Below are 142,869 nucleotides of genomic sequence, written 5' to 3'. Positions count from 1 at the left end.
GTGGAATGCTTTAAGCACCACTTAATGGGCCATACTGGTAGGATAATGTGCTGATAATGATTTGAAATGTCCGGAGCTGGCTCAAGAGGTCTCAGAGAAGAATTTTAGTATGTTGTCTACAAATCATTCTTGTGATATTTTGGTGAAGGAAGTAGCTGCCTTCTGCCCTTGTCTAAAAGTCTGCCTGAGGCTAAAGTGAAGAGTTTCAGATTAATTCCATTGGCAGAAGAAATCTCTAAACAGCCTGGTATGTTGGGTGAATATTAGTGGTAACTCTAATGAAGATATAAAATGAAAAGGAGCAAGCTGAACAAGGAAAAATATTTGAGGAGAAAAGGGCACCAGAAAGTGGAATGGAGCTAAATCCTTTGTTTGAGGAGAATAGCTGGGTTAAGAGATGGAATAAAGGAGTGGTGACCTCAGGGCGGGATCCCACCTGGCTAAGTTCCAACTGGTGAAAAAGAACTGAAGAAAATCTTAGAAGCCTGGCGTTGGTGGCGCATGCCTTTAATCCCAGCACTTGGAAGGCAGAGGCAAGCGGATCTCTGTGAGTTTAAGACCAGCCTGGTCTACAGAGTGAGTGCCAGGACAGGCTCCAAAGCTACACAGAGAAACCCTGTCTTGAAAAAACAAAAAAAAAGGAAAAAGAAAAAAACTTAAAGCTGAGTATGGTGGGACACGTTGACACACCTTTACTCCCAGCCCTGGGAAGGCAGAGGCTACCGGTCTTGAGTTTGAGGCCAGTCTGGTCTACAGAGCAACTTTTAAGACAGCCAAGCTAAGGCAGTGAAAGACAGGAAGCTGGTAAAGACACAGTTGGAAAAGGGTGCCATGTTCCAGTTCCAACAAGCAGCAGAACTTGGCAGCTGTGGCCACATGACTCTGGGTTTAGAGTTAAGGATAGAAGAAAGAAGTTATAGAATAAAGTCATTGAGGCCAGGCATGTGTCAGGGGTGTTCCTGAATTGAGGCCCAGTAGAGAGGTCATTTTGTGAAGCTGAGAAGTTGAAGCCTGGATTGCCTTGGAGAACCCAAGATGTCAGAGATGCCAGAGCTGTGGGATACCTGCTAACAGAGAAGAGAACCAGCCCAAGAGAAAGAAGTGTGTTGTAATCAACAAACCTGAACAGAGTTGGAGATCTGAAGAGTATTTTAGCATCAGACATGGAGCTGCAGAGTTTGGAGTTTGCTCAGCTGGTTTTCAGTCTTGCTTTTGTCCAGTATTTTCTTGCTACGCTCCCTTCCCTGAATTTTGAAATGGTAATGTGTATCCTGTGCCTTTATATGGTGGAAGTTTGTGATCTACTTTTTGATTTTGATTTTTACAGGGGGATTACAATTAGGAGATTGCCATATATCTCAGAAGAGACTTTGGACACTGAAACAAGTTTGAGACTATTATAGACTATGGGGACTCTGGAAGTTGGACTGAATGCATTTTTTTTGCATTATGATATGCCTATAAGCCTTTGGGGGGCAGGGATAGGAATATGGTGATTTGAAAGAAAATGGCCCCCAAGGGGAGTGGCGCTATTTGGAGGTGTGACCTTGTTGGAGGAAGAGTATCACTGTGGGGGCAGGCTTGTGGTCTTTTTTGCTCAAGCTTCCTTCAGTCAGTTGACTTCCTGTTGCTTCTGAGTCAAGATGTAGCACTCTCAGCTACCCTGTCTGCCTGCAAGCCACCATGCTCTCCATCACGATGATAATGGACTGAACCTCTGAACTGTGAGCCACCCCAATTAAATGTTTTCTTTAAAAGAGTTACTGTGGTTGGGCCGGAGAGATGGCTCAGCGGTTAAGAGCACTGACTGTTCTTCCAGAGGTCCTGAGTTCAATTCCCGGCAACAACATAGTGGCTCACAACCACCTTGAATGAGATCTGATGCCCTCTGCTGGTGTGCAGGCAGAAGACTGTATACATAATAAATAAAGTCTTTAAAAAAAAAAAAAGTTGCTGTGGTCATGGTGTCTTTTCACAGCAATACAAACCCAAAGTAAGACACTCTCTATACACAATGTCTAGAACAGGCAAATCTATAGAGACAGGAAGTCAATCCGTGGTTGCCTAAGACCAGGAGTAATGGGTGAATTGGGAAGTGACAGCTAATGGATGTGCGGGTCATTTTTTAGAGTGTATTAAAAATGTTCTAAAATTGAAGACACTGAAGAGTACAGGACTATGGGTATACTAAAAGCCACTGAATTGCACACTTTTAAATGGTGAGCTATTTGGCATGAAGCTATAGAAACCATTTTTTTCTTAAATGTACAAAGGCAAACCACACAGAAGAAGATATTTATGACACCTATAATCAAAATAGAACTCATACTCAGAGAATACAAAGAACTTTAAAAGTCAATAAGAAATAAAACAACACAATAGGAGACAAACAACAAAGAACTTGAAAATAGAAAAACACCTAAATGGTCCATAACATATGAAAAATACTGAACATCTGTAGACATGGAGGACAGGTGTCCCAAAACCACACTTAGATGACTCTACTATCTTAGGCTGTTTCTCTAACTGAACACTACTGACTAGAAATCTGTAAAATGAGGGCATGTGCCTTTCATCCTAGCAGTTGAGAGGCAGAAACAGGAAGATTACTACAAGTTTAAGGCCAGCCTGGTCTACCTAATGAGTTCCAGAGGCTCCAATATCTTATTCTGGCCTCCAAAGGCACCAGGCAAGCAAGTGTTGGACGGATATACATACAGGTGAGAGATCCACACACAAACAAAAATAGTGAAAAAGTCCTTGTGTGTCTATGTGCCACCTGTATGCCTGGTGTCCAAAGAAGCCAGAAGAACCGGAGTTATAGACTGTTGGGAGCCACTATCTAGATGCTCTGTAGGAGCAGTCAGTGTTCTTGACCGCTGAGGCATCTCTCCAGCCCCCATATCCAGAATTTATATAAAGTTTTGACACACCTAGAATTCATACACTACTGGTGGGACATAACAACCATTTGGGGAAACTATTTTGGTATCTATGATAGCTGAACACATGGAAAACCTATGTGTCTCTTCCTCTCCTGGACACAAGAGCCACAGAAATATGCACCAGTATACACTATTATGGTTTCAATCTAGGTTGTTACTGTTTGAGTTTTAGTTTTTGCCTTTTGGGTGACATGTAGCCCCGGGCTGGCATCAGACTTCCCATGTAGCTGAAAATGGTCTTGAACTCTGATGCTCCTGCCTCCGCCTCCTTTTGTGGGCTTGGGCCATTACACTGAACTGTGCAAATTGCCCTTTGTAATAATTTGAGACAGAGTCTCATGTATCCTCCTGCCTGGTTTTATGAGGTGCTTGGAAGTGAACCCAGGGTTTCATGTACTATAAGCAGTCTACCATCTTGGCTCCACCTCAGCCCTAACAGGTTCTTTCTGTTGACATGTGGATTGTGTTCAGCTCGGAGCTGTCATGGGTAATGTCGCTTGGCCTCTTCTATAAGTGTGTGTGTTTGTTGCTTTGCTTCATTCTAAAAGCAGCACCTTCAGAAGCAGCTTAAGGGAGAATGTTTTGTTTTTTAATTCTATCTCATTTTACATTCTTTTTAAAAATTATTTTTATTTCCTGTGCATTGATGTTTTGCCTGCATGTGTGTCTGTGTGAAGGTATCAGATCCCCTGGAACTGGAGTTACAGACAGTTATGAGCTGCCATGTGGATGCTGGGAATTGAACCCTGGTCCTCTGAAAGTGGACCTTAAAGTGCTCTTAACCACTAGGCCATCTCTCCAGCCCTAGTTTTATCTTGACTCAGAGATTCAGAGAGATTTCTTTCCATCATAGTAGGACACACAAAGTTGTTCAAACAGCTCCTTCTCCGTCTCCATGGAAGAGTTCACATCATGCAGCTTGAGAGCTAGACTGCAGCCTAGGTTGTCCTATAACTATAACCTTCAAGGGCCCACCCCTGATGACCCACTTCCATCAACCAGGCCCCACCACTTAGAGGCTCTCCTGCCCAACAAAACAGCACACCAGGAGGAACACGTCCTTCATACATGAACCTGTGGGAGATGTCCAAGCTGAAATCCACTTGGAGGGTGGGGAGGTGAGGACAGGACTTCATAGGCATCCCCGACGTCATAGTGAATTTTGATGCCAGCTTAGGCTGCATGAGACACTGTCTCAAAAGAGCCAAAAATAAAAACACAATAAAAACACCAGTTGTGGTGTAGTCCTTGATATAGCCCCTGCTACTCAGCAAGGAGGACTCTCATAAATAAAAGTCTGAGAGAAGGAAGTCTGCCACAAAAGAATTCATAGATCAAATACTCCACCTGTACAGTATTAAAAAGTTAGGCAATATTAGTGTAGTGACACAAGCTTGTAATCTTAGCACTCAGAAAGGCTGAGGCAAAGGGCCAGAGAGATGGCTCAGCGTTTAAGAGCACTGGCTGCTCTTCCAGAGGATCCAGGGTTTGATTCCCAGCACCCACATGGCAACTCACAACTGTCTGTAAATCCAGTTCCTGGGGATCTGACACCTTCACACCAATGCACATAAAATAACAATAAAATAAAATTATTTTTTCAAAAAGGGTGAGGCAAGAGGAGGACTGAGAGAGAGTTTGAGGCCAGCCTGGGTTACTGGCAACAATGGTTTTTATTTTGCTTGGTTGTACAGATTTAGTTTTGTTTGAGACAGGGTTTCTCTGTGTAGTCCTGGCTGTCCTGCCACTTACTCTGTAGATCAGGATGGCCTAGAACTCAGATTTTCCTGCCTCTGCCTCCCCCAGTGCAGGAATCAAAGGTGTGCACCACCACCTCTGGAGTCTGGCAACAATGTTTTAAAAGACTAACTTAAAAGAAAGAAAGGGGGCCAGTGGTGACACAGGCCTTTAATCCCAGCACTCGGGAGGCAGAGGCAGGCATAGATCTCTGTGAGTTAGAGACCAGCCTGGTCTACAAGAGCTAGTTCCAGGACAGCCTCCAAACGTACAGAGAAACCCTGTCTCAGAAACCACCCCCACCCAAAAAAAAGAAAGAAAGAAAGAAAGAAAGAAAGAAAGAAAGAAAGAAAGAAAGAAAGAAAGAAAGGAAAGGAGGAAAAGAGAGGGGAAAAAAGGAAATGGAGAGAAAATACTGTGCCTACAATCACAGCACTTGCAAGGTATTGGAATCCCCTTCTTAGCTTTATGAAACTGTCTGGAACAAACCAGACCTGGAGGGATGGCTCAGCAGTTAAGCGCACCTGCTCTTATCACCAGCATCAAATGGCTGCCCACAACCATGTATACCTCCAGTTCCAGGCATCCGATTGTTGACTGAGTTTCTGTTCCATCTGGTCCCACAGCTGCTTTGCCCCAAGTAAACACACAGAGACTTATTTGTAAACTGTTTGGTCGATGGTTAGCCTTCTTACTGGCTAGCTCTCTCTTTATCATTAACCCATAACTATTAAACTAAGTGTTTCTATGTGGTCTTATCTTACTGGAGAGTGCTCCAGCATGTTATTCCTTAAGCTACTAAATGGCATCTCCTGTGTGACCTCTCTCTGTGTCGTCTCCCTAGAATTCTCCTCATCTCATAGCCCTGCCTATACTTTCTGCCTCACTACTGACCAATCAGTGTTTTATTCATCAACCAATAAGAGAAACATATGTACAGAAGGACTTCCCCCATCATCTGACACCTTCTCTGGCCTCCATGGGCACCGAGTATGTAAGTGGTACAAAGGGGTATATACAGAAAAAACACCCATATCCCTAAAAATGTTTTAAAAGAATGAAAAGCAAACTAATGAACACAAAGAAACAATACCAAACTATTGTTTAAAAAATAAATGCTTGGCCAGGTGGTGGTGGCACATGCCTTTGATCCCAGTTCTGTGAGTTCAAGGCCAGCCTGGTCTACAGAGTTAGTTCCAGGACAATCAGGGCTGTTACACAGAGAAACACTGTCTCGAAAAAACAAATAAACAAATAAATAAAAGCTGAGGGATAGGGGAATGGGAGGAGAGGAGGGTGAGGAAACTGCAGTAAGGATGTAAAATACATAAATTAGTTCAATTTAAAAATAAATAAAAGCTTAGCCAGGAGTTGGTGGTGCACACCTTTAATTCTAGCACTTATGAGGCAGAGGCAGGCCAATCTCTGAGTTCCAGTCCAGCCTATTCTGTAGAGCAAGTTCTGGGACACCCAGGCCTACACAGACAAACTCTGACTTGAAAAACCAAAATATTAAAATAAAAATAAAAGCTTAGATAGTAAAACTCCAAAAGACAAACAAATTTATCTCTGTGGTGGGAGAGGTAGCAGTGAGCACCTACCTATGACAGCATAGGGGTCAAAAGCGAATTATCCGTATCACTTTTTAATAAATCGTGGAGGCAAACATGCTGCTTTGCATCTTTCTCTATATAGATAAATATAGCTATAAGAATACATCTTGTATTTTATCACTTAAAAGCCTCAAGAAGGACCTACAGCTCAGTGGAAGAGCACTCGCCTAGCATACATAATGCCCCAGCTCCACTTCCAGCCCTGCAAAAATAATAGTAACAATAAAGATAATATAAAAAAAAGAAAACTATTGATTAACAAGAAGTGCACTTAAAGCATCATGAAATGAAAAAAGTTTTCCAAAGTACACAGGTGGTGTGGTTTTGATTTTGCTGTATGAATACATATTTATCTATGCACCTTTATATAAAGTAGAGAGTCTGGAGTGATGTATACCATAGTGAAATGATAGTTATCTCTGGGATGCAATCACAAACGGTTTGTGCTTGGTTTTGTGTGTGTCTGTGTGTTTTCTGATCTTTCTGTAATAAGTCTTTATTGCTTTTCTAATAAGAAATAAAGTCATTTTGTGGTATTGACCGGGGAATAAACCAACAGATCGATAAAACAGAATAGAAAAACTGAGAAAGAGATTCAATAGGTATAAGAATTTGATGTGTGATAAAGGTGGGATTTTTGAATCAATGGGGAAAAGATGGGCAGTTCAATGCATTTCGTTGGCTCTGCCACCTAACAAACTAGAAGATGGAGTTGAGCCCTACCTCATAATAGATGCTAAATAAACACAAACAAAAATTTACAGCTTACTTTCTAAAGTACAAACGTGAGTGTTTGAGGGGGGCGGGAATAGTTCCATAATCTTGGCGCAGAGTCCTTGCTAAGCATATTCCAAAGTGACAAGGACAAAGGGAAAGGTTGGCATTCTTGAGGATAGGACAGTGTAAACCTGCTGTGTACCTGAACATCGGTCATGTGTAAACAGTAAGGTTCACAATACTGTGTAGGGGCAAGTTAAATAGGAACTGCAGAATGCCTAAGTGCTAGAGAAAAGCCTAAACTTTCACTAGAGAATAGGAAGGAGGTGTGAGACGATGAGTTAGGTAGGGGCAATGGGACATGCTCACTGCAGCTTTGTTTAGTTTTAAAACACAGAGCAACCGGGCATGGTGGTGCAAGTCTGTAATCTCAGAAAGAGGGCTGGGGCAAATTCCAGCCCAGCCTGATGTAATAGTCTTAGGCAAGGCAAGGTCCCATCCTGTCAAAAAAAAAGAAAAAGAAAAAGAAAAAGAAAAAAGGAACACGGGCCAGTGTCGTGGCACGCCTCTGTAATTTCAGCTTGTGGGAGGTGGAGATAGGAGAATCAGGAGTTCATCAAGGCATGCCTTGGCTACTCCGAAAATTCAAGGCTAGCCTGGGATATAGAGCGAGACCCTGCTTCCACAAATAAAACAAAAGCCAGCCCTTGTAATTTCAACACCCAGGAGGCTAGGAAAGGAGAATCAAGGACTGCCTAGGTAACTTATTGAGACCCTCCTCAAAATAAAAAGAGCTAAGTGGTAGAGCCCTTGTCTACCATATCTACACCCCTGAGTCCCGTCCCTAAATCTTTGGACTTTTTTTTTGGGGGGGGGGGTTGAGACAGGGTTTCTCTTTGGAGCTTTGGAGCCTATCCTGGCACTTGCTCTGGAGACCAGGCTGGCCTCGAACTCACAGAGATCCGCCTGCCTCTGCCTCCCAAGTGCTGGGATTAAAGGCGTGCACCACCAATGCCTGGCTTGGACTTTTTGTTTTAAAGATTTTATTTATTATGTATACAACATTCTGCTTCCAGATCTTATAATAGATGATTGTGAGCCACAATGTGGTTGCTGGGAATTGAACTCAGGACCTCTGGAAGAGCAGTCAGTGCTCTTAACCACTGAGCCATCTCTCCAGCCCCTGGACTTCTTATTAAATAATAAACACAGAAGCAGGGCGTTGGTGGTGCATGCCTTTAATCCCAGCAGTAGGGAGGCAGAGACAGGTGGATCTCTGTAAGTTCGAGGCCAGCCTGGTCTACAGAACGAGTTCCAGGACAGCCAGAGCTGTTACACAGAGAAACCCTGTTTTGAAAAACCAAAATAAAATAAAACAAGCACAGACAGAAGAGTGCTTTTTTAAGACTTACTTTGATTTATATATGTATGTGTGTGTGGTGTGTGCCTGCACGGGTCTATGTATGCTACATGTTTGCAGGTGCCAATGGAGGCCAGAAGAAAGCATTGGATCCTTTGGAGCTGGAGTTACAGTTTTTGTGAGCTGCCTGATATGGGTTCTGGGAATTGAACTCAGGTTCCCAGAACAAGCAGTAAGAATTCTTAATTGCTGAACTATCTTCCTAGACCCCAAAGCCCTAAATGTTAATGAGTAGATCAGTGGTTCTCACCTTCCTAATGCTGCCATCCCTTAATATATATAGTTTCTCATGCTGTGGTGACCCCCAACCTTAAAATTATTTTCATTGCTACTTCATAACTGTAATTTTGCTACTATTATCCATACAAATGTAAATATCTGATATGCAACCCCTATGAAAGGGTCATTTGACAAACCTACTACCACAAGGGGTTGCAATACATAGGTTGAGAACCACTGGAGTAGATTCCTCTTCCTGGTTCAGGACAGTCTGTAGCAAAATCCACATTCCTAGCTTCGGGTTGAGTCTAAGCTCCTCCTCTCCCAGACCCACTCCCAAAGGGAAAAGCAGGAGGAAGTTTGTGCTCTGTTTAGTTGATCTCCCTGCCTCTTCCCTCCCTGGAGGTCCCGGTTCTAGAAGCTCCCAGACTGCTTTCTGGCAAATGAGACTATCACTTATCCCACCTGGATCTGCTGATCATCTGCCAGGTCCCTTCCCGTAGGGCTGGCCAAACTCCTGGCACAGCCACTGTCTGGGCTCCAACCCAGTCTCCCGATTCAGACAGTGGCAGGCTGACTGAGCCACACCATCTTTGGCCTCCTACCCCAGCCATGCAGCAAGCTGCGGCTCACATGGCTGCAGTGTCACTGCCACAGGGAATGTCATCATTTAACCCCAGAAGACATGCCAGCAACATGGAGAAATTAATGGCCTTGTGACTGTGGGTGCTCAGTTGTGATGATGTGGACATTGAAACAAGGACCCCTAGGACCTACATGGTGAAAAGAGAGAACAATCTCCAGAAAGCTGATCTCTGACCTTCACACGCACACCATGGTAGATCCCTGCCCCAGCCCCATGCCTAAATACGTAAATGTAAAAATAAAATGAAACTAAAAGCTAGGCCTGGTGGGTCATGATTGTAATACCAGCTCTTGGGGCCATGGGGGCTGAGACAAAAGGGTTGCTGCAAGTTTCAGTCAACCTGGGCTATACCATCTGTAATAGACTAGTCAGGGCTATATAGAAAGACCTCATCTCTAAATAAATACATTAAATAAAACTGATAAGAAATTAGGACAGTATAGCAGTCAAAAGAGGATTTCATTTTATTTTTACATTTATGTATACCATGGCATGTGTGTGGAGACCAGAGATCAGATTTTTGGAGATGGTTCTCTCTTTTGACCATGTAGGCCCTAGGGGTCCATTTCAGGTAGCCGGGCTTGGAGGGGAACATCACCTGGGCCAGGTGCTGAAAGATGCTCACTGTGTCGTGTAAGACACAGAAGTGGGTGTGATCTAATTATCACCTAAGACCTGAGTGAAGCTAGGCTTGGTGATATATTCCTATGATTCCAGCACCAGGAGGCTGACTCAGGAGGACCACAAGTATGAAGCTCGTCTGGGGTGAGGTCTTTTTGATGGGTAACATTGACTGTCAACTTGACAGGATCAAAAATCACCATGGAAACAAAGCCCTGGACATGTCAATGAGGGAGTTTTCTAGATTGGGTTAACTGAGTTGAGAATCCCCACCCTAAATGTGGATGGCACTACACCCCAGCTTAGGGTCCTCAAAATAGAAAAAAAAAAATGAATGAAAATCAGAAGACTTAGAAGGTTTGAAAGGGCCGGGCGGTGGTGGTGCACACATTTAAAACTTAAAGAGATACCTTTAATCCCAGCACTCAGGAGACAGAGGCAGGCAAAACTCTTTGAGTTCCAGGCCAGCCTGGTCTACAGAGCCAGTTCCAGGACAACCTCCAAAGCAATACAGAGAAACCCTGTCTCAACCCTCCCCACACCCAAAAAAAGAAAGAGTATAGCCTGGTCTACACCGCTACACAGAGAAACCTTGTCTAGAAAAAAAAAAAAAAAAAAAAGAGTATGGCTGCTTTTAGCCCAGGTCTAGCTGTACCACTTATATCATCCTGGTATTTGGGGACGAGGGTTGTGTTTCTCAAATAGTCAGTCACATGCACATAACTCTTGACAATCTTATGAAATGCAGATTCCAATCCAGTATCTCTAGTGAGACCCAAGACTGGACTTTCTAACTAGCATCCCCTCCCAGCTGCTGCTGGTCCAGGAATCACACTTTGAGTGGCAGCTGCTAGACAATGCTAGACAATTTCACTGTCAGTAAAATCATCAAATTGCATGGATGTGCACATGTCCTCCTAGTTTCCATTAAGGATACTACATCCTCTCACAGCACCTTTTTAAAAATTTACTTTTATCTCTCTCTCTCTCTCTCTCTCTCTCTCTCTGTGTGTGTGGTGTGTGTGTGTGTGTGTGTGTGTGTGTGTGTGTGTGTGAGAGAGAGAGAGAGAGAGAGAGAGAGAGAGAGAGTATAGTGTCCAAACTTGTGATCCTCCTGCCTCCTCCACCACCCAAGTACTGGGACTAGAGGAGTAGAGGCCATACACCACTGTGCCCATCAGTTGTCTGTGAGTCACCTGGTATGGGCAGGCGCTGGAAATCGAACTTGATCATTTGGAAGGACAGCAGTACTCTGAAGCACTGAGCCATCCTTCCAGCTGCTCTTGCAGAGTTTCTGATGATGAACAACGCCTGGCAGGGATGAGGTGCTCGGCAAATGGTAGCTGGCCTGAAATATAATGCCCCCAGATCAGGAAGCTCTTAGGTGGAGACAATGATGACCTCAGAAAACTGCCTGCTGAGTCAGACTCCCTAGAACTGTCACCCAATGCTCCTGGCATGCCTCAAGCTGCATCACCCACCAGGCACTGTGCCATAGTGCCAAGCCGAGCAAAATAATGGCAATCTTAGAAATAGACAACAGGAACAGAAATAGATTAACTCCATAGGAAGTGGATGCAGGAGGATTGCAAGCTCAAGGTCTGGCTGGACTACTGGGTGAGTTCAAGTCTAGCCTGGGCAACTTAGTGAGATCCTGTCTCAAAGTAACTATCGAAAACAGGGCTGAGAGCCCGGCAGTGGAGACTCCCAGTGCTCAGAAGGCAGATCTCTGTGAGTTCAAGGTCAACGTGGACTACAAAGCTACACAGGGAACCCTGTCTCGAAAAGATAAATAAATAAAAATAAAAAGAGGGCTGAGCATGTAGTTTAGCAGTAGGTCATTCACCTAGCACACACAGGCCCTGAGTTCAAGCCCCAACAACAAAAAGATTGACTCCAAGAAGGGCACAGTAATACATAATCTGTTTTCCTCTAGACCCAGAATTTGGGAGGTAGAGGAAGAAGGTCACAAGTCTGAGGCCAATCTGGGCTACAGGTCGAAACCATCTCTCAAAAAAAAAAAAAAAATCTCCAAAATTTTTTTTTCTTTTTTTGGTTTTTCGAGACAGGGTTTCTCTGTGGCTTTGGAGGCTGTCCTGGAACTAGCTCTTGTAGACCAGGTTAGTCTCAATCTCAGAGAGATATATGCCTGCCTCTGCCTCCAGAGTGCTAGGATTAAAGGCGTGTGGCACCACCGCCTGGCCAGGACTCCAAAAAATATTTTTTTTGTTGTTTTTTTATAAAGATTTTTTTTATTTATTATGATACAGCATTCTGCTTCCATGTATGTCTGGACACCAGCAGAGGGCAACAGACCTCATAATGGATGGTTGTGAGCCACCATGTGGTTGCTGGGAATTGAACTCAGGACCTCTAGAAGAGCAGTCAGTGCTCTTAACCTCTAAGCCATCTCTCCAGATGTGCTGGGGCATACTTGAATCCCAACCACTCAGGAGGAGGCTCAGGTAGAAATATCTCAAATTCAAGTCAGGCTGGGCTAAACTAGAAAAGACTACTACACACACACACACACACACACACACACACACACACACACACACACTTTTTTTAAAAAAAAATAAATGAAGGACTGGAGAGATGGCTCAGCTGTTAAGAGCACTGGCTGTTTTTTCAGAGGATCCAGGTTAATTCCCAGCACCCACATGGCAGTTCACAACCATCTCTAACTCCAGTCCCAGGGGATCTAGCACCCTATTCTGGCCTCCATGGTCATTGCATGAATGTAGTGCACAGACAGATGCAGACAAAACACCTATACACATAAAACTAAATACAGGAAATTTTTAAAGTACAAGAAAAACTTAAGTTTATATTTTGTTTAAAGCACTTCAAGAATGCCCATGAAACTATTAACACTAGGTGCCTTTACAGAAGAAAAATGGGGGCTGGGAGTCAGAAATGGACTTTTAAAATTCTGAACCATGTGAATGTATTACCTTTTAATACACAGTATAAATTTTTTAGAGGAAAGAAATAGAACAACCAGACAGAAGATCAATGAGGAAATATGGGATTTTATCAGCACTGTGGACCAACTGGAGATTATATATATCCCAGGACAGTAGAATATGCATTCTTCCCAAGGGCATCTAGAACATTCTCCAGAATAGACCCCCACATTGAAACCATAGAAAATGTCTGTTTCAGTAACTGTGGAAACTCAGAGACCAACATCAGAAGGGAAACAAAAACCCACCAACTGGAGGAAGTAAACAACAGAATTTTAAAGAACAATGTTAAAGGCTTATGGGCATGTGCACACAGACACTCTTCCCCTGGCTCTGAAACCCATCCAGTGCAGGTGCCAGGAACTGAACTCCAGTCCTGTGCAAGAGCAGTACATGCAATTACCCACTGAGCCATCTCTCCAGCCCCTAGCCAACAGACTCTTAACCGAGGGACAAAAGGAGAAAACACAAGGGGAATTTAAAATTATTTTTGTGACAAATAGAAACAAAATACAGCAAAACTTACAAATGTAAAGAAGTGGGTAGCTGTAAATGCCTACATTATTAAAGAAGCTGACTGCAAAGTGGACTCAGCGGTCAAGAGAACTGCTCTTACCCTGATTCAATTCCCAGCACCCACAGGGCTGCTCACAACCTTCTGTAACTACAGCTCCAGGGACTCTGATGCCCTCTTCTGGCCTCCACAAATTGTGAAGGATTCACGTGGTACACATACAAACATGCAGGCAAAACATCCATAAGAGTAAATTTTAGGGGGCTGGAGAGATGGCTCAGAGGTTAAGAGCACGGACTGCTCTTCGAGCCTGAGTTCAATTCCCAGCAACCACATGGTGGCTCACAACCATCCCTTATGAGATCTGGTGCCCTCTTCTGGTGTGCAGATATACATGGAAGCAGAATGTTGTATACACAATAAATAAATAAAATCTTTAAAAAAAGAGAGAGAGTAAATTTTAATGTAATTTAACTTTATAAAACAAACAAGAAACGACTATGGTGACCCACCAGTACTTGGGACTTGAAGGTGGAGATAGAAGGATCAGGAGTTCCAGATTATCCTCTGCTAAATAATCAAATTCAAGGCCAGCAGAAAGAAAAGCCATGTGCGTACTCAGCGTGTGATCACCTGCATTCTCCACTGCAGCCCTTGGAGCAGCAGCCCTCTACGTTTTGCTTTCTGGGGAAGAGGACATGGAAGGTTATTTGCAGCAGCCAGAATGGAGACACTCAGCGCAGCTTTGTAGCAAGCACGGCACACAGAGTGCAGGCCTTGACATCAGGCAAAGACGGCCATGTGAGGTCCACAGGACGCCATGGCAGTTCCAGTGAGCAGAATCAGTGTTTCCCTCAGTATGTGAGAAAGGACTGGCTGGACCCATGCCCTCAGCCCAGTCAGCAAGATGGGTAACAAAATACAAGAACCGGTCAGTGGTCAAAAGAAATTAGCTCCCAAAGTCCATGCCCCATCTCCTCCCGGCATCCCCACAGCTCCAGGCCTCTCTTCTGAATGACTCACACCCTGAGGCAGCAGGTCTCTGCCATCTGCGCTGCTCTGCTCTGCTCTGGCTGAGTGAGACCAGCTGGATAGGGCTGCGGTCTCCCGATGGGTGATTGGCATGCCGGCCTTGCCTGGCGACGGGGCAGCAGGACCTCCGGGCCCTGTGAGCACCCTCTGCTGGAGACTTCTGGCCTGGCTGAGTCCACAGGCTCTGGGCACTGGGCCCAGTGGGTTTTCATTTTTTATTAGAGCAGTGGGATGTCTTTCAAGAGTCTCCATGATATTAATTACAGCCTGTTGTGTATCAGTCTATGGCTTCACAAAGGACAGGGCTCGTGTTCCTAAAGGCCTCTGAGACCTGAGACACTCCTCACCCCCAAGGATTGATTTCTCAAGGATTCTGAGCTCCTCCACTTTCTGATGTTCGAGAGAGCCTGGCACATCAGCAAGGCCCTAGAGCTGCGGAAGCTCCATGCTGGGAGCCTTCTGCAGAAGAGAGAATTCTAGAAATCGGATCTAGAAGTTGAACACCGATGGTCAGGACAGAGCACTATATTCCAATTCCAGAAAAGGGAGACTGTTAATCTCCCATTGCTGGTCATTCACAGGAGAGCCTCCACCACCCACGGAAACATCTGGAGATGGGGGCAGTTTTTCAAACTCTTTTTTAACAGCAAATCCCTAGAACTTTAGTATTGACACGGAGCTGCTGGATGGGGTTTGGGGTGGGGTCCTGGGGTTCCAGCTGCAAACCTGACTATCTCCCTTCCAACTACCCATGAAAGTCCATGCATTGCTATCCTAAGCCAGAAATACTAAGGCTGGGGACATACCTCAGTGGTAGAGGAAAGGAGAGAGGAAAAGAGTTTGGAGGAGGGAGAGAGCTAAGTAAAGAAATAATTAGTTCAAAAGAAAGAAAGAAAGAAAGAGTTAGTTCTTTTAGTTTTACTGTTATTATTAATTAGTGTGTGTGGGTGTGTTTGCACGACAGGCTGAGAAAGCAGAGACAGGACATCTCTGGCCAGCTAGTCTATCTACATAGAGAGCTACAAGTTCAGTAAGAGATACTGTCACAAAAAAACAAGATGGTGGGGCAGTGGTGGCACACGTTTAATCCCAGCACTTGGGAGGCAAAAACAGCTGGATCTCTGTGAGTTCAAGACTAGCCTAGTCTACAAGAGCAAATTCTAAGACAGGCTTCAGTGCTACACAGAGAAACACTGTCTCAGGGACACACACACACACACACACATACACACACACACACACACACACACAAAGAAAAAAAAAACAAGGTGGATGAATTGATGAGGCATGGGTAGTTTAGGCCTTTAATTTCATCACTCAAAAGCAGACTCTGTGAGTTCAAAGCCATCCTGGTCTGCATATTGAGTTCCAGACCAGATAAGAATTCATAGCAAGACCCCTGTCAATAATAATGGTGATGATGATGATAATGGACGAATGATTCAGGAAGACACCCAAGTAGACCTCTGGCCTACACACACAGATACACACACATACTCAATGTATTTAATATGTCCTATGAAATGACAGCACCCAAAAGTTTGAATATGAAGGCTCTACAGGCTCATAAGAAGATCTAGGCAGCATTTAAAGTGTTTCCACAGTGCACATTTCATTTAGTCCCCAAGTCCAGTTCATAAAAGAGATGGGTGTTTGGGAGGGGTATATGGGAGAGTTTGGACAGAGGAAAGGAAAGAAAAAATAATTTAATTATATTATAATCTCAAAAAGTTAAAGAAATAATTTTTCAAAAGAGATATGTTAACATGGCTGCATTTTACAAAATTACATGGAACTCAGAGGAGCTAGGACTTGTCCCAGTTCACACAAGTAAGAAGACATCTGCCATACTTTCGTGGGCTTCTCCTCCAGAGGTTTATGTGCTGGAAGCTTGGTCTCAGTGTAAAGAGATTTCAGGTGGGATGGGGCCTGATAGATGCTAACAGGGGCTCCACCCACATGGATTGATGAATGTTGGGCTCCAGGATAGGGCTGGTTCTCTTGGGAGTGAATTAGCTCCTTCAAGATTGGAATTTTGCGGGGTGGTGGTGGTGCTCACCTTTAATCCCAGCACTCAGAAAGCAGAGGCAGGTGAATCTCTCTGAGTTCAGGATCAGACTGGTCTAAAGAGTGAGTTCCAGGAGAGCCTCCAAAGCCACAGAGAAACCCTGTCTTGGGGGGAAAAAAAGATTGGAATTTTGGGGGCCAAAGAGATGACTCAATGGGTAAAACACAAGCCTGACAACTTGAGTTCAGTCCCTGGAACCTAAAGGTTTTTTTCATTTTGTTTTTTATTTTTGTTTTTAAGCTGGATGTGTGGGCATGCATCTGTAACCACAACACTCCTAAGGTGAAATGGGGAGTCATGGATACAAAAAGAGGGACTGTGCCTCAGAAACAAGATGGCAGAACCAACTGAGTGCATGCATGCCGGAGTGCACACACACACACACAGATTAATTCATTAGTTAATTAAGAATAAAACAGGCCAGGAGGTGGTGACACACACCTTTGATCCCAGCACTCGGGAGGCAGAGCCAGATGGATTTCTATGAATCTGAGGCTAGCCTGGGTTACAGAGCAAGTTCCAGGACAGCCAAGGCTACACAGAGAAACCGGTCTTGAATTGCCACCCAAAAAAAACAGAAGAAAGAATAAAATAAAGGATTTTGGTTTGGTTTTGTTTATAAAGAGCTAGCCAAGCATGGTGACTCACATCTTTAATCCCAGCACTCAAGTGGCAGAGGAGGCACGTCTCTGTGAGTTCAAGGCCAGCTTGGGCTACATAGCAAGTTATAGGCCAGCTAGGGATACACGGTGAGACCCTGTGAAGAAGAGGAAGAGGAGAGAGCTAGTCCTCACTGTGCTCTAGCTTCTCGTTATGCCATGCAATCTCTCCCTCCCATTAGTGCTTCTGTCATGATGCTGTTTACCTATGGTGCCATCCATCATGTCATGACAGTCTTGCTACATGCCTGGAACTCTCTTTATAACCCAGACTAGGCTGAAACCCAGAGCAACCCTCCACTCTGTCCCTCTGAGTTGCTGGGATTACAGAGATGCACCACCACCACATATGGCAAGCCTCTTTTCTTTATAAGGTACCCAGCCTTCAGTATTTTGTTGTGGTAATACAAAATAATTAGGAATATGTCTTGGCTAAAACTAAAGGGAGTTTGTGGAACCCTAAGAGGTGCTGGCTGGAGCCCAGTTCATTTCAAGCCAGTGCCAGAGATTTTTTGATTGGATCCCACAGCTCCCAGAGAGCAGCAGTCTGTGCTTGCAGACCTCAAGGCAAGGTCACACTGTGTTGTTCTTCCTCCACAGCACTGCACTTTCCCAGGATCTTTTCTTCCTCTTCTCTGTTTCCTCTTCCTCTTCTCCCACCATAAGTAAAATCCCCATCTAAGTAACACACTGACTTTGTGCACATACAGGTTAGCAGCTTCCCTCCTGCTAACCTAACCGTGGACTGTTCCTTGCATAGTCAGCCCAGGGTCATATGTGAGGTGTACTCAGTACTTAATGCACTTCCAGCAACGTGGCAGGCAGCTGCCCCTGTGAGTCCCTTGCACCACACACAAGTCTCAGAGGTGGGTTTCCACCTGCCCATTTGACAGGTAGCTTAGCAAAGGTTCCCACGGCTACTCATGGCTTCCTACACAGAATGATTGCTTTCTGGCTAACTTTTCCAAACAATTCCACTGAAAGAGAAGGCTGTTCATTTTTTTTTAATACATGAATGTTTGTTTCTTTGTGTGTATTAGCTAATTTTGGGGGGTTTTCTGTTTGTTTGTTTTGTTTTGTTTTCAGACAGGGTTTCTCTGTGTAGCCCTTGCTGTCCTGGGACTTTGTAGTCCAGGCTGACCTTGAACTCACAGAGATCTGCCTGCCTGTACCTTCCTAATGTTGGGATTAAAGGCGAGTGCCACCACACCCATCATATTAGTTAATTTTCTATAGCTTTAATACAGAACCTTGATCAAGGCAATGTACAAATGACGGTGTTTACTTGGCCTTAGAGTTCCAAAGGGCAAAGGCATGCAGCAGGAACAGCTGCGAGCTCACATCTTAAGCTATGAGCAGTAGGTAGAGAGCACTAGCTCCAAATGGCATGAGTCTTTTGAACATCAAAGCCCACTCCCAGTAACATACCTCTTCCACCTAATCCTTCCCAAACAGTCCACCAACTAGGGATCAAGTCATCAAACATAGAAGCCTCTGGGAGCCATTCTCCCTCAAACCATCACCACAGTGAGTGTATGTGTGTGTGTGTGTGTGTGTGTGTGTGTGTGTGTGTGTGTTTTTGTGTCTGTGTGTGGTGTTTGTATACATGTAAAATAGCTTGCTTTCACCTGTGAATATGTACAGAAACCAGAAGAGGACATCAGATGTCTCCCTTATGGCAAAGTCTGTCAATGAACCTGGAGCAAGTCTGGCAGGAAGCAAGCCCAGAATGCCCCCAATAACCCTTCCCCACTCACCCAACAGCTCTGATGTAGCCACACACAGCTTTTTGAAAATGTGTATGTATTTTGCCTTTATGTATGTAAGTGTACCACAAGTGTACAGTGCCCAAAGACACCAGAAGAGGGTGTCAGAAACTGGAGTTACAGGTGGTTGGCAGCCACCATGTGAGTGCTGGGAACCAAACTTGGACTGGTGGCCCTGGTTGCTGTAAGAAAGCAGTCTGGGGCTGGAGGGATGGCACAGAGGTTAAGAGGTCCTGAGTTCAATTCCCAGCAACCACATGGTGGCTCACAACCATCTGTTATGAGATCTGGTGCCCTCTTCTGGTGTGCAGATATACATGGAAGCAGAATGTTGTATACATAATAAATAAATAAAATCTTTTTAAAAAAAGAAAGAAAGAAAGAAGTTCTGGCCAGGCGTTGGTGGCACACGCCTTTAATTCCAGCACTCGGGAGGCAGAGGCAGGTGGATCTCTGTGAGTTCGAGGCCAGCCTGGTCTCCAGAGCGAGTGCCAGGATAGGCTCCAAAGCTATACAGAGAAACCCTGTCTCGAAAAACCAAAAAAAAAAAAAAGAAAGAAAGAAAGAAAGAAAGCAGTCTGAAGCCAGGCAGTGGTGGTGCATGCCTTTAATCTCAGCATTCAGGAGGCAGAGGCAGGAGGATCTCTGTGAATTCAAGTCCAGCCTGGTCTTCAAAAGAGAGTTCCAGGACAGTCTCCAAACCTACCGAGAAACCCTGTCTCCAAAAGCAAAAACAAAAAAATAATCTCAGCACTTGGGAGGCAGAGACAGATGGATCTCTATGAGTTCAAGGACAACCTGGTCTACAGAGTGAGCTCCAGGACAAGCTCCAAAGCTATAGAGAAACTCTATCTTGAAAAAAATGAAACAACAACAAGAAAGAAAGAAAAAAAGAAAGAAAGAAAGAAGGAAGGAAAGAAAGAAAGCAGACTGAGCAAGTCACAAAGAGCAAGCAATCTTCCATGGCCTCTTTCCATTCCTACCTCCAGATTCCTGCCCTGACTTCCTTAGATAATGGACTATAAGCTGTAAGCTGAAATAAACCCTTTCCTCCCCACCTTGCTTTTGGTCATGGTGTTTTATCACAGCAATGGGAACCTTAAAACTGTCATTCAGTCCCCACGAAGTGCTTTATGAGGTGGGTCCTGCTCCCCATCCCCATTTGACAGAGGAGAAAACTGAGGCTCAGGAAACCTAGGAGCTTGCCACCAGCAAGTGAAGATGGGACCCAGATCTGACTGATCCCTAAGTCCAGCCCCCACCTTGCCAGCCAGGCTCACTGTTCCTCCATTTCTCTGCTTTTGGAGGCAGGGTGGAGTCCACAGACCTGATGTTCTTGGCCTGACTTTTCCCAGACTCCATGGTTCAGCCTGAGGCTGGCTTTGCTTCCCTGCAGAAGAGCTGTCTGGGTTTCAGGATGAAAGCCAGTTGACAGCCAGAGTGTCTGCTAGAACCCTAGGAACATATGTGACACGTCTATTTGGAGGCACAGAGGAGGCTAGAGCTCAGACTATTTCAAAACAGTTCCTTTCTCTTCGGCGAGATGTGTGTGCAGCACTCATCTTCTGAAGGAGGAAACAGCATAAAATCAATATTGGGGGTCCATATTGAGTTGGCTGGGGGACTCCCTCGTGTAGGAGTATGTGGATGTTAGAGACAGAAAATTCTGGAGGAATCTTTAGATTGCAAGCAACAGGAAACCCAACCCAAATTAGCTAAAGCAAAAAATTGATTGATTGACAGAGTAGAAAACCTAGGGGCCGGCGCATCTTCAGGTACAGCTTGATCAAGAGATCAAGAAAGCTTCAGGTCCCATCTTCCCAGTTCTGCTGTCTTGATCCTGGGCTTCACCTTCTCTCTCAAAGCAAGATGGCTGCTGTGTTAGATACTATTTCATCACGGGGACCAAAGCACCTGAGACAGTGACTCCAAGAAGGAGTGACTTATTGGGGCTCACTGGTTCAAAGGGCTCCATCCATGAATGCTTGGGCACAGCACTGTTATGGCGTGAGCCTGTGGTAGGAGAGCTGCTCACCTCATGATAGACAGGAAGCAGAGACAGTGTTGGAAAGGGGCCAAGACATGCTCCCCACCCCAAAGGAATGACCCACTTCCTCCAGGTAGAGTTTTCTGGCACCTCCTAAAACAGTGCCACAGGCTAGGGACCAAGTAGTCAACATGCAAACCCAAAGGGGTATTTCATATTCAAGTCTTATCTCCTCTAAGGAAAGGGGAACTAAAAGGAAAGTTGGCCCAGGACACACCAAGATCAAATCCTCAGCACAAGGGAGATTTATTTGCACCAGAGGGAAAAAGGGCAGGGATAAGAGACAGACAGAGGTAGAAAAGGAGGAAGAAGGGAAAAGGAACAAGGGAGGGGGAGGGCTATTTGTCCCTGGGGGACAAAGGACTGGCTGACTCTGGATTTAGAGGAGACAGACTTTGCTCATAGGCAAATGGCAGTTTACAAAGGGAAAAAGGAAACCCTGTATTAGGAGTTGTTCAGTTTGATTGGGCATGTTAATTAGGGTAGTCAAAAGGGGGCTTTTGATTGCTGGACTTCAATACTTTGGTAGCTAGACCTTAGTAGTCAGCCTCCGGAGGAGGAAGAGGCCAAAGAAGGGACTAGACCTTGGTGGCTAGCTTTAGCAAGGCAGAGTGAATGGGGAAGAAGGGCAGAAGGCGACATGTTTGTTTGCCATGCTCAGGCCTGTTAGAGTCCTTCAGGAACATGTGTTCCCAATAAGTTAACTGAGTTTCACTGGCACTAGGTGGCTCAATAAGGACCAGGAAATGTGATATCAGACAGATGTGTTAGCAGGTGCATGTGATCCCAGCACTTGGGGAGTGGATGATGCCTGGGCTACGTGAGATCATGCCTCAAAAACAGAAAGAAGAGGTGGGGGAGGAAGAAAGAAAAGGCAAATGAGCTCCTTTGACCTGCTGGCTCTGGGTACTGTAAGACCCCGGAAGCTCAGGCCTCCAGGATCTCAGCCCAGGACCACCACCACCCCAATCACCATGCCAAGGCAGAAACTTGATGCAAACTGCATGAGGCTTTATTGTTGTTTAACGAACTAACCCCATGTTAGCTCGGGTCTTTCATCCATCCACCATGGCAGATGGCTAGGAAAGACAGCTCGAAGAGTCTGCATAGAGATCTTATAGGGCAGCATAAGGGGAGTGTCTAGGTGTACACACAGGCTCAGGATTGGTGTGCCTCCAGGCTTGGAGGGCTTGCCCTGTGTTGATTGGTCAACTGGTTGTTATGGCCCATAGGCCCTCCCAGGGTGGTTGCTATGCTCTGCCAGTCATTGCTGTGCACTTGTCTGTAAAGCACACCCAGAGCCGTAAAGCATAGCACCACCAACTAACTTCTGATTGGTTCCTTGCCATGAGGCAGGCATCTGACCTCTTAGTGACTAAGACAAGGTCAGATAAGCATGTGTTCGGCTGTGATGGCTGCCGAAATGGGGAGCTGGTCCCATCAGTACCTGTGGGTGGGCCAACAGCACCAACCTCACAGACTTGGGGGGATGAAGGGGAATGTTCTCAGACAGTACTAGGATACATTACAAGAAACAGGATCAACCAGGCTTGGAGATGCAGGCCTATAACTCATGCTATCTGAGAGCCCCAGGCAGGAGAATCACAAGTTAAAGGCCTGCCTGCACAGAGGGAGTTCAAGTCTTGTCTGGTCAATTTATCAAGTTGCCTCACATACGTGGGGGGAGGGGTTCTGGATTCCATCCTCCCTCATACTCCTCCCTGTAACACATATATGCCCAAAACAGCAGGACGGATGGGACATGGGGTGTAAGAATGAAGGCAAGAATCAGAGGAATAAGGAAGGGAGGAAAACACAAAGAAAGGGTAGAGGAAGGCAGATAAGCAGGCAAGTGGGTTAAAAGCAAAGTGACAAATAGTTTCCAGGAAGGGTATGCTCAAAAGTTCATTTATTATCTGTTTGTAAGTCAGTAAGTCATTTTTACCTGTGTGTGTGTGTGTGTGTGTGTGTGTGTGTGTGTGTGTGTGTGTGAGAGAGAGAGAGAGAGAGAGAGAGAGAGAGATTGATTTGTGGGGGGAGGGGGTCTTGTTGTAAATATCCCAGGCTAGCTTAAAGAAATACTTATTATTTCATCTGTAATGTAATGAAGATACTAGATATTTGCAATGAAAAATAGAAATCAAAACGTATAAGACCAGATGACACGCCAGAAAGCTACTGGTGAGAAAGCCTGTGTTTGTTTGGAGTGCTGGGGCTTGAGAGAAAGAAAGCTTAATTAATGAGCATGGGTTGGCAGATGGAGGCTCTGGCAGAGACCGGAGGGGGCTTCGGAGCATCTCCAAGGTCTCTGAGTTTGACAACAGGGCTCTCTGTTATGCAGGATTTCCCTTCCTATGTTGTGGTTTTGCTTTCCCTAGACAGAGATGAATCCAGAACATCCCTCATATCTCCTTACAGGTGTAAAAGGAAGATGTGACTCTTTTCAACCTTACCATGACTCCTGTCATTGTGCCTCACAAAAGGGGTCCATCTAAGGGCAGGAGAGCAGGAGGCTGTCCCTCCTGAGCCAAGAGTGGCTTAAGAGGCCACGGGGGAGGAGCAGAGGTCAAGGAGAGCTTCATAAATCATAAATTGGGAGGATGTGTAGGACTTGTTCTTCCAGGAAATGGCCTGTGTCTGCCTGAGGAAATAGAGCTGTGATGCTCTCCTGCTGTAAAAGACACCCAAACTCAGCTCGGCATTGGTGGCGCACGCCTTTAATCCCAGCACTCGGGAGGCAGAGGCGGGCGAATCTCCATAAGTTCGAGGCCAGCCTGGTCTCCAGAATGAGTGCCAGGATAGGCTCCAAAGCTACACAGAGAAACCCTGTCTCAAAAAACCAAAAAAAAAAAAAAAAAGACACCCAAACTCACCCACCTACTTGTCAGCTCCTCCTCCCACAGCTCCTTTACAAAGATGGGACTGCTGCAATTTGGAATTGTGTGTTTATGGCCGCTCAGCCTGGCCCTGAACTCTTGATCCTTGTGCTTCAGCCTCCCAAGTACACATTCAGTACCGAATGTCTCCCCAAGGCTCACATGTTAAGAGGGTTGATCACACTAGGCACAGTACCACATTACCGTAATACCAGCACCTGGGAATTGTAGACAGGAAGATCAGGAGTTCCAGGCTATCTTGAACTATGTGGTAAGTCTGTAGCTACAGAATGAGTTCCAGGCTAACCTGGACTGCACACTAAGTTCATTAAAAAGGGAGCGGGAGAGATATCTCAGAAGATAATTTTTTAAATATTTATTTATTTATTTATTTATTATGTAAACAGCCTTTTGCCTACATGTATTCCTGCACACCAGAAGAGGGTACCAGATCTCATGACAGTGAGCCACCATGTGGGTGCTGAGACTTGAACTCAGGACCTCTGGAAGAACAGCCAGTGCTCTTAACCTCTGAACCATCTCTCCAGCCCCAACAAATTATTTTTTAAAAAGAAAAAAGACCATTTAAAAAAAAGAGCGCCAGGCGTTGGTGGCGCATGCCTTTAATCCCAGTATTCGGGAGGCAGAGGTAGGTGGATCTCTGTGAGTTCGAGACCAGCCTGGTCTACAAGAGCTAGTTCCAGGACAGCCTCCAAAGCCACCGAGAAACCCTGTCTTGAAAAATAAAAGGGGTGGGGAGTGAAGGGCATGGTGCACTTGGGAGGCCGAGGAGTTTGAGGTCAGGTGGGTCTGCATCTCCAGTACCAGGTGTGCCCTGTGCCAGGGCTACTAGTGAGACCCTGTTTCAATGGGTCAAGCATGATAGTACACAGCTTTAAACCGGTTCAGCACTTGCAAGACAAATGAAAGTGGATTTCTATGAGTTCAAGGCCAGTCTGGAACGTTCCAGGCCAACAAAGGGAGACCCTGTCACAAAACAAAACAAAGAAACAGGAAACCCAAGAAACAAACAAAGGCTAGCAGGTCTTGGCAACACACACCTGTACTTCCCATACTCCAGAGACAGAGAACAATGGACTGACAAAAAGTTTGAGGCCAGCCTGATCTACATGGCCGGTTCAGGTCAGTTTGAGCTACAGAGTAAGAAGACCCTGTCTCAAAAACAAAAAAATCAAATCCAAAAAACAGGGGGTGCGTGGCTGAGGGTATTAATTCAACAGTAGAGCACTTGCCTACCATGTACAAGGCCCTGGATGGCTGTCCAGAACTTTAAAAGAGAAAAAGGGTGGGGGAGGGCAGCTTTAATCTAGAAAGAGGTTGTTTTACACTTGCTCTTAGCCAAAAGACCAAGCAATGATGTGAGTGTGTGTGGGGTGGGGATGGGGTGTGTGGGGGGGGTGTCCTCATCTGCGTGTGCACCTGTGGACTCCATAGGTTGACTTTGGGTATTTTTTTTTTTTTTTTGGTTTTTTGAGACAGCGTTTCTCTGTGTAGCTTTGGAGCCTATCCTGGTACTCGCTTTGGAGACCAGGCTGGCCTCAAACTCACAGAGATCCGCCTGCCTCTGCATCCCGAGTGCTGGGATTAAAGGCGTGCACCACCAACTCGGGTCGACTTTGGGTATCTTATCTTCCTCTATCATTCTCCACCTTTTTTTTTTTCTGGGTTTTGTTTTGTTTTGTTTTTGGTCCTTTTGTTTTGGTTTGGTTTGGCTTAGTTTTGTTTTTTCCAGACAGGGTTTCACTGTGTAGTACTAGCTGTCCTGGAACTAGCTCTAGTAGACCAGGCTGGCCTCCATCTCACAGAGATCCCTGCCTCTGCAGTGATTAAAGGTGTGGGCCACCACCACCCGGCTTTTGTTTTGTTTTTAAACAGAATCTCTTACTGAAGCTGGAGCTGGAAGTTTTTGGTAGCCCCGGGAACCTATCCTTACCCCAATCCCCAGTCCTGGAGTTATGGGCCAGCACCACCTTGCCCAGCATTTACATAGGCACTGAGGATCTGAAGCAGAGCCTTATGCTTGGACAGCAGGCACTGTACTCACTGAGCCCGGAGAGAAGGTTTCAGGCTCAGATGGTAAGTCAGTCAGTAATAGGATGTTTGCACAGTCCCCAGCACCATGTAAATGGGTCATGGTGGCCCACACTTGTAATCCCAACACTTGGGTGATGGAGTCAGAAGGATCAGAAGTTCAAGACCAGCCTGAACTACTTGAAATTATGAAAAATAAAGAAAGATGGTGGTCTGAGGAGTTCAGAACACACAGCTAAAATCCTTCCAGTCTGTTAGAGGGGAGAGAGATGACGCAGACATGGCTGAAAGCAGAGCGAGCACTACTTGGGCTATAGATTTATGGGGGAAACACTAGTCAGTCCTGGAAGCTTAAGAGCATGGAGGTGGAGGACAGGGAGTGTCAGGTTTTCAGTTGGTTCCTGATGGACATTGGTACTATTGGATGAAGCCCAATGTGAGGCAGGCTTGGTGTAGAAGCTGGCAGGGTGTGGGGAGCTATTTTATACAACTGACTCATCAGGAGAGCGTACCCGTGGAGTGGGCCAGCAGCCATGAGCCACACAATTCAAATCCCATGAGCACTTAGCCACTGCTGAGGGGAGCCACTGGAGAACGCCAGCTCCCATCCCATAGCAAGCCCTGTGTGGTGCCTACGCCCTAAAAGCAGCAGTGCTTGAGGGACCTGTTCCTTTTTGTTTGTTTTACAAGACAAGACAAGGCTTCCCTGTGTAGCTTTGGAGCCTATCCTGGAACTCACTCTCTAGACCACACTGATCTCGAACTCACAGAGATCTGCCTGCCTCTGTCTCCCAAGTGCTGGGATTAAAGGCGAGCGCCACTACTGCCTGGCCCTATGTTTCCTTTTAAAAGGTGGGTCTTGTCCCCTCCTGTCTCTTTCTCCCTCTCTCCCTCTCTCTCTTCCACCAATCTTGTCACCAGGGACCAGTCTCTGCCCCTCTCTCTCTTCCAATAAGCCTCCTATGCAAGTCCTGTTGTACAGCACGACTTCTTTTCACGGTATTTTTAAAATTACAACAGGGAGACTAATTGGACTGCACTCTAGGCTTCTCTACTTAGAAGGATTTGGTCTGAAGACTCCCTCTGCTACTGTCCCCTTGCCCCTCCCCTCTGTTGTGGGTCCAGGAGGGAGTGGGAAGGAGAGAAGAAGCTACTCTTGCCCTTGTGTCCACTCACACTTTCGAATTGACTTAAATGACCCAGAGTGAGAGCAGACATTTTCTGAATTTTTGTTTTGTGGAATTTTCTCTTGAGTAACCTGTCCTGTGGTATCTTTTGAGTATTTGTTGAGATTTTACAGCAAAAAGTATATATCTATATATAATGTGTAGCCTGCTTCTAATCATCTAATTAAAAAATAGCTGTGGAAAACCTGGCGTTGGTGGCTCACGCCTTTAATCCCAGCACTCGGGAGGCAGAGGCAGGCAGATCTCTGTGAGTTGGAGACCAGCCTGGTCTACAAGAGCTAGTTCAGCCTCCAAAGCCACAGAGAAACCCTGTCTCGAAAACAAACAAACAAACAAACAAAACAAACAAAAAAATCAAAAACAAAAAAATAGCTGTAGAAATATTTAAAGTAGCTGGGCGTTGGTGGCACAGCCAGATGACCTCCCCCACCTCCTTCTCTTACTCCTGTACTTCCTGCTCTTTCTTCCTTTTCCTCCTCCCTCTTTTCAGACTTTTGAAATAGAGTATCTTGTAGCCAAGGCTGGTCTTAAACTCTTAACCCTTCTGTCTCCATTTTCCTAGTGCTAGGATTCTAGGTATATGCCATTATGCCTAACACCATATTTTTAAGTTTTATGAGAATACTATCTTTCTTTCTGTTTCCCTTTCCTTTCTTTTTAGACGGGCCTCAATACAAGCCCCAACTTGAAGTCTCCTGCCATAGCCCCAGAGTGCTGCACCATCACACCTGGCTCATGCTTTCTTGGTTTAATAATATATGTTGGATGGGGCCAGAGAGATGACTCAGCAGTTAAGAGTGCTTGCTACTCTTAACTGACCCAATTTTGGTGCCTAGCACCCACATAAAGTGGCTCATAATCATAACTCCAGTTCCAGAGGCCCCAATACCCTCTTCTGGCATCTTTGAGCACCTAACACATGCACGCACGAGCACGCACGAACACACAAGCATGACTGCAACACACACAAAAATATGTATTAAAGACAATTTATCTTTGTAACATTTTTAGCTTTACTGATTTACCAGTAATATCTTCTTTCCCTTTGATTTCCACAAGTTCTAAGCTCAGAGGCTATTGTTTCACCTGGTGCCTGAAAGTGCCCATTTTCTTTGACTTACAGCATTGTCCATAGTCTGATCTTTCTTCTGAATTTACTTGTTGTATTATAGGAGACACTAAATTTTTCTAAAACTTAACAGCCAGTTAGCTCAAAGTTTTGCTGTTGTTCTTTGCCCATGTTTTATTTGGCTTTGTTTTAGTTGGTATGGTGATGGAAGCCAGGTGTAGCAGCATGCCCTCGTAACCCCAGCACTTAGGAGCTTGAGGCTCCTGTGAGGAGCCAGGACCACATGAGAGACCCTGTCTGAAAGGGGAAGGGTGCTGTTTATGTAGTTCATTCAGGTGATGAAATGCTTGCCTACCATGAATGAAGCCTCAGTGTGATTCCCCAGAGCTGAATAAATCAGATGTGGTGGAACAAGCTGTTATCTCAGTACTGGTAAGTAGAGGCAGGAGGATCAGAAGTTCAAAGTCATTCCAAACTACATAGCATCTTCAAGGCCAGGCTGGAAAAAAAAGGGGGGGAGTCTTCATTTCATTTGGAAATGGGTTTCTCTAGTACCCAGGCTGGCATGGGTATGTGAACTTTAAGGCCCTGCTTCTCTCAGCCTCCTGATGGTACACAGGTGTGTGACACTCTTCCCTCAGCCTCCTGATGGTACACAGGTGTGTGACACTCTTCCCTCAGCCTCCTGATAGCACACAGGTGTGTGACCTGCTTCCCTCAACCTCCTGATGAAGGGACCAGCTCCCCATTTCGGCAGCCATAACAGCCGAACACATGCTTGTCTGACCTTGTCTTAGTCACTAAGAGGTCAGACGCCTGCCTCGTGGCAAGGAACCAATCAGAAATTAGCTGGTGGTGCTATGCTTTATGGCTCTGGGTGTGCTTTACAGACTAGTGCACAGCAATGACTGGCAGAGCATAGCAACCACCCTGGGAGGGCCTATGCGCCATAACAACCACTTGACCAATCAACACAGGGCAAGCCCTCCAAGCCTGGAGGCACACCAATCCTGAGCCTGTGTGTACACCTAGACACTCCCCTTATGCTGCCCTATAAGATCTCTATGCAGACACTTCGATCTGTCTTTTCTAGCCATCCACCATGGTGGATGGATGAAAGATCCGAGCTAACATGGGGTTAGCTCGTTAAACAACTATAATAAAGCCTCATGCAGTTTGCATCAAGCTTTTGACTCCGCTTGGTGATTGGGGTGACCGAGGTCCTGGGCTGAGATCCTGGAGGCCTGAGCTTCCGGGGGTCCTACACTGATAGTATGCAAGTGTGTGTCAGCATGCCTGGCAGGCCCAAATAATTCAAATATAACACTTCTGTCCTCTGTCCTGGTACCTCTATTACATATTAAGTTAAGATTCATGGGGCTGGAGAGATGGCTCAGCGGTTAAGAGCACTGGCTGTTTTGCCAGAGGACCCAGGTTCAATTCCCAGCACTCACATGGAAGCTAGCAGCTGTCTGTAACTCCAGTTCCAGGGGAATCTGACACCCTCACAAAGACCTACACACAGGCAAAAAATCAATGTGTATAAAAATAAATAAATCTTGAAAAAAAAGATTCATGTCATTGTCAAGTCTGGAGCTACCTTTTGTGGGTAGTGGATTCTGGAGACCAAACCTGGGGCTTCTCACATGCTAAATGTATACCTGCTCCTCTACTACCATTCATTAATCCATTTAATTTTTAGTAGGCTCTCAGGTAGCCCAGGTTGGCCTTGAACTCTCTATGTATCCTAAAATGACCTTAAACTTCTGATCTGATGCCTTAATCTCTCCAGTGCTGGACTTGCAGGTGTGTGCCACCATGCCCAGCTTTGTGTGTGTTTATGTATGTATACATGGTATATGTACCTTTCCTGTGGGTGTGTGCATAGGTGCATACAGGTACATTTGCATGTGTGTTTATTTGTATGTGGAAGCCAGATACCCGTGTCTGGGGTTTTCCTTCAGCATGCCTCAGTGTTCCTAACACCTTTGTTAATTAAGTTCTTCCTGGATTCATTCATCAAAGCAGTGTTGGTTTGCAGAACTGAGGGTGCAACCCTTGGACCCTGCATGTGCTAGGCAAGAGCTCTGCCACCAAGCCCCCTCAGCCTCTTGCTTACATTTCAATGCCTCCCATGCCAGAGCCCCAGGGCTCTGTATAGTAAGGAAACACAGCAGCCAACAAATGACTTGCTTACAATTGCATAATAAGACCATTTTTAAAAGAGAATACTCTCATAATTCTAAAAAGTGTTTAAACTTTAAGAAGAAAACCAGTTCTCAGAAGTTCATAATCTCACGGTAAGAGAAGGAAATAAAGAAGCGGGTGCTGGGAGAAATCCAGACAGAAGCTGGTGGGGAGGCACCTTGCTCTGGGAGCACAATGGCAGCCTCTGAGGGAGGTGATTTTAATCTCCTATTTTGGGCTCTCTGCAATGTAAAAAATGTCTGTATTACAGTGTCTACAAAATTACTTCATAGAAGTTTTAAAATTTGTCAGCAATTTTATCCGATAGTGTTTGTGTTGGTTCCTGGGGTAACTACACACCCAGCAGAAGCACCTGGAGGAAGGAGGGGTTTGTTTGGGTTTCTGGTTCCCAGTGTTTAGCCCACCATGTCTAGGCAGGGGAGACAGGTCTGCTGAGGTGGAAGTGTATAGGGACAGCAGTAGCGTGTCACATCTTGGCAGCTCAGGAAGCAGAGAGAATGGAGTCTGAAGCAAGGCCTGGCTACAACTCAGAGGACTGCTCCCATGACCCACTTCTGCCAGCAGGCTCCAGTCTCCCAGAGCGCACTGCTAGCTGGTCATCAAGGATCCTAACACGAGCCTACAGGGGACATTTCTGACTCAAAGCACAATACCTCTTATTTTTATTCTATTTCAAAACAGGCTCTTCTTGTGTAGTCCAAGGTGGCCTTGAATGTGAAATTCTCCTGCCTCGCCCTTCTGAGTTGTGGGATTACAGATGTGTGACATCAAGGCTAGGCTCCTTTTAAATCTCTAATCTCTCTCTGTGTGTTAGTCTATCTCCCCCTTTCTCTAAATCCTGTATTCATTAGACTTTGTCTTTTACAAAAATAAACAGCCCAAGAACAAATATATTAATTCTACTCTCCCCTTCCCCCATCCTCCTCCTCCTATTCTTCTTGCTTGTTTTGAAACAGGATCTGAAGTTGACCAAGCTGGCCTTGAACTTGTGATTCTCCTGCCTCTACCTCTCAAGGGCTGGGATCACTGCATGGACCATCACTCTCAGCTTGCTTATTTACTTTTTTGTTTTGTTTTGTTTTTCAAGACAGGATTTCTCTCTGTGTAGCCCTGGCTGTCTTGGAACTCACTCTGTAGACCAGACTGGCCTCGAACTCACAGAGATCCTCCGGCCTCTGCCTCCCTGCTGGGATTAAAGGCGTGCGCCACCAACTCCCAGCCGGGTTTTTTGTTTTTTGAGACAAGATCTCACATGACCCAGGTTGGTCTCAAACTCTGTAATCAAGGTTAGCCTTGACTCTTTAAATTTTTTGTTTTATGTATGTATGGGTGGTTTGCATACATGTCCATGAGCCACATGCATGCAGTTCCCATGAAGGCCAGAAGAGGGCGTTGGATCCTCTAGAAATGTAGTTAAAGATGGTTGCTAGTCATCTAGTCACTGTGTGGGGCCTCTGTAAGAGCAACAGGTGCTCTTTATTGCTGAGTCATTTTATTTTTATTTTTCAAGACAGTGTTTCTCTGTGTAGCCTTGGTTATACTGGGACTCACTCTGTAGATCAAGTTGTCCTCGAACTCACAGAGATCCATCTTCCTCTGCCCCCGTCCCTAGTGCTGGGAGGTAGAGGCATGACCACCACCAAGTAAGTCATTTCTATGATAGATAGATAGATAGATAGATAGATAGATAGATAGATAGATAGATAGATAGATAGATAGATAGATAGATAGAGTGTGTGGCACCAGGGTAGAAGTCAAAGGACGACTTTGTGGAACTTTTTCTCCTTCTACCTTTACATGGGTTCTAAGGATCAAATTCAGGTCCTAGCTTTTCTTGGCAAGAACCTTTACCCACTGAGTCATCTCTCTGGCCCACAAAAAATAGTTTTTTAAATACGTGCTTATTTTTATGTATATTATGGATGCTGTGCCTGAGTGTGTCTACGCACTGCATGCATGTAGTTCCCCAGGGAAGCCAGTAGAGGGCGTTGGATTCCCGAGAACTGAAGTCATAGGTTCTTAGCTATGTCTTACTGAGTAGTGAACCCAGGGCCCCTGCAAGAGGCCCTGTTATTAACTGTTAAAAAATTGAGCTGGTCTGTGGTGGTGCACGCCTTTTATGTTTGTCTGGCTGACTGATTTTATTGTTTTGGTTTGGTTTTTTTCGATGCAGGGTTCCTCTGTGTAGCGTTAAAAATCTATCCTGGAACTCACTCTGTATACCAAGCTGGCCTCAAACTCACAAAGATTCTCCTGCCTTTGCCTCTCTAGTGCTGGGATTAAGGATGTGGGCCACCGGCAGAGGCAGGTGGATCTCAGCCTGGTCTAGTTCCAGAATATCTGGGGCTGTTACACAGAGAAACCAAAAAAAAAAAAAAACTTATTAACTATTAACTGCTGAGTGCTGAGTCATCTCTACACACACACACACACACACACACACACACACTGGATTTGGCCTGCATGTGTTTGTGTGCTACATCTATTCCTGAATGCATGAATACATGGATAGATATTTTGTCTGTGTGTGTGTGTGTGTGTGTGTTGTGCATTATATGTATGCCTAGTGCCCAAACAGATAAGAAGGGGTGTCAGATGCCCTGGACTGGAGATACAGATGGTTGTGAACAGATGTAATCGAACCTAGGACTTTGCGCATGCTAGGCAAGAACCCTACCACTGGGTTAGATCCTCAGCCTCTTTTTGCTTTATAAAATATATTTGTTTTATGTGTATGTATGTATGAGTGCCTGTATGTCTGTGAACCATGTGTGTACAGTGCCCAAGAGGGCCAGAAGAAGACACCAGATCCCCTGGAGTTACAGTTAGAAGTAGCTGTGAACGGCCCTGTGGGTGCTGGGAAGTGAACCTGGGTCCTCTGACCTCCACATGCAAGCTTCGGCATGTGTGTCTTCCCTCAAGAAAAACAAAATGTAATTCAAATTGATTTTATTTATTTTTATTTATTTATTTTTGGTTTTTCGAGACAGGGTTTCTCTGTGTAGCTTTGGAGCCTATCCTGGCACTCGCTCTGGAGACCAGTCTGGCCTCAAACTCACAGAGATCCGCCTGCCTGCAAATTTATGTTTAAAACTAAATGTTGTTGTGGAATATTTATTTATACTGTGTGAAGATGTGTCACTATGATTGTTTTTTTTTAAAGATTTATTTATTTATTATGTTTACAACATTCTGCTTCCATGTATATCTGCACACCAGAAGAGGGCACCAGATTTCATAAGGGATGGTTGTGAGCCACCATGTGGTTGCTGGGAATTGAACTCAGGACCTCTGGAAGAACAGTCGGTGCTCTTAACCTCTCTGAGCCATCTCTCCAGCCCTGATTGGTTTAATAAAGAGCTGAATGCAGAGGACAAGTGAAGAGCGAAGGGGTCCAGACCAGCCTGATGAAACCCACAGAAACAGCTGACCTGAACATCCAGGAACTCTTGCTCCCCAGACTGATAGCTGGGATACCAGCATGGGACTGATCCAGACCCCAGGAACAAAGGTTTCAGTGAGGAAACCTCAGAAATCTATGGGACCTCCTGTAGAAGTTCAGTACTTATCCCTAGCATAGGTGTGGACTGTGGGAGCCCATTCCATATAGAGGAATACTCCCTGAGCCAAGACACACAGGGGGTGGCCAAGTGTTGGTGGCACACGCCTTTAATCCCAGCACGCAGGAGGCAGAGGCAGGCAGATCTCTGTGAGTTTGAGGCCAGCCTGGTCTCCAGAGTGAGTGCCAGGATAGGCTCCAAAGCTACACAGAGAAACCCTGTCTCAAAAAACCAAAAATAAAATAAAATATAAAAATAAAGAGCTGAATGATCAATAGCCAGGTGGAAGAGAACAGGTAGGACTTGCAGGCAGAGAGAGGAACTCAGGATGAATCTAGGCCCATGAGAGATGGCAACAAGACACTGAAGAAGTCGGACATACGTTACAGAAGAGAGATAACAGAGACAAGTGGCAGAACTTAGATTAATAGAAATTGTTCATTTAAGTTTTAAGACCTAGTTAGGGAAAAGCCTAAGCTAATTGAACTAATGGCCAAGCTTTCATAATTAATAGGTCTCCATGTCATTATTTGTGAGTTGGCGGTCCAAAGGAATTCCAACTGCAAAATGTATTTTCTTTAGGGACCTGATTCCCAAAAGTATATTATATAAAATAAAAACAAATAAATTATAACAAAAGAAATATAATTTGGTTTTTCGAGACAGGGTTTCTCTGTGGCTTTGGAGGCTGTCCTGGAACTAGCTCTTGTAGACCAGGCTGGCCTCGAACTCACAGAGATCCGCCTGCCTCTGCCTCCCGAGTGCTGGGATTAAAGGCGTGTGCCACCAAAGCCCGGCTAAGTCAGTTATTTCTATTTGTTGGGATTATAGGTATATTTGGTTTTTACACTTTTTTCTTTTTCTTTTTTTTTTTTTTTTTAATGGTTTTTCAAGGCAGGGTTTCTCTGTGTAACAGTCCTGGCTGTCCTGGCTGTCACTTTGTAGACCAGGCTGTCAAGTGTACATTTTTTCCCCTCTTCCTTGAACAAGCCATATTTCTCGCCTCCCACATCTAGCTTTGCTAAAACATATCTAACTGGTATGTAAAGGCCGCATACAATCCACATGTAAAGCTTAGTAAATTTCCACATGTGTGTGCTGCGTGTTACATCACAACAGTCAAGGTGACTCAGAAACACATCTGTCCCTCCAGAACTTTCCTGGTTATCCTGGTTTCGTTTTTGTGGCCACAGTAATTACATTATTCTGAAACAATTGCTTGGACATTTAAAAGCCAAGACTTAAGTTTCTTTGGCAAAGGCCCCACACACAGCATTCAGGGAGCTTCCAGTTTGCAGGGGGAACAGCCAGGCAAATAGAGGTTATGTTGCCCAATGCAATGACTTCTCTTCCTTTAGAAATGTTTGGAGAACTGGGTGGGAAGAGGAACCAGCCTTTCGGTTGCTGATTTAAGCTCTGGGTGGAATAGAGTATCTATTGTGGAAGTGTATTGTGCAAAAAGAGAATGGAGCTTTTTGTGAAGTGAGATAAAGAGGTTGCAGGGTGGGAAAGGGGAGGATGGGGGAGGAGAAGACAGGCTGGCAGAGAGTTCCTGGAGAGGGGCCTGAGAAGTAACCATCCCATGGGCAGACCTCAAGCAGGGCCGCCCGAAGGTCCCAGCAAGTCATCCTCCTCATCCTGCTGTCCAGGCTGTCCCTGGATCTGTGAGTCCACCCCACGACCAGCCCTGTTCCCAATGCCACTTTCATACAGGCTCAGTAAACAGTCATTGTCCTTGAGAATCACAGTAAGCCTGAGTAAGCTGTGTGTTTAGGATTATTCTTCTGAATTTCCTGTAAGCCATTCAGTAAGCAGTCTGAAGACACAGGTATGGTAGCTCACAAGTATAATCCTAGCAGTTAGAAAGCCGAGGCAGGAATAAAGCTCTGAGTTCTGGGTTACCTTGGGCCAGTGGGTGAAATTCTACCAGAGAGAGAGAGAGAGAGAGAGAGAGAGACAGAGAGACAGAGAGAGATAGAGAGAGACAGAGAGAGAGAGAGAGAGAACACTAAGAACCTGATTTACCTGATTTCAGATCTCTGGAATGTATTTACAAAGACAAGGACTTATCGGTGTGAATCTTCAGTGTTTTGTTTGCAGTTTTTAATTTGTTTGTTTTTCAGACAGTTTTATGTTTTTTTTGTTTTATGCAGTCCTGGCTGCTCTTGAACTTGCCGAGATTCTCCTGCCTCTGCCTCAGCTCCTAGGAATTGTTCTGCCTATGCTGTATTGATTCTGTTTTGAGACAAGGCCTTACTATGTAGTCCTCACTGGCTTCACTGGAACTTCCTATATAGATCCAGATAACCTCAAACCCACAGAAATTCACATGCCTCTCCCTCCAGAGTGTGCTGGACCATACCTGACCTGTGGATTTTTTAGATGTTAATTCTTTTTTGTAATAACACTTTCTGCTACTAAGCTATTAGTTTTTTGTTTGTTTGTTTTGGCTGCTTCCTTTGTCTTAAATATTTTGAGTTTTCTTCATTTGTTTGTTTTTGGTTTTTCCAGACAGGGTTTCTCTATTTAGGTCTGGCTGTCCTGGATCTTGCTCTATAGACCAGGCTGGTCTTGAACTCACAGAGATCTGCCTGTCTCTGCCTCTACCTCCCAAGTGCTGGAATCAAAGGCGTGAGCCACCACCGCCCAGCTTTATTTTGTCTTTGTTTGAGATAGGGTCTCTTCTAGCCTAGGCTTGCCTCAAATATGGAACACCATGTCCCTGGCCTTATAATTTATTTATTATTTTACTTATTTATGGCAGAGGCGATTGAATCTTATACCACCAGTATTGGATCACTCCACCAGTCCTTGAGAAGCAAGGTTTCACCTGCTCTCTCAAATGAAAACAAGCTAGGTGTGGTAGGCAGGAGGATTGCTTTGAGTTTAAGTCCAGGCCTGGGCACACTGAAGCTGAAAAGAACTGGCATCTGTGTTTGTTGTTTTGTTTGTTCCTTTGCTTTGACACAGGAACTCCTTAGACTATCCAACACAAAATAACCAACCAAACAAACAAACAAAGCTTGCTTTACTTAGGAAGACGAAGAGCTGGATAGTGAGAAAGACTTGGGAAGCTGCAAACTTGACCTCCCCAGGTTAGAACCCTACCTCCCAGCATGCATCAGGTGTAGAGCAGTGGTTTCTGTGCCTAGGCTAGCTATCAAGACCAGTTCCTCTCGGAAAGCTACTTCCCATTCCCATTTCGCTCTTCTTTCCACTTCCTCTAGATAGCTCGGCTGTTGGCTCCCACCCATAAGTTACCCAGACTACTTTCCCAGCCCTGAAAAATGGTTTTAAACAAGGATCTTAAAAAAAAAAAAAAAAAAGGATCTTATTTGGAAAATGCAGATGTCAAAAACCACATTCTTGGTTCCCAAAATGCTACAACTAGAAATGAATGTTATGAATCAGTTATTGAGGATTCTCCAAGCTAGCTCTGGGATAAAAAAAAGATAAATAAAAAACAAAGTATCAGTTTAGAGGATAGCACAATGTCTCTGGATATATCTCCCTGAATGTATCCTATTTCCTCTATTTCAAAGCTGAGCAGGGCCAGGTCTGGTTGGTATATGGATGGGAATAAACAGGGAAAAAAAAAATTTAACAGTGAAAAGCAACAGCTGAGATGGTTGGTTCAGAGGGCTCATAGCTCTTGCAGAGGACCTGGGTTCCATTCACAGCTACTTCTAACTCTAAACTCCAGGGGATCTGGTGTCTTCTTCGGGCCTTATTGGGCACTGCACACTCATGGGTCACAGACATACAGGCACTCACACATACATACACATAAAACATATATATATATATTTGTATATATATATACAAATATATATATACACATATAACAAATATTATACAACAACAAAAAGAGTATATATTTTTCTGTTTTCAATTTTGTTTTTTCAAGATAGGGTTTCTCTGTGGCTTTGGAGGCTGTCCTGGCACTTGCTCTGTAGACCAGCCTGGCCTTGAACTCACAGAGATCCTCTGGTCTCTGTCTCCCCAGTGCTGGGATTAAAGGTGTGTGCCACCACGGCCCAACAAAAAAATAAGACTACTTTTATTATTTTATGTGCACAGTGTTTTGCTGCATAAATGTCTATGTACTATATGCTTGCAGTGGATCCCCTGTGGCTGCTGTTGCAGACCGATGTGTGGGTGCAGGGAATTGAACACAGGTCCTCTGGAAGATCTGCAAGAGTCTGAACCACTGAACCATTTGTCTAACCCAAAGTTGCCTTATTTTGTAGTAGCAAATTATTATCCAGATTTTGCATCAACTTGCCCCCCATAATAATTTGTATGATCATGGTCCTATTTATTTGCTATTCATTTGTTTAAGGAAGCTGACTGTTGCCTGTTTATAGCCATTATGAAACTTTTCTGTGGCAAACTTTTCTTCCTCTTTTTTCTGGGGGTGGGGGTGTGACATTAGCTCAGGTTAGCTAGCTTTAAACATAACTGAAAATCTGCATACATCCACTGCCCAACAATTTGTATACATACTATGGAACAGTGTAATTTGTTATAGTCCATAATGACAGGAAAAGATGTTTGTGACATATTACTTGATCAAACTAATTGCAACTCAGTTATGTGATACAATTTTGTTAAATTTATTTTTTAAATGCCATTTATTGTATTGTAATTTTATTTGTTTATATGTGTATATGGTCTATGTGTGTGAGCTCTTTGTGTGTGTGTGTGTGTGTGTATGTGTGTATGTGCATGCACGCACATGCACGTGCACAGCACTGTGTGACCCCTGGGGTTTTCTTCCTTTCCTTGACTGAATGCTAGTTGAGAGGTCTGATACTAAAAATTAAATATCAAGCCATGAGAGGTGGTTAATCCCAGCACTAGGGAGGCAGAGGCAGATGGATTGCTCTGATTTTGAGACCAACCTAGTCTATAGAGTAAGGTCTAGGACAGCCAGCCAGCGCTACACAGAGAAACCCTGTCTCAAAAAAACATAATTATAATAGAATATGAGGAATATTAGATATTATAAACCTGCTGATATCCTCTAAAAGTTTCAATTGGCTCATCTGACAAAAAACACTAGTCTTTGTGTAGCTCTGGCTGTTATGGCACTTGCTCTATACACCTGGAACTCAGATAGTCTCCTGTCTCTGCCTCCCCAGTGCTGGGATTAAAGGTGTGGGCCACCATCACCTTAAAACACACCTACCTTCAAATTTTAGCTCAGGGAGACCACTCTGGGGCTTCTGAATTGCTGGGAAGAGGTCGGCTGCATATGTCACTTGGAATGGACACAGCTGATTGCTCCCTAGTGTCAATGTGGAAGTCTCTTCTGCTTGGAGTAAATCAGGGTATTTGACTAAATAAATGGTAATGTTTTGAGCTTGAGCTCTCACTGGATCCACTGACATTCAAAGAGCCTTTACAGTTTACAAGATACAGTATCCTGTGTTTTCTGTTGCTAGTTACCTGATTTCATTCTTTCCAGCAACTCCAGGAAATGGCATTAATTACCTTAGTTAATAAGATGTTAGAGTAAAAGGCGGGGCATCTGCCCAGACAGGTTCTTTCAGGGAGGCAATATGTAAGAATGAAAGTGGGAAGCTGCTTGCCATGGGGTAGTAGCTGGGTGGTAGCTGGTGGATTCAGATTTCAAGGTTATCTTTAGCTTTACAGCAAGTGTGAGACTAGCCTGGGTTACATGAGACCTTCTCTGAGAGAAAGAGAGACAGAGACAGGGACGATCCTGAGGGATACTGGCTCCTATGAAAGATAAACCAGGCCAGGCACAGAAATTCCAGCCTTAGCTGTAAATTCTGCCTTAGTTTTGATAAAGTGCTTTGGAAGCCTGCCACAAAGAAAGCTGTACAATAATGTGCATCTGGCTAGGTGTGGTAGCTAATGCCTATCATTCCAGCAGAGGCAGGAGGATCTTGGGAGTTCCAGGCTAGCCTGGGTCACAAGTGAGTTCAAGGCCAGCCGGAGACACGAGGGCTGGTGAGGAGGCTCAGCAGCTAAAGGTGACTGAAGCCATGCCTGATGACCATCCCTGGGACCTGTATGGTACAAGACCATGGCATGCACACACTCCAACTAAATAAATAAATTAATGCTAAAATGAAATAAAGGGTATTTGTAGCCTTTTAAAACAGAAGCAAGCCAGGCATTGGTGGCACATGCCTTTAATCCCAAGACTCGGGAGGCAGAGGCAGGCAGATCTCTGTGAGTTTGAGGCCAGCCTGGTCTCCAGAGTGAGTACCAGGATAGGCTCCAAAGCTCACAGAGAAACCCTGTCTTGAAAAACCAAAAACAAAACAAAAAACAAAAAACAAAAAAGCCAGAAGCAACAGCAACAAGAGGAATATTTATCATAGCACTTTCACAACATTGAACATCTGCATATACCCCACCCCCAACAATTTGTATACATACATATTATGGAATAGTGTAATTTGTTATGAATGATACTATAGATGTGAACAGACAGGAAAAGATATTTGTAAATATTACTTGATCAAACTAATTGCAACTCAGCTATATGATACAATTTTGTTAGCTTTATTTTATTTTATTTGGTTTTTCTTTTTCCTTTTTCTTTTTGTTTTTTTGAGACAGGGTTTCTCTGTGTAGCTTTGGAGCCTATCCTGGCACTCCCTCTGGAGACCAGGTTGGCCTCGAACTCCCAGAGATCCGTCTGCCTCTGCCTCCCGAGTGCTGGGATTAAAGGCGTGCGCCACTAACACCCGGCTGTTAGCTTTATTTTTAAAATCCCATTTATTGTATTGTAATTTTATTTATGTATGTGGTCTATGCATGTGTGCTCGTTGTACATGTGTTTTGATGTCAATTGTCTTCCTCTATAGTTCTCAGCTTTTTTTTTTTCCCCTAGACTGAGTTTCTCTGTCTAGTGCTGGCCATCCTGGAACTCCTAGCTCTGTGTCCTGTGGACCAGAGAGCTGGCCTTGAAGTCAGAAGGATTAAAGGAATGTGCTACTACTCCCAGAACTTTCCTTTTTTTAATGTTCATGTGTATGCCACCTGCGTGTAAGTGTTCTCAGAAGCCAGAAGAGGACATTGGATTTCCTGGAGCTGGAGTTGCAGATGACTGTGAGCTGCCACATGTGAGTCCTGAGAATCAAACTTGGGTCCTCTACAAAAACAGAAAGCCTTCTTAACGGCTTAGCCGCCATTCCAGGTTAGCATTTATATCTACTGCCAGTTACTTAACAATATTTATTTTGTCTAGTTTTATTATATGCATTTACATGTAACCATGGGGAGATGGAATGCCCATAGCTATACATTAAAACACAATGTCTTTCTACAGGGTTTTCAGCTGTTCCTAGTTGATTTCCAGTTTTTGTCACAATGTATTTGTGCTATGACTAAAAAGTCAGGTGTGGGGTTGTGCACACCTGTAACCCCAGCAATTGGGATATAAGGTCAGGTCAGCCTTGGCTACGTAGCAAGTTTGAAACCAGCCTGGGATCCATGAGACTCTGGAGATGGGGGAGAGAGGGGCATGTAGGCAAAAAGGAAGAAGCAGTCTGGAGATGTTTCCTTAGGATATAGGAGGCCCTGGGTTTCATTCCCAGTACTGCAAAAAATATAAAGTGCACAGTATCCACAGTGGAGTGAGTGGGGCACCGGTGTCTGCCTGGATCCTTGGATGTACAGGACATATTGCTGCTAAGATGTTCATTTTCATGTGTCTGGAGAATCAAGACCCTTGTAAAAGGTTAGGAGTCTTACAGAGATTTAACTGGATCGGGGAGAACCCAAAAATCCCTTCCCACTCTATGTGAATTGGAGCCTGATTTTCCCCCCCTGCTCCTGGGTGGGAGCCTTTGCTGATTTCACAGGCCCCTTTCCTCTGGTTCCTATTGGTTTCTCAGGCAGGCTAGAACTCCAGTGATCAGGCTGGGCCTGTGTACCCACTTAGTTCCGGTCATGCTCCTGAGATGACATCCTTACCATCTTGATCAAATGTGGGTGTTCCCCATTCCAGCCACCCACGGGGGACAAGGCATCTTTGAAGGAATGTTTCTGCCACAGCTGGCTCTTTGCCTTTGTAGCCTGTGAGTCACTCTGGTTTCAACCCATCTTCTCATCTCTAGGTTGTAAGGACACCTCCCTGACACTCCTTCATTTTATAGTAACAGTGAATAAAAGCTACTATGTATTGCTGGTGCTTATGCACCAAATAGCACAAAAGGCGTGGGCTCTTTTAATCCCCACTGCACACTGGGAAGCAGGTATTTGCATCCCTGTCTTATAGATGAGAAGATCAGTAGTGGATTCAACCACAGATATGTCACCTAGGTCTGTTGGGCACTTGAACACAAGACACTGGACAACCTATAGGTCTAGCCCCCTTCTCCCACTTTTATATCTTCTCTTCGAACAGGGTCTTACTATGTAGCACAAGCTGGCCTTGAAGTTAGATTTTTATGTTGGTAGCTCTGAGAATTCATTTAACATGGCCTCACACATGCTAGATTAGGGTCTCCACCACTGAACTTTTTTTTTTTTTTTTTTTTTTTTTTTTGTTTTTTGAGACAGGGTTTCTCTGTGGCTTTGGAGGCTGTCCTGGAACTAGCTCTTGTAGACCAGGCTGGTCTCGAACTCACAGAGATCCTCCTGCCTCTGCCTCCCGCGTACTGGGATTAAAGGCATGTGCCACCACTGCCCGGACCCTGCCCTCTTTCTTATATTTTGTTGTTGTCTTGTTTTTTGTTTTTTCCAGACTGTGTTTCTCTGTGTAGCCCTAGCTGTCCTGGAACTCTTGTACTTAGCTCTTGTAGACCAGGCTGATCTTGAACTCACAGAGATCCACCTGCCTCTGCCTCCCGAGTACTGGGATTAAAGGCATGGGCCACCAGCTCCTGGCTTCTCTTTGGTTTTTTTGAGACAGGATTTTTCTCTGTAGCTTTTGGAGCCTGTCCTGGAACTGGCTCTGTAGACCAGGCTGCCCTCAAACGCAAAGAGATCTGCCTGCCTCAGCCTGTTTCCCCAGTGCTGGGATTAAAGGTATGCACCATCATTGCTAGGACTCTCTTTAAACAGGAACTTTCTATGCAGACCAGGCTGGCCTCAAACTCACAAGATCCACATTCTGCCACAGTGTTGGGGTTAAAGGTGTGTACAATCATCGTGCCTGACTTCAGTTACCTCCATTTTTATAAGGCAGGAAACTGAGCTACATTATTTACTGAGCATATTAGTCACTTAAGTTGAGGAAGCTGGCAAGTGAAATAGGATAAACTTTGAACATGTCCCTGCTCTGTCCTCTGCTCGTGGCAACAACCATCCTCATTCCCCAGCATGTACTCTATATTGCTGCAAATACTTTAATTATTTATTTATTTACTTATTTTGTGGACAGGATTTCTCTATATAATCCTGGCTGGTTTGTAACTCCTTTTGTAGACCAGGATACCTCAAAGTCACAGAGACCCACCTGCCTCTGCTTCTGATTCCAAGTGCTGGAATTAAAGTCATGTATCACCAGGCCTGGCTGCTAGAGCTCAACAGTTCTGAGAATTTAGAATGTCCCTTTTTTTGCCCTGCAGACAAACTGTTCCCTCCCACGCTTTTTTGTTGTGGCTTTGAGATAGGGTCTCTCTGTATAGTCCTGGCTGTCCAGGAACCATGTATACCACCAGGCTGCCTTGAACTCACGAAGATCTGCCTGCTTCTGCCAGCCAAGTGCTTGCTGGAACTAAAGGCCTGTACCACCACACCTGCCTCCCTCCCATGTTTTTTTTTTTGTTTTGTTTTGTTTTGTTTTTTCGAGACAGGGTTTCCCTGTGGCTTTGGAGGCTGTCCTGGAACTAGCTCTTGTGGACCAGATTGGTCTCCAACTCACAGAGATCTGCCAGCCTCCAGAGTGCTGGGATTAATGGCGCCGGCCACCACCGTCCTCCTCCTCCCATGCTTTTGACTGGCATAACCCTACTTATCTAGATGTGACCTTCAGGAAGCCTTCACTGTCCACCCTTGTCCTCTGAGGTGCTGCTCCTTCACACTGTACTCTCATTGTTGGTTGTCTCCACCCCCACTCTTTTTTTTTTTTATTTTTTTAAGGAGTCTTATATAGCCCAGTCTGGAACTAGCTATGTAGCTTGGGCTGGCCTTGAACTTCTGATCTTCCTGTCTCTACCTTCCAGACTCTGAAATTATAATCACACACAACTGTGTCTCTTTCTTTTTAGTTTTGTTGAGATAAGGTCTTGCTATAATGGTCCTGGTTATTCTGATATTTAATATGTAGCCTATGCTGGCCTTAAAGTCCTGACTGTCCTCATGCCTCAGCCTCCCAAGTGCTGGGACTACAAGTATCCACCATGATACCTGGTTCTGAGGCCCCATCTCTTCTGCTCCTTTATCAGTTTGCAAAGCCAGAGATCAAGGAGCAGGACTGGCTGGTGGTTAAGTCCTTAGCACCACACGGAGGGACTGGCACAGAGCAGGTACATGGCAAACATAGTTGAATGAATATTCGACTCTTAGAGATCACTTTGTCTCTTTTTTTTGAGAACATAGCTTGGGTGTTCTGAAGAGGGGCAGGTAATGACAGAAGTGTGGCTTCCTGCATTCCCAACTAAAAGGATGTAGTGGGAAGCTGCTGGGGGTCACTAGAAGGCCCAATGTGCTGAGCCTGAAATCATGGGGTCGTTCTTGCTGAACCAAACTCTCTCTGGCTTCTGTTTTCTCACTCCTTGCCAGAAATAAATCATGTTCTGAGTGACTGGAGTCATTGCTCACAGCTCTGTGAGCTGGTGTAGGGTGGGGCGAGGGGCAGTGGCCTTGGGGCTCCTGTCAGTAAAGGCCCAGGCCTTTGGGCTGGGGGGAGGGGAAGGAGTGGCTGGTCCTATCCCTGGGAGGCTGCAGTCATTGGGGGAGAGACAATGGGGCTCAGCGTCTGCTCCTAGCTGGGAGAAGGGACCCTCCAGTGAAAAGCCAGGGAGAGCAGGGAAGTGTGGGAGGAATTGATGAGAAGGGGTGGAGCCAAGGAGATGCAGCCGGGAGGAAGGAGGGAAGGGGAAGGAAGAGCGCAGGGAGGGGAGAGGATCCAGGCTTCTCTTCTGCTCGGTGACCTGGTCCGGAGCCGCAGCTTCCCTCGCTTTGTCTGGGCCCGCCGAGACCTCACGTTTCTCGCCCAGCTGCAGCCCCAGTCCAAGGGCCAGGCATCCAGCAGGTGCTCAATACTTACTTGGGAAAATAAGAAATGTGGCCAACTTTGCTCTGGGAACTTTTCCCCCGTGTTGTCTCCACTCCTCCGGAGGAGCCGAGGACAGAGCTGGTCTTGGGAGCACGCCCAGGCGCCCCATGAATAATTGACCCTTGGTGGCGACACTACCCGGCTCTGTCCGCGGGCTCGGTACCCGCCCTGCGTCGGAGTCGAGCGGCGCAGCTGAGTGGCGGGTGTCCGGGAGGTTGGAGGCGGGGTGTCCGGCCTGTCCCAGAGCTGGGAGGAGGCCAGGCTATGCTGAACCCCGGGCCCCGCAGGGAGCCACAAGGGCCCAGACCAAAGCTAAAGACCACGCCTCGGCGCCCCCAAGCCGTGCACCCCGGGGCCGAACCCAGACCCTGGGCTTGGGGAGGCCGTGAGGGGCTGAACTCCTCTGGACCCCTTGGCACCCGGGTCCCGGCGATCGCAGCCGGAGCTGTTCCCTCGAGTCTGACCGTCCAGGGCTCTAAACAGCTGTTTAAAGGCGCTTTACTGTTAAGGGCTCTGCGGAGACGTTTGCTCCAAGCCCATCTGCCCACTTAAAAAATATATTAAGTGAAGAGCACCCCCCTTAGCTTCCACCCCTGGCTGGGGAGGGGGCGAACTCAGAAGGACTGGGCACCCAGGGGCTCCCTCGGACGCCCATCCCAGTGGCTCTTCTCTGGGATAGGACACCCCAGGCTTCCTGGGGGGGAGGTTGTTCTCTCGGGCCCCCTTTGTGCCTGACAGGGACAGCCCCCCATTTCCATTCGAGGTTCTGACGCTCCCTTCTCCCCCGCTTGTTAATCTTTGTTCCCCTTTTCTGCTGAGAGGAGGGGAAAAAAAGAGGGAGAAAGAAAAGAAGGAAAAAGGCGTGACTCGATTTTCAAACGAAACTCCCACAGCAAACAAAACCCTTTTAGAGAAATAAGAAAGGAGGAAGGAGGAAGAAAAGAGGAAAGGGGAAGAAAAAAAAAGAGAGAAGCCTTCAGGCTTGCAATTCGAGTAGGAGAGTTGAAGCGAAAGAAAGAGAAAGAAAAAAAAGAAAAATCCTCTCTGCGGTAGAAAGAGAAAAAGAAAACTTGGGCCGACTAGAGGGGGGTGCTGGGGGGGTGGAAGGAAGTGAGAAAACAAAAGAGAGATAAAAGGGCTGCTTTTCTCTCTTCCTCTGCGAGCTGGCTTAGGAGGAGCTGTTTAGCATCCCTTCACGTCAGCCCTGCCTCATTCCCTTCTTCCAGGGAGGGAGAGAGCGCGAGCGAGAGAGCGAGCGAGCGAGCGCGAGAGAGAGCAGGAGGGAGAGAGAGAGGGGGAGAGAGAAAGAGAGGAGCCGGAGGGAGGGTGGCAGAGCAGGGCGGGCGCGCGTGGAGGCGGCGCGCAGCAGCAACCCGGGCGGTGGGCAGCAGGAGCCCCCGGCCCGGCCAGCCGAGAGCCCCCAGCGCCAGGAGCCGCGCCCGGACCCAGGGTGAGTGTCCCGCGCGGCCCACGGCCCCGCCAGCCCCCGGCGGCCCGCGGCGGGGTGGCTGGGGGCGCGGGGGTGGGTCGCTGCGGCCGCGGTCGACCCGCCCCCCCGCCTCTCCCCGGGGACGGCGGCGCGCAGGCCCGCAGCCGCGCTGCAAACATGTCGTCTTTTCCTTTCACTTCCACATTCCCTCATGCCGGAGAGCTGGAGCGAGAGAGGGAGAGCTGGGGAAAGAGGGAGAGATGGCGTCTGGAGGGGGGGAGGGAGAGGGGGAAGGGAAGAAGAGAGGGAGAGAGAGGGAGGAGAGCGCGCGCGAAGAGGGAGAGAGAGAGAGAGAGAGAGAGAGAGAGAGAGAGAGAGAGAGAGAGAGAGAGAGAGAGAGAGAGAGAGAGAGAGAGAGAGAGAGGCAGAGACAGAGAGAGGCAAAATGAAAGGGAAGCGCGGCGGCGGCGCGGGAGGCCGGGGAGGCGGCGGCGGTCTCCGGCCCGCACGTGGGTGTCGCGGCGCTCGGGGACGCTCCCCCCGCACCCGGCCCGGGACTCAAAGTTTCACCCCTCGCCGCCCCGCCCCTGCGGCTGCCCACAAACTTTTTACTCCGGGAGCGGGTGGGGTGGCCGCGCGGCCGGGCCAGCGGGGTGGCGAGGGCGCAGCGCGCTGCTGGGGTGCTGGGCGCCCCTCGAGGTCAGCGGAGGTCCCCAGCCGGGTGCCGCGGGCCCTGGGCCCCCTCGGTGGCCCCGGCTCCGACCTGTTGAAGGCGCTCGCCGGGTGCAGGGAAAGGGTGGGCAGATCCCCATTGCTGTTCTAGAGCCTCCCGTGGCTGGTCCTCCCTTCCCCGCCGCCCCCTCTCCCTCTCCTCGCGGTCATTTTCCTAATTGGATGGAGCTGTGGGGCGTGATCGTCGGCGTCAGATCGAGGAGCCCCCTGAATCCGGTGGTCTTCCTTCCCAGACTCTCAGACCCCGCTGAACCGGCCTCGGTGTTACCCCCACCCCGAGCTGCGGACTTGCTAACTCGTGCGTAGCGGGTTGCCGGTTTTTGTTGTTGTTGTTGTTGTTTCTTCTTTTTTTCAACTTGGCTTTTAAGATGACTTTTATGGTCCCTGCAACTGCTTCCCTCCAGTCTAAACTGTAGTTTGGGAAGATTTAAGGGGACAGGGAGGTGCTTGTATGGCCTTTAACTAATCCAAAACGGTCATTAATGTATCTCTACGCCCTGCGAGATGGTTCCGGCCAGGCCAAGCAGTAGCCTGGGTGTGTTTTCACCCGGACACTGCGGAGTTCCTTCACGGTCTTGGCCGGCATGCCAGTGAGGGGACACTTGACCCGCGAGCCCAGTGCCCTATCTTCGAAGGGCACCCTGGGCGTCTTTCTTTCCTTTCACAATGGAAACTGTCCGCCACTGTCCACCTGAAGACGTAGCTAGTCCCTGCGTGTACCTCGGAAGCTCACAAAACTCCCCCACAGGTGTGCGGAGGACTTTGTGCTGTTGGGGGTCATCCAGCCAGCTTTGACGCTGCCCTCACAGCTTTGCCTTTGTACATGTGTAAGTAAAAGCAGTCAAAGTTCATTTCTGCCAAAGAGAAGAGCTGCTGTGTGGGAACAGGGGACGGGGGAGGGTTTGTGTCACCTTACTAGGGCCCTTCAAAGATTCAGCCAGCTGGTGTGGGAAGGGGAGAATGGTCCTTCAACGTCTTTAGGTTTGAGAAAGTGTATTGTTATCAAAGCTGATGGGCCTGTCTGGTTTTTATTTTGAGAGGTAGTATGACCACCACTTTTTCACTTGTTTCAAAGCAAATTTACCTTTGGGAGTTTTGCTTAGTGGTTCTGTCTGCTCCCCTCTCATCCCACACATAACCCTGAGCCAAACCCTGAGCCAGGCACCTGCTGTTCTTGGAGCACAACCTTGAAATGATCACTTACCTTGCAGAGCTGGCTTTGCTGCCTGAGGGCACTGAGTAGAGCTTGGAGTAGGGGGAATGGACAGTTGGATCCTATTTTCTTCCTCTAGTCTGGTCTGGTTTCCTGCATGACCATGCGCCAAGAGTTTCAGAGAATTGACACGGAGACGACTGACTTGTAGAGTATCTTAGTTGTCTTCTTCAAGCTGTTCTGAGCTGACCCTTGGTCCCACAGTGTATGAGGCATTTGTTTTGTGCTCAGGTCCCTGCTATCACAGCCAGGCATTTTATTTTATGCTCTTTATCTAGAGACAAGGAGACAGACAAGGTCTATAATATCTTTTGGGTCACGAGAGTTTGTATAGCTTCTTGTTTAGGTTTGCCTTGTGGACTAGAGATGTTTCTAGCAAGCCTGCTCTTGGGAAGTAGCTAACAACTATTCCCTTCTCTTTTGAGACCATGCCTCAGGCCTTGAACTGGTGACCCTCTGGTCTCAAAGTGCTGAAACTATAGGCATGTGCCATCCTGCCTGGCTCTGACATAGCTTCTTTCCAGAAGGGAATAGTTACTTGTAGGTAACCCCCTGTGGGGTTTGCATATCAGATATTTACATTGCCACAAGGTTTCTCTGTGTAACAGTCCTGTATGTCCCCAAACTCCTCTGTGAACTCGCTCTGTAGACCAGGCTGGCCTTGAACTCACTGAGACCTGCCTGCCTTTGCCTCCCAGGTGCTGGGATTAAAGACATGCACCACCACTGCCCAAGGTACATTCTTAACATTAGCAAAATGACAGTTATGAAGTAGCAACAAAATAATCTTATGTCTGGGGGTCACCACAACCGGAGGGACTGTGTTAAAGGGCTGCAGTATTGGGGAGGTTGAGAACCACTGGAATAGTGGAAAACTAAAAGGAAGAGTCCGTTGTCTCTCAGAGGAAAAGGTGAAACCGTGCACTCCTCCCCCATACCGGTGGTGATGCTTGGTGCAGTTTCCTCCTTTGGCTTGATTACACACAGGTCCCTCATGCCTTTGCAGGGCTTGGCCCCAAGCAGGTTACTTAGTTTGCAATAGGAAGGATTCTGCATCTGCATGGTCTCTGTAAAGGACAGTTGAGCCATTCCTTGACTCCAAAACTAGGAGACCTTAGATACTGTTTAAGAACAGGCATTCAGGAAGAGCACCCCATTGACCTAACAGTCAACAGTAGTCATTCAAATCTGAGGCCTTGGGAACTGTTTCCAGCACTTTCCACAAGACCCCTCCTCCTTTACTGCTGCTACGACTTCCTGGCCACACATAATTCAAAGAACATGGATGTGAAGACCTGAAACCATGGGCTTTTGTAGTACATGTACAGGCTGAGGGAACATCATCTTATTTTCTAAGTTTGCCATACATGCTGCTCTGGCGGACTGGGCAGGCCAGGGCAATTATCAGGAGAGCTTGCTATTTTAACACCAATCTCTTTAAAGCCTAGCAGTTCAGCAGGGTAGAAGTTTAGTCATCAGGATGTTCCTAAATTACCAGGTTTTGATCTGGAATACTTTCTTCATACTTTGTACTCGTGTGTGGTTTATTTAGGGTTGACTAGAGAAGAAGAATGGGGACAGAAGGAAGGGCCTCAGCTAGCTCAGCTCCATTCAGGGTTTAGATCTGCTAGAATGTCTATTTAGTGGGGCAGAGAGCTTGGCTATATATGGATTTTCCCCTACCAACCTATTCATTATTTATTTATTTATTTAATTTCTTATTTGCTTTGTCCACCGCTAAACCCCTTTAAGACTAATATATAGTTGGCCTTTTCGTAAATACTTGTTGAATGATGTACTGGATATTAGGAAAAGCATTTCCCTCCCAGGAGGAGTCCAGAAATGACACACAGAGGCAGGGACAGGGAGGTGATTGATGGGAGCTGCAGAGTTGTGCTGTGATTCATTGTTTCAAACAGGCTCCAGACAGGTAAGGCAGGAGGGGGTTGGGAAGAGTGAATCCTGAATGGGTGGAGCCACAGGGTGGAGACTTCTGCAAAACAATAGAGAGATTTTGAATTGGACTCAGACACTGGGAGAATAATATAATCAGGTGTTCCAGGCCAGGATTATGCTAAAGTATATATATCATCTCCCACAGTCCTTGCAGGTGCTGGCAGACACATTGCTATTCTCATTTGGTAGCCTGGGAAACAGGACAGAGGAGTCAAGTCACTTGTCCAGGGCCACAGAGATGGTTCTGAGCCCAGGCAGACCGACTTCTGACTTTGCTTCCCTATGGTAATGATATGGTCAGGCCTCTGTACTCATGCAAAGGAGCTGGGTCTTCAGCTTTTGGGTTCTTCTGGAAAGATAGTGGAAGAGAAGCTAAAGAAGAACATTGTCGGTCTGCAGCAGTGTGGGAGTCCTTATACTGCCTCATGATGGTTCAGCCAGTCAGGACTGAAAGGGTATGCTTAATTTCCAGTGTCTAGTTGTTCCCCAGTAGCAGTACCAGATCGGGACTACTTTTGTACTTGACAAGAATTTAGGATGCATGCACACACATGAACACAGGTGATGCCTGAATTGAATCCAGAGTTTTGCACATGTTCTGTACTACTGAGCTACATCCCTACTGGAATATATTTACACTGGTGAGAATTTCAAAGCTAAGGAACGTACTGTTGAGTGTTGAGGGCAGGGTAAGTGGCTCAGGCAGTAAAGTGCTTGCCATGCAAGCGCCAGGATCAGGGTTAGATGATCAGCACCCGCATGAAATCCATAGTACACACTTGTAACTGTAGAGTTGGAGCGACGGGGACAGGGGAATTTCTGGGGCTCACTGGCTAGCCAGCCTAACTAATCCAGGCAGCCTTATCTCAAACACAACGTGGATGACTCCTGAAGAATGACACTCTGGCCACCACCTGTATGCAAACATGTATATGTGCACCTACACACACAAATGCACCCATATATAGGAACACAGACTCACCTGCTCACCCCGTCTCCCCCCCCAACACACACAAAAGAAGGCCACTGTTGGCCTGGGGTCTCCAGCAGATATCCCACACATGTACAGTCCAATGCTAGCCCAGTGAAGCACAGACCACAGCAGCTGCTTGTTTTGTGGGCAATCTGTGGTGTTCTAGGCACTATGCTGTCCCATTCTCCTGGAGCTTGCAGTCTGTCTGGGAGACAGACATTAAACGAATAATTACACAAATACTCTTTAATTACAGTTGTTATAAATGCTTCAAAGGAAAAAGTTCAGAGGCATAGGAGCCAATAATTAGGGAGGGAGGAGTGAAGGGACAGTTCCTGAAGAAAGGGCATTTGAAACAGCCTCCTGACTTGGAAGGAGGGCTTTAACCAGGGAGGTATGCGTTGTTTTTTTCTTTCTTTGGAAATAGAGACAGTAAAGAAGAGAAAGGCGCTCTGGATAATAATCGACAGGGTTAGACAGCTGGTACAGGTCTAACTCAAACATTTTGTTTATTTATTATGTATGTGTTTGGGCACAAGGATGCCATGGTGCCTTGTGTGGAGTCAGGACAACTTGTGAAAGTCAATTTTGTCTTTCCATCATGTGGATGCTGGGGATTGAACTCAGGTCACTGGGCTTGACAGCAGGTGTCTTAACCTAAAAAGCTTCCTGCTGACAGTTCCTCTCCCCTCCTGATGTGCTTTTGTTTGTTTGCTTATTTGTTTTTAGTAACTAAGGCTGGCCTCAACTTGCTGTATAGCAAGACTGGCCTTGAACACCCATTCCCCTTTAGCGGCTCCCAAGTGCTGGGATTACAGGCATGTGCCACCATACCAGGCTTGCCTTAAGTTCACAGTGGTCACCCTCCTGCCTCCGCCTCACCAGTGCTAGGATTACAGACACACACAACCCACCAGGCCTGGCTTGGTCTGTTTATTTTGCTATGAATCTTGCTTTTCTCTATGTGGTTGGTTGTACCAGCACCATCAACACTACCTGGGACCCTGGTAGAAATGCAGACTCCTGGGCCCCTCAGCAGATTTGCAGAACCTGCATTTTAACAAGAGAGCTCTGGAGGTGGCACAGGTGAACACAAGTCCTGAGCTGGGAGGTTGGTGTGACCTGGAACAACTTCTCTGGCAAGTAGCAGGGAATTGTCAATTTCATAGGTCCCTTCTGGTGTCTCTGACCTTTAGCTTTTGGAGCTTTGTGCTATTTCCAAGCTTGTTGAGGGCCAGGACCTGCGCCTCTGCAGCCTCCACCCCTTCATTGCCTTCGAGGGGACTCTTCTTTCACTTTAGTAAGCACTCAGGCACTATTAGAGCTTTTGAGAAGTATCAGGAAGTTGTAAGAAGTACTAGAGTTTTGTGGCACAGACTGGTACCCAGAGAGATTTAGCCTAAGTGAGAAAAAGTGACAAGGTCAAAGGACTTTAGGGAAGAGAGATGTAAGGTTTCTGCTCGAAGTGGAAGTTAGGGGGGGGGGAAGGGCAGAGAACCTGCTCAGTAGTTCTGTGCGTGGGAACTTTGTCCCTGGCCTCCTGAAGTCACAGCAGGGAGGACTAGGCAGGGTCCTTACCTATTGCAGTTGGGGTGGAGTTTTTACCTGAAGCCATGCAGGTTATGTATGTGGCATTCTGGAAGAAGACTGTATCCCTCCTTAGCTTCAGAGGAGCCCTTGGCTCTAGCATAGTGGTTCTCAGCCTGTGGGTCACATCCCTTTGGGGGTGTCGAATGACCCCTTCACACGGGTCACATCAGATATCCTGCTTATCAGATGTTTACTTTACGACTTCTAACAGTAGCAAAGTTACAGTTATGAAGTAGCAATGTAATAATTTTATGGCTAGGGGTCCCCACAACATGAGGAATTGTATTAAAAGGTCACAGCATTAGCCATGTTGAGACCCACTGGTCTAGGCTAAGCTCAGTACTGGTGATAGAACCCAGTGTCTCTTGTGTACAAGGCGAGAGCATTGTCACTGGCTACATCTTCAGCCCCTTTCTGTTTCTTTCACTTTCATTTTTATGTGGGTCGGGGGTGTATGTGCATGTGGCGTCAGTCGACAGTTTGTGGGCGTCTGTTTTTCCCTACCACCATGTGGGTCCTGGGGATTGAACTTGGGTTGCTAGATTTGAGTTGCCATCTTTTTTTTTTTTTTTTTTGGTTTTTTGAGACAGGGTTTCCCTGTGACTTTGGAGACTGCCCTAGAACTAGCTCTTGTAGACCAGGCTGGTCTCGAACTCATAGAGATCCTCCTGCCTCTGCCTCCCAAGTGCTGGAATTAAAGGTGTGCGCCACCAACGCCCGGCTTAGATTTGAGCCATCTTGCTGGCCCTCTTGTTTTATTTTGAGACCAGGTCTTACCAAATTGCTGGCTTGAACTTGCCTTGCTGCATAGTCTGGGCAGACTTTGAGTAGTATCACCCAGCTCTTTGATTCAGCAGTACTTAGCTACGTCCAGGGCACAGTTCTAAGTAGTTTACATAATGTCTATTAGCCTATTTATTTATTCATTCATTCTTTTGTGTGTGGTGGAGATTGAGACAGTCTCCTGTGGTCCAGACTGCCCTCTAGCTTGCTATGTAGCTGAAGCTGGCCTCGAACTCTAAATCCCCCTTCCTATCCTTCCCGAGTGCTGGGATTGCAGGCATGCCCTACTGTAGGAAGATCTGTTTAAATATTTAAATTAGCTCCTTTAAATAGAATAGCTTTCCTGAAGTCACATGTAGCAAGCATCAGACACAGCAAGACACATGTATCCAGCGTCATTGGATACAGGTGGGATGGGGTGAGATCTTTTTAGTAGTAGAGATGGAGGTTAGAGAGATGTGTGGCCCCCCACCCCCCCTTAGTAAGTGTCTCCTGATTGTTCCTGTATGTGACAGGAAGAATTTTCCTAAGGAAACAGTGGGATGGGGCCAGGTTCCCATACTGCCTCTGAAAAGCCGAATCACCACCGGGTCCAACTTCCTCTGATTTGCAAAGCAAAGAATTAGCAAACAAGAAGACTGAAGCCTTGAAGACTAAACATTCGGGAAGGAGAGCCTTTGAAGAGTTGCACCCTTGAATGAGGGGAGGGGGTTGTAAGAGGAAATTTGGGTAGATCCCCAAACGGAACAGATTAAAGGGTGTTAGAACCAAAGCCGGGCCAGATGCAAGTCAACAGCATCATAAGGTGAAATAACTGCTTTTATTACCTCCTAATTAATGTGCGGTGCTCCCAGACCCTCCCCTCCCCCATGCCAGGTCTGCACCTTGTCCCAGCACAGAGGCTTTCTGCCTTCTCTTTCCTAAGCTATTTGAATTTTCATTGGTATGATTTTTTCCTTTATGACATGTATGTGTGTGTTTGCAAATGAGGTCAAATCACTATCAGAAGTAGGCTGGCCTCTAAGAGAGTTTTTGGTTCTGTCTTTCACACCCGACATCGTACGAGCTTCTGGTATTAAATATATAATGCTCCATTGTGTGTTTATTTCTGGGAGTGCGCAGAGAGGTGTGGGAAATGTGAGGTTTTTTTGAGCAGTCAGAACTAAGCATAAGACATCACTATGGCCCAAACTGTCTTACCTCCATACCCCTGGTTAGGAACTACAGAGTCAAAATGAGGTTGGTATGATGGCTACAGAAGGCAAGAATGCCCAGATTTAAATGAGAAGCTAAATCTTGCTTGTGTGTAGATGGTCTGGGGGTGGGGGAGGTTGTGTGGCTGGGTGCCACCCTGGATACCCTCCCAATACCAGTAGGACAGTGATGGCACAGCTTCCTGGTTGTGTAGGCAGTTCTGCATGCCTGGTAAAATACAACAGGCAAACTTGACTGCTGGCATTATGTGTCACACCAGCATGTCTTTCTAGGGACCACGTCCAAGCTGTCCTCTTGAGAACTGTCAGGTGTCCTTTGGAAGCCAGCGAGGTGGTTGGTTAGTCTCACTTTGATTCTGGTAGTGGACCCTGAGCTTCCAAACTGTCTTGTTGACAAATGCTTTGTTCCATCGTTGTGACTTTATTAGCTTTAGACCTCAAAACCCCTTGAAGAGATGCCTTTCCTTGTCTCCCTCTACTCAGCCCTTCTCCAAGTGAGTCTATTCATCCATGCCCAAGCTGGAAACCTGTGCCTGTCTCCCTCGGTTTTCATTCCTCTGCCCTTCCATCACGTCCTGCCCCTCTGTTGCCTCTGTAGGTGTGCAGTTTCCTCACTCTGGGCGCCAGGTCTCTTTCTACACTTGTGGACAGGCTGGCCGGTCTTCTGGGTATCACTTCCTTCGCATTAGAATCCACTTCTCTCTCCATTTGACTTCTTTGCATGGTTACTATCAGGTGCAGCCGAGCCTACGTGCGTCTGGTTTCTCACTGGTCCTTCTCCTCTCTGATCCTGCTATCTCTGCCATTCATTTCTCCTGTCCTCACTGCACTTTGGTGCCTATGGCCACAGTCCTCTACTTTCTGTTTTCTTACATTTCCAGTTCAGCCTGAGCGGTGAGGGCTCCACCTTGGCCACATGCCCCCATTCACAGTCCCCAGCTGGTCTGCCTTTGGTTTGTGACCCATTTTGACATCTATGCTGTTTGAACAAGTGATTTCAGGCCTTTACATTTGGTATGGTTTTGTATAGCTAGCTGGGATTATAGATGTGCCCCTACATCCAGATGTGGTGGTGTAGCTTAGCTCAGTTAGCAGAATGCACACTAGCCCCACAGCCCCTTGTTTTGTTTTGAGACAGGGCCTCATTGTTTAATCCTGGCTGGTCTAGATCAAGCCATCCTCAGACTTGTAGAGGTCTTCTTGTCTGCGCCCCCCAAAAAACATGGCTACCTGTTTCCTTTTTATGTACACAGACTGTAGAAGACTTAAAGATACTTGGTATCTTTCTTTAGTTTGCTTGTTTTTTGAGACATGGTCTCTATACAGCCTTAGCAGTCCTGAAACTATGTAAACCAAGCTAGTCTCAAACTCACAGTGCTGGGATTAAAGGTATGCACCACCACGCCCTGCCTTCCCCGCCCCACCCCCCCCAACAATACAGTCAGCACTGTCTCTGTTTACATTCATTTGTCACAGTACTTTAGCTGTCCTGCCTCTCCCCCCCCTTGGTTTTTCGAAACAGGGTTTCTCTGTGTAGCTTTGGAGGCTGTCCTGGCACTAACTCTGTAAACCAGGCTGGCCTTGAACTCACAGAGATCTGCCCGCCTCTGCCTCCCAAGTGTTGGGATTAAAGGTATGTGCCACTAATGCCTGACTAGCTTGCTCTTTTCTTTTCTTTTCTTTTCTTTTCTTTTCTTTCCTTCCTTCCTTCCTTTCCCTTTTTTTGTTTTTGTTTTTGTTTTTGTTTTTGTTTTTCGAGACAGGGTTTCTCTGTGGCTTTGGAGACTGTCCTGGAACTAGCTCTTGTAGACCAGGCTGGTCTCAAACTCACAGAGATCTGCCTGCCTCTGCCTCCCGAGTGCTGGAATTAAAGGAATGCGCCACCACTGCCCGGCTTGCTGTGGTATTTTCAATGTAATTGTCCCCCATAAACTCAAGGCTTGATACCATTAGGAGGTGTGGCTTTGTTGGAGGAAGTGTGTCACTGTGGGGGCGGGTTTTGAGATTTCCTATGCTCAAGATACCTCCCACTGTCACAGACCATTTCCTGTTGCCTTCTGATCAAGATACAGCCAGCACCATGACTGCCTGCATGCTGCCATGCTCCACACTGTGATGATAATGAATTGAACTTTGAACTGTAAGCCACCGTCTCAAATGTTTTCCTTTATAAGAGTTGCTGTGGTCATAGGAACCCTAACTAAGACAGGTGCATTTAAAACAAATTTTTTTATGAGTACGTGTGTATGTATATGTGTGTGAACACCAGCATTCACACACTCATATTAGAGCTTCAAGGACTTAATGAAACTTGGTTCTGTTCAACGCTATGAGATGTGATGATTAAACCCTGGTTCAGGTTGTGAGGCACAGAGCAAGCATCGTATAGAGGCTGAACCATCTCATCAGCCGGGTGCTGTTTTAAATGTGTATGTAATTATCACTGCCTTGGCTTTCTTTCTCATCTTCAGCATTTGGTTTATTCAGGTTTCTCCTTTCATCTCAGCTCTTTCTAGGATCGTAACATGGTTTTTCAGAGAGTTTAGTTTGTAATTTGACTAAAATTTTATTTTATTCTTATATTCAAGAATAGTTTTACTAGCTGGGGGGTGGTGGTGCACGCCTTTAATCCTAGCACTAGGAAGGCAGAGGTAGGCAGATCTCTGAGTTCAAGGCCAGCCTGGTCTACAAAGCAAGTGCCAGGATAGGCTCCAAAGCTACACAGAGAAACCCTGTATTGAAAACAACAACAACAACAACAAAAATAAAATAAAATGAAAAACAAACAAAAAGAATAGTTTTACTGGGTATAAAATATTAGCTTGACAGTTATTATTTCATTCTTATATTTAAGAATAGTTTAGGCCGGATGTTGGTGGTGCACACCTTTAATCTCAGCACTCGGGAGAAAGAGGCAGGCGGATCTCTGTGAGTTCGAGGCCAGCCTGGTCTCCAGAGTGAGTGCCAGGATAGGCTCCAAAGCTACACAGAGAAACCCTGTCTTGAAAAACAAAAAACAAGAAAAAAAAAAAAAAAGAAAGAAAAGAAAAAGAATAGTTTTACTAGCTGGGTGGTGGTGGTGCTCTTGAGACTTATAGATAACATTCCATATTTGTTTGTTTTTTAGACAGGGTCTGTTTATGTAACTTTTAGGCTGTCCTGCAGCTCACTTTGGAGACCAGGCTGGCCACACACTCAGAAGTCCTCCTGCCTCTGCCTGGAAGCAAAGGCATGTGCCACCACACCTGGACCTTTCTTTCATTGTTGATATAGGAGTTGCTGGCCCAATTGCTGTCCTCCCTAATTGCTCTAGGGGTGGGGAGAGCAGAGTACTCGGCACTTTTGCAGTTCATTGTAAAAGTATGAAGGAGTGGATTTCTTTCTGTTATACAAGGATTTGTTAGGACCTTAAAACATGAGTGAATGAACGACCTGCTCACAATCCCACATTTGGAGCTGTGTTCCTTATTTCTGGAGCCCCAGTGCCTGGCTCACTGGGGAAGAGTCATTGCTTTAATAGATATCTATTGATTGAACAGAATTTATGGTCAAATCAATATTACTCCTCTTGAATAATAATAAGAATGTTATAAGGCCACCTGTCCTGTGATTGTGGACGAGTCCAGCTCAGTTTTTGGCCATTCGCTGTTTAAGGTCTCCCTCCCGCTGAGGTATTGACATTCAGTGTAGTTTATGAATGTCCCACAGTGTCACGTGTCAACTCTTGGCTCACAAATGGTATGAAGAGATGGGAGGAATGTGGCAAGAGTATGACCTAGAGGTAACATGCAATGGAAGAGAGGAAAAAGGGCCTTGAGAATGAGCTATCACTCTGGGCGGTGGTGGCACACTCCTTTACTCCCAGCATTCAGGAGGCAGAGGTAGGCAGAACTCTGAGTTCCAAGACAGCCAGGATACACAATGAAATTCTATCTCGAAAGAAAGAAAGAATAAGGAAAAACAGAGTGAACTTCCAGAGCATAAGGGCTGAGGAAGTTTGCTGGCCTGGCAAGCATGAGCCCTCAGCAAAGGCTAGGAAGGGACAAGAAACACATTATATGTGAAATCAGGACAGCTGATGGTGGTGGCACATACCCTTGATCCCAACACTCTGGGATGCAGAGGAAGGTGGATCCCTATGGTTTGAGGCCAGCCTAGGAGGGAAGGTGGGAGAGAAGAAAAGGCAGAAACACCAAACCTCCATTGGTGGGGAGCTGGTAAACACACCCAACCACCATGCAGTTCCAGGCCGTTGTAGTTACAGGAAGAGTGAAATCCCATCATGTGCCAGTGTAGACATGGGGTGATCTGAGGTATTCTCTAAGTGAGGAAACGAGAGACAGAAGAATGGTTGGCTGAGCAAGGCCTCTGCACTTAGTAGACATAGAACTACTTTTTCCTAGGGAGAGGAGCTGGCTTCTACAGTTTGAATTCTGTGCCTTGAGCATAATACTACCTGGTAACAAATATTGGTAAATAAGAAGTTTGGTGTGGAAAGATAGGAAAATGGGATGGGGAGGGAAGACTGCCAGGTGTCCTCAGCATTTTCAAGCACTCCTTCCTACAACTGTGCAAGCTTGTCATTTTGTTTTTAAAGATTTACTTACTTATTTTTATGGATGTGAGTGCTCTATTTGCATGTACAACTTAATGCCAGAAGAGGGCATCAGATCCCACTATAAGATGGTTATAAGCCACCATGTAGGTGCTGGGAATTGAACTCAGGACCTCTGGAAGAGCAAGCAGTGCTCTTAACCACTGAGCCATCTCTCCAGTCCTATTTATCATTTTTTTTTTTAACAAGGATTTTTATTTTTGTTTATTTGTGTGTGTGTGTGTGTTTGTGTGCATGCACACAAGCATGCATGATGTGTTGGGAAGGCATGTATGCCAGGCACATGTGTACATCAGAAGACAACTTTGTGTTGATTCTCTACCTTTGTGTGGGTTCCAGGGATCCAGCTCAGGTCACCAGAGAGTAAGGACCTTTATCCTCTGAGGCAACTGGCGGCCCAAGCTTACTCTTTTATAAACCCAGGAGTTGAAGCTCAGGAGTTGAAATGACTCATCCAAGTTCGTGGAGAGAGATTTGGAAACTAGCATTAAACCTAGAATTATGGGGCTCTTCTTTCTAGACCCCGCCCCCACACCCCAGTGCACCTGCTGGTCGCCCTGTTGCCCAGGCTGGTATGGAATTGATTATGTAGTGTAGGCTGGTCTCAAACTCAGGAATTCTTCTTCCTTGAATTCCCGGAGTTTTAGGGCTACGGGAATAAATCCCCTCACCCAGATCTCTTCTTTTAAGAGATTTTATTCATTTTATTTTATGTATAAATGTTTTTGTCTGCATGTATGCATGTGTACAACATATGTGATTGGTGCCCAGGGTGGTCAGAAACTGGAATTACAGATGGTTATGAACCACCATGTGGGCCCTAGGAATTGAATCCAGGTCCTGGCTAGCCCAAGAACTCTTCCTTCCTTCCCTGCTCCCTCCCCCCTTATTTGTTTGCTTGGGGTTTTGTTGTTGTTGTTGTTGTTGTTTGGTTTTTGGCAGGGTTTCTCTGTGTAGCACTGGCTGTCCTGGAACTCACTCTGTAGACCAGGCTGGCCTCGAACTCAGATCCGCCTTCCTCTACCTCCTGAGTGCTGGGATTCAAGGTGTGCACCACCATGCCTAGCTCCGAGCTCTTCTTTTTGACACTTCATTGGTCAAGAGTCTGTCTTCATCCATCTTTCTTGGTTTAGACCCAGTTGAATGTATGTAAATTTCTGCTCCTACCTCTCTATCTGACTTGTGTCTCTAGGGCAAAGCCCAGGCAATAGGTGGTGAAGGCAAGCCCCGTATCCTGCCAGATGCATCAGACACAATGAGAAAGATTAGAGATGGGCTCTGCAGTCCTATCTTTGAAGTGGCCAGCTTTCATCAGAATGTCTGAACTTCAGCATTATTTCAAGGGAGCTTTTATTACTGTCAGTGAACTGGCCTCAGGTAGGTGCCCGCCACTGCCAGATGCCCGGAGATAACATTTCCTGCTCTCTGAAGCTGAGGCCTTGACTTTGTTTTATGGTCAAGAAGTTTTCAGAGCTGAAAGCACTTAGTCCTTGGAAGATTGCGGCAGAATAATTTTAAAATTTTTTTCTATGAAGAGTTGTAAATTGGATGGTATGCTTTTAATTAAAGGTGGGGGGGAAATATATATATATATTGTCTCATATTTGCATTGTTTCCCAAAGATGTGGTATTGACTGCTTTCCCTAAGCTGAAGAGAAATGCTGTTTAAACAAAGCTAGAGGTGTTGGCCATACATAAGACTGTAATTTATAGGCTACGACTTCACCCAGGGGAAGACATTGATGTCTTTAAGAGATACAAACCATCCTGGACCAGCTGTCCTGGTATTCGGTGTCATAGTCATTTTCTAAGTTAAGAGTTGTTTCTTCGGAAAGGTAGGGTTCCTTCAAGTGTTGGTCTCAGGGACAGAAAGTTCTTGGGATCTGTGTGTCTGAGCTGATGTCACTTGACAATTTCACCAGGGATGCATCCCAACCACCGGCTTTGTTTTCATTTGTCTGACTATCTCAGGGCCATCACCATGTGAATTTCCTACCCAGTGATGGGGTTGAATGTGTGAATGAAGAGGAGGTGCCCAATAAATGTTCCCCAAATAGATACGTTCTGATATTTGAGATAGACTTTAATACTTTTAGCCTTTGATCATAACAAGGGCTGGAGACATCCAGCTGCCTCCCTTGCTCCTGGGGTTTTCCTGGTACTTGAATAATTAAGTCTGTGCCAGTGGAGTTATGCCCCCTCAGGCTCCAGGAGACCAGTTTGAATGAGCCTCACTTCTAAGATGGTGCTCTAAAGACTCCATGGCTATCTTCTGCTTCATCCTCATCTGGGGAAACCTTTCTCTAGTGTGGCAGTGTTCTGCTTCTCTTACAGAGCTTATGGGGAATTTTGCTCCCAACCCCTACTTTGGAGGCTTCATAAAAAAAAAAAAAAAACAACAACAACAACCTGGATTGTAAAAATTCTTTGCTCCCAAATCTCAGCACAGAAACTGCACTATGACATGGTCTTAAACTGGTTGTGTAACCCAGGCTGGGAATAAGCTCCCCTCTTACGTCGCCTCCCAAGTGCCAGAATTATGGGTATGAGCACCACTTCTAGAACATACACACACAAACGCACATCTCCCTATGCAAGATAGACTATTGCTGTTGCCCAGGCTGGCCTCTAATACTGATTCGATCTTCCTGCTTCTGTTTCCTGAGACGCTGAATTACAGGTAAACCTAGCTAGAAACTGGTTGTTACCCCTTCCTTTTGAATTTACTGTTCACTGGGGTTGCCACTGTTCTTTCTTCAAACAAGGGCCAAGATAAAGGGGCTTTGCTTTGTCCCCCTCAGTTCCTCTTCCTGTGCTCTCATAGAAGGCCTGCACAGAGAGGCTATGTCCTCAGAATTTAGAGACTTCATTTGGATTGTGTGGCTCTGTATTGGGGGTTCACCCTGTCTGCACTGACTGGAACCTTCTAGAGGATTCTAATTCCATTTGTCTGGATCTCACTTCTTAGTCCTTGAAAAGACTCACTATAAGATGTTTCTATCCAATTTTTTTATTTTTGTTTTTTTGAGACAGGGTCTCTCAGTAACTGTGGAGCCTGTCCTGCAACTCAATCTGTAGACCAGTCTGGTCTTGAACTCTCAACGAACCTCCTGCCTCTGCCTCCTGAGTGCTGGGATTAAAGGCGAGCGCCACCACTGCCCAGACAGTATTTATTTATTTTTAAGCAAACTGCTTCGTGTGTTTGAGGAATGAAAAGTTTGGACCTTGGAGCCGGCTTCAGTTTGGGAAAGTGCTTGCTTGCCTCACAAACATGAAGACAACTCAAGTTTAGATCCCCAGCACCCATGTGAAAGGCCAGTCAGTCACAGTGGCACACATCTGATGAGCGGCAGACTCAGTCAGAGATCCTGTCTTAAATAAGGTAGGGAGTGACAGAGGAAGGCAGCCAGCATTGCTATCTCCGGTCTCTACGTGCAGGTGTGTTCATGTGCACATCACAATTGAACCCCCCCCCCCAGAACACGTGTGTACACTACACACATAGAATAACACACAGACATAATAACAAAATTATCTCTGACTTCTTTCTTTTTTTTTTTTTTTGAGGCAGGATTTCTCCATAGCCTTGGCTGTCCTGGAACTCACCCTGTAGACTAGGCTGGCCTCAAAGTCAGAGATCCACCTGGCCTTGCCTCCTGAGTGCCGGGATTAAAGGCATGGGCCGCCACCACCCAGCATGACCTTTTCTTACTACAAAGAGGTTTATTGCAGAAAAATTAGGATTATAAATAGGCAAAAAACTATAATTATTAATATTTTAAAAGGAGAATATATACATCCCTTTAGCATGTTTTTTTTTTTAATTCAGACTATGAGGTTTGTACTGTTTGTACCATCTTGTTAACTTAAATGTTAAATTAAGTTTTTTAATTAAAATCTCTTTGGGTTAAACATTCTTCTTCGAATCGCTGTAAAGGATATACATAATTCTTTTGAGCCAATGAATGGGCGTTTTTGTCAGAGGTTGGCATTGGATGTCTTCCTCAGCTGCTTTCTGCCTTATTTTTTTGAGACAGGGTCTCTTATTCAGTCTGGAGTTTACCAATTGACTTTGCTTGGCCAAGCCCTGGGGATCCCAGTGTCTCCAACTGCCCAGTGCTGGGGTAACTGCAGCTCACTTCCAGGCATGGCTTTTTACTTGAGTTCTGGGAATCAAACTCAAGTCTTCAATATCTGCACAGCAACCAGTTTACCAAGTAAAGGCATACCCCAACCCCAGGAGTGGGATTTATTTGATGCAGTCTGCTGCAGTTAGGTTATGTTCTGTTTTTTGTGACATGGTTTTGGTTTTTAGAGACAGGGTCTCACCCTGTAGCCCAGGCTGGCTTCAGACTCTTAGCAGTCCTCCTGCCTCAGCTTCCCAAGTACAGGAATTGTAAGTGTTAGCCTCTGTGGTGGCTTATGAGAAAATGGCCGCCAAAGGGAGTGGTACTATTAGGAGGTGTGGTTTTGTTGGAGTGGATGTGGCCTTGTTGGAGGTGTCACTGTGGGGGCAGGCTTTGAGGTCTCCTATGCCCATGACGCTGCTCAGTGAACCACCAAGTGTGTCAGTTCACTTCTTGTTACTTTTTGATCAAGATGTAGCCAGCACCTTGTTTGCCTGTATGCCGCCATGCTTCCTGCCATGATAATGGACTGAACATCTGAAACTGTAAGCTGCTACCTCAATTAAATGTTTTCCTTTATAAGGAAAGGTGGTTATGGCGTCTCTTCACAACAATAAAAACCCTAACTAAAGCCATTAATCCCAGCACTCAGGAGGCATAGGTAGGCGGATCTCTGTGAGTTCAAGGCCAGTTTGGTCTACAGAGCAAGTTCCAGGACAGCAGAAGCTACACAGAGAGAGACACCATATCTAGAAAAACAAAAAAACAACCAAAAAGAAACCCTAACTAGGACAGCCTGTATTCTTCTCTCCTCAAGGACAGAGTTAGGTGGTTTAATGGCCTTGCAGAAATGCCCATAGTGTTTTGGTTTATTTTCATTGAACCCCAACTTTTGTTCTAGCACTGTTTGTTGGTTTTGGTGGGCTTATAAGTTTTAAGACGTCTCTTTCCAAGTCTTTCCCACATACATAACTAGCAAGAAGCCTTGGAGATGCTAGCCTTGTTAGCCTGGGAAAGAAAATTCTATCTTGGTGCCTCTATTTTGCTCCATGAGCTCCAGGTCTGGGTTCAGAGGCCCTGCCTTGCCCTTTCTAACCTCAAGCTATAGTCAGTCTGTGGTTCCCTGGGAACCACAGGGCTTAGGGCAGAAAGGAGACTGTCAGGGAACTGAGGCCTGTCTCTTTGGTAGGAAGATAGCCCTAAAACAAACATCCTGTCCAAAATCTAGAGACCACTGTGGGAAAATGCTGAGGCTGGCCCTGCTGGGCCTGGGGTGGAGGGAGCTCATGATATCCTGTGTCTGCTTCTGTCCAGACTTGGGCCTCCCACACCCTAATCCTTCCACCATCATCTGTTAAGGGAACAGAGAGAAGTTGGACTTTCTTGAGGAAGTAGCTTTTGTGTGGGCTAAATTGGGACTTCCTGTTCCTTGTCCTGCCTGGCTCTTCCTCCTTCTCCTCCACATGGTACGTTTGTTGTGGTAGTTGATATATGTGGGGGGGGGGGAGGGATCCCCTCTTGGGTCCTTCTCTCCTTAGCTCCTTTCTTACCCTTTCACTCTTGCTGATATTGAGGCCTCTGTTTGGCCATGTCCACACATCACAATACTCCCCCACCCCCAGGACCCTTTTGTCCTGACAGGACTGGTCCAGCTGAGGCCTAGCCCAGCCTGCTGTCTTCTCTCAAGCCTCCCTGGAAAGACCATAGGCTTGGGGAGGCCCAAACTGCCTTGCCCCAAGAGACCCAATATGCCAGCTGCCACTGCCCGAATGGGTAACAAAAACAGAAGCACACAGCCCCAGCCCGTGTTTCAGTTTATATGAACCTGACGACTGGAGCTAGAAATGAGAGGCGCAGGTTGGGAGAGGGAGCCTGGATGCTTCCCCTGGGGTGGGCTTTGTTTAAATTTTAATATGTTCTTCCTTTCTCTGCAAGCACCAGCCAGGCTCCCAGCTCCTTTGTCACTCCATCCCTGTTATCTTGCTCGTGGATGAGATCCCTTATCTACCCTGTCCTCCCTTTTTTCCTAGTGGTGCATCCCCATCCCACACGCTGCCCCTCCCCCAATAGTGGCAGAACGTGATAGATTCCCTTCTGCAACCTTAGGTTCAGATGGAACAGATGGAACTTCTTGTCACTTTTTTCTTTAGCTTGCTAAGATTTGGGGGAAATGGACTACTTTCGATGGTGTTGGACCCACCAAAGGTACAAGCTTTAGGCCACTTGGGTGTCCTATGAGAGGTGTTCTGGCCCACTCTTAGGACTGTGGGGAGCCATGGGTCTGAGATTGAGGGTCTCTGCTGTGGGTAGCTTGAGATTGGGTCAGTGTGATCTAACTTATAACTTGGCACCATCTCATCTTTGGGCATTTGTCACTTACTGTGTCTTTTGTAGACTGAAAAACTATTAAATAGAAATATAGGCTGCTTTTACCCAGGTAGGCCCTGATCCAAAAGACCCTGCAGACCTGAACTCAGAGGGAAAGAGAGGACCCACAGATGAGTCACAGGGCTCAGGATCTGTACAGGTGTGTCTTTCAGTCTTGGCTCACCATCCCCCAGCCTCCCAAGCCTTAGTTTCACAGTCTGTGGACTGGGCACATGTGCAACTGCTGGGTGCTGTCATTGTCTCCTGTAGATCTCAGGGCTGTGAAGTCAGGGGTCTGTGTGCTACCCTGAATCTTCTGGCCTCTTAAAAATTTCCCTTTTCATCTCCCATTTCTTCATTCAATCAGCAATTTTTACCATGTACCTTCCATTAGCCCAAACTCTGTGCTACACAGGCAAATGTCATTGTCTTTGTTCCTCATCTGCAAGTGATACTGGATATTGGATTTTCACACAAGAGTTTGTGAAACCACTTGCAATTTTTTTGTTGTTGTTTGTTTTGTTTTCTGGTGTGGCTTTTTGTTGTTGTTTTGTATTTGGTTTTTGTTGGGGCAGGTGTTGCAGTGTAGCCCAGGCTGGTTTTGGGCTTTGGGAACCATCCTGCCCGAGCCTCTCAAACACTGGGAGTACAGCTGGTTGTTTTTGTGGTGCTAGAGGCAGAGCCTGGGGCTGCTCATGTACTAGAAGTTTTCACTTTGAGCTTCTTCCCCAGTGGGAAACTGGCTCTTTGAATGGCCTAGGGGTGGGGTCATGGGTTGAGGGGATGGTGTCTCACAGGCAAAGGGAGACCTGCAAAGCACAACCCCGGGACATATGAGGCAATGGTTGGTTGGTTGGCTCCTTGTGAATGGGAGATAGAGTATGGGGGTAGATAGTATAGGGGTGCAAACTGAGAATGTTTCAAAAGCGCAGATGTCTTCCAGGGTCTTGTCATTGCCAACAGTGGGTTTTGAGCAGAGAACCAGTGTGGGAGATCACTCTGGCCTGACCATGACCAAGCACTTGGCCATATCTGTGTATGTGTAGGAATCCCCTTGAGAATGTTGGCCTCAGAGTTGAGGACCCCTCATGGGAATACATATGGTTCTTTTACTTGAATTCTTTATTGTTATCTCCTAGAATTCCCTCCTGATGTTAACAGATAATTCACAAAAGTATGTTCTCTGTACTTGGCTGCGTTTCTTAAAGCTCGTTGAGAAATTACCCAAACTAAAATTTTTCCACTGGGGCGTGTTCTGCATACCTGATTCTGCATTTGAGAATGTAGCAAGATCTTTTGAAATGTGGCATAAGCTTGAGCTGGGCTTACCCAGCAAGGGGAGGAGCAGAGACAGTTTGAGCACTCACTGTATGCTAGATACAGGGTAAACTTTTTGTTTTTATTTATTTATTTATTTATTTATTTACTCTGTGTGTGTGTGTGTGTGTGTGTGTGTGTGTGTGTGTGTGTGTGTATGAGAGGGGGGGGCACCTGCTGGAGGTCAAAGGACAGCTTGCAGGAGCCTACCTGTCCTCCACTTCTAGCCTTGCTGTATGTCATTGACCCTCCTAATCTTAATCCATTTCCTACAGAAAAGGTCAGGAGTCCATTTCCCTGACGATTCTTCTGACTCCACTGGCCTAAACTGTCCACCATATTGTATAGGGTCTGACCACCACACTGGGGGCAGGGCTTAGTCAACACTGATTAAAACAACTGGTTAGTTACCCTGCCCCCATCCTCTAAGTTACACCTCTTGGCCTCAGCACAGGACTCAGGGCAGAGAGAATGCAGGGTAGGGCAGGAGGTAGATCTCAGTGAAGGAAGTGAGGTGATGAGGGAGCCCAGGTGTCTGGCAGGACTGTGGAACCGGGCAGTTCATTCACTGGACACCTAGTGTAAGTGATGGGTCATCCAGGAACAGCCAGGGACCACCTTTCTCCCCTACTGCACCTTCCACTTATTCTCCCCCTCTTTCTGGGTGCAGTGATAGAGCTAGTTCTAGACTACCTAGGGTTTTTGGCCATTCTCTCCAGAACTGCTGTCTTTACAAAGAGCAGTAGAAACTGATGGACTTTCCAACATGAGTATCCATTCCCTTTTCCAGAACCAGGGTGATGGTAGGTCCCTCACAGGCCACTATCCTCAGGTGTGTCCAAATCCAGTTATTTTTGGTGGCTTCCTTAAGTCTGATTTCGGGGAGGAGGGTTGCTGAAACCCTGTTTTATCAGCAGTGTTGTGTCTGTCACCAAACCTTGGGAGAAAAGAAAGAACACCATGTTAGTCAGCTGTATGGCTCTGAAAGGAATTTGATAAACATGAAAATGTTAACGTTAAAATTTTCTCATAATCTCCTAAACTAGAAATTATGAGCACCATGTAGTCTCGAAGCCCTCCTGTGTTTTCAGCACACACACTGCACTTGAACATGGTCATAGGCACATCGGACTTTGCCTCCTTCTCATTACTTTTAACATAGCATTATGGCAAGCTAAAAGTTTCCAAGAACTTGAGCTTTGCGAGTGAGCATATGCTCGGAAGACAGGCTGTCAGCTCCCTTACCCAACTGCAAGAACTCTCTTTCTACCCAAAACAGAAACAGTGCCAGTCCAGGGGGTCTTTGATCACCATGCAGTAAACCCAGCCAAAACACTGCAAATTCAAACAGGCTACAGCCCAAACCCAGCCACTTAACAAGATTGTAAAGCATGCCTCTGAGGTGTCACTGGGTCCAGGAAGAAATAAAGAATACAGTGACTAATATTTAGAAAAATTAAAACCGGAGTACTACATAACCAAACCTATGGGAGACAGTTCTAGTCTCATAGCATGGATGCCTTTATTATGAAAAGGACAAAGAGAGAAAAAGGAAAGTAAACCAAGCATTCCATTTGAGATCTTGGAGGGGTGGGTGTATTCAAACAGCCCCCAAGGAAAGTGAGAGGAAAAAAAACAGCAAAAGACAAAGGCAGAAATAAATGAGTTACAAAACCGAAACACTGAAATTAACATACATGTCTAAGAGCCTTTCTGAGTTTAAACAAAGTAGACTACCTGGCAGGTTTACTGAGAATGAAAGGGAAAAAGAAAACAATAATAGGACCAGGAAAGGGGGAACATTTCAATGGATCTAGAGATTTTTAAGTGGAAAACTTATGCACAGCAATGGGTTTATGTTTGAAAACCTCAATTAAATGCTCACTCCTCTGAAAATGTATATGTTGCTAATGGAGGAAAAATCTCGATTCTTATCAGGCTGCCTCCCCCACCCGAAGACACCAGTCCCCCGTGCTTTTGCTGGTTAATTTCAAATTTGATGGTGCTGATAGAGTCACGATCGCTATTCTGTGGCTTTAGCAAAAGATAAGAGTCTCTAGTTCATTCTACAGAGCAAAATAAGACTGATATTAAACGTGGCAAAGACCAAATTGAAGAATGAGAATGCTAGGTAGGAAATAGAATTCAATAACATATTAAGCAAGTCATCCTCCACAACCCAGTGGGGCAAGAAGGAAGGAGTCAGTATTAGGAAAGCTTAATATAGTAACTATGGTATGCTAATGATTTAAAGCCGCAAGACCATATTAACTCCAATATATGGGGGAGGGGGGATTGATTACATTTCTACCTAATCAGTACGCCAAAAGAGGAACAGAAGTGTGGGTGCCTTCTTAGCATGATTCAGAAGTACTTGTCAAGCTACTAGCCCGTGTTACAAGTGACCAGTAACAGTCAATCAGTGTTGAAATCAGTCAATGGCAGGCCAGACGGCCTTCGACACCATCACTGTTTAACATCCGCACTTGAATTCAAATCAACCCAGTAATCCTGAAGCAAATAACATAAAGAAGGAGTGAAAGTAACAGTAAACCCAGTTTAAGCGACATCACAGCTCAGGATGGGGGGTTGATTTATAAAGTTCAGAACTAGTTTTTTTTTTTTAAAAAAAAAAAAAAAAAAACTCATCAGAGAAGTCAAGTGCCTGGGGGTGTTGCTCACTGGGAGAGCTCCTGCCTAGCTGCTTGAGGCCCTAGGTTCCATCCCCAAGGCCACAAGACCAAAAACAGATTTGGCTCTAAATTTTTTTTTTTTCCAGACAGGGTTTCTCTGTGTAGCTTTTGAGCCTACCCTGGCACTCGCTCTGGAGACCAGGCTGGCCTCGAACTCACAGAGATCCTCCTGTCTCTGCCTCCCGAGTGCTGGGATTAAAGGCATGTGCCACCAACGCCCCGCTGGCTCTGAAATTTTTGCAACATTTATATGCAGTAACAACAATGGAGAAAAGATTTTATCCTAAATACATATCATAAATAGGTTAATATTTTACCAAAGAGCCTATGTAGATTTGGTGTTTTTGTTGTTGGTGATATGATTTTTTTTTCTTTTTGTTGTGATTGGTTTTTGTTTTGTTTTGTGACAGGAAACCAGGCTAGTTTGAGATCCTTCTGTCTACATTGTTGCCATTACAGAGTATGCCTCCACTCACAGTTTAGAATTGTTTTGTATTATAAATTAAGGTTAGTCAGACTTGTTGGCCAAAGCCTAGCATCTCAGGAAGTTGAAGCAGGATGATAGCCACAAATCTGAGGCTATCTTTGGCTACAGAGTAAAACCTTAACTGAATAAATAAATAAATAAATAAATAAATAAATAAATAGAAGTTTTTGGTTTTTTGAAACAGAGTTTCTTTATATTGCCCTGGCTGTCCTGGAACTCGCTTTGTAGATCAGACTGGTCTGGAACTCACAGGGACCCACTTGCCTCTGCCTCCCAAGTGCTGTGATTAAAGGCAGTGCTGGGATTAAAGGCTTGTGCCACCACCACCCAGCTAAACTGTTATATAAAGAAATCTTGTCCTGGAAAACTCACAAAGTGAAGACAAACTTGAAAACAATATGAATAGACCCCATGATTAGCATGTAAGTACCTGGCACAAAGAAATTGCTAAGTGGCAATCTTGATGAGCACAGGGACCAAGTCAGTTCAGTATGTGACAGAAACTACACTGAGTTAATAATTTGGGGTAAGTTAACGAATACAGTGAACTTGTTTTGTTTATCTGGTGTGGGTGTGACTGCGTTTGCATATGTGTGCTCAAGCGTGTGAGAGTGTATAATGCACATTTGCCATGTGTGTGTCTGCACCGTGGAGTCAGGGGACAACCTTCAGTATTGGTCTGTGCCTCCCATCCAGGCAGCTTCCAGGCACTCTCTCCTTCCCACTCACATAAGGATGCTGGTGTTACAGATATATGCTGCCACACCTGGCTTTATTATGGCTTCTAGGGATCTGAACTCAGGTCCTCATGTTTTCTTGGCAACCACTTCTTGGCCATCTCCCTAGCCCTACAATGCATGCTTTTAATTAAAGTAACATGCTATTTTTATTTCAAGTTAGAAAGGGTACTCAGGGATTTGTTTTGTTTTTGGAGAGAAGGGCTTGTTTACTTGTTTTGTAGAACTAGGGATCAAACCTTCCTGCATGCCAGGCAAGCAGTATCCGCTATACCGCTAAGCTGTATCCTCAGCCCGATGAAGGCTCCCTCCCATCAAGGTTTTATTATGAAATTTTTTTTACTGTTAACATCCACACACGATGGTCTCCATAGGGCAGATGCTAGTATTTGTTGGCTCCATCTGCCCATTTAGAGGCTGGTTTGGAACTCGCTACTTGGACCATGTTGGCCTCCAATTCCCAGAGATCTGCCTGCTCTGCCTCTGGAGTACTGGGAGATTAATGGCATGTGCCACCATGTTGGGCTTGTGACAGGGACTGGAAGCAGCTGGTCATTGCATCCACAGTACAGAGCAGTGAGTTGATACATACATGTGTTGCATGTTCAGCTTTCTGTCTCCTTCCCAGGCAGTTCAGGGCCAGCCTATGCAGTGGTGTTGTCCATTCAGGCCAACCTAGTCTAGACAGCCCCTCATTGAGACTCCCTTCCTGGTGGTATTCCATTGTGTTAAGTTGACAATTAAAACCAACATCAGCTGGACATTCTGCGTGCTTGACCAGATTCAGAGAGGTTAAGTAACTTTCTTAAATTCACACAGTGTGGTTTTTCAACCTGGGCCCAGCTGACTCCATAAAATTCTATATAGCATATCCCTTTTTCTCTTCATCTTTCCTTTCCCAAGTGCAAGAAAGTGGTCACTTGGGCGGCTGGACAAGTTGGAAGTGGTCTGAATGAGGTGGGCAGGCATGTGGTGAACAGTCCTTAGCTATAACTGTGAATGACTATAAGCATGTAATCGGGCTTCCACTGATGGAAAAATAATCAGGGCAATGGATTGTACAAACCTCGATCAGAGTCTTGAAAAACACATTCAGGAAGAAACAACATGAGTGGCAGGTTAGGGTGAGAAGGAATATTGATTGGGTTTCTTTCCAAACTCTTTGTAATGGGTACTTTCGTCAGATCCTATAGAAAAAGCCACTCATGCCCACTTTACAGTTCTGTGAGGTCATGGTGGGGAGGCTCTGCTCTGTTCCTTGCTGTTGTTTTATCTTCCAGTGTCCAGCCGCATGCGCCTGGCATATTGTGGATGTAATTAATGTGAGTGTTGGATGGACGCCCACTAGGAAACTTCTCAAGAAGGGTTTGGCCCAGGAACATGTTTGCAGAGAGCTTTCTCAGCTGGCTCTCAGGGAGCAAGCACATCCCTGGGGTATATTATAGGGTCAGCTCTCCTGGCCCAACTGAAAGATCTATGGAGGTGTGGGCACCATTCTGGGTTATTCAGTGTGAAGCTGGGGTGTGGCTTCAGGGTGGTAGCATTCAGGAGAGCCTGGGATTGATCCTCAGTGCTGGAAGGTGGGAGGGTGGAGTGGAGTATGAAGGAAGGCTGGCCTGGCATCACTGTGCTAGTACCACAGGAGCTCAAACCCCAACTCAAATGGGACTAGATTCTACATCCTTCTTGGAGGTTTTTTTTTTGGGGGGGTGTTTTTTCTGCACTTGGCCCAGTAGAATAAACCCATTTGGTTTCTTTGAGTTTCTTTTGCTTTGCATTTGCAAAGCTACTAGTTGTCCCATCACTCTTTAGGGACAACTAGTTTTTTAGGCCACAGTACTTATCATTCCTATTAAGGTGAGAGGGCTATAAAAATACCATTGCCTGTGCCTAGTCCCAGAGCCACTGAAACACACCAGTGAGTTCTCAGTGCCACAGTTGCTATGGCCACCCATGAGCTGTTAAGGCAGCTTTTTCTGCCTAAGTGGGACCTGCAGTTGCCTAGTTATCATCTGGAGAAGCCCACGGAACTATGGACCTGGTTAGCTACTATACATGGAGCCCAGATGATCTTCTCAGCAAGCCACATATAGTTAGATAAAAATTCCAAGAATATTTAAGAAAATTAAATATATTTTTTTTCTTTTGATGTCTTGAAACAGTGTCTTGACTATTGCCTTGGCTAACCAAGAATTTGATATGTAGACCAGGCTAGCCTTGAATTCAGAGATTTGCCTGCTTGCCTCCTGAGTTGGTATTGGTATTAAAGGCATGTGCCACCTGGCTATTATTTTCTGTTTTTAAGAGCAAGAAGATGGCTTTGGAAAATTAAACACCTCCCATCCAAGACTGATAAAAAGAAATGTGTTTGAAATATTAAGAAATGGAGCTGGAGAGATGGCTCAGTAGTTAAGAACACTTCCTGCTCTTCCAGACGATCTAGAAGATTCCTAGCACCCATAGGCAGCTTACAACTGTAATTCCAGTTCCGGAGGATCTGACACCCTCTTCTGGCCTCTGCAGGCATTAGGCACATATGCAGGGCGCAGTCCTAAATTCAGGCCAAACACTCATACACATAAAGTAAAAATTAAAAAAAAATATATCAAGAAAAGGAAAATGTCAGATCTCAGTTGGTAGATTGTTTGCCTAACATGCAGGAAGCCTGGGGTTCCATCCTTAGCACTGTTTAAACTGGGTATGGACACCACTGACTTTGTGTGACAATCCTCAGGACCAAGGACTGGGCATCAGTGCCAGGTCTACAAAGATAAACAAAACTAACCCTTTACTGCAGAGAGCCTGAGAGACAGTGGTAGCTTGTTCGGTTAGGCAGAAGTGGAGAGTGTCAGAAGCAGCAGCCACCTGTGCCCTGACTCCCAGCAGCCCCCTCACAGGTCAGGGACTGGCTTCCAGGCCACTCCCTTGAGCTCCTCTGCCTTGTCCCATTGAGACTGGCTTTGAACTCTTTGAAAGAAAGTCTGAGGTGGCCTTTAGAGCCCTGCTGTATGACCTTGGGTCCTTCCCTGTGCCTGTGAGTTTAGGATGAGAATGACTGCCACTCACGGAGGGGTTTTTGTGTGAAATATTTATGAAGTAGTACATGAACTAGGTTTGGGGTTCAGCAGAGGGGGAGAATTCCTTGTGTTTATAAGTTATCTGAAAACTGTGGATTGCTGGAAGTTGCCAGCACCGTTCTGCTTCCAATGTGTTCCTGTGGTTGTGGTGTTGGTGGCAGCCCGGAATTGTCAGGAAGAAGCAAGCAGTTTCCGGATGATTAACTCAGTTCCTGGAGGGCCCTCCCTAGCAGCCCGGGGAAGCCTGGGCACCAGGCCCCTCTAAGCTGGGCTTCCTCTCCAGCCTCTGCCTCATCAGATTTAGAATTTACTCTCCTCACTTCTTCTTGGGGGTCCTACCTAGGCCCCTTCCACCTTGGGCCAGTGATACCCTGGTAGGCCTCCTGAGCCTGCTTTTGTTCTGTTCACCTGGGCTCCAGCTGCTCCAGGTTTTGCTTGCAGGTGTTTCCTTCACACTCCTGTGGTCTCTGCCAAATCATCCCCTGATCAACCTAAGAGATTTGGGTCATTTGAGTATCGGCAAACCTTCAGAAACAGATGCTGTCAGTATGCTTCCTTGTGTGCAGGGACTGGTCAGGCTTAGAGCTGAACCAGGCCCAGATCCTCAGCTGGGGGCTGAAGGCCTGTGTTTCTTAATACCTGGTGGCTGAGTCAACAGCACAGGGACCAGTGTTTGGATAGCAAACATCTAGCAGCAGTCCAGCCCCGCCCACAGCCACCCTCTTCCTGCCCAGCTTGCAGAAATGTCCTCTGGAAAGGTCAACCAGGAATGGCTACATAATTTTCAGGGCCAGGTGACAAATAAAAACACATGGACGCTATGTTTGAAAATGAGTAAGAATTTCAGGACAGCCTTTCAGAACATGAGACCAAAAGCAGGCCCCAAATGGTGGCACGGACAGCCCAAAGGCACAGCCACTCAGTTGTGCCCATGGACGGCTTTGTTCAAGATCCTTCCTTCCCTCCTTCCCTCCTTCCCTCCTTCCCTCCTTCCCTCCCTCCCTCCTTCCCTCCTTCCCTCCCTCCCTCCCTCCCTCTCTCTCTGTCTGTCTCTGTCTCTGTCTCTGTCTCTCCCCCACCCCCATTGGTGTTTTGCCATGAGTGTCAGGTCCCTGACACTGGAATTATAGACATGTGAGCAGCCATGTGGGTGCTGGGAATTGAACCCTGGTACTTTGGAAAAGCAGTCAGTGCTCTTAAATGCTGAGCCATCTCCCTGGCCCTGATACTTCCATTTCTAAAGGGAAAGAACTCCAACTTCTCCTTCCTCTTTTCGTTTCTTCCCCCCTTTCTCTGTAAACTTAGTTTGAGGCTCCTTTCCTCCCTCCTGGCAGCTTCCTCTCCTGGCCTCTGCTTCTTCTCCTCTCTTCCCCTCCCCCCACTCCCCCTCGCCTGCCACCCTCCTCCTCCATTTCATTCTTCCTCTTTCCATTACTTTATCTAGGGGAAAACCCTTGACCGGATTGATGTGTAACATTTCCCAGCCATTCATCTAGTACCATTCGATTTTCATGTTCTTTTCAGTGACACCAGGCTCCTTGGGTTTCCAGAGCCTCTCTGAAGTGGCTGGAGTGAATGTCTTCCTCACCGAGGGGCGTCCCCTCAGTGGCCTCTGGCTCAGTCCAGATGGTCTCTGCCTGTTGGGAGCCTGGGATGAATCCTCATTGTTAGCACTCACTCACTCACCACCTCCTCCCCACATTCAGCTGTCAACCCTACTGGCCACAGTGGAAAGAAAGCCTGTTCCATTCCCTGGTGGCACCCTGTGAGCCCTGGTTACAGAACAGACCTGGCCATCATTCTCATTCCCAGCTTTCTTGAAGGCCGTGCAGCTGGGGGCTGCAGTAGGGCATGCAAAAGGTTCAGCAGATAAGTTGGGATGCTGTCCTGCCCGCTCTCCCCTTGAGTTTTCACACAGTATCTAGAAGAACATATGTGGCATCAGGCAAGGCAATGCAGACTTAGAATCCCAGCACATGGGAGATGGACACAGGAGGATTGCCACAAGTTGGAAGGAAGTCAGGGCTTGTATGAGACTCTCTCAAAAACAACTTACAGACACAACAAGCGTTTGTGGCAAGGCTGTGGATGTGGCTCAGTGGTAGGACATTTGCCTAGCATCTACAAGACCCCAGGTTTCATCTGTAACACCTCAAGCTTGTTTAAATATGTGTGTGTAAATGTCTGTGACTTTGGCCTTGAAACTCTTTCTGAGGTATCCAGGCTCTCAACATGACTTCACAGGTGCTGGCTTCTTAGTGTTGCTATCTCCAACTCTAGTTCCCAGTTCCACACAACAGGAAACTCTCTGTGTTCCCTCTTGGAGAGGTGGCTTGTGTTCCTGAAAAGGCACTTGAATCATACCTTGAAGAATGCTGGCATCTGGGGATGGGGAGACAGGGAGGCCCCTAAGGAAAGTGAGGGTACTGGGCAGGCCGAAGGGGTGGGAGGTTCCTGTGGCAGGAGGGGAAAGGGCACTGGGTGAGTCAGAAGTCTGGCTCAGGATGGCAGGCCTGGACCCATGGGAGAGGAGGCAAGACTCTCAACTTTAATTTTAGTTACTTGAAGGGCATTTCAAACTCCCTGGGGCCTGGGGTAGGTAGGCCCTGCCTAGATGGTTGCATTTATTCTCTCAGGTTCACTGGAAATCTCCCTACTGAGGCTTGGGGAAGGTGACCCAGTTGCCTCAGAACTTACTGATGGTCCCAGTACACTGGGACAGAGTCTATGGGAAGACTGCTTTGCCCAGGGGCGCAGGAGCAGAGCTCTGAGCAGAATAGAATTCCCTAGAGACTCAGCAGAAAGAACTCCTGTTCTGAGCAAGAGGGCTGAGGCCTGGTTACCACCAACTACCACTGCTGGGAATACCTAGAGTTTTCAGTCTTGCCACCACTAGGCTAGGGTGAGGTGAGGCGGAGCTGCCCTGTTATGGTGGGGATAAACTCTGACCAGAGACACTACCCTTAAAGTGCCCATAGAGCAACGTGTCCAAAACAAGTATGGAACAAGACACACTGTCCATTCTGTGAGAGGTGGGCGGTGGGAGACCACCAGAGGGGAAGCAGCTAAGGGCTTGGGATCACCCCCACAAGCCTAGCTGGCCAGTCCACATGCTGAGCTACCAGAGCTACCAAGCTGTGCCCACATTGTGACTTCCCCTCTGCCTGCAGCAGCTGGGCTGGGCGGGCCCTGGACAGCTGGTGCCCTGGCAGGTCTGAGTGCTCTTGCCTATTCACCCCTGTTTAGTTCATATAGCATTTTTTTATATCCGCTATGCAAATTGGGAACACTGGTCTGCTTAACGCTGTTTGCTCTCCACTATAGGCATACGGGAAAAGAAACTAGAGCCCGGCCCTGCAGACCCAAGGAACAAGTAGAAGCTTGCCCACGAGGTCTGATTACTCAAGGTTTTATTTTGAAATTGCCAAACTTGACTGACAAGTGAAGCACCCTCATGGACCCAGCACATTTGCGTCCCTTGCTCCCTGTCATGTAGTTCTGAGTCATTCGAAAGTGTGTGGGGCTTCACACACAAGTAAGGTATCTGTGAGGAGCCAGGGTTTCCCACCTGGTGCCATGATTGCAACTAAAAATCATGGTTACTCAGTGATACCATCCATTATATCATCCTAATTGAATTTTCCCAGTCCTCCAAAAATGTTTTCTGTGCCTCTTTCCTGTCTGTACTTTACACTTGGTTTTGTTTCTTTAGCTTTTAATTCAGACAGCCCCCCCCCCCCGTGTGTGTGAGGGTGGGGGGGTGTGTGTGACACGGACTTTGAAGAGTCTGTGCAGCCCAACTGTGTTATAGAATGGGTTCTGGATTTGTAGGATTGACTACTTTCAAGTTTTGTACTGTCAAAACTCCCGGAGCATTGTTTCATTGTATCCAGAAAAAGTGAAAGGGGAGGGGCATCTACGGTTGGAGGCGTGGCTTTTGTTCTTAGCCCTGTGAGTCATGGGATCTTCCCTCTTGCTTTAGGAACTTATTTATAACTGGCCCCAGCTGACTGGAAAGGTTATCTTGCTGGATCCACAGCAAACCTGGATGGCTGGGCATGTGCTGTCTTCATTTCATGGATAGGATTCTAAGAGGTTGAAGCTGGGCCCACATCCAGGCTACAAGGCAGAAGTGGACAGGGCCCCAGCCCTATGACACAAGGTGGAGCTCCCTGTAGGGGCAGCTGGGGACTGGATAGAGTCACTCCAGTACAGTCTAAGAATATTGAACGTAATCTAGTGCAGTCTAGCCATCCTTGTTTTGAGATTTAATCAGTGAACCCAGGTGCTGGGGCACCTACCCTGAAGGGACTCATCGGGCCATTTTGTCATTTTTTTTATTTCTAAAAATTTAGTTTTCATTTTACATACCAACCCCAGTTCCTCCTCCCTCCCCTTCTCCCATGCTCCCACCTCCCTACCTTCCCACCTTCTCCATCCACTCCCCAGAGGGGATGAGGCCTTCCTTGGGGAGTCAACAAAGTCTGGCATACCAAGTTGAGTCAGGACAAAGCCCCTTCCCCTGTATTGAGGCTGAGCAAGGTATCCCACCATAGGGAATGGGCTCCAAAATGCCAGTTCATACACCTCGGATAGGTCCTGGTGCTGCTGCCAGTATCCCCCTAACAGACCGAGCCACATAACTGTCCCCCACATTGAGAGGGCCTCCTTTGGTCCTGTGCAGGTTCCCCAGCTGTCTGTGGTTTTCCCCCGGTCCATTTTGTCATACTTAACTCCACTCTCGACACGTCCCTCAGCTGCCTCACCCCTTCCCTGCCTGTCTCCACCTTCTGACCTGCACCTTGCACAAGCTGAGATCCAGGAAGTTAGATAGCAATACCTGATAGAGCAGGGTCCAAAGGTTCCTGGACAGGGCTGTGTGCCATGAAGGACACAGAGGTGCCGCCGTCGCCTGACATTTCCACACTCCCTGAGCTTTTTGGTGCATTCTGCATTTCTCTACTCCTTTGTCAGAACTTAGGGGTGTGGGGAAGGAGATGTGACTTGAGTGTTGCTAAATGTGCTTCAGTCACAAAAGATGGGAACTGCTGCAGTCCTAGTGGAGTGGCTGGCGAGGAAGAAGGTACCTGTGTGTGAGTGTGAGGCCCAGAGAACCAGAGCTTCTTGGGCACAGTGGCGGCCATGGTGCCAACTGAAAAAAGCAAGCTCCGCTGGGCTCACATGTGAGGAAACTCAGACTTCAGGCACATGTGTGTGACAGCTAACCTCCTGCAAGTGTCATCGTGAGGTCCATTTGTTAGTCCTCCTCCCAGCTTTCCTGAGATCTGTCTGGTCCCAGTATGAACTGAGGCCTGTGGTCTCTGATTTGCATCTTCTTCCTTACAGGGTCTCATGACATCCCTGGCTGACTTCTAAGAGCTCATACCATACTGCAGGCTTTCCCCAGCTACTTCCTCCAGGCTCATCTCATTGTGTTTCCTTGTGCCGGGAGTCTCTGAGGTCCAGCCTCTCTCTGAGAGGCTCGGGCAGCCCCTTTTGCTTTCCTCTGGATATCCCAACGAGTTAGGGATAATCTTGCTTTGATTAAAGAGGGACTCTTTTACAAGGCTTCCCCCTGCTTCTTTTTCCTCCCACCTTCCCTCCCTCCCTCCCTCCCTCCCTCCCTTCCTTCCTTCCTTCCTTCCTTCCTGCTTGCCTTCCTGCCTCACTCCCTTCCCCTCCTTCCTTCCTTCCTTCCTTCCTTCCTTCCTTCCTTCCTTCCTTCCTTTCCTTCCTTTCCTTCCTGCCTTCCAGCAGGCCCCAGTGATCTCTCTGTCCCCCTCCCCCCAGCACTGGGTTACAGATACAGGTGACCATCCCCAGCTTCTTATGTACATCTGGGGTTTTTAATTCAGGTCCTCACGCTTGCACAGCAACTACTCTTATCTATGGAGACATCTCCCCAGCCCTGTTTTATTTTGTTTTTGAGACAGGGTCTCACTTGTAGCCTAGGCTAGCCTGAACTCACTGTGTAGCTAAGGATGACCTTGACACCTCGATCTTCTGTCTCTTCCCAAATGCTGGGATTACAGGCACCACATTCATCCTCAAGCACAAATTTAGCTTGCTTTGCTGTTTAACATATGCTGTTTTAATAAATGATTCCGTGCACCCCCTCTGAAAAGGCACCCCTGATTGCCTGGGGGTCATCGCCCCTAGCTCTTGTTCTCACACAACCTCACCTGTCAGTTTTCTCTTGTTGCTTCCTCTGTAGCATAAGGATCATACACTATCACCCTAGGAATGCATGGAGCTGGCTGACACACAGTAGGTGCTCATCAAATATGTGCCAGCATTTGCATATCACATCAAAGTGCAAGACTGAGTGCAGGCTGTGGTTCCATCAAGTTCCTGCCCTGTGAGCCTAGATTTGCCTCATGCCCCTTCCCTCTCTGGTTTCCTTTGTTTGGGCTTTGGAGCCCTTCTGGGTCCTATTCTAACCGGGTCTTTCCTGGTGGAGATGGTAAAGAAAGGGTTTCCGTCCCTGGTCTATTTTCATCCCCCCCACCCCCCACCCCCACCCCCAACCCCACCCCCCCCACCCCGCACCATTGGCCTCTCTGCACACACTGAGTACTCAATAGAGAGGAAGGCAGAGAGAGACTTGCTCAATCAATCAGTCAATATGCCAGTCGGTTTTCTCCTGAAGCTTCTCCACTCCCAGCACCTCTTAATACCCAGCATTAGGGTGATCAGAAGGAAAAGCAGCCACTGTGCAAAGGTGACCTCCTTCCGGTCTTATGTCTCATTGGGTCCTGGGAGGTAGGAGGAGGGAGAGAAGACAAGACAAAAAGAAGGGGAGCCAGGGACATTCACCTGCCATCTCAGAGGACAGTTGAAGAGCCATTTGGTCACCAGTGTGTGAGAATTGTCTTACCCTGGACCTGGACACCAGCCAGGCACTGCCCAGTGCACGGTAGTGGCTGACTGCAGGAAAGAGGGAGGTTCCAATCCAAGTCCAGGATTGGAACGCAAGTTCCACAAGGAACACAAGTGCAGCCATGTGTTCCTTCCTCCCTTCTACCAGGAATGGGTTCTGCCTGTGTTTCCCAGACTGGCCTGTAGTTCCTGTGTTAAAGCAAAATTTCTGCCCCAACCTTCCAAGTAGCTGGGACTTAGATACCCCATGCCCAGCAGGGTGTACTCTGTTCTCGCTGAGAGTCTTTGGGTCTTGGATGACTCAGCAAAGTGTAGCTCTCTGATGGTGCATGAAGAGCAAGCCTCTGCCCACAGGACCTCCTCTGTCCTAGATCCAGTGTAAAACCTGACCCACCTTCCTAGCCTCCTGGACTGAGGCCAAGCCTGACCAGCTGGGGTCCCAGGGCTGTTTCTCAGTCATTCCACTCAGTTCTCTGGACAGAGAACCTTGCTGTGTGCTGCCCTACAGCTGGAGCAGGTAGACAGGGCCTGGGGGAAGCATCTCACTCTCCCTCCTACAGCCAGGGGTAACTGAGCCAGGGACCAAGCTGAGGGCAGGGCCAGCCAACACTATACTAGAACTGATGGCTGCTGGGCCTGTGGGAGCACTTGGGGGTGCTGTGTGTGAGTTCCAGGGAGCCTTTACGTTGCTCTTTCCCTTTCCTCAGTGGGGCAGAATGTGTTCTCACACTTTCAGAAATTAACTTGCAGCTCTCAGCCTTTCCACCCCCAGGAAGGAGGGAAGGAAAGAGAAAAGAAGAAAGGGTTGTCCCTGTGATTGGCACCTTGTGTGAATGAGGGGTCACTGCTTTGGGCTGCTCTTTTTCAAGCGCTTCTCTCTCCCCTGCACGCTGCATTCACGCTGGAACATTTTTCCTTTAAAGCTTGTGTCTTTCTCTCCCCCGCGCTTTGTCTCTGCTCTCCTTCCCTTGGCTCTTGCCTTTCATTCTGGGCACTCCCCACCTCCCTGGGGATCGCTCTCTTCTCTCCTCGCTCTTTTTCCTCCCTTTTCTTCTATTCAGTTCCTCATTTCTTTTCTTTTTGCCTCTCTCTCTCTCTCTCTCTCTCTCTCTCTCTCTCTCTCTCTCTCTAAGTCTTCTTTTTCCTTTTGAATAGCGCTTCTGTTTTCAAGGGGCAGGAGAAGTTAGAGGAGTGGGTTTGTGAGGGTTTTTTCCCTCCATTGCACTGTGTGCACAGATCTCCCTCTGCAGACACTGGTGTGTGCCAGCCCCATCTCAAAGAGGGCAGGGAGTTTGGAAAGGTCCCCTTTGGACAAGACACACCTGTTGTCACAGATAAGGAATCCCAAGTCCTTCAGCCAGGAAGTCTAGCATGGCCCTGGGACAGAGGTCAGAGGTGAATACAGATGCAGCAAACCTGTCTCTGTGGAGCCTGCTTTCAATCTTCCCAGCCCAGAGGGGCCTTAGCGGAGACATGAGACCCTCACTTGAACTGAACTCAAGCAAGAAGGCCAGGTCACATGTGCGTGAGAATTGTCTGTGAGTCCCCTGCCACAGTGGTACATCTCTCACTGCAGAAGCAATCGGCCCCAATTGGCTAGACCTGGGATGGTGGAGAGGGTCTGACCTCTGGATGGGTGGCTCTATTAGTTCCCCCCTCCCAAATAAAGCAGTGTTCCCTGGAGCTAGGGACCGTTCCCTTTTGCTTTCCCCTGGTTCTCTCTATTTGCCCAAGATGAAGGCAGGTCCCTCCTGAGAGCTGTACTCAGACTGTCTGCTACAGGGTCCAGATAGGACCAGATACAGGGTCACCATCGCTGTGGATCCTCTCCAGGTGTGTTCAGATTTCAGTCCCCTGTCTCCCTAATGTCCAGGTCTCCTCTGGGTGCATTGCTCTTCTTAATCCTCCAGCTGGACTCCTACAGAACCCACAAAGCCCTACTTAGGCACCACCTCCCTGTTTGATTCCCCAGGTGGTGTTAATCACAACTCCCTCTCCATAATCTTTTATAGGTGTTAGCTAGCTGTGGCACTCACCTTTTTACCGAGGTTCCTTGGGGGGGCGGGGGAGCTGCCATCTTTGACTTTCTGAACTCAAAAGGCGTTTGCCTAATCTCAGCCACACAGAAGTGACTTTTAAAAGTTTTGAGTGAGTCTAGAAAGCTGAAAGTGGAACATGGCTTCCAGGACAGGGGCAAGGTGGGGTGTAGACCGGGGTAGAGGGTGATAAACAATTGACACCTAGAACACAGTGGCAGGCCTGGGGAGTTCACAGAGCCCAGTGCACAGGAGGCAGTGGTCTGCCCGGGTCATGCAGTGGAGAGAAGGGAAGTAGGTGTTGCCTGGGCTGTGACCTGCTGTGGTCCTAGAGGGAATCTAGGGACTGAGGTAGGGTGTGAGTTAAACAAGCTAGCTGAGGCAGGGAAAGCAGCTGCAGAGAGGGGCCATCTTTCTGCAGGTGGAGCCTACCCTGTGTACCCGAACTCATTTCTTGCTGGAGGAGGGAGGGCCTCTGTCTGCCCATCCATCCTGTTGTCTGTCCTGAATCCTGTGACTGGGGGTGTGTGCGGGCAGTGGGGGACTCAGCTTGTCAGAAAGAGGAGCTGTTTGGAGGAGAGCAGCGTGGGCTGCTGTAGCCAAGGGAAAGGAGGGTTTGTCCAGGATGTCACACACCTACTGCCAGACCCATGGGTCCCAGTACCTGGAACCTCTCAGAGGCAACCCCATGTGTTACGCCCAGCCTGAACTTGTTGGAGTGTGTGTTGAATTTATCATTAGCAAAGTAGACAACTGGATACTGGATACAGACCATGACCAGCTGTGTGAATGACAGTGCCCTGTGAGGTAGGGCCCATTCCTGTTCCTTGAGTCATCATGGAACTAGGCATTTCCTCCCCAGCAGAGACTAGCACAGGGCCAAGGAAGGCTAGCAGAGGGTTGCCAAAGGGAGAAGACAGGCACCAGAGAGCATAAGGTTCCTGGGGGATGGAGGATTTGGGGGACAGTGTCACTCAGATGATGCACTGCAGAGGGTTAACTGTGGGGACTGTTAAGCACCTACTGTGCGCAGATTCTGAGACTATTCCCTAGGGGTACTCAGGATTTATGCCTCAAGGAATTGGTAGAGACATGTGGCTCCAGTGGAATCCTTCCTGTGGGCTTTGCAGCCAGGTACTAAGTAGGGCCCCCATTGCTTCCTGGTGCTGCTACTCCTTCCTGGTGCCACTGGCTTCTTGGGACACCTGCTGGCAAATCCCACCTGCCAGGGCAGGTGTGGGTGGCTTTCAAGTTATTCTGGTTTGGGCAAAAATATTTCCTGACATCCCAACAGGCGCCTATAAGGCAATACCTCTTTCATGGTTGTGTGTGTGTGTGTGTGTGTGTGTGTGTGTGTGTGTGTGTGTGTGTGTGTGTGTGGGCGTGGGTGGCCGGGATCAAATTCCTGACTTTAGGCTGAAGCTGCAAGTGTTTTTATCTGAGCTGTCTCACTGGCTCTCCCTCCCTCTTTAAGATCTGGCACCAAGGAGACAGCTCCTCCAGGAACTAACTGACTGTGTGGCCCTGGAATTACCAAAGTCAATAATTGCAAACAGGCCATTGGGGTTTGTTCTCAGCAGCTGACAAGCAGGTGCTGCACCTGCTGCAGGAGTGCTGAAGGAGTCAGAAACTAGACTCCATTCTAGACTGCTTGGTTCTGTCTGTCTGTCTAGTCATTTATTTATTTATTTTGAGACAGCCGGGCTAAGTAGTCCAGGCTGTCCTAGAACTCAATGTGTGTAGCCCAAGCTAGCCTTGCACTCCATACCCTTCTGCCGTAGCTCTCTGAGTACTCGGACTACAAGTATAGGTGGGCTCTCACACATTACTCCGACCTGCTTTTTAAATGACTTACAGTCGTGCCCCCATCTCTGGGGAATGACATAAATGACGTAGTAGTTGCACACAGCCCACACATCCTCCATATGATTTAAAGCGTCTCTAGATGACTTATAATAATACCTAACACAATGTAACTGCTTCGTGAGTCGCTGGTGTGCTGTGCTGTTTAGGGAATAATGACAAAGAAGTTGGCTTGTGTGTAGTGCAGATGCAACCATCTAGGCCTAAGGACACAGCACATAGCAGAGTGGCGTCTCTCATCCTCATTGTCTCTTCCTCCTCCTCCCCTTCCTCCTCGGGGCTTCATGTACATCATGCTAGCAACATATTTAGTCAGTTATGTAGCTGAGGACAGCCTTGAACTTTCTGTTGTTTGGTTTGGTTGTAGGGGTTTTGTTTGTTTTGAGACAGGGTCTTACTGGGTAGCCCTGGCTAGCCTGGAACTCAATATGTAGACCAAACTTGCCTCAAACTCACAGAGATCCTCCTGCCTCTACCTCCAGAGTGCTGGAATCACATAGGTATACCATCACACTTGCTTTTTGCTATTTTGAGACAGGGTCCCGGTAGCCCAGGCTGGCCACATCATGGCAATCCTGCACCAGCCCCGAGTTCGAGAGTACAGGTGTGAGTCCACACACAGCTTCCTCCATGGCTTTTTTAAAATTTATTTTCAAGACAGGGTTTCTCTATAGCTTTGTAGGCTGTCCTGGAACTCTCTCTGTAGATCAGGCTGGCCTCAAACTCACAGAGGTCCACCTGCCTCTGCATCCCTAGTGCTGGGATTAAAGGCGTGCGTCACCAACGCCCAGCCCTCCATAGTTTTTAAGAACAATTTTTTAAAACTAAAGCAAACTTAAAAGGATATTTTTTCTTTATAATTCTTTACAATTTCATCTACACATACATCTTGTTAAAATTTTATTTATTTTTATTTTATGTCTATCAGTGTTTTGCCATGGGTGTCAGATTCCCTGGAACTGGAATTACAGACAGTTGTGAGCCAGCATGTGGATGCTGGGAATTGAACCTAGGTCCTCTGGAAGAGCAGTCAGTGCTCTTAACCACTGAGTCATCTCTCCAGCCCCTGCACTCACATCTTGATCATGCTCATCCCTAACTACTCTCAGATATCCCCTAACACGTTCCCCCCACACTTTCATGTCCTTTTGTTGGATTTTGTTTTGTTTATGTTTCATAGCACACTCAGTTGAATTGGTGCTGCCTGCTGGAATGCTGACTTATCCTGTCAGCGTGACCTTGTGCAGGAGAGCATGCTACAGTGACTTTATGAACACGGTGGCATGTGCAGAGGACGGCTTTCACAGCACAGCACTCCTCCCAGCTCTTATATTTCTACAGTGTTCCCTAAGCCTTGGAAGAGGGGAGATAAAGCCAGCTTTTATTATTTCTTTACTGCTTTCCCACGTGCGTGCGTGTGCGTGTGCGTGTGCGTGTGCGTGTATCAGAGGACAACCTGCAGAAATCAGTTTTCTCCTTCTACCAGATGGGTCCTAGGGATTGAACTCGGGTCCTCAGGCTTATTGACAAGCACCTTTGGAGCCATCTCACGTTCTCTGAATATTTTCAACCCATTGTTCCTTGAGTCCTCCCATGAAGATACTATGATCCAAAGAGGCCCCCTATACAAATGACTGTACAGGCTCCTGAAAGCTGCTCACATCCCTGAAATCAGCCGCCTGGGACACCGGGCTCTGAGAAGCAATGCTTGAAAACTGTTCTGAACCTTTCTGTGTCTCTGCTTCCCCACACAGTCAGGATTGAGTGAAATAATGCGTTTAGAGTGCACGGGCTGGCACCGTATTTCTCAGGGCAGCCAGCCAGTCTGCTACCACTAACACTGGCACTTTGCCGTAAGAACAAGAGCAATGTGTGCGCAGTCCACGCCAGGCCAGCACAGCCCCTGGTAGGGAGAATCCAATGGTGTCAGGCCAGAAGGGACCTTGTAAACCGTGGAGCACTGTGCCTGGTGAATGGATATGCTCGTTCCTTACTCCACCTCTCTCTCTCTCTCTCTCTCTCTCTCTCTCTCTCTCTCTCTCTCTCTCTGTGTGTGTGTGTGTGTGTGTGTGTGTGTGTAGACCTCAATTACTCTTCACCATTTTGCTTTTCCACCTTTTCTTTCTTTTTGAGATAAGTTCTCTCATTGAATCCAGAGTTCACCCATTTGTCTAGACTAGGTGGTCAGCAAGCCCCAGGGACCTTCCTGGCTCCACCACCCCAGCACTGCGGTTCCAGATGCCCACCTCTATACCTGGCTGTTTATGTGGGTTCTGGGGGTCCAAGCTCTGGCCCTCATGCTTGCACAGCAAGTACAGACAGAAATACTTCCCCAGTAGACCGGCTGTCTTTCCGAGTAGCGGAAGCTGAGTTGATTTAGCCCTCAGACCCCACAGCAAGGAGAGCCCAGAGGGAGGAAGCTCTCCCACCTCCAGGGAAGCCAAGGCATTCATTTGATGTAAGATCATTGACAGTAAAGTCTTCGGGCATTTAGGCCACACCTATACATCTCAAAGTCTGCACCTGACCACACTACAGGAACAGCCACCACCCTGCTCCCCATCACAAACTCCCATGTGCCATCCTTCGTGATCCAGATAGAAGAGAGCAGTTCCCTCTCTGGGCATCTACACACACACACACACACACACACACACACACACACACACACACTCTCTCTCTCTCTCTCTCTCTCTCTCTCTCTCTCTCTCTCTCTCTCTCTCTCCTCCAGGGACCTACGCTTAAGACCATCTCCTGGGATTTGCCCACTTCTAACTTTCCATCTCTTACAAGTTCCCTGCTTATGTTTTTGCAGCCTGTAGCAGCCAGGCTCTCTCAGACCCTTCCTGTTACCAGAATACCTGCTGACCCAGCAGCCCAGTGTGTATGCCCTAATGACGTGACCCCAGCCTCCTGCTCCTTCATTGAGCAGCTTTGCTCACACATGTGTGTCCATCCGAAGACTGTGGGGTCAAGGGCAGAACACATGTTCTGTGGCCCTCCACTTCTCCAACTCAGGGCTTCCCCTCATCTCCCTGTATGGAAGTAAGGGCACCAGGTGAAGGAAGAATGCCTGTGCACTGGGCTCCCTGTGTGGCCAGTGTGTGTGTCTGTCTTCTGCCTGTGTATACTCCACTTGTCCCTCCTCCAAATTACAGACCCAAAGTACGCTTCTCCTGGCATAAATCTAGACCTGACTTGGGTGTGTAGGTGACTGCAAAATAAATGTTGATTCCCGTGCCGAGAGGCAGTGCTGCTGTTGGGCAGTGCAAGGACGGAGGCCCCCAGATGAGTCACTCTGACTGCCGTGTGAAAGGAGAGAGCTCCGAGCCAGGCTTCACTCTCCGCTGTCCTCCAGCCTCAGCACTTCTCTGTCTCCTGCTCTTCTGTACTCTTTCCCTTGCTTTCTCCACCCTGGGCTTCCAGCCTCGGTCAGCCCTTGTCCCTGCTGCATCTGTCTGAGTGGAGGCTTCCTAAACCTCACCAAGCCTCCCCACCCACCTTCCTGCAGTGTGCCCCCCATCAGTCGCCCTCATCCAGTGGGCATCTGTTCCACCCCCTGACTGTGCCGTAAGTCAGGTGATGAGGCCCACACGAGCCCGTTTGGCAGGAAGGGGCAGACGCATGTCACTTCGGTTATAGTGCTGCTTTACATGGGAGAACATTCCCAGTTCCTCAAATGGGGGTGGGAAGACAACTCGACTTTGTCTTGTTGTGGTACCCCATATTCATTTCCTGTGTGATATTTTGCACTTCTGCTTTGTGACTCTTAATCTTGTCTCTAATAAGCCCAGGTCCCTGATATTGTAGATCTTTGTATCCTGCCGGCATGCAGCCAGCACCCACCTGCCCCTTAATGACATTGGCTCTCATCCCTGAGTCCTCCCGCACACAAGCCTTAACTGCAGGTTACAGAGTTTCCCTCACTGTTTTCATTTAAAAGCATAGGCTTGGGGTTAGACACAACCACCACCACACCTATGGGCCTAGCCAGGTCGCTCAGCTCCTCTCTGCTCCATTCCTCCTCTGTGAGATGGGTTTTTCTCAGTTCCCTTCCTTCTCTCTTTTTCTTTCCCTGATTTCATCCGCTCATTTATTTATTTATTTATTTATTTATTTATTTATTTATTTTTGAGATAAGGTCTTGTTATAGAACCATGGCTGGCGTGGAAATTCACTTTGTCACCCAGGCTAGCCTTAAACTTACAGCACAATCCTTTGCCCGAACTTCCCAAATGCTGGGATGACAGGTATGCCCAGTTTATAAAAGGGGTTTTGTTACCAAGTGCCATTCTCTGCACCCACAGTCTCAGAAGGTAAACACCTGGCCTAAGGGCTCTTCCTCCAGGAGCTTGTGTCGCCTGCCAGAGGATCACAGCTCAAGGAATGGTGCTAGTGTCCCTGGCACGTCTGTGGGTCCCACACCCCGTCACTGCATCCTGGAGAGAATCCTGTCAACTGCACTGACAGGACAGGACTCCTCGGTCTGGGCCACCTCCCTGACATGCAATGTTACTTAGCTACTGCCAAGATGTCTCATAGCCCTTGGGCCCCTTCATCCTACTCCATGTCACCAGAGGAATTGGTACCATTTCTACCAACCTATCTCTCCTCTGTTGCTTTGAGATTTCAGGCCACCAGCATAATCGGCTGGCTTTCTTTTCCGTGGTAAATCCATCTCCAGACCTTTGTTTAATCACTTCAGATTAAACATAACAGTGTAGTGGCCTTGAGGAGGCTGAGCTTGGGACTGCTGTGTCCATATGACTCAGACAAACAGTAGTCTCTCCCCTCAGTTTATCTATCTGTAAAATAAAAATACAAGCTGGCTGTGCCTTTAGTCCTCAGGAGGCAGAGGCAGAGGCAGAGACAGGCGGATCTCTATGAGTTCGAGGCCAGCCTGATCTACAGAGCAAGTTCCAGGACAAGCTTCAAAGTTACACATAGAAACTCTGTCTTGAAAAAAAAAAAAAAAACCACATAAAAGTACAAATATCCATCTCCCTGCCTAGCCCCAACTAGGAGCTCAGTCTGTGGGAGCTAGAAAGACACTAGGAAGAAAACCCTCAATCCCGCCTTCCCCAGGAGAGGAGCCCAAGGCATCCTGCGTGCCTGGCAAGTGCTCTACTACTAGGCCACACCCCCATCCCTGGAAAAGTTGATCTTGAAGAATTGATGATTTCTGCCACCTGTTTGTAGGGAAGAGAGCTGGGTCCACTGAGGATGCAGTTCTTTTTTGTTTGCCTGAGGGTATCAGGCTACTCTAGGGTGCTTCTCCCAGCAAGCCCCACCCCCAACTGTGTGTCAAAGAGGGAACACTCTCCAGCAGGCAGAGCGTCCCTTGGGGAAGTTTCTTTTCTCCTTGCAGTCCTGGGGCTTTGACCCTTTAGCTTATGGGAAGGAAGGGAGGCTGGGACTGAATTGGAAGAGCCAGACCCAATCGACTAGGGCTTCTTTTTCCCTTTCCTTCTTTCTCTTTATTTTTAAGCAAGAGATAAATAAATGTCACTCTGAGGTGACAAGAGAACATTGGAGGAGATAAAAGGAGAGTAAAAGGGAGCAAAAGGCCAGCAGCAAAGGACATGGGGAGATCTGGACTCTACACTGCAATGATGGGAGAGATGAAAGGAGAGAAAGAGATGAGATGGGAAGGCAAGACCGAGTGGCAGAGCGGAGGATGGGGTTGCCATGGAAACAGAAGAGGGGAGGAATGGAGGGAGAGGAAGACAGGATGGAGAAGGCAGAGGACTCTGTAGAGGAGGGGCCAGACAGGAGGCTAGATGAAGAGGAAGGGAAGCCCTGCGAGGGTCCTTGGTCCAGATAGGCAGGCAAAGGAGGAATAATGTGGCTCTGAAAGCCACTCCTGTCCAGAGCCCAGAAGAGACCCTGGGGAGCCTGCTTCACCCAACCTGCAGGGACTGCCTTAATTTCTGGATCTGTAAGGTAGAAAAGTCCCCTACTCCTAGAGGGCTGCTCAAGTGTACTCATCGAAGGGCCTGACAAAGTTCAAACCCAGTGGTTGCTTATGCTGGCCCTCATTCGTGATTCTTATCTTTACCCCTTGAACTTGTGAACCAAAGTTTTGTTTGTTTTTCCCTGTTACGTTTAGCTGGAGATTTGGGGGTCTGGCACAGATAGCATCCTTGTTGTTGAGAAAACCTGTGCTTTGTACTTCCGAATTAGAGGGAAGACATGGAGCATTCCAGAAACAGGTCTGCTGTCCCTCCCCCTGGGGAGAAGAACTGGTCCAGCCACCCAGGGAAAGGGAGGCCAGGCTGGGGCTTTCCATATGGCAGCTTTCCAAGCTGTGCCCCTCAGCAGCCTCTTTCTCCTTGAGTCTGTGTGCTCACACGGCTCTGCTGGGGTGAGCAAGTGGGCAAGGTGCCTGTCCTTGGGCAGTGTCACCTAACCAGGATGGCAGATACTAAGCCAGTAATTGTCCTAATAATAAGTAGATCATTTACAAGCCCTTAAAAATTATGGTAACATCTAAGAAGGAAAAGGAGTTTTTGTTGCTGTTTTGTTATGTCTTTAGTTGTTCTTGAGACATGATTTTGGTGTGTAGCCCTGTGAACCTGAAATTCATACAGAACCCAGGGGCTGCCCTGAACTCCCAGGTGCCAGCATTGCAGGTGTGCACCACCACACGTGGCAAGGAAAAGTAAAGTAGTTAGAAACGGAATTTAGAGGGTGGGGCCTCGGCAGGTGGGGTGGCACGGGGAAGATTTCCTGCAGATGTGACACTTGCTAGAAGTGGAAGGCTGAGGAATGAGAAAGAGCATTCCTGGCATGTGGAACTAACTATACATGCAAAGTCACTCGCAGGCAAGGTCTGTGATGGGAAATGAAAGCACTGTGCAGTGAAGTGGTCACACGGGCTCAGATAAGCCAGCCTCATGGATCCTTTGATTGCAAGCGCAATGGAAGTGAATGTGGGATCTAGATCAGGCTTGGCGTCTGCTTGCTTGCCTGACCCATGTCTTGATTGCCCCCCTCCCCCAGTTTTAACATTTGAGGGCAAGGGACAGCCATCGTGGCAGAAAACCCTTTCTACCCATATTCTGCCCTTACAGCCCTCTGTGTTAGAAGGCAGTGTCCTGCCCAGAACTCTGGGGCAGAGGTGTTATGTTTAATGTTGGATGAAAACATACTAGGGGTCAGATTCCCAGGTCAGTCCTGTAGTATGGCACAGTAGCCTCAGGGCTTTGCTTTCCACCCCTGTGAGATGACAGCATTGGCTGGAGGGACCCCAAAGTTCCAGCCCTGCAGTGAAGGTCCTAAAACTGGGCAATGTGGTTAAAGGAAAGGGTCTTCACGGAAGGCTGTGGTGATCTGTGTGCCCATCCTTTGCAGTAGAGAAAAAAAGATACATCAAAAGAAGAAGGTGCCAGAGGGCCTGGTGCTGTGGTGTCCACCTGTAATCCTAACGCTTGGGAGGCTTCGTGAGGAATGTCCCAGCTGGAAGCTAGGCTGGGCTCATTGTAAGATTCTGGGAGTTGGGTTTCAGGGAGGTCTGAGCCAGGTATGGTTTGTACTTGGGAAGCTGAGTAGGATGACCTCTTAAGCCCACAAATTTGAGACCATCTGGGTGACAGATTGTCCATACAGAGCAGGGGCTGACACTTATTAGACCTTTGTGTGGTCTGTGGATCATGGCCCAGCTCCTGTGTAGCTCATGGAGTTGGACTCAGAAAAGGGGAAGCCAAAGAAGAGAGAATCCAGTTAGCTACACTTCCCCTGGGCCAGCCCCTCAATGCTGTGGGTGGCCCGTGGCTGACAGAATCGAGACTGGCAAGGAACCGAAGGTTTGCACAAGCGTCCGGCTTTGGGCTTTTGCTTCCTCTTCTTCTCTGATGATATGAGCACTTTACCTTTGAGTCTATACCATGCCAACAGCAGAGGGAAGCCAAGAGGGAGGTTTTGCTAACAAGTGAATTCCCATGAGTGTTTCTTCAGCTCCTCCCTTCTAGGCTACCTGTGTTGCCCGACCCTGGGGCCTACCTTTCCAGCCCCCAGGGCCTGGGCCCCATCTCCTCCCAGTAGCACAGTGTAGATAGCAGGGCTAGAAAGGGAAGCTGGGACCAGATTTGGAAGTGAATGTAGGATCTAGATCAGACTGGGATTAAAGTTGTTTGCCAGCCACCACCCCTCATCTCCCCCTGCTGGCCTTCAAATTTTGATCTCCCTCTCTCTGTGTCTCTCTCTCTGTGTCTCTCTCTCTGTGTCTCTGTCTCTGTCTCTCTCTCTCTCTCTCTCTCTCTCTCTCTCTCTCTCTCTCTCTCTCTCTTCCTCCCTCTCTGTTTCCCTCCCTCTCCCTCTCATTTTTCAATTCAAGACAGGGTTTTTCTGTAGCTTTTGGAGCCTGTCCTGGAACTCACTCTGTAGACTAGACTGGCCTCACACTCTGAGAGATCCGCCTGCCTCTGCCTCCTAGTGCTGGGATTGAAGGTTTATGCCACCCTCACCCAGCCAAGCCTCCTTATCCTTAAGTAGGGGTATGAGAGGGTCTCCATGAAGGCTAGGAGCGGCTAGGGACCTGTGTGGCAGGTAGTTAGGACGTGGGCTTTAGAGTATGGTAACCCTGAGATTCCAAGTAGGCCCTTGTGTCTGTTTTATAGATGGGGACACTGAGACTCCAGGGTGTCAGGTGACATGCCCATGGTCCCTGGGCTTTTATCAGTCCTCCCTGGAGCCATAGAACAGAGACAAAGCACTTTTGGAGTAACAGTGAGAAGCTGGCGGCCCTTTGTGGGGTGGGGAAGCCTGTTGCCCAGTCTCAAAGAGAGACTTTACTCCCTCCCCAGGATCAGGCCTGACCCTCTGGCCCAGAGGTGATGCTGAGCCCTGGGAAATAGGGCAGCCCTGGGCTTCTGTGTCACTCTGCATCCCCACCCCCTCCCTGCCTTTGTTTCTTGTCTTCCACAGCCGCTTTCTCTTTCTCTCCCTCCCCCTCCATCTCACTCCTCCTCTACCCCCTTCACTGTCTCCTCCCCGCCTTCTTTCCCTCTCCCTCCCCTTTTCTTTCCCCCCCTTAGCCCACTCCTGCGTTACTACACTCTGGCAGCCACACTTTATCCATGCCTTTAACATTTACTTTCTCCACACCCCGGGGACAGGGGAGACCGGCTGGGAAGTGGGAGCAGTTTAGCAGGGGTCCATTCACTAATGGATGCTTCAGCATAGCCCCCCTCACACGCACACCCCACACCCGACCCCCCCACACACACATTGTCAGGAGCTTTGGTTGAGTCCCCAGCGCAAGTGATAAAGAAAGGCTTTGCCTTGAGAAGGGAGGAGCCATAGGGGGCCCTGGGGGCCTGCAGCATCCCTGTGCCACAAGTGATGTGGTCCCCTGTGGGTTCTTCTGCCTTGAGCAGTCTGGGCCAGGGCATCAAACAGAAGGACGGTAGCCTATGAGAAGGAGCCAGGACACTTGGGGACCACAAACCAAAAGACTGGTCCAAGAGGATGAGAGGGATGCTGGACTGGAGGCTACCTCCCCTCCACTTATCAGACCCACAAGCAGAGCAACAAGTCACTTAGAATCTGTCTTTCTGTCCACCTGTATCTCAGTAGAGCCCCTTCTACACACACATAGCATACCTTTGGGCAGACACAATACACACTCACGCATGCATGTGGCTATCCCAAGAGACCAGACCATGTGAACATAGAGCCCTTCCCTTGCCACCAGGTTTCAGGCTTCTGCTGGCCCCAGGTAGGCCTGCAGAGCTCCTGCACTCTGGCCTCTAGATTTGGCAACTTGGAATTGGAGTCCCCCTTGGTGCTAGCGATGCCTGGTGCCACCCAGCTCTGCTCTGGTAATGAAGAACTCCGGTCACTGTGGCTTAGGCACCTTTCCCCAGCCTGTGGAGTAAGTTTAAATAGAGTCTGGAGCTCTCAGTGATGATAAGCTGTAGAGCTTCTACCAGGTCTGTCTGTAGCTCATGATTGACAGTTCTTAAGCCCACACCCTTGGCCCTCAGAGCTTGTTGACTCTGGGCAAGCCCCTTTTGACAGCCAGACAGGCTCCAGTCAAAACCACCTGTTCCTGGGCTGGAGAGATGGCTCAGAGGTTAAGAGCGTCGAGCTCTTCCAGAGGTCCTGAGTTCAATTCCCAGCAACCACATGGTGGCTCACAACCATCCGTTATGAGATCTGGTGCCCTCTTCTGGTGTGCAGATATACATGGAAGCAGAATGTTGAATACATAATAAATAAAATCTTAAAAAAAAACAAAACACCTGTTCCTGGAGGATAATAAACCTAGGTGGCCAGGTATCGGCTTGGTTTGCATCTTGGATGTGTAATGGATGTCTCCTCATTAGAGGGGACCCCGGTTTTGATGGTTAATTGCATGATTTCTCTCACAATAGGGAACCAGACCCACCCTCCAGGATTGGCCTGTGGTCAGTGGTCACTCTTGTCCATGTGTGAAGTAGGGTTTGTGCACCATTTTCTTGAGTTTGCAGGGGTGTATGTGACATCTGGGCTTCTAAGGAAAGCTACACCATCTCATCTTATATCTGTTTCAAGCCAGAAACTCTCCGTGAGATGAAGGAACCGAGGTTTGGGACAAATCAGGACATGGCAAACCTAGGACTGACCTCAGTACTCAACCCAAGTTCTTTTTTGTTGTTTTTACTCTTGTTTGCTCAAAACTCAGTGTATAGCTGAGGATGACTTTGAACTCCCAGACCTAGCCTACCTTCCAGGTGCTGGGATTACAGGTGTGTGCTATCACACCCAGCTTCCAGTGCCAGGCTTTGCCATGGTTGACTAGTCCCTCCTCCCCATGGGTTCTGCCTTTGGGGAAGCCTAGAAAATTTGCTGAGTGTATTGTTTGCTCAAAGCCATCACATACACTTGGGCTGCTACCTGGTGCTGTGTCTGGGGTGGGCTGTTATAGCAGGCAGTGACATTTCCTAGTGTATTCAGGAAAGTCAGCAGTGGTTAGTGGGTACTGGACATGGCTGTGATGGACCCAGCAGGACTCCTCTGAGGGCTCCATGGGGACAGCGCCTCTGTCTTGTTCACCTTTTCTCTGTGTGCACTAGGCCTGCCACCCAGCTGGTATTTAGCAATGCTCTTTTTCACAAGTTCACAGTTCCTGATAGTTATACTTGCAATCACCAAAGCTTTGCTGAATTCAGGGCCCAAGGATGGGAAGTTTTTCCAGCACTGTGACTGTCTTCCTTCTGGGGATCTAGGATGTTAAAGCTATGTTCTTCTAGGGCTTTTTAATTAACTAAGACCCTTGTCCTACATTATGCTCTTGGTGATCTTGTACCTATCTCTTGTGTGTTTCCATTCCCAGTTTTTAGATGGAGAAACTGGGGCACAGAAATAACCTTTTGTAATCAATGAGAAGTGATTGAAGAGGGCAATCCGTAGTCAGGTACAGCTGGGCGTGGAGTACAGTGTGTCCAGAAGTAAGCTTAGCCCCCTGGACAGTTCCAGATGGACCCTGACGTCCCAGCAGGATTCCCACTGACCCCTTGTACCAAAGCGGCTCTGAGCTTAATAGTCTAATCTTTCGTGTCTGTTGCAAGGAGGCCGGATTCCTGTCTGGGGTATTTTTAGCCAGCCTCAGGAAGAGGAAGCTCCACTGAGTGCTTGGGGGAGGGCAGACCAGGCCTGGACTGATTTCCTGAGGAAGGGCTGTCCACCAGCCCTAGCCCTGGGGGCAGAGCAGGCAGGAGCCATCCCACTAATGTCACTCTTCTTCTGGAGTATGTCAGGAACTGAGCCAGGGCAAGGCACGGGGACATGAGTATGTGAAGGAGGCACCCACAGCACAGACCTGGGGAAGCTGGGATGGGCATGAGAGCCAGGAGACTGGTGGCAAAGCACCCAAGCCGTGCTGGGAAGGGGCACCCAAGTAGGGATCACTTAGGTGGGGTTCGTGGTACTCAGAGCCAGGGGAAAGGAAGGTGCCTTTGCTGGTTTTATAACTGGACAGGGAGGTACAGTGGTATCATTTACAAGGACCTGTTGGATTAGAGAATTATGACCATGAACCTGGGGTCCAGTTTTAACAGTCAAGTCTCACAAGCGTTAGCAGTCAAATCTGTGGTACAACTCCAATGCCAGCTAAAGCTATCTTTTTATCAGTATATTTGGATATCTGTGCATATGGCATTTAGTTAATTAGGAAAAACAATGGCTCCTATGATAGACTGTTTAGCATTAGGACTGACCGGCTGTAGCCCATGTTTGAAAGCCTCAGAACCTAATCTATTTTTGTATGCTGTATTGTTTTTATTCTGTACATGTATACATATTTAAAATCCTCATTCATGTAGCCATGCCATCACTAATGGCAACGATTGTTTAACACCTCAGTACATCTCAGGGCCTGTGCAGAATTAATTACCCCAGCAGCACAGCCATGGGACTCTTGACGTGCTTTAGAATGCGGCACGTTATATTTTGAGTAGGTGGGTTTTTTTTTTTAATCAGTTCTTAAAATAATAGAGTAATTAATTTTGAAAACAGAAGGGCTGGGCTATGGCTCAGTAGAAGAGAGCTCGCCTAGCATGCTCAAAACCCCAGGTCCAATCCCCAGCTCTGCAAAAAGGAAATTAAAAAGCTATTCAACTTCATTCATAAATCACCATGTGCTTGGAGGCACATGTCTGTAATTCCAGCACTCAGGAGGCTAAGGCTCTAAGCAAATCCCAGGCTAGCCTCAGCTACATGCTGAGATCCTGTCTCAAAACAGGATCTGTTTGTGTATTTGTGAGGGCCCCATGAAGAACCTCTAAGACACATGGATTGGGGAGACGGCTCTGTGGGTGAGATGCTCGACACACAAACATGAAGACTGAGTTTGTCCCCAGCACCCAACTAAAGATCCAAGTGTGGCAGTGCACACCTGTAACCCCAGAGTCAGGAGAATCCCTTGGGTTTGCTGGCCGGCTATGCCAGTTAGCTCGTGACATCATTGGCCTTGATGCAGGTGCACAGACATACACCTGCACATACATACACATGCCACCGAAGAAGGAAAGGTCGGGGGGAGGGGAGCGAATCCCTGAACAGCTGGGTGTGGAGGCACACATTGGTAATCCTAGCACTTGGGAGGCCGGGGCAAGCTGATAATGAGTTCTAGGCCCGCTACAATGGCATAGTGAGACCCTGCCTCAAACAAAGAGAAAGAATCACAGATGGGAAGACTTAGGGGGTGGGGCTTACCCAGGACCTCTCCGGAGATGGAGGGGATAGCTAGACACAAAGAGGTTGTCATTGCTCCTCATAATGACAAGCATATCCTGTTCTTAAAGCACATGACATCAGAGCCACACACACTCCAAATTATCTGGGCCCTTGTCCTTGCTGAGTCTATCGCCCACTCGGCGTTGAACTAACAGTATTAACATGCCCCTTTCCTCCCACAGAAATGCCCTCCTAGCCAGCCGCCACGGGATGGAGGGCTTCATGGACTCAGGGACACAGACGGACGCTGTGGTGGTGCTGTCATTGGCTCAGGCTGCTGTGCTGGGCCTGGTCTCAGAAAATGAGCTCTTTGGAGCCACCATAAGTGCTGAGGCCTTCTACCCAGACCTAGGATCAGAACTGTCTGGGACAGCCATCGGGGAGCCAGGACCACCAGGACCCGACATCTATCAGCTGGCCTGTAATGGGCGGGCCCTGGAAGAGCCCCCGGAAGAGGAGGTGCTGGAGGTAGAGACAGCCTTTGAGAAGCACACCCGGAGGAAGACACGGCCCCCTGTGCGGCTGGTGCCCAAGGTCAAGTTTGAGAAGGCGGAAGAGGAAGAGGAACAGGAAGTGTATGAGGTATCTGTGCCTGGTGATGACAAGGACCCAGGCCCCGCAGAGGCCCCTGGCGAGGTGGCCAGCGGTGGCTGTGAGGCCCTGGTGCAGAGCAGTGCCGTCAAGATGATCGACCTCAGCGCCTTCAGCCGCAAGCCGCGGACACTCCGGCACTTGCCTCGAACTCCAAGGCCAGAGCTGGACATGGCCCCGTTCGATCCTCCTCCTTTCCCCGACCCAACCCGGGATGGCTTCCCTGAGCCCAGCATGGCACTACCTGGACCAGAGACTATGCCCACCGAATGTGGTTTTGAGCCGCCTCACCTGGCCCCCCTGAGCAATCCTGAGCCTCCCACCATGACATCGCCAGAACTCGTCAAACCAGAACAGGGCTTTGTGTGGCAGGAGTCCAGCGAGTTCGAGGCTGATGCAGCAGGCTCCACAGTGGAGCGGCACAAGAAGGCACAGCTGGACCGGCTGGACATCAATGTGCAGATCGATGATTCCTACCTAGTGGAGGCAGGTGACCGCCAGAAACGCTGGCAGTGCCGCATGTGCGAGAAGTCCTACACATCCAAGTACAATCTGGTGACGCACATCCTGGGCCACAATGGCATCAAGCCACATTCATGCCCACACTGCAGCAAGCTCTTCAAGCAGCCCAGCCACCTGCAGACGCACCTGCTGACACACCAGGGCACACGGCCCCACAAGTGCCAGGTGTGCCACAAGGCCTTCACCCAGACCAGTCACCTCAAACGCCACATGCTGCTGCACTCTGAGGTCAAGCCCTACAGCTGTCACTTCTGTGGCCGTGGCTTTGCCTACCCCAGCGAGCTTAAGGCCCACGAGGTAAAGCACGAGAGTGGCCGCTGCCATGTCTGTGTCGAGTGCGGCCTAGACTTCTCCACTCTGACCCAACTCAAGCGCCACCTGGCCTCCCACCAGGGCCCCACCCTCTACCAGTGCCTCGAGTGTGACAAGTCCTTCCACTACCGAAGCCAGCTACAAAACCATATGCTCAAGCACCAGAATGTGCGGCCCTTTGTGTGCACAGAATGCGGCATGGAGTTCAGCCAGATCCATCACCTCAAGCAGCACTCCCTCACCCACAAGGTAAGGCTACCAGTCATGGCTGTCCCACCTGTCACCCTCTCTCCAGCACCCCAAGGTCCTGGATGAGATTATTCGGGTAATACACAGGTAAACTTTTTTTTTTTTTTTTTTTAGGTGTACTTATTTATTTTATGTGTTGAGTTTTTTACCTACATGTATGTCTGTGCACCATGGTGTGTGCCAGATACCCATGGAGGCCAGAAGAGGGCATCAGATCTCAGTTCTAGGAGATCTCCTAGAACTGGAGTTACAGATGGTTATGAGCTGCTATGTGGGTGGTGCTGGGAATCAAACCTGGGTCCTCTGGAAGAGCTGCCAGTGCTCTTAACCACTGAGCCATCCATCTCTCCAGCCCAAGACTTTACTTATTTTCATACTTAGGAATTTTAGTATTAGAAATATAACTGAACTTAGCTTTTTTCAATAGTAAAACTTAGCTTTGAAATGTTCTTGAGGCCTGGGATGATAGCTCAGTGGGTAAAGTGCTTGCTGTGTAAACATGAGGATCTGGGCTCAGGTTCCCTGCAAACCTGCAAAAGTGGGGTATGGCGATGTGCACAACCCACCACTGGAGAGAGGAGACAGGTGGGTCCCACCGGCTCACTGGCTACTAGCCAGATGGCATGGCCAAAACAGTTCAGTGAGGGTCAACGAATCAGGTGGAGGTGCTGGAGAGATGGCTCAGCAGTTGAGAGCACTGGCTGCTCTTCCAGAAGACCCGGATTTAAATTCCCCACACCCACATGGCAGCTCACAACTGTCTGTAACTCCAGTTCCAGGGGATCTGACACCCTCACACAAACATACATGTAAGCAAAGCACCAATGCAATAAAAATTAACAATTTTTTAAATTAAAAAAAAAAAGAATCAGGTGAAGAAGCAATTGAGGAAGACATCTGTGTTTGCAGCTGGGCAATTGCATGTACACACATACACCACACACAGAGAAGAAGAATTTAGACAATTTTTTTTGAGGAGGGGGAGGGTTTCGAGACAGGATTTCTCTGTAGCTTTGGAGGCAGTCCTGGAACCAGGGTGGTCTGAACTCACAGAGATCCTCCTGACTCTGCCTCCCCAGTGCTGGGATTAAAGGCGTGCACCACCACCACCCAGCCAGAAGATTTTTGAGTGAAATGTTTGTGGAACTCCTGCAGGACTCAAGGGTGTCTCTCTGTTTCCTAGGTATGAGGACTGAGTACAGGCAGATAGCTTGGAGTTCATATCATCACAAAAATATAACAAAACCTTTGATTTCCCTTTGGAAAAGGCAAAATGTATATGATTATAAAAGAGGGATAGATGGGGCTGGAGAAAGCCGGCAAGATGACTCAGCAGGTAAAGGCACTTGCTGCCAAGCCTGAGAAACTGAGTTTGATCCTCAGGACCCGCATGCTGGAAGGAGAGAGCCAGTTCCTCTTAGTTGTTGTTTGAGATACACACACACACACACACACACACACACACACACACACACACACACTAAGTAAATGTAAAAGACGGTGTCATGAATGCATAAGGGCCTGAGGTCAGCTCCCAGCACCTGTGTAAAAGTGAGGCATGATGGCATGCACTTGGAACCCCAGTGCTGGGGAAGTAGGTAGGTCCTTGAAGCTTTCTGGCAAGTCAGCCTACCTAATCAGTGAACTCTAAGCCCCCATGAGAGACTTGTGCCTGACTTGGCCTCCACACATACATGTGCACGTATGTACACTTGTACCACATGCACCCAGAGGCAGAGGGTTGGAGAGATGTCCGCAGTTAAGAGCACTGGCTGCTCTCGCAGAGGACCCAGGTGTAGTTCTCAGTGTCCATATCCAGCAGCTCACAACTTCCTAGAACTCCAGTTCCTGGGGGACCCTGTACCCTCTTGTGCCCTCTGCTTGCACCAGCCCATGGTGCACAGGCACACACTCAGCCACAACACATAAAATAAATATGTATGTAAGTCTTCAAAGTACAAGTGGCCGACAACATAGCTCACCTGAGCAAAGTAACTTGTGAATATGGACATTGAGCTGCCGTGTTCATACCCACCAGGTGGGTAGACTCAACCTTCACCTCTTCGCTCTCTTCCCCTTGCCTTTCAGCCATCGTCACCTCCCCCAAAAGGCTCTTACACCCAGGAAGGTAAGAATGGAGCCTCTTAGGCCTAACCACCCCATTCTGGCATGTGGCTGACCCATGGTTTCCTTCACACTCCAGCCAACATAACTTTTCAAAGCTGTGAGTAGCTCTCCCTATGTGTGGAAACTCATGGTGACAAATCCATATTGCTCACAGCGGACACTACAGTGAGCCTGCCAGACCAGGAGCCCGAACTTCTCCGGTCCCTAGAACTTTTCTGCTAGGGTAGGGACCATTGGCAGGTTCCAGTGGTAGCAGAGGCTGCTGAATGTATAATGTTAAGGTTCCTGACACTGAATCTGGGCTCATCAGCAAAGCTATATAATTGATTATTAATGTCTGCAAGGGTGGGAGTGAATGATGTACGCCATCTTTCTCCTTTATTCAGAGACTTCAAAATCCCTACATACTGAAGTACTGAGAGATAAAGGGTATGTGAAGAAAGCTGAAAGCACCCGTGTCAGTGTCTTTACACACACACACACACACACACACACACACACACACACACACACGCTGCTCACAAGTCTTGAATGGGGCCCTCTGGTGGTCATGTGACCTGCCATGTCACAAGGATAACCAGGGTGTACAACATGAAAGCGAGCATCTGGCTGCTAAGAGAAAAGACAGGTGTCTGTTAAAGTGTCGTAAATACCCTGGGTTCAACCACCAGCACAGATGCACAAAACACATCATAGAAAAGTTTTATGTTAGATAGTTGGGACAGCACCTGTGGCCATAGACATGCATTTGTCCCCAGGAAGTTCTCTTCAGCAGGAGAACTGCTTCCAACTGTGACTCTCCCTTCTCTGCCAGCGTCCCCTGTGCACACAGCACCCTATTCCTGTACTGAGTGTCACCTCTGGGTCATCAAGAGGCATGTGACAGACCAGACACTTGCTCTGAAGCCAGTGTCTCCTGGGGCTGAGTGTCCATGGGGCTCTCATCTCCAGGGAGAGCTGGGAAACACACCTTCAAGGGGGCTGTGGAAGAGCAGATCACAACTCTGCAGAGCTGAATGTTAGCCATTTTTCCTCGGGGTGTACAAGGCTCTTTGTCCTTTCTCTGAGTGTTGTGATTGAACTCAGGACATAACCTTTGGTAGATGTGTGCTCTACTACTGAGATATACCCGAACCCCAGAGTCTCACTATGTATCTATCCCTGGCTAGTCTTAAACTTACAGAGATCTGTCTGCTTCTATGCCCCCACACTCAGCTTTTATATATTTACTTTTACATGTAGAAGTGTTTTGCATGTGTGTATGTATATCGCTTTACATGGAAGCCAGAAAGGGTGACAGAGATCCTGGAACTGGAGTGACAGAAGGTTGTGAACCACAGTGTGGGTGCTAGGAACAGAACCCAGGTCCTCTGGAAGAGCAGTAAGTGCTCTTAACCACTGAGCCAACTCTCCAGCCCAGCCCAGCCCCACCCCACCCCCCTGGCTTTTATTGATAAGTTGTCTGTGTTGGCCTTGAATTTTCTCTGTATCCTGGACTACCTTTGAACTTTCCACCCTGCTGTCTCAACCTCTTCCAAGCATCTGGGATTAACAGGCTTGTGTCACCATGAATGGCAGTGCACAGCTCTTTCTTGTTTTCTTCTCTCCACCTCTACTAACTTTTGGGGGTTTTTTTGTTTTGTTTTTGGTTTTGGTTTTTTGTTTTTTGTTTTTTTGGGTTTTTTTTTTGTTTGTTTGTTTGTTTGTTTTTTGAGACAGGGTTTCTCTGTGTAGCTTTGGGGCCTATCCTGGCACTCACTCTGGAGACCAGGCTGGCCTCGAACTCAGAGATCCACCTGTCTCTGCCTCCGGAGTGCTGGGATTAAAGGTGTGCGCCACCAAAGCCCGGACCAACTTTTTGTTATTTTATAGACAGGTTCTCACTATACAGTTGTCACTTGCTTCAAAGGGGCTCCCTCTGCCTCAGCCTTCACCCTTCAATGCTGGGGCTCAAGCCTAGGACACCTTGCACATGCTAGAAAAGTTCTTCTCTGCTGAGCTCTGTCCCCGGCAACACAGCTTTAATCATATCCCCAAAGGGTCTATCCTCCAAGAGACGTAGCTAACAAAAAACAAGCAAACACATCCTTGATGTAATGAAAATTGTCCAGACAAAGGCATTGCCCTGCTGCCTGCAGGGCAGCCGGTGGTGCTGCATGCTTGTTTGCTGGATGGATGAACTGACGGACGGGTGGGTGGGTGGTTGCACAGACCCCCTTATATCTCTATGCACTGGTACAGCAGATCTGCACACCACCTGGCAGGTAGGGCTGGGAAGGCACACAGTTTGTGGAAAGCATCCTGGAACAACAAACAGCCCTGCCTGTCACACCCCAGCAGAGTGGCTGGGCAGGAAGAGGTACTTGCCACCAAGCTTGATGACCCCAGTCTGCTGCTCAGAACCCACGTGGTGGAGAAGAACCAAGTTCTGAAAGTGGCACACGCACTCACATCCACACACGAGCAGACACTTTTCTTATAAAAAGGAATTTCCCAGAGCCACGCCTGTCTGCCCCACCCCTGAGCGGTGCCTCTACTCCCGCAGGGCGTGAAGGAGTTCAAGTGTGAGGTGTGTGGCCGAGAGTTCACCCTGCAGGCCAACATGAAGCGCCACATGCTGATCCACACCAGTGTGCGGCCCTACCAGTGCCACATCTGCTTCAAGACCTTCGTGCAGAAGCAGACGCTCAAGACCCACATGATCGTCCACTCGCCGGTGAAGCCATTCAAGTGCAAGGTATGGGACGTCCCCACAGCCCGTGCGGCTGGTGCTGGTGCTGAGCAGGGCAGGTGGGGGTCAGAGCCTTGAAGCTGCAGAAACTCCGGGAGAATTGAGAGGGGGTGAAGGTCAGGACCCTGTAGTAAGACGTGAACCGCAGTTCCCACCTCCAGCTCAGAGCTGGCAGGAGAGGCAAGGAGCAGCGACCACCAAAAAGGCTCTCCTTTGCCTCCCACAGGAAGGGACTGCGAGCTGTGGGTGGTGGGTGGAGGGTGGCTCTGCTCAGGTGGTGGTAGTAGATTGGGTAGGATGGCAGGCTCCCCACAGCCCTCTGGTGCCTTCCCCATTCCAGGTGTGCGGGAAGTCCTTCAACCGCATGTACAACCTGCTGGGCCATATGCACCTGCATGCAGGCAGCAAGCCGTTCAAGTGCCCATACTGCTCCAGCAAGTTCAACCTCAAGGGAAACCTGAGCCGGCACATGAAGGTCAAGCATGGCGTCATGGACATCAGCCTGGACAGCCAAGGTGGGTGGGCTGTGCGCAGTGGACAGAGCAGGAATGACAGCAGCTTGGCGCACTCAGGAGTCTCCTGTCCAATTAGGGGCGTAGGGAGGCTGGCCAAAGCTGAGACTCCACTGAGGTGGGCTCAGGTCTGGAGAGAGGGAGAACCTGGGGAGCCGTCATGGCAATAATGGGGGTATTTATGTCGTCTTCCAAGGACTTACGTGGGCTCACTAAAACAATAATAAAAACAATAACTTACACATGTTGAGTGCTGTGTAACTCATGTGACCCTCCCTCACAGGGAGGCTGGCTCTGGTACCACTTGCTCCTACAGCAGAAACTTCAGGGCAGAGAGATTAGGCAACTTGATCATTAACACATAAGAGCCGTAGATGTGCCATCTTTCCCATCGTTATCATGAGATACCATGATAATTTCAGATAAATGGATGGGGAAGGGGCAAAAGGGGGAAATACGAGGTCACACCTCCAAGTGCACATGGAAATTCTCAGACAGTCAGAGAAGTTAGGACAATCAACCAGCCATGGTACCTGATGGAAAGAATGAAAGCCATATACATACATATTCAGGAGAGAGACAGGTGGTCCTGACATTAAGCTTTATGAGAAAGAAACATAAAATAAGTAAGTAAATGTAGGAAAAAGAATTAAAACAGAACCCAAAATCTAAGAGAGCTGGTTGTGGTGTGGTACACACTTGCAATTCTAGCACTCAGGAAACTGGTGCTAGAGGCCCCAGGGCCAGCATCGGGCTACACAGTGAAACCCTGCATCAAATAATAATAGAAAGAATTTCCAGAGTGGGTAGGTGCAGTTGCACATACCTGTAATGTGAGCACTTGGGATACTGAGGCAGGAGGATTAAACCAAGTTTGAGGTCAAGCCAGGCTACATGATGAGACCCTGTCTCAAAAAACCTGCAAACGGAAAAGAAATTTCCAGAGGATCTTATATCTTGGCAACTGGTAGAAGTCTCAAGCTTTTATGACACTTCCCCACTCCTGTCCAGTCACATCAGAGCTGGCCACTGGTCTGCAGCTGCATTGTGGGCAGCTGGCATCAGATTGTGCAGGCAGGAGGCAGCTGAAGGTGCATCCCAGAGTCCTTCCAATGAGCTCTCCATGTGACAGCACCTTGGCAACAGCCAGATGAGTTGTTATTTACTGCAAACAGCTAGTGGCTTTGGTTTGGAACATCTGGCCAGTAGATGGCCTGGAGTTTCTGGTGAAGCAGGTGATACTGTAGCTTGTTGAAGGCAGTTTTTCAGTAGTTTAGAAGGAACCCTATGGCCTGCATCAGATGCTCTCTGTAGCCCCTTGAAAGACAACGTCTGTAGTGGACATGCCAGCTTAGCTCTGCCCTGGGCCTGCTGAGTGGGAATCTGCATTATCAAAGGTTCTCTCTTCCTGGCCTCATGTACCTCAGAATCTCCCCAGAAGTGGCTCAGACTGCTGGGCTTTCAGCACTTTCTGGGATGGGGTGAAGGGATTGTATTTCCAATAGGCTCCCTTTGAAAGTCCTTGATACAGACCTCACAGGATGAGGTCTTCAATTGGCTGCCCATGGGAGACCCTTGAGGATTTTCTTTAACATTTAATTTAAATGAGTATGGGTGTTTTTACTTTGTGTATGTCTGTGAACCATGTGCTTGCCTAGTGGAGGCTAGAAGAGGCTGTCAGATGTGATGGAACTGGGGATACAGTTGTGAACCACTGCGTGGGTGCTGGCAATCAAACCTGGGGCCTCTGGAGGAAAAGTGCTGAACATTGAGCCATCTCTCCAACACATTTGAAGAATGTTTTTAATACTGAGGGCTGAGTCTGGACTTCAGAGGTGCTGGGCTGGGTTTCGAAACACTTTGGATCACTCCCTGTGCACCCATTTGAGAGCTTCACTACAGTGGACTTCCCTTGTAGCTACCCACCAGCAGAGAGCAAGCCAACCTTGCCCTTTTGCAAATGATCGGAGCCATCAATTCCGGTTCTCTGGAATGAGAGGAACAATCTCTTTCCTCTTCCAGGAATGCTTAGCATTGGTCCCTCCCTGGCTGTACCGGATGAGTGAAGTAGCCATTGGTTCTACGTCAGCTAGATACCCACATACCTCTTCTATGAAGCTGGAATAGGCCGCTTCTAAGTGAAACCGCCTCACAGACTTGGTTTTAATTTAGGGAGGTGGGTCAGTGTGCATGCACACAGAGGCTGGTGTACACTTACAATTTCAGCACAGGGACACAGGCTGGGAATTCATCCTAATCCTCAACTGTATGCTGAGTTCAAGGCCAGCTAGACACAATGGAGATAAAGTGGGGACATGGAAGTTTGGCTTGTTTTAATAGCCAGTGGCAAAATATGATGGGATAGCAGTTGGCTTTGAGGAGACAGCAACGTAGGCTTGGTTTGCTGGGATACTTAAACTTGTTTTACAAGGTCAGGAGGGCTCTGTGTGCTAAATGCAGCAAGTCAGCAATCAGAAGGAGTTGAAGGGAGCCCAGCTGGTAGTAGAGACAGAAGGACCAAAGTTCAATGTCATCTTCGACTATATAATGAGTTTGAGGATGGTCTGGGATACATGAGATTCGGAGGAGAGGGGGGTATACATGGTAGAGAACACCTTTCTTTAATCCCAGCATTGGGGAGGGCAGAGATAGGAAGTTCTTTGAATTTAAGTCTACATAAGTCTACATACAGAAACCCTATGTCTGCCGGGTGGTGGTGGCGGCAGCAGCAGCAGCAGCAGCAGCAGCGGCGGCGGCGGCAGCGCACACCTTTAATCCCCAGCACTCAGGAGGCAGAGGTAGATCTGTGAATTCGAGACCAGCCTGGTCTACAAGAGCTAGTTCCAGGACAGCCTCCAAAGCCACAGAGAAACCCTGTCTCAAAAACCAAACCAAACCAAAAAAAGAAAGAAAGAAAGAAAGAAAGAAAGAAAGAAAGAAAGAAAGAAAGAAAGAAAAGAAAAAGAAACCCTATATCCAAAGGGGGGGGCAGAGAGGAGGATTGAAAGGCTAGGCCCTCTTTGTGTAACTCTGGCTATCTGTAGACCAGGCTGGCCTCCAACTCACAGAGATCTGAGTCTAGGCCATCTTTAAAGGTGGGTGGTTCAAGCCCTCAACAGTGACAGTCAGGGATAGGCTACCTCTGTGGGACCTCACAGCCTTAACATTTCCTCCCGGATTCAGGGTGACCATCAGTAGCCACCAGAACACTGCATCCTGGCACATCCAGGAAAAGAGTGGAAGTTGTCTCCCTTCTTTAAAATTAATAACCTGCCTGTAGGCATTTCCTTCTGACCCAGTGGTCAGACTTAAGTTACATGCCAGTTCTTGAACCACTTTCTGATGGGGGGGTGACATTTGGGTGTCATAACTGGGAAGAAGACTCTACTGGCATCAGATGGATAGAATGCAGGATACTATGATATCCTGCAGTGGACAGGTGGCCCCACCACAAAGGATCATGGCCTCAGATGTAAGTAATGTCAAGGTTAGGAAGCCCACCTTGGACCTGTCAGGGTGAGCCCTGGGCTGGATCTGTCTCCCTCTAAGATGAATCACAAGGCATTTGGCAGACATTCTTCTGTCACCAGAAGTGCTTTGATGAGCTACCTTGGCTGAGAACCCAGCCCTGGGTGGGGCTGGTTTGGTGCACTAAATATGGAGAAACCACACCCTCTGGTGCTGAGATAGAGCTTTGCAAGGTCACAGGAGTGCTTGATGGGTGACCTTGGGTAGTGGATCAGCCTCATGACTGCAAATCGAGGTTGCAGGCTGTCAATGATGACATGAAGTCCAGGGAGCACTTGGCACTAAATGAGTCACGTAGGAAGGGGGACCAATGACAGACATTGCAAAGGATGACCCAGGAGGGCTTAGTGACCTAGCAGGGTCAAGGTAACATAACCCAGAAGTCAAGGCCAGGCCAAGGATCTGTTCTGCCCAAGGCCCTGGCACACCCAGAGGTGGGCCCATAAATGCCCAGATGGGAAGACTGAGAAAACAACGACTGGACTTTAAGGTCCCCCACTTCCCGAAGGACACCGGGGATGGCCAGTGTTTAGGCCTAACTGTGCCCCTCTCTTGTAGACCCCATGATGGAGCTGGCAGGCCCCGACCCCTCTGAACTTGACAGCCAACAGGAGATGGAGGACTTCGAGGAAAACGCCTACACCTACACCAGTGTGGACAGCAGCACGGAGGCCAACACCCTCACTGAGCAGGCCATGAAAGAGATGGCCTACTACAATGTGCTATAGCAGGCCAGCTGAGTGGGCGGGGAGGGCACAGGGTGTGAGACCCACGTACTGAGGGCTGCACCTCTGCAGCCCAGAACCAAGCTACTGCCCACTGCCCAGTCCCCCTCCCCACCCCCAGTCTTTTGCACCACTAGGGACCTTTAGACCAAATGGAGACTGTACTACTGTCCTTGCAGGGAGCTGGGCGCAGGCCTAGGCATCCCAGTGAGGGAAAGGTAACCAGGAGGCCCCAATCCGGTTCTCCTTGGCCTGCTGCTGTGGGTGGGTAGGGAAATGCTAGTGAGGTCTCTTGCAGGCATGGGGGCACAGACTTAGTAGTCTTCTCAAAGCTGCCTCAGGCCCATAGGGGCTCTTGAGGAAGAGAATGCTTGAGCCAGGTCTTGTCTCCATTCTGCACCGACTCTGGCCTTTAAGGACATCTGCGCTCCTGCACTGGTCAGCACTGCCCACTCCAACCCTGCACAGACCCAAGAACCTCTTCCCATCCCCTGTCACTCAACAGCCAGGCAGGGCACTCTGCCTTCTACCTCCTGGGCCTCCCCTTGCTCCATCCAGACATGCATGCGGCCCGTGCCCTGGCCCTGCCTGTAGGAGAGCCGGGGAGCCCAGCCTCCAGAGCCCCTCCCAGCCAGCCGGCAGAGCACCCTTACCCCCAGCCCTATTTGAAAGAATGTCCCTAATGTGCATTTCAACAAATTTCATCCAGTTCTGTCCCAAGCTAAGGTACCAACCACAGTGTCCTCACCAAACAAAATCAGGACATGCCTCGTGTCTGGCACACATTAACAAGGACAGGTGGGGGGTCCTTGAGTCAAGGGGAAGACATCCTTGGAACCAAGAGAGGCTTGGGGAAGAGGAGGACTAGAATGTTTGTTTGTTTTATGAGCAAGCAGGTGTTGTGAGGAGTGGGTGAGCCGAGGCTCAGCAGGCTCCCAGGGAAGAGCAACATATTTAAAAAGGAAATTAAAAACCATGGGGGCAGGGTCTGTTTTGAGCAAGTGAGGACATTTTGAAGGTAATTTACCAACTCTTGTCTGTCTGTCGTATTTGATGGAGTGATGGGCAGGCAAGCCGAAGCTTTGTTGTATGCTGTGCACTCCCTGCTTCCCTTCCCTAATGCAGCAAGGCATATGGTGGGGCCCATGCCCTGGCCCAGGAGGTGTCACTAGTTGGGAGCCTCAGAAGGCTAAGGCAGAAGGGAAGGTGGCAGAGAGCCTACCTGGCTCTCTCCAGTCAGTGGCTCTGTGCCATCCAGGTGGCCAAGGCTTCTGACTCCATGTGGCCAGCTACCCCCTCCTCACCTGTCCGCTGTCTTCCCCTCTATCCTTCAGGTAGTGACTGGCACATTCAGAAACTCCAGAGCACCCAAAGCCCTGCCCATAAATCCCCAGGCCCCCCAGGGGAGGAGCAGACAGGGCCAACCCGAAAAGGCACAGATGAAGCCACCAGCTTTGGCTGAAAAACCAAGAGGGGGAACCAGCTGGGGTGGAAGGTGCTGATTTGAAGTGCAACTGCCCCCAAGCCTGTGTCCCTAAGTGAGACACCAAGCCAGGCCTCAGGGTGACTGTTCAAAACTGGGAGTCAGATGGACACAATGGCCCAAGTGTGGTTTCCCAAGGCTCCCGGCCTCCCAGGTGCCTGTCATGAAGACCCTCAGGTGGCAGTGATTAGGTGTCACTGTACAAGACATTTCTCCTGCTGAGCAGAAGGCATCACCCCTGCAAACTACCTCTTCCCACAATGACTTTCTCCCCTGGTACCAAAAAGCACCCTGTACCTCCTCCTCTCCTGCCAATGCAGTGGCCTTGGTCTTGGAAACAGAAGGGAGAAGTCTGGCCTGGGTGGGGTCTCTCATTGCCTCCCAGCCTGCCATTGGCACAACCCTCTGAGGAGTACCATGCTCATAAAGCCCCCGCCCTACGCCTCGTGCCTGGGCAATGCAGAGAGGAAGGTACAACACAGTGCACAGTTGGAGCTGGGGGCGGTCCTGGCAAGGCTCCGGCCTCACCCCTCCCAGCTTTCTGAAAAGGGTGACTCAGAAACCCTGGCCGAATTCCACTCTAACTTATTTTGACGTGTATACAAACCAACTGTTTAGCGATTCCACTTGTGCAGAGCCCTACTGTGTTTTTATGTTCCTGTTTAAAAGAGACGTTTACTTAGCAATAATTATAAATAAATGAATATTCTTTAGCGAGGTGACTGTATATGCTTCTTCCCGCTGCTCTTGGTGCCCCTTCTCCCCAGAGAGGTCCCAGCAAGGCTCCCCCAGTCACATGCCAGACAGTTTCTCTCTGGATATGCAACACCTGACCTACTGTATACTTAGGGAGACATTCTCCAAGCCCCAAGGATGCCTTTTTGGGGGGATTTGTCCCCAAATCTACCTGTGGAGGGTGGGATTGCAGATGTGTAACCCATACCAGGCTTCTTTTTCACTGCTGTTTTTACAGTATTGAGGTTTTTTGAGACAGAGTCTCACTGTCTACCTCTGGCTGGCCTATAACTCAGCTGTCTTCCTGCCTCAGTTTCCTGAACCAAGATTACAAGTATTTGTATACACCTGACCTTTTCATATTTTTTGTTTTGTTTTTACTTTTGATTTTTAAAACAGTCTCTTCAAACTCATGGTGATCTCTCGACCTCAGCCTCCCAAGTGCGGGTTACAGGCATACACTGTTAGACCTGTCTTGTTTTGCTTTATTCTCTCCCCAACCCCCAAAATATTCCCACTCTGAAGTTAGTTGCATCTGCAAATATAAAACCTGTGGCTAGGGACTGAAGAGTTAGGTAATCAGTTAGGAGCCCTGCTACTCTTCCAGAGGACCCAAGTTCAATCCCCACCACCCACATGGTAGCTCACACCTGTCTCTAATTGCAGTTCCAGGGTGTCTTCTGGCCTCACTGGGCCCTGGTACACAGACATACATGCAGGATAACATACCCATGCACATAAAATAAAAAGGTTTTAAAACCTGTGCCCAAGGCTGAGGATGAGGCTTGGTTGTTAGAATTCTTGCCTACTTTGCAGAAGGCCCTGGGTTTGATCCCCAGCACTGCACAATAAACAGAGTATTTTGGCACATGCCTATAATCCCAGCATTGAGGAGGCTGAGAAGTTCAAAGTCATCTTCAAGTACATAAGAAATTTGAGGCTAGTTTAGGATATATAAGAGTGGTTTTAAAGGGGGTGGGGCGAGAGATGGGGGCCGAGAATGAATACAGCTTAGCGATCTCAGTAATAAAATGCTTGCCTAGCTAAACTCAATGTCCAGAGCTGCCAAAAAAAAAAAAAAAGTTACCAGACAGGACCAACAAGCAGAAAGAAATCACTGTATGAGGACGGTGCTTGCTGATGAGTGTACACATGGCTTTGGAGTAGCTTTTCCACGCCTTACAAAGTGGCGAAGCTGAGAACAAGGGACCTCAGAAAGCCTGGGGCAGCCCTGCAAAGAAGGGCCTGGGAGGTTGTGTTTTTAAGAGCTTACAGTAAATAAACCTGAGAAAGATAGTAGAGACCTTTGATCCCGCCCTCGGGAAGCAGGACAAACCTTTGTGAGTTCAAGACCAGCCTGATCCATATAGTGAGTTCCAAACTAGTCAGATCAACACAGTGAGACCTTGTCTCCAATAAATAAAAGACTAGGGCTGGAGATGCAGTGACGGAATGCTTGCTTAGTCTACACAAAGCCCTGAGTTAGAGTCTGAGCGCCACAAAAGGTGCATGTGTTAATAATAAATTCCTAGACTATCACAAGGTGATACTCCCTAGTTGAAGACAGCTAGATAGAAGGGAATCAGGCTTGGAAACCCTATGTGAGCCTCTGTGCCTAGGCCCCAGCTGCCTTCTGCTCAGGAACAACTACAGACAATTTTGTGAAAAACCCAGGGCCTTACCCCAAGTCTAGTAACTCCAGCAGCTTCTGCAGAGTGCATGGGGCCCACAGGCTGCCTTATTCCCTCCTGAAAGGGCCTCCTAGCTGACCTATTAACAGCCAGAGGCACCCCAACCCTGTCCCTGGGGCATCCTGCCAGCTGCATCCTCCCACTCAGGGACAAACACAGCAAAACAGTTTTGCGAAGAGCTTTTTAGTAGCTAAATATGGCACCATGTGATTCAGAGCAGTATAAATTACAGTATGCAAAATACACTGACTGGCTGAGGTAACGAACACTGCTCCTGCCTAGTGTCCACCGTGAGGGAAAAACACATTTAAAAACATCTCCATCATAAAAAAAAAAAAAAAACCTGTCCCCTAGAAAGGCCACCAGAGAGGAGAGGGGCTGTGAGGCTCACCCTCTACCATGTATGGAGTGCCCACTGCAGCTGGGCAGTGTCCACCCCTACTGCTTGCCCAGAGCTCGGTCCAGGTTGCTCTTAATGGTGTCCAGGAAGTCCGTGGTGTTCAGGAAGTGTTCATTCAGCTTCACACTGCCAAGAGAACATCAGGGGCGACTCAGGCCTCCTGACAGCCATCTGCCAAGCCCTTCCCAAGCACATCAGACCCCAAGCATCAGAATGACCCTCTCAGGCCACCAGGCAGAGGTCCAAGTTTGCCAGTAGCCCACTGCCAAAGGGCCACAATGAATTCAGCAGAAATAAGCCACTGGACATAGCTGCCAATGGAGACCAACTCAGGCCTGGTTTAGGGAGGCTTGGCCTGAGCCACTGCTCAGGACTTGTCCTGCACCAGACAAGCTATACTGGCTCATGAGAGGGACCCTAAGAGGGATCCCCTGGCTTTCTCCCACCTCCTCTGAGGTCTCAGACCCTGAACCCCAAAGCACACACTTGCTGAGGCCGTGGATGCATCCAGCCAGGTCCTTGGTCATAGCTCCACTCTCCACAGTCTCTACACACACCTTCTCCAGAGTCTGTGAAAACCTGCAGGGGATGCAGCAGTGAGGCTCTAGGCATGTGGGCAAAACCATGGGCCTGACCAGCTCAAGTCCTCCCTGTGTGCTCACCTGATGAGGTCCTGGTTCCCATCCAGCTTCCCTCGATGCTCTAGCCCCCGTGTCCAAGCAAAGATGCTGGCAATAGGGTTGGTACTGGTGGGTCGGCCCTAAGGACAGGCCAGAGGATCAACATCTGAGTCCCACATCAGGCTCATCCTCCCAGCATCAGGGCCAGTGGGCAGTGGACCATGAGGTGCACACACTTACCTTCTGGTGCTCTCGGTAATGACGGGTGACTGTCCCGTGAGCAGCCTCAGCCTCAATTGTCTTCCCATCAGGGCAGACCAGCACAGACGTCATCAGGCCAAGGGAGCCAAAGCCTGGGAGTGGGCAGATCTCCCCTCAAGGTCATGCTCAGAAAGCTTCACTGGAGGCCTTCTCTTCTGACCCTACCCCAGCCCACTGCAGCTGAGAGGACAATACCACCTCACAAGCAGCTGTCATCAGTGTGCTAACACTGGTCTGTGCTCCCTTCCCAGACCCCACAGCCTGGGGCTGTCATTCTTGCAGCCTCCTAGAAGGAATGAGCTGCCATCAGCTATTTCGCAAACGTCATGGTTTCTGCTGCTATTAGGCTACTTTCTTCTTCTTCTTTTAAATAATTTATTTAACTTTATTTTATATGCATTGGTGTAAAGGTGTCAGATCTGGAGTTACAGTGGGTACTGGGAATTGAACCCAGGTCCTCTGGAAGAGCAGCCAGTGCTCTTAACCTCTGGGCCATCTCTCCAGTCCCACTGTTAGGCTACTTTCAAACTTAGTAATTTATTTCCAAATGTCCCCAAATCCAGATTTTTTTTGGGGGGGGCGGTTCGAGACAAGATTTCTCTGTGTAGCTTTGGAGCTTATCCTGGCATTCACTATGGAGACCAGGGTGGCCTCGAACTCACAGAGATCCACCTGCCTCTGCCTCCCGAGTGCTGGGATTAAATGCATGCGCCACCAACACCCAGCCCAAATCCAGATTTTAGCTGGAATGACTCTGTTGTCAAGGGAATTGAAACTTCCCTCTGACCCACAAGGAATGAAAAGGCTCAAGGAACGAAACATGGGTAACCTACTAAGGAGAAGATTCAGCTCAGATTTTGTCTTTAATTTGTTTTTATTTTGTGTAGGGGACAGTACACACGTGCCAGTGTAGAGGTCAGAGTTCAGCTTGCAAGAGTCTGTTTTCTCCACCAAGTTGATTTCAGGGATCAAACTCAAGTTGTCAAGCTTGGCAGCCAGTGCCTTTACCCACTGAGCCATCTCAACAGCCCCTTTTCTGTCTTGTTTTATTTTTGTATTTGTTTAGCCTAGACTTCACCATGTAACCCAAGCTGGCCTCAAATTCACAGCAGTCTGCCCACTTCTACCCCCTTTGTGCTGAGATTACAAGTGTGAGGCCCAGTATCCTGCACTCCTTTCTCTATTAGAACAGTCTTGTAACACACCAGTCACAGGGACAGAGTTAGACCGATCCCATGGACTCGCCAGCCAGCTAGACAGGTTCACTGAAAAAAAAAACTGTCTCAAAAAATAAGGTAGAGGGAAGACAAGACACCTCAGGCGATAAAAGTTCTTGCCGCCAGGCCTGACAAGGTCAACCTGAGGTCAGTCTGAGACCCACTGGTGGAAGGATGGAGCCAACTCTGCAAGGTGTCCTCTGACCTCCATACCTGTGCCTCTGTGTATGCACAAGCACAAATAAGCAGAGGCCTGTGGCTGCAGTTCACTAGTAGAGCACTTATCTGGCTTTCATGAGGCCCTATGTATAGTCCCCAGTACTGCCAGATAGACAAAAAAATAATGAATGCATACAAACTTTTAGACAGGGTTTGTTACGTAGCTCTGGCTGTTCTAAAACTCACTATGTCCTCGAACTCAGCACTCCAACTGCCTCTGTTTATAATGCCATCATGCCTGACCTTATAAATCTAATTTTTAAAAAACATATTGGGAATGAAGAGATGGCTCAGTGGTTAAGAGCACTTGGCTGTTCTTCCAGAGGACCTGAGTTCAATTCCCAGTAACCACATGGTGGCTCGAAATCTGTAATGGGATCTCATTCTGGTGTGCATGAAAACAGAGCACTCATATACATAAAATAAATAAATCTCATATATATATATATATATGTATATATATATACATATATATTAAAAATAAAAATAAGGTGGAGCACAATAGAAGATACCTAACACCAACTTCTGGCCTCCACAGGGAACACACACACACATATCACATACATACCACACTACATATATACACATACACATCTCACATACACACACACACACACACACACACACACACACACACACACACACCGCTCTGGGTGACTCTTTGAGGAGTCTACACTCATGCCCTTATTATGTTTTGTTTGTTTTGCTTTTGTTTTGTTTGTTTTTCAAGACAGGGCTTCTCACTTTGTAGACCAGGCTGACCTCAAACTCATAGAGAGCTGCCTGCCTCAGCCTCCCAAGTGCTGAGACTAAAGGTGTGCACCACCATGCCCGGCCTAACTTGGGTGTATCTTAACTTTCTCCCCAAGAGTCACTCTTTTATTCAACCCTGTGCTCACAATTATACTGAAATTTTTCAATTAAAAAAAAAAATCACTCTAGTCATGGAATATCAACAGTTCCCCCCTCAGGGAGCTGGTTGTCCCTGCGTACCTTGAGCCAGGATGTCGGACTGTACATCTCCGTCATAGTTCTTGCAGGCCCACACAAAGCCACCTGAAGACTTGAGCACCTGGGCCACCATGTCATCAATGAGCCGATGCTCGTACCAGATCTTATTCTTGTCAAAGTCAGTCTTATAGTGCCTGGGGGCAAAAGGACTTGTTTCGGGGAGAGGACAGGAGGCCAGCAGCTTAAGGACCCCTCCCTGAACCTCAAAGCTGAATCGAGCACACTGAAAGCACAGCCTCCCCAGGTGGAGTAGGGATGGCGCGGGGGAGCTGGGAGGCTGCGGTGCCCTCAGAAAGCATCAGAGGCTGTTACTTGTCAAAGATCTCCTGGAAGATGTCCTTGAAACGCCCGTCATAGGCCTTCAGAATGGTGTTCTTGGTGCTCAAGTAGAGCGGCCACTTCTTCTGGATAGAGTACTGGAAACAGCTGTGCGCAAAGCCCGAAATGGACTGTGGGGAGAGCGGGCATAGCATGGCCCCTGGTCTGAGGACTGCCAGTCTTGCCCATGGTCCCAGGGCCAGGGTCAACATCACCTCTACAAGACTCCTTCAACCTTTGCCACTATGGAGTGAACCCCGGGTTTGTTTGTTTGTTGTTTGTTTTTTCTCTGTGTAACAGTCCTGGCATCCTGGAACTCCCTCTGGAGACCAGGCTGGCCTCAAACTCACTGAGATCACCTGCCTCTGCCTCCTAAGTACTAGGATTAAAGATGTTCGCTACCACCGTGCAGACTTTGGGAAGCACAGACCCCCTACCATCACCTTCACTTTGGATAGCTCTCTCTACCTCACAATTCCTAGACCTTACACTGGCTGGTGCAGGTCTGGGTGGCCTGGTTAAACTGCCTAAGGCTAGGTTTGACCGCGTATCTCCAACTTATCCAATTAGAGCCCTTCCTCCTGACCATCAGTGATTGGCTCAAACGTGATCACGTGACCCAACCCCGGCCAATAATATAAGGAGGTGCCCTTTTCTGACCAAGCGGTCTCCACAATGGGGCCAACAGATGTAAAGAAAGCTACAGAATCGGCAGAGATGAGCTGGGGAGGAGGCCTTGGGCAGCCTTACCTCGTCGGTGTTGTACATCCCCATGCCCACGCCGCCGGCAGGGAAGTTGTACACCTCCCACTCCTTGGCACTGCTGCCATCCTTTGGGGTGAAGACCATCTTGAACGTGCCAGCTCGATCTACCACAAAGTCTGTGGCCTTGTACTGCAGAGAACAGGTAGCTCGAGCCAGGGCTTCCCATGGGGAGCCTGAGTCAACAGACTTTGTCTCCAAGTCTGACCTACCTGGTCGCCATGGGCGTGCCTCCCAATGGTGATGGGTTTGGTCCAGCCAGGGACAAGGCGGGGGATGTTTTTGCAGATGATGGGCTCTCTGAAGACGGTTCCCCCAAGGATGTTCCGGATGGTTCCATTAGGGCTCTTCCACATTTTCTTCAGCTTGAACTCTGTGAAGACAGGGATATGATAGACCCACCACAGACAGAGCCACCAGAATGCACCCCAAGCCAAAACATAGCCAGACAGGGGGCCCAGACGTCATCCTGGATAAGGTAGAAGAGCCTAGAGCATTGGTTCTTAACCTGTGGTCCTCAATCCCTTTAGGGTCACCTAAGACCATAGAAAACACAGATATTTACATTATGATTCATAACAGTAGCAACAAAATAATTTTATGGTTGGGGGGAATCACACGATGAGGAAACGGTCTTAAAGGGTGGCAACATTAGGAGGGTTGAGAACCAGTGGTCTAGAGTATAATAAACACATGGCCTTGAGAACCTACCAATTTTGACTGTGAGACTTGCAACATGCCTTAGCCTGAGTTGTGAAGTGAAATCACTGATAAAATTACCAAGCATGCTGGGTTGTCAGTAAAGTGCCTGGAACAGTGTCTGGCTACCATTTTACCAGGTGTCCCCCGAGGTTACTCAGCGAAGAGAAAGGGCAGCTTCTCCTCACCACATCATACCCAAGATGCTAAGACTTTGTCCGTAATAGGGTGAGCTGTAAACCCCAGCATTCAATGGCACAGTGCTTCCCTAGCATGCACAAGGGCCTGAGTCTTACTCTAAGTATTTTCACTCCCCCCACCCTTTTTTTTTTTTTTTTTTTTTTTTTTGGTCTTTCAAGACAGGGTTTCCCAGTGTAGCTTTGGATGCTGTCCTGGAACTAGCTCTTGTAGACCACGCTGATCTCAAACCCACAAAGATCCACCTGCCTCTGCCTCCCAAGTGCTGGGTTTAAAGGTGTGTGCAGACACCACCAGCCTTTTTTTTTTATTCCCGGAGTCAGGGACATCAAGGAAAAGCTCAGGACTAAAACTCACTCCAATGTGCGATAGGCAGGTGGTCTGCAAGGGGCTGATGCTGCTTGAGTTTCCCTTTATTGTTGTTTTGCAGTGCAGGGGATTGAACTCCACCACTGAGATACACCCCCAGCTCTGAGACCATCTGGAATGTTTTGTTCCTAGCTTCCTCATACTGCAGAAACTAGGGAGGAAAAGCCCTCAAGGATATTTTTCTGTTGTTGTTTTTGAAGCTTAAGAACAGTTTTATTAGAGTTAAGAGAGAAGTAACAGGCCAGGCAAGCTGTGGATCTCAGCAGCTGCCAGAAGAGAGGAAGTGGAGAAAGGAAGAGAAAAGGGGCCATGCTGTGTGCAGTGGGGGTGATCAAATGGTCACATGGCAAAAGAGAGGGGGGCTTTAGAGGAGCAAAAATGCTCAGAGGTCCAGGGAAAGCAAGTTTAACCTTCAGCCAGCCCTGCAGCATCGTGATACCCATCCTCCCCCAGGTTTCCACACAGCCTCCTTACACCAGCCTGCCAAACAGGCCAGAGGTCAGAAGGCCAGGATGTTAACTGCATTCACTACTGTGAGAGTGCCAAGGCTGTCTCCTTCCTCCCTAACTTCGATGTCTCTCACTGGTGTAAGCCATGCACCACAACAGGGATACCACCTTCCTGGCCTCTAGGAGACATGAAGCCTTGCCTGGCTATGAACATGAGGCTGGTTCCCAATCACACCTGCCCCAGGTACAACCATAGTGAACTCAAAGGCTCTGCTGCCCAGCAGACCCATTCAGCAAGACTCGACTGCCCTCTCAGTTCCCCACAACTCCAACCCAGACCCCAAGTGAAATCAGCCTCAGGGAAGCTCCCATTTCCCCGTTCCCTAAGGAGTGACACAGGCAACTTCTTCCATCTGTGTGTGATAGATAGCCTGTGACCCTGCCAGCCACTGTGACCCCACCACACCTCCTACCTTCCACACGAGCCTCATCAGGGGTGATTGTGGCACACTTGACAGCCACTCTGTATTTTTGGGTGGCCAGAGCAGAGTCAATGGTGACCTGGTCATTGGTCTGGTCACGATTTGGAAGCCCGAGGTCAAAATACTTGAGCTGGACATCCACGTGAGGCAGGATGAGCTAGAGAAGAGACCAAGCAAAGTGTCAGGCCAGAAGATTGACTTGGGCAGGATGCCAAGGCATGAGAAGTTACCTGGTCAGGCAAAGGATGAGGGAAATTTGGTAGATAGGGCACAGGAAGGGGGCTAGGATCAGCCATTCCTCAGCAGGGCTAGAGATGGCAGGAGGCTGAGACTCTGAGAGGTAAGCCAGACTGGGCTCCACAGGGGGGAGCCAGGTGTGAGCATCTCCTGCTACTCTAGCAACCCATCAAATCAGCTGAATCCCAAATCTCACTGAATCCCAGTGAGATCCCTCTTCTCCTCCAAGTGATCTTTGATCTTAACATAGAAGGGGCAGCTTCAGCCAGACTGGGGAAGCTGAGGCAAGAAGATCATGAGTTTGGGGCCACCCTGGGCTACACAGTTAAGACCCTGTCTCTAGCTAAAGAGATGGCTCAGCTGTTAAGAGTGTTTTGTGCTCCTGCAGGGCCCAAGTTCAATTCCCAGAACCCATATCAGAGAACCAACTGTAAATCCAGATCCAGGGAATCTGCCACCTCTGGCCACTGTGGGAATTGGCACTCGTGTGTGTATACACACACACAGGCATACACACTTACACATAATTAAAAATAAGTAATAAGTCTTTTTTTTTTTTTTTTTTGAGACAGGGTCTCACTATGTAGACCAGGCTGACCAGGCTGACCTCTAATTCACAGACATCTGCCTGCTTCTGTCTCCTGAGTGCTAGGATTAAAAGGCATGCACTACCATGTCCGGTGCACGTATGTCTGTTTTGCTTGTATATATGTCTGTATACCTGCATGCCTGGTGTCTGTGAAGATCAGATGATGGTGTTGGATGCCCTGGATCTGAAGCTATGGACAGTTGTGAGCTGCCTAGTTGGTGCTGGGAATTGAACCCAAGTCTTCTGCAAGAACCACAAGTGCTCTCAATAGCTATGCCACCTCTCCAGCCATACTAAAATATTAAAAAATAAAATAAGAGGCTGGAGAGATGGCTCAGGGGTTAAGAGCACTGACTGTTCTTCCAGAGGTTCTGAGTTCAATTCCCAGCAACCACATGGTGGCTCACAACCATCTGTAATGTGATCTGGTGCCCTCTTCTGGTACCCACTGTATACATGATAAATAAATAAATAAATCTTTAAAAAAAATAAAATGAAATAAAAATAAAAAAGACCCTTTCTCACAGCCAGATATGGTAGCACATGACTGTAATTCCTGAATCCGAAAGTCTGAAGTTGAGGGTCACTGTGAATTTGAAGCCAGCCTGGGACATAGAATGAGACTTTGGCTTAAAAAAGAAGAAAAAGAAAAAAAAATGTATTACATTAAAGGAGGTAGGAGAGCCAGAGCGATGACTCAGGGGTTAAGAGCACTTGTTTCTCTTGTAAAAGACCTGGGTTCAGTTCCCAGCACCCACATGATGACTCACAACCACCCATAACTCCAGTTCCAAGGAATCGAATACCTTCTGACCTAGGAAGGCACCAAGCACATACACATACACAAAGACAAAACATCTATACACACAAATTAAACCAATGTAAAATAACTCTCTTTAAAAAAAAAAAAAAAAAAAAAAAGCTGGAGCAATGGCCCAGTAGTCAGGAGCACTTGCAGCAAATTCATGAAGAGCAATTTGGATTCCAGCACCGACAGGGCATCTTGTGCATGCTTGCAACCCCAGATCTGGGGGAGAGACAGGAAGACCGAAGGGGCTTACTGGCTTCCAGTCTACCAGAGATAATAAGCTCCGAGTTCGGGGAGAGTCTGCCTCAGTGAACTAATGGAGAGCGACAAGACACCTTCATTCTTCTGACTGCTATGCACACACACTAGTTCCTATTTATTTATTTATTTATTTATTTATTTATTTATTTATTTTGTGTGTTGTGGAGGCAGGCATGTGCCGTGGCTAGTGTGTGGACAGCAGAAGAGAACTTGCAGTAGTTTGTCCTTTCCTTTCTCCATGTGTGGTCTCAGGGATTAAACTTACATCATCAGGCTTGGGCAGGAAGGTAGTGGTGCACACCTTTAGTCCTAGCACTGAAGAAGCAGAGGTAGTCGGATCTCTGTGAGTTCGAGGCCAGCTGGTCTACAGAGCTAGTTCTAGGACAGCCAAGGCTGTTATGAAGTGAAAAAACCAAACAAACAAACAAAAACCCAAACATCATCAGGTTTGTAGCAATCACCTTTACCCACTGGACCATCCTGCCAGCCACCAATTAGTTTTTCTTTTTCTTTAAAAAAAAAAAAGAATATCTGGGCGTAGGTGGCGCATGCCTTTAGTCCCAGCACTCGGGAGGCAGAGGCGGGTGGATCTCTGTGAGTTCGAGACCAGCCTGGTCTACAAGAGCTAGTTCCAGGACAGCCTCCAAAGCACCCTATCTCGAAAAAAAAAACAAAAACAAAAAAAAGAATAGATTTGGGATTGGCAGGTGACTCAGTGGGTAAAGGCACTTACTGCTAAGCCTGACAATTTGAGTCTAACCCCTGGGGCTCACATGATAGGAGAGAACTGACAAGTCCCGTGACCTCCTCATGTGCTCCATGGCACACTCATGCATGCAAACAAACAAACAAACAATGTAATAAACAAATGTAATAAAAAGCTTTCAAAAGAGAAAGAAACAAGATTTGAAAAGTCTGCACATTTCAAAACGAGTGAGAGACCCCGACTGTTCAGGATACGCACTGGCTGACAACAAAGAACTAACAACTAAGCCGGGCGTTAGTGGCTCATGTCTTTAATCCCAACACTCCAGAGGCAGAGACAGGTGGATCTCTGTGAGTTCGAGGTCAGCCTGGTCTACAGAGCGAGTTCCAGGACAGGCTCCAAAGCAATTGAGAGAAACCCTATCTCAAAAAACAAACAAAAACAGAACTCACAACTGCTAATGTTAACACGAGGAGGGTGGACAGAAAATGAAAAAAGAGGCCTCTTGTCCACCAGGGAACCATGGGACTCAGGGGGACCTGATACCTGCCACCCATCAAGGGAAGAGTGCTACCTTCTCCTTGATGAACTGCCAGATGATGCGAGTCATCTCATCGCCGTCCATCTCCACCACTGGCTTCTCCACCTTGATCCTCTTGTCTGCATCTAGAAATAGACACACAGCCCATCATATCCAAAGGCTCCGTGTCCCAGCAACTGCTTCCCCAGCCCCTGCTTTTGAGACCTGCATTCCCACATGAAGGATGGCAATATAGAGCTAACCCATTACTCCCAGCTTAAGGGGTTGGGGCCAGTCTGGCCAGCCAGATCCTTTCCCCTTGGAAGCTGAAGGGACCAACAGAGAACCACAGCCAGCTGGGACTACCCGATCCAGACCAACTCAGGGTTCCTGCCCACAAACCCTCAGGTGGACAGATGGCCCACTTCTCCAAGAGTCTCAGCTCTTCCCTGTCCCCCGCATGTTCTTCCGATATGATCCTCTTAAAGGCACTAAACTGGACTCTGTCTGCAAGCTGGGAGCTCTCAAAAGCTTGTAGCGCTTGCTTTTAATCCCAGTACCTGGGAGGCAGAGGCAGGCGGATCTCTGTGATTTCCAGGCCAGCCTGGTCTACAGAGTGAGTGGGAGGTCAGGCTCCAAAGCTAGACAGAGAAACCCTGTCTTGGAATCCCCACCCCCAAAAAAAGTTTGAAGCCAGGAGAGACATGTGCAGACCCACAGTGAGAGCTCAATATGTGCCTGACAACAGACCAAGCCTGCTTATCAAATCACCATCTCATTACAAAGCAACCCCAAGGGATGCATCCCTAGTGCCATCTTGTTTGTTTGTTTGTTTGGTTGGTTGGTTGGTTGATGCTTTGGAGAAAGGTTCACAGGTAGCCCAGGCTCTTGAACTCTCTGTGTTGCCAAGAATGACCTTGAATGTCTGATCTTCCTGCCTCTGCCCTCTCAGGTCTGGGGTTACCTGTATGCTCTACCACACTAGCTTGTTGGTTTGTTTTTTACATAGCATCTAGATATGTAGCCCAGTCTAGCCTGGCATTTACTGTATGGCCAGGCTAGCCTCAAGCTCATGACTCTTCTGTCTTCACTTGCCAAATACTAAGACTACTGGTGCATGCTACAATACTCATCAATTCCATTTATTTTATTAATAAAATTTTCTTTTTTTAATATTTTTATGTGCATTGGTGTTTTACCTGCATGCATGTCTGTGTGAGGGTTTGAGATTCTCTGGAACTGGAGTTACAGACAGTTGTGAGCTGCTATGTAGGTGTGGGGAATTGAACCTGGGTCTTCTGGAAGAGCAGCCAGTGCTCTTAAGGTCTTTGTATCCCCTCATTGCTTCCATTTTAACCATGAGGGAACTGAGGCTCAGAGATGATCGGCTTATGGCCTCAGGTTATGGAGGAGGAACACACAAAACCCAGAGGACTTGGACCTTCCTCTCTGGGAACGCAGGCTTAATGGTACCTGAGATGGAAACTACAGAATTCTTTCCCTTTCGTCTGAAGCTGAAGTTAAAAGGGCCTGAGACAGTCTGCTGGGCAGAACTTGTTTGGCTTCTAGAAGCCTCTTCTGAGAGTTCATTTAAAGATAGCTTGTCAGATTTTTTTAAACCTGCGTCATAAGCCAGTTCTAAGGGTCTCAACCTCAGTAGCAGATGACACAGCCCAATGCCAACATCAATGTGGGTGCTACACCCCTCAGCAGGGGGAGGGGAGGGTCAAAGTCAAGAGCGCACCCTGTTGTACATGGCAGTGTTCGTAGAATTAGAGAACACAGCGCCTACCTATTCACATAGCAACCTGGTGTTAAGAAAGCATCATTGACACTGCAGTATTATGTTGTGAAACCACTGGGTGAGGGAGGGGGAGGGAAGAAAACAGGAAACAAAGCAAGCAACAATGTCAAACTCCAGGTTGCTGAGGCTTCCCAGAGGAGCTAGGGGCAGGGACCTGTTCCAAGCCAGTTAGGCACTTTTGCTTTGCCCTAGAAACTGATGTCCCTCCCATTCCTTCCCTACCCCTCACCCTCCACTCCCTCACTCCCCCTATCCCCTCACTACGGACTCCAAAACAAAAACATCACAGAGCCTTGCATATTCACCCCAAACTCTCATCCATTGAACTACATACACCCTTGGGGTGGTTTGAATAAGAATGGTCCCCATAGGCTCTTATATTTGGATGCTTGGTCATCAGGGACGGGCACTATTTGAGATGGATTAGAAGGTGGGGCCTTATTGGAATGTGTCACTGAGGGTGGGCTTTGAGGTTTCAGAAGCTCTCTTGTTCAGCCTACCATCAGGATGTAGCTGTTAGCTACTTCTGCACTTCACCCTGCCTGCTACCGTGATGATAACACGGTAACACGTGATGATAACATCCCTGCCATGATGATAACAGACTAAGCCCCTGAAAGTGTAAGCAAGCCCCTCTTGGTTTTTTTTAAAGTATAGTTCTAGAATTTTTTGTTTGTTTTTGTTTTTTGAGACAGGGTTTCTCTGTGTAACAGCCCTGGCTGTCCTGGAACTCACTCTGTAGACCAGGCTGGCCTTGAACTCAGCGATCCACCTGCCTTTGCCTCCTGAGTACTGAGATTACAGGCATTAATATCACCATGGCTTTTAAAATATCCATTGGTGACTAATGTCTTCAAAAATCAGGAGAGAGGCTGCTGTTAAAGAGGACCCAGGTTTGATTCCCACCATGTAATGGCTTACAACTGTCTGTAACTCTAGTTCCAGGGACTGATCCCCTCTTCTGAACTCCTTGAGCACCAAACACACACATGGTACACATATAAGCATACATGCAGGTAAAACACTCATTCATGTTTAAATAAGGAGGTGCTGGAGAGATGGCTCAGAGGATAGAAGTACACACTTTTCTTCTAGAGGACTTGAGTTCGTTCCTAGTACCCATGTCAATAAAGCTCACAACCTCTTATAAGGATTAGTATGTGCTCAATACTCCTACAGACACACATAATTCAAAATAAAATAAATCTTTTAAGAAAAATCATGGGCCAGGCGTTGGTGGCACACGCCTTTAATCCCAGCACTTGGGAGGCAGAGGCAGGCAGATCTCTGTGAGTTCAAGGCCAGCCTGGTCTCCAGAGGAAGTGCCAGGATAGGCTCCAAAGCTACACAGAGAAACCCTGTCTCGAAAAACCAAAAAAAAAAAAAAAAAAAAAAAAAAAGAAAAATCATGGGAGTGGGCTTGGAATGTAACTCAGCTGAAGGAGTGCTTGTCTAGTATTCACGGGCCCACCAGGTTCAGTCTTCAGGACTGCATAAACTGAGCTTGCAGGGTCAGAAATTGAAGGCCATCCTACCTAGACTGCACATAGAATTCAAGGCCAACCTGGCCTCCAAGTGACCCCATCTCAACAAGCCAACTGGGAGGGATCGCTTCTCAGCCTTTTAGTTAAGATCAAGTGTAAACTATCAGGAGATTGAACCTGTTGTGATGTAGTGGTCCTGTGTTCTCAGCCCTCAGAAGCCCAAGGCAAGAGGACTGCCTGAAATTTTTCACAGCCTGAGCAAAGCCCTGGGTTCCATCGCCAGCACTACCAAAATAAACTGTCAACAAACAAGCAAACCAAGAAAACAAAAGCCAGAATCAAATTCAAAGCAGGGACAGGAAGAAGATGCTTGCACACCCATGTTCATTGCAGCATCATTCACAACAACCCAAAGGTGGTGTCTAGCAATGAGTAAGTGAATAAACAATATGGTCTGTACATCCATGAAATATAATTCAGACTTAGAAGAAGGAAGAAATAAAAAGAAATCCTGTCACATGCCACACATAGGTAAGCCCTAAGGACAGTATATAATACAAACATGACAGTTATGCCAGGGGTAGTGGTGGACACCTTTAGTTCTGCACTCAGGAGGCAGAGGCAGGCAGATATCTTGAGTTCCAGGCCTTCCTGGTCTACAGAGCATTCCAGGACAGCCAGGACTGTTACACAGAGAAACCCTGCCTCAAAAGAAAAAAAGAAAACAAACAAACAAAACAAAAGACATACTGTAGGATTCTACTAACACGGGTGCCTAGAGCACCTTCCTAATGCTTCTCAACCTTCCTAACGCTGTGATTTCTTAATACAGTTCCTGATGTTGTGGTAAACACCCCCCCCACGCCATAAAATTATTTTCATTGCTATTTCATAACTGTAATTTTGCTACTATTATGAATTGTAATGTAAATATTTTTGGAGATAGAGGTTCATTAAAGGGGTCGAGACCCACAGGTTGAGAACAGATAGTGTAGACCATTAAAGTACAAAAAAGAAGCTGAAGCAGGCGGATCTCTGTGAGTTCGATACTAGCCTGGTCTGTAAGAGCTAGTTCCAGGACAGCCTCCAAAGTCACAGAGAAACCGTCTCGGAGTTGGGGGAGAGGCTGAGTGATAGCTGCCGGGGCTAACAGAGGAGGAAGTAGGAAGTTACTGTTTCGTAGATACAGAGTTTCAGTTTTGTAAGATGAAAAGGTTCTGCAGATGTCTGGAGCTGATGGCTACATAGTAACAAACGCTGACCATACTGAAGTGAGACTTGGAGTAGAAACGAACAAGATACATTGTATGGATGTGTGAAGTGGTCAAAGAATACATTTAAATATACTGTTAAAATAATAATAAAAAGAAAGCAATTGCCAAAGAATAAATAAAAGATATTCTAGGGCCAGAGATTGACCACCCTGACCACTGAGTTCATTTCCTGGATTCTACCTGGTGGACAGAAAGAACCAACTCCTGCAAGTTGTCCTCTGATATAAGGGTGCTGTGGCAGACATGTATGTAGACACACACACACACACACACACACACACACACACACACACACACACAATTAATCAATGTAAAAAAGTATTCTAAAAAAAAAAAGTTGTGGGGGCTGGAGAGATGGCTCAGAGGTTAAGAGCACCGACTGCTCTTCCAGAGGTCCTGAGTTCAATTCCCAGCAACCACATTGATGGCTCACAACCATCCATTATTAGATCTGGTGCCCTCTTCTGGTGTGCAGATATACATGGAAGCAGAATGTTGTATACATAATAAAAATAAATAAATCTTAAAAAAAAAAAGTTGTCATGGCTAATATTTTAACCAAAATAAAAGTAGTAAAACTTTAAACGCCCCCACCAACAATCTTAGATCACAGCCTGTCTTGAATGAGTTACTCCAACACAGTGAAGCAGTGACATTTGCTAGGAGCAAGGAGAGCGGGGCTGAGGGAGGGCTTCCCTGTTCCAGGCTGACCTGTACCCTCTAGAGTACCCAAATGGTGGGCATTTGAGACTTTTTTCTGTTGTTTAGTTTTGCAAACAAACCATGCTCTGCCCGCTTCAAAGAGACATGGGATGATAAATCATCTAAACCACAAGAAATGGGCTGGAGTGGGGGGAGGTGCTTACCACACGAAATTAAGAATCCAAGTTTAAAACCCCAGAACCAACATAAAAGAGCTGGACTCAGTTGGTGCCTGTCACACAGTGGTGAAATGTAAGAAATGCTGTCTCAGAAAAGGTGGAAGGGGAGTGCCAAAACCCTAGGTTGGCCTCTGACCCCCACAATGTATACCATAGCTTGTATGTACCCTTGTCAAGAGGGAAAGGAAGAGAAGAGGAGTAATACCCAAGGCTTCCTGAATACTTCCAAAGTGACAGCAAGCTTGAATCCTCGAGGGCCTAGGTTCCATGCCCCACATTGCAAAAGATAAACAAGTTAGGAGGACTTGCTGTACTCCTAGGATCTGAGATGGTTTCCCAGCACACACAACTGTCAGTTCACTGCCACATAGGACTTTAGCTGCAAGGGATTCAATGCCTTCTTCTGGTCTCAAAGGCACCAGCACACACACCACACACACACATATCACACACACACACACACACACACACACACACATCACACACACCACACACACACATCACACACCACACACACACACCACACATCACACACCACACACACACACCACACATCACACACCACACATCACACACACACACATCACACACACACACACACACACACACATCACACCACACACACACACCACATGCACACATCACACACCACACATCACACACACACCACACACACACATCACACACATCACACACATCACACACATCACACACACACACACACACACACACACACACAAATAGTTTTGGGGCTGGAGAGATGACAGAGGACCCAGGTTTGGTTCCCAGCACCCATATGGTGGCTCCTAACCATCTGTAACTCCAGTTCCAGGGGATCTGATGCCCTTATCTGGCCTCCACAGACACCAGACATGCATCATGCCCTTGGTGCATATATAGGCAAGCACTTGTAAACATAAAAAAATAATTATAAAAATAAAAATAATCTTTAAAAAAAATACACCTGATTGCGGAACACACTGTGAAATCCTGCAGATCTTTCTTTTTCACTCAAAATAAAAATAAAAAAAAAAATCAAAGTTCTCAAAAAATGGTCTAGGGGTTGAGGGTGTGGCTTAGGTAACAAGCACATGTCCTCCAGTGCAATGCACTTAGGCACCAAAATACAAGGGAGGAGTGGAAGCTGGGGGCATGACTCAGTAGAGGGCTTGCCTAGCATACATGAGCCCCAGCATTGCATAAACCCAGCATGTGTGTACATCTGTAATCCCAGCATTCACGAGGGTAGAGGCAGAGGGAATCCAAAGTTCAGGATCATCCTCAGCAACATAGAGAGTTCAAAGCTAGACTGGGAAACATGAGACCACATATGTAAGACCATGAATTAAAACCTGAAACTGGCCCTCCACCACAGTGCTGAGATGGATTTCTAAAAAAATAGGACACATTAAAAAATGGCATTAGTGGTGGGGGGAAATGATGGTGCAAGATGGAGTCCTCCAGGCCATTTCTCTGTGCTCTTATCCTACAAGAATGAAAATGATGACACAGTGATCCCCACTTCTCCATAAGGGATATATTCCATTACACACAGTGGGTGCCAGTAACAGTGGATAATTCCAAACTCTGCATGTAACGTACTTTCTACTGTACATACATACTATGATAAAGTTTACCCTACCAAACAGGCATAGTTAATGATTAACAATAACTAATCTGCTAAAAGTTATATGAATATGTTCCCTTAAAAAAAATCCTCCCATGGGGGCTGGAGAGATGGCTCAGAGGTTAAGAGCACTGACTGCTCTTCCAGAGGTCCTGAGTTCAATTCCCAGCAACCACATGGTGGCTCACAACAATCCATAATGTGATCTGGTGCCCTCTTCCAGCCTATAGGCATATTATACATAATAAATAAAATCTTTAAAAAAAAATTCTCCCACTGCCAAAGACTTCATCTCCTGTTTGTCACACAGTGCAAGCAGCGTTGGCACCTGCAGGTCCCTCCCTCGCTCTCTGATATCTAAACAGTCAGCTTCTTCCCCTGCGCAGGCTTCATTCATTTGGGTCTCTTCTGTCTGCCCCATTCGAACCTTTCCATACACCTTACACCCTCTTTATTTTGCTCTTTCAATATTACATCTATTTACTCTGGGCACGCACATGCACTGCAGTGTACCTTTGGAGGTTAGAGAACAATTGGACAACTTGTGGGAGTCCATTCTCTCCTTCCACCATGTGGGTCCTGGGGATCAAACTCAGGTCACCAGCCTCGGCAGCCAGTGCCTTTGTCCACTTCGCATCTTTCTGAGCCTTCTCCTTAGTTCATTACTATGTGTCACAATGGTCAACTACCTTAAGTGCCTGTTCCCTCCACATTAGAATTAAAGCCCAGAGGGCGGTGGTGACGCACACCTTTAACTCCAGCACTCGAGAGGCAGAGGCAGGCTGATCTCTGTGAGTTCGAGATCAGCCTTGTCTACAAGATCTAGTTCCAGGACAGCCTCCAAAGCCACAGAGAAACCCTGTCTCAGAAAAAAAAAAAAAAAATTAAAGCCCAAAGGTAAAACTCTTCCCCACTCCCACTCCCAGCTTTGTCCTCTACACCTTGCATGGTTTCTGGTCCACAAAAGGAAGACAATATACCAAAGGCATAAATGGAGAACAAGCATACATCAGGGCTGCCTGGGCTCACTTTCTACTTGAATGAATGTGTTCCCTCCCTTCCCACTGCCCAGGGCCATTGTCACACATAAGCAGGGAACTCTCTCATGTGATGGGCACCCTGCCCAGAGCAGACACAGAGTAAATGAGTATTTGTAATCTGGGCTGGAGGCACGGCTCAGTGATGGAAGGCTTGCCTAGCATCTGTGACTCCCTGAGTTGGGGCTCCAGCACTTGGAGGAGGATCCTGCACCCAGCTGTTGAGGCACATGCCTACAATCCTACCTACTCAGAAGGTGGAGGCAGGAGGTTCACAAATTTTAAAGCTAGCCAGAACAATTTAGTGAGACTGGCTCAAAAAAGTTTAGAAAGACCTAGAAGCTGCAAGCCATGTGTGAGGCCCTGATGCATTTTACACAGTATAAACTCCAAAGCAAGCCACAGATCCTGGCTTTGCACAACATGAAGCTGCTCTCCAAGTCTGCCGGAGTGGAAGGTAGAATGAGCCCAAGAGGGCCCAGCTAAAGGTGGAAAACTTGGGGCATCCAAGTCTTTCCAGGGCAGTCTTTCCCAACCTTCCTAATGCTCAGACCCTTTAACACGGTTCCTCATGAAGTGGTGACCCCCAACCATAAGATTACTTTGTTACTACTTCATAACTGTAATCTTGCTACTGTTATTAATCGTAATGTATACTTCTACTATGCAACCCCAAAGGGTCCAGACCCTCAGGTTGAGACCTGTTCTCGAGTGTTCCCCCTGAAAACCTACACAAAACCCAAACCAACTCTGGGGGAAGCTGTGCTGGGGATGGGCAGCTGGGGACTTATCTGACCTGGCTTAATAAACAAGGCTCAGGGCAGAACAGAAATGAACTGACCCCTGGGTCTGCAAAACTTGATGAAAGACCAGGTGGTGGCACACACCTTTAATCCCAACACTTGTGAGGCAGACAGGCAAATCTCTGAGTTCAAGGTCAGCTTGGTCTACAGAGCGAGTTCCAGTACAGCCTCCAAAGCTACAAAAAAAAAACACACCAGGCCGGGCGGTGGTGGCCCACGCCTTTAATCCCAGCACTAGGGAGGCAGAGGCAGGCAGATCTCTGTGAGTTCCAGGCCAACCTGGTCTCCAGAGCAAGTGCCAGGATAAGCTCCAAAGCTACACAGAGTAACCCTGTCTCAAAAAAACAAATAATAATAATAATAATAATAATAGTAATAGTAATAATAATTTATTCTGGGATCTTAGACACTTGGAATTGCCTGTCCCCTCCAAGTGTGCAGGGCTGGGCTCTCAGGGCAATAAGATATATAGATAAAGATATAGATATTTAAGGTGAAGAACTGATGAAGTTTCTTCACTTTAAACGACGAGGTGAGGAAATGACAAAGTTTCTAGCCAGGAGTAGAATAAAGGGAGTCTAAGTAAGTGCTTATGCCATACCTTCCCACATTCTAACTTATCAGAGCTGCCAGCAAGTAGCTGCTGAGGGATACAAGCTAGAAAGAGATGCATGTGGGAACTATGGGGCAGCCAGGACACTGGATGCTTTTGTTTGTTGTGTTTTAGGCACCACCCGACTTGGAGACCTTTGGGAAGAACCTTCCGCTGGCTACTTTTTAAAATGTATGTCCAAATTCAGGATCCCAAAGGAGCTTTATTTTCTTGGTAATGTGGTTTCTTGGAGTAGTTTTTGTTTGCTTGTTTTATTTTTTACAATTAATACAGCCCCCACCCCACCCCCCCAAAAAGGGAAAAGATGAAAAAGAAACAAGAAGTGATGGATGCCTTTAACTTCTATCAGATTTTGCTTCAGGGCTGCCGTATGAGCGTCTTAGAGGCTGCAGACATTTGACCGGGTTTCAGGGCTCAGAGTCAGAAGCACAAAAGCAGAAATGTCCCTTTCTCCTTGGCAAAGGGGAGGGTCAGGTGCCCCGCCCTCTCCCTCCTCCTGGCCCCCAGCTACGGTCAGCTGCTCCCACACTCAGTTAAAGATTACCACTCTAGCCTGAACAAGCCCCATAGCCAGACCCACCCCCTCTTCCTCATTCTCTTGGCTAAACCCAAGGGGCTTTGGGCCAGGTCAGGATAGAATTTCCGTGGCAACAGGCATCCAAAAGGCCACCAAGCACTCTACATTGTCTCTTGTAGCAGAGCGTTGAGTAGCTAGGGTGTAAAAGATGCCCACATGCCAGGCTGGGCAGCCTGTTGATAATGGAGAATCTAGCTAAACCCTGCTTACTTTGCCTCGAGTTGCGCCTTCACGGTTAAGAAGGAAGCTGAAGGCACGCAATGCAGACCTCGTGGGAATGACTGACTGCAGAAAATGACAATGCGCGTGTACTGTCAGCTCTCCACAGCTTGTATGTCAGGCAGGACCAACTCACACGCAGCGAGCGCCTGGCGGGCCCAGCAAGAAAAGGCCAGGACAGAGCCCAGACTGAGCCTCCAGGGCAACGAAGGGTGGGGGAGTGGCAGCTAAACAAAAGCGGGAAAAATAGAAGAACATTCCTCCAGCTGTCGAGTAAAGGTTCCAAAAATAGCTGACGTCGGCCTGTTGGAGAGGAGGGACCAGAGCGCGCGGGGATTGGAGCGAAGGGGAAATGGAGGCCTCTCCTCCTTGCCTTTGTCTGAGCCGGGACCGCGAGGTGACCCTCCCCTGCCTAGGGCAGCAGCAGGCCGCTCCGGCCCCTCTGGGTCGCTCGTTACCTCCAAGGGCGCAGGGCAGTCAGGATACCTCACTCGGGATCCAGGCACACCCCCAAAAAGCTATCTCCCGAAAAACCTGATTAGCCCCAGCCCTGAGGGGACCCAGCAACCATGCCCCAGGCCACCAGCTGCCACTGTCCCCTACACCGAACCCCTGCGCCTGCAGCAGCCTGGGCGCGCCCAGCGCGGGATCCAGGAATGAGGCCACCGCCCAGCCCTTTGCGACCCGCACGCCGCCGTTCCCCAGCCGCCGGCGTGTAGCTAGCAGTACTCCGGGGTCCCCCCTCCCGGGACGTCGCCACGTCGCAGTTCTACAAGCGCGCCCGCCCCCCTGGTGCGGGACTCACAGTGGCGCCGTGGCTGCTCCGGCCAGCTGGGGACAGTCAGGGCGGCCGGTGCCCAGGCTCGCGCCGAGCCAGGAGCTTTGCAGAGCGAGTGCACCGCCCTCAGGTAGCCGGCCATCCCGAACACGCGAGGTCGAGGTCCGAGCGCGTAGCTGCACCAGGCTGTGCGGAGGGGACTTGGCTGGCCCTGGTGGCCGGGGCGGAGCTGCGGAGCCCGCCGCCCCATTGGGTCTCACCCGGGAGAAGGCGGGTCCAGGGCCGGGGCAGGAGCCTGTCTGCCACCCTTAGGCCTGTTTCAGAGCTCGGGCCGCTCCAGAGCTGAGCCCGCGCTTTCCGGGGGCCTCAGTCCATCACAGAAGGAGCAGAAGCCAGTGAGACCGATTCGGGCCGCGGGGGCTCACGGCTGCAAGACACCCGGCTTCCACCAGGATGTCAGCAGCGACACGTCGCCTTAATCCACTACGTCCTTCGCGTTTGCCTGACTGATCTACCGAGGCGCTTTCATCAAGTCAACTGATAAGCTTTGCGTTCTTGAACCAAGACCCTGGCATCTAGGGTCTCCTCCAGGTAGCGCTCAGATGGGTGGATTAACCAGGACCAAGAGTTGAAATTTCGAGTGCGGTGGAGACAAGAGGATCATGAGTTCTGCTCATGAGTTCAAGGCCAGCCTGGGCTACATGAGACCCTGCCACATAAACAAAATAAAGCAAAGGGTTGAAATGCCCCTTTTGTTCCTCATTAGACCAGACTTCTAGCCACCAAAGTCCCTTAGCATGGCCAGAATCTGTTTCCTCTGGGCCTAAGAGCGCTGCCAGGAGACTAATGTGACATTATGTATGTAAAAGGTTTGAGATACAGATACCCTTCACAGTGCTGCGCAAGTTAATTACATTCTATGCCAGGAGTTATGCAGTCCTGAAGGACAGCCCATATCTCCTATATCCTAGGCAAAGGTCCAGCCACCACCGGGCCCAACAGTTCCTATTTTGCCTGTTTGCATGGAAAAACAAACAAGAAAACTGGCACAGATAGCCGAGCGGTGGTGGCGCACACCTTTAATCCCAGCAGATTGGGAGGCAGAGGCAGGCGGATCTCTGTGAGTTCGAGACCAGCCTGGTCTACAAGAACGAGTGCTAGGAAAGCCCCCAAAGCCACAGAGAAACCCTGTGTCAGAAAACCAAAATGAAAAAGAAAACTGGCACAGACAACTTAAATCCATCACTGCCCATTTTCTTGAAGTAAGGCTCACCAAAGGCTGGGCTTTATGTCTCAAAATCTAACAAACCCACCCCAGCTTTTCCAATCACATCAAATGAGAGCAACCTTTCTGCCCTGTGCTCCCAGATCTCACTTGAAGACCAGCACTGCCATGTGGAGCTGGGCCAGGAAAGTGACCTTGAACCGCTAACATCAAAGCTTCGCTCCTGGAGTCTCAGTCTGGCAAAGCCACAGCTCTACCTCTGGGATCCAGTAGAGGATGTATGCAAGAAGAGGTTACTTTGGGTCCCTCCAGAGTCTGAGGCCTCAATCAGAGGAAGGCCTGGTTCAGGGCAGCATGTTCCAGAACAGCCTGAGAGCCTTTTTACTGGGCTCACAGTTCTCTTGCCTGAAACTCTGGTAAAGACCACGGAGGCTGCTGGCTTTGGCTTTCATGCCATCCTGACACTATCAGGTCCCCGGGCTTCAGGATCCACTCTTGCAAGGTTGGAGAACAAACCAATCAGATGCAACTGCCCAAACTGCCACTGCTAGAAGGATGACAATTGCTGATCATCCCCACAAGCAGCTTCCGGTTTCCCCTATGTAGGGGACAGGGATCTCAGAGTCCTGGCAGGTCACTACTGCAGCCTCAGTGTGCTGTAGACTCTGGTGTTTGTCTGCTGAGGGACCAAAGTAGAAGTCTTTGTGTTTTTTATAAACACAGCATCAGTTGGGGGCAGCTGAGGCAAGGTTACTTTTTAAAATTTTTTTTTTCAAGACAGGGTTTCTCTGTGGCTTTGGAGGCTGTCCTGGCACTTGCTCTTGTAAACCAGGCTGGTCTCAAACTCACAGAGATCAGCCTGCCTCTGCCTCCCGAGTGCTGGGATTAAAGGTGAGCACCACCACACCACCGCCCGGCGTTTTTTTGTTTTGTTTTGTTTTGTTTGCAAGGTGACTTTTTAAACTGACCCTCGTTGCATGCTCCAACTACCATCCCACACAGTGATTGTGATTGTGAGGTAGCTGGTTTTAGCCGAGCTCAGGGAGATTAGGCCACTAGTTGAAAGTGTTGGAAATTGAATCTACATCCATCCTCTGGAAGAAGTACTCTTAACCTCTGAGTCATCTCTCCAGCCCCACATGCATGGTAACTTTTGACCCTGAAGGTTTTGCCTGGCATGGTATTTAAGAAAAATGGGGTTAAAGTCTCCTATTTAAAGTCAATGAGTTAGGATGGTGTGTGTGTGTGTGCGCGCGCGCGCATGCTTGTACCTACCTGTGTGTAAGGGTGGAGCATGCATGCTACATCATGGGTATGGAGATCAAAGACGACCTTGCATGGCAGTCCTCCCACCACCTTATTTGAGGCAGGGTGTCTCTTATTTGTCATTGCTTACAGGCATTCTCCTACCTCTGCCCTGCATCTCATCACAGAAGCACCGAGTTACAAACATGCACTACAGTGCGTGGCTGGGCTCTATGGAGTCAGCACAGGTGCCCACACTTGTATATCTAACCCTTTACCCATCGGGCCATTCCTCCATCCCACATTTTTAAACTTAAACCCCATTTCATGACTGAGTCAAAGCTACATACGGTTCTCTGTAGAGGGACTAAAATGCCTTCATTACTCTTAGAATTCAATGTGTATAGACGCAATCAACACAGATCCAAGGACCAGAGGAAAATCCCAAGAGGCGCTTCCTTCTTTATTGCATTTTATTACTGTTATTTGTTGTTGTCTTTAAACAAGGTCTTGTGTAGCCCAGGCCGGCCTCAAACTTACTATGTACTGGAGACTGACCGTGAACTCCTGATCCTCCTGCCTCCACTTCCCAGGGCTGAGATTGATTCTGAGAGGAGTTTTGATGCACATGAGACATCCAGCAAGAAGAAAATCCCCTGTGCTGGAGGAGCATACTTGGGGAGTGTGTTATGTGGGTGGAATATCCACCAAGAATGTGGAGAGTCCAGACCACAGCCTGACAGAGGGGTGTCTCAAGCTTCATCCTACACTTCAGGCACGTGTTTTGTGGTGTGCTCGTAAGCAAAGGGTAGGCTCCCAAAACAGAGATAAAGATGTGAGGCCTGAGTCCCTGGGCCAAAGACAAGTCTGACATGGGTCCTGGCAGACTTCCAAAAAGGACAGGATTGCAGAGATGGCGTAGCAGCTGCCTGAACACAGGCCTGGCAGGAGAGGAGTTGGAGTGAGTCAGACCTCCCCCTGGAAGGCTGAAGAATGACAGTGCCATTATTAGAAAGTGGAAAACAGGAGGCGAATGTTGATAGCTGAGCGAGCTATTTATGGTGCTCTCCTCAGTCTGTCCTGTGCCTGTTTCCAGAACCTTCTCTCTGAAGCCTAGCTCCAGCAGTCACTCAGCAGCTCAATTCCTGCAGAAGCTCTCCCATGGACCAGTACAACAACAGCTGGGTAGCTCTGTCCCCTGTGCCTGCGCTGCCTCTTACCAAGTCAAATAGCTGCTTTCCACATCCACAGCCCAATCCAACTTCTGCTTGGGGGATGCTGTGGCCTGTATCCGTGTGTCCCCACAATTCAGATGCTCACGATTATTCTCATGGTGATGGTGTCTTTGGGACATAATTACATCATGAGGACCACGTGTCATGAATGAGATTAGTGACCTTTTAAGAAGTCTCATGAGACAGTTGACCTCTCCAGTGTAGGGGCATGGAATTGAAGAGGACCTCACAAAGCAGCAAATACACTAGCACCTGGATCTTTTATTTTATTTTAAAAGACTTATCCGTGTGTGTGTGTGTGTGTGTGTGTGTGTGTGTGTGTGTGTGTGTGTGTGTGCTCGAACATGCATTCAAGTGCTTTGGCGGCACATATGAAGGTGCACTACCTGAGTAGGCCAGAAAGAATCATCAAATCCCCTGGAACTAGAGTTGCAGATGGTTCTGATCTGCCATGTGTGGGTGCTGGGAACCAAATCCCTCTCCTCTGTAAGAGCAGCAGGTGCTCTTAACTGCTAGGCCTTCTCTCTAGTCCAGTGATTATTACTACTGTTTTAAGATAGGGTTTCAGGTACCCTGGGCTAGCCTCGGCCTGGCGATGTAGCTGAAGATGGCCTTGAACTCCTGATCTTTGTGCTTCCACCTCCCAAGTGCTGGGATGTTGGTGGTGCATCATCACCTTGCCACTTTATTTGGCTCTGGGGAGTCAAACCCAGAACCTCGGGCATGCTTGGCAAGCACTCTATCAACTGAGATACACCCCAATCTCTGATTCCAACTTTGTAAAAATGGATAAAAATGAGGTTTAGAAGCAAAGTTAGGGGTGAAATTGATGTTACTGTCTGTTTTGATTTTTTTTTTTTTTTTTGAGATAAGGCCTCAAATTTCTGATCTTTCTGCTTCCACACAGTGCTGGGAGATGTTGAAATACCAATGGATTTCATGAACATTTTGTTGCCTAAATTAATCCTAAACATTCCTAAATCCAGTGAGCAAGAGTCAAACAAAGAGAAATGGTTGACAGCTATTAACATGGGCCAGATGCAACATTACTAGGTTGGCAGGAGACTCCTAGATTATAGAGTTTCTGCCAACTTGCAGATGGAATTGGAATCATTAGGGTCTCATTGCCGAGAGTCAGAGCTTCTGGGAACTTCATTCCCATAGCTGCAAATGGGGAGTAATGGTGCCAACTCCTGGGAGAGTTCTGGGAACTAAATGAGCTTCCAGCACAGTACCAGGTGCACAGAGGGCATGGGCTGGGCCTGTGACTTGCCTAGGGATGGACCAGAGGGCACATTCCTTCCTGAGAGGACCTTAATCTCCGGGGGTGTGAGGGAGATGGATATGTAAACAGTTATTTCAAAATATAGTGAATATGGTCCAGAGAGTGCTGGCTGGAGTAGTGTCTTAAAGGCAACCCCATAGCATCCCTCCATTTTGAAATTCATGGACCCTCAAATTCAGCGATTTCACTTGCAGGAATAATCACCAGGGGTAAGAGACACAGGATATGAGGCTACTCAAAGCACTGTGCGGACACAGGCCTGTAATCTCAGGGATTTGGTAAGGCTTAAACAAAGGATTGTCAAAACTTCAAAGCCAGTCTAGGATACATAAAAAGTTCCAGGATACACTGAGCTACAAAGTGAGAGAGGAAAAAGAAAATTAAGTTAGCAAGAAGCCTCAGTGGGTCATGGTGCCTGCTGCCAAGCCTAATAACTTGACTATGAGCCTCAAGCCCCACAAGGTGCAAAGAGAGAATCAATTTCTGCAAGTTGACCTCTGACCTACACATTTGTGGCATCACACACAGAGCATTACATGTATAGATACATATAAACATGTACATCTAAACAAATAAGGAAGTGAGAGATGGAATACATGCAAAAAAATCAGGAAGTGAGCCGGGCAGTGGTGGCACACGCCTTTAATCCCAGCACTCAGGAGGCAGAGGCAGGCAGATCTCTGTGAGTTCAAGGCCAGCCTGGTCTACAAGAGCAAGTGCCAGGATAGGCTCCAAAGCTACACAGAGAAACTCCGTCTGGAAAAAACAACAACAAAGAGCACTTTCTGATCCTTCAGAGGACTTCAGTTCCCAACACCATCAACCATCATCAGGTGCCTCCTCACAACCAGCTCCAAGATATGTAATGTCTCTGGCCTCTAAGGGCATCTGCAGTCACATGTACAAACACACACATATATACACATAATTTAAAATAATATAAATACAATGAAAAAAATTAAAGGCTAGCCTAGTGGCTGGAGAGATGACTCAATAGTTAATAGCACTTATTGCTCTTGCCAAGGACCCCCATTCAGTTTCTAGCAGCCACATGGTGGCTCACAAACATTCCTAACTCCAGTTCCAGGGAGATCTGATGCCCACTTCTGACTTCTATGGGTACCAAAAACACAAGGCAAAACATATGATTTTTATTTATTTTAGTGTTTTATTTTTTTATTTTGTTTTTTGAGACAGCGTTCCCCTGTATTGCTTTGGACCCTGTCCTGGAACTCTGTAGACCAGGCTGGCCTCGAACTCACAGTTCCACCTGCCTCTGCCTCCGAGTGCTGGGATTAAAAGTGTGTGCCACCAACGGCTCTGTGGTTAAGAGCACTGGCTGTTCTTCCAAAGGACCTGGGCTCAATATCCAGCACCCACATGGGAGTTCAAGATTGTCTGGAACTCCAGTTCCAGGGATTGTGACACCCTTACACAGACACACACTCAAACAAAATGCCAATGCACACAAAATAAAAATTTAAAAATGTTTTTAAAAAACTGAAAATTTGTTTTCAAACCTTTTACTTTCATTCTTTTCTTGAGACAGTATGCCTGGCACTCTTTCTTTCTTTTGTTCACCTTATCACATGTTCTGTGTGTATGCACTTATAACTGAGTTGGCTATATTTCTTCTTTCGTTTGTTTGCAGTACTCGGGATAAACTTAGAGCTTCATATCTGCTAGGCAAGTGTTCCGTTGCAGAGCTTAATTCCTAGCCCAAGTCTTTTTTGTTTTGTTTTCATTTTTTTGAGGCAGGGTTTCTCTGTAGCCTTGGCTGTCCAGAAACAAGCTCTGTAGATCAGGTTGGCTTCGAATTCGAAGAGATCTGTCTGCCTCTGCTTCCCGGGTGCTGGAATTAAAGGTGTACACCAGCAATCACCAAATTTTTCTCTCTCTCTCTAAAGATTTAATTTATTATGTATACAATGTTTTGCCTGCATGTATGCCTATAGGCCTGAAAAGGGCACCAGACTTCATTACAGATGGTTGTGAGCCACCATGTGGTTGCTGGGAATTGAACTCAGGACCTCTGGAAGAGCAGTCAGTTCTCTTAACCTTTGAGCCATCTCTCCAGCCCCAAATTTTTCTCTTTTAAGGGTCAATTGGACCTTTGCTTTTTTGTTTATCGACTTTTGTTTTTTTGAGACAGAGTTTCATATAGCCTAGGATGGTTTCAAACTCACTATGAAACTAAAAATGACCTTCAACTACCTATCCCCCTGAGCTAGGATTACGGGAGTATGCTACCACCCCTGGTTTTGTTTGTTTTGGTTTGGTCTTCATTTTGTTGTGATGGTAGTTGTTTTGTTTTATTTACTTAATTTATTTGGATTTTTTTTTTCAAGACAGGATTTCTCTGTGTATCACTGGCTGTCCTAGAACTCCCTATGTAGACCAGGCTGGCCTCACATTCACAAAGGTTAGCCTGCCTTGTCTCCAGAGTTCTGAGACCTGTGCCACCACTCCTGGCCATTCAGATTGCTTTCAAATACAACCCAGGACCACCTTCTCAGGAGTGGCAGGGCCACAGTGAGCTGGACCCTATCATGGCAACCATTAATCAAAAAAAAAAAAAAAAAATGCCCCACAGACATGCCCACAGGCCAAACTGATGGAGGTAATTGCTCAATTAAGATAACCATCAGCAAAAACTGCTGAAGAGATGGCTCAATGGTTAAGAGCACTAACTATTCTTCCAAAGGAAGAACCTGACAACCATGGCAAAACACCAATGCACATAAAATAAAGACAAATAAATTAAAACAAAACAAAACATATATCTATATCGTTTTCCTAGATGGGTGTGGTGGTGCATCCCTTTAGTCCCAGCACTCTGGAGGCAGGGATTTATCTCTGTAGGTTCAATGCCTGTCTGTTCTACAGAGCCCAGGACAGCCAAGGCTGTCACTCTGAGAAGCGCTGTCTTGAAAAGCCCCCCTCCCCACCCAGAAAGAGGAAAGAACTAAAAATTTCCTCTTCCCAGATATGTCTAGGTTTGTGTCCAGTAAAC

The 142,869-nt window shown here is 47.6% G+C and overlaps 2 protein-coding genes across 6 annotated transcripts; one reads left to right on the top strand and one right to left on the bottom strand.

The window, feature by feature from the left end:
- Positions 1-44,910: 44,910 nt before the first annotated feature.
- Znf710 (zinc finger protein 710) lies at positions 44,911-111,935 on the top strand. Of its 4 annotated transcripts, none has more exons than XM_027408226.2 (5): positions 44,911-45,107; positions 98,620-100,111; positions 104,784-104,975; positions 105,310-105,484; positions 109,568-111,935. In XM_027408226.2, exons 1-5 carry the CDS (start codon positions 44,926-44,928, stop codon positions 109,735-109,737), a joined length of 2,211 nt encoding a protein of 736 aa, XP_027264027.2. In that variant the 5' UTR covers positions 44,911-44,925; the 3' UTR covers positions 109,738-111,935. The 4 variants fall into 4 exon arrangements, with proteins under 4 accessions (XP_027264027.2, XP_027264028.1, XP_035298330.1 ...); XM_027408227.2 differs by lacking the exon at positions 44,911-45,107 and adding an exon at positions 45,152-46,581 and having other exon boundaries at positions 109,568-109,737; XM_035442439.1 differs by lacking the exon at positions 44,911-45,107 and adding an exon at positions 47,294-47,590 and having other exon boundaries at positions 109,568-109,737.
- A 961-nt stretch (positions 111,936-112,896) lies between these two features.
- Positions 112,897-135,081, bottom strand: Idh2 (isocitrate dehydrogenase (NADP(+)) 2). Of its 2 annotated transcripts, XM_035442440.1 has the most exons (12): positions 134,894-135,081; positions 123,824-123,915; positions 120,640-120,805; positions 118,664-118,824; positions 118,440-118,583; positions 117,684-117,820; positions 117,354-117,505; positions 114,904-115,016; positions 114,706-114,803; positions 114,530-114,622; positions 114,035-114,169; positions 112,897-113,014 (listed from the first exon to the last, which is right to left on the bottom strand). In XM_035442440.1, the coding sequence occupies exons 1-11, from the start codon at positions 135,006-135,008 to the stop codon at positions 114,082-114,084; spliced, it is 1,359 nt and encodes a 452-aa protein (XP_035298331.1). In that variant the 5' UTR covers positions 135,009-135,081; the 3' UTR covers positions 112,897-113,014; positions 114,035-114,081. The 2 variants fall into 2 exon arrangements, with proteins under 2 accessions (XP_035298331.1, XP_027264030.1); XM_027408229.2 differs by lacking the exon at positions 112,897-113,014 and having other exon boundaries at positions 113,808-114,169.
- Between the last annotated feature and the right edge of the window lie 7,788 nt (positions 135,082-142,869).

Source organism: Cricetulus griseus, chromosome 3 (assembly GCF_003668045.3).
Source record: "Cricetulus griseus strain 17A/GY chromosome 3, alternate assembly CriGri-PICRH-1.0, whole genome shotgun sequence".
In the NCBI taxonomy this organism is placed as follows: domain Eukaryota; kingdom Metazoa; phylum Chordata; class Mammalia; order Rodentia; family Cricetidae; genus Cricetulus; species Cricetulus griseus.
The sequence above is the reverse complement of the archived record's forward strand: the minus strand, read 5'-3'. Positions and strand labels throughout refer to the sequence as shown.

Excerpts from the sequence above, each read along its gene's own strand:
- Znf710 (XM_027408226.2), top strand. The coding sequence starts at position 44,926 with ATGCAGCCGGGAGGAAGGAGGGAAGGGGAAGGAAGAGCGCAGGGAGGG. Across the intron at positions 45,108-98,619 it reads AAGGGCCAGGCATCCAGCAG|AAATGCCCTCCTAGCCAGCC; the intron begins GTGCTCAATACT and ends TTCCTCCCACAG. Across the intron at positions 100,112-104,783 it reads AGCACTCCCTCACCCACAAG|GGCGTGAAGGAGTTCAAGTG; the intron begins GTAAGGCTACCA and ends CTACTCCCGCAG.
- Idh2 (XM_035442440.1), bottom strand. The coding sequence starts at position 135,008 with ATGGCCGGCTACCTGAGGGCGGTGCACTCGCTCTGCAAAGCTCCTGGC. Across the intron at positions 117,506-117,683 it reads TTCCAGGAGATCTTTGACAA|GCACTATAAGACTGACTTTG; the intron begins GTAACAGCCTCT and ends TTTTGCCCCCAG. Across the intron at positions 114,804-114,903 it reads ATTACCGAGAGCACCAGAAG|GGCCGACCCACCAGTACCAA; the intron begins GTAAGTGTGTGC and ends GCCTGTCCTTAG.